Source organism: Stegostoma tigrinum, chromosome 41, assembly GCF_030684315.1.
Source record: "Stegostoma tigrinum isolate sSteTig4 chromosome 41, sSteTig4.hap1, whole genome shotgun sequence".
Classification (NCBI taxonomy): domain Eukaryota; kingdom Metazoa; phylum Chordata; class Chondrichthyes; order Orectolobiformes; family Stegostomatidae; genus Stegostoma; species Stegostoma tigrinum.
The window spans coordinates 5,535,486-5,676,882 of record NC_081394.1 but is presented as its reverse complement, the minus strand read 5'-3'; the positions used below and the strand labels follow the sequence as shown (position 1 = coordinate 5,676,882).

Here is a 141,397-nt window from a genome sequence, read left to right as displayed (position 1 = left end):
CCCCCCCCCACATTCCCATTCCCCCCCCCCCACATTCCCCATTCCCCCCCCCCCCATCATTCCCCATTCCCCCCCCCCCCACATTCCCCATTCTCCCCCCCCACATTCCCCCCCCACATTCCCCATTCCCCCCCCCCCACATTCCCCCCCCCACATTCCCCATTCCCCCCCCCACATTCCCCATTCCCCCCCCCCCACATTCCCCATTCCCCCCCCCCACATTCCCCATTCTCCCCCCCCCACATTCCCCCCCCCACATTCCCCATTCTCCATTCCCCCCCCCACATTCCCCATTCCCCCCCCACATTCCCATTCCCCCCCCCGCACATTCCCCATTCCCCCCCCCCGCACATTCCCCATTCTCCCCCCCCATTCCCCATTCTCCCCCCCCACATTCCTCCCCCCCCCATTCCCCCCCCCATTCCCCATTCTCCCCCCCCCCCCATTCCCATTCTCCCCCCCCCCCCATTCTCCCCCCCCCCATTCCTCCCCCCCCATTTTCCTCATTCTCCCCCCCCATTCTCCCCCCCCATTCCCCATTCTCCCCCCCCATTCCCCATTCTCCCCCCCGCATTCCCCCCCATTCCCTATTCTCCCCCCCCCATTCTCCCCCCCCATTCTCCTCCCCCCCCCATTCCCCATTCTCCTCCCCCCCCCATTCCCCATTCCCCCCCCACATTCCCCCCCCCACATTCCCCATTCCCCCCCCCCACATTCCCCATTCCCCCCCCCCCACATTCCCCATTCTCCCCCCCCCCACATTCCCCATTCTCCCCCCCCCCCACATTCCCCATTCTCCCCCCCCCCACATTCCCATTCTCCCCCCCCCCACATTCCCATTCTCCCCCCCCCACATTCCTCCCCCCCCATTCCCCATTCTCCTCCCCCCCCCATTCCCCATTCCCCATTCCCCCCCCCCATTCCCCATTCTCCCCCCCCCCCATTCCCCATTCTCCCCCCCCCATTCCCCATTCTCCCCCCCCCCCATTCCCCATTCTCTCCCCCCCCCATTCCCATTCTCCCCCCCCCCCATTCCCCATTCTCCCCCCCCCCATTCCCCATTCTCCCCCCCCCCATTCCCATTCTCCCCCCCCCCATTCTCCCCCCCCCCATTCCCCATTCCCCATTCTCCCCCCCCCCCATTCCCCATTCTCCCCCCCCCCATTCCCCATTCTCTCCCCCCCATTCCCCATTCTCCCCCCCCCCATTCCCATTCTCCCCCCCCCCATTCCCATTCCCCATTCTCCCCCCCCCATTCCCCATTCTCCCCCCCCCCATTCTCCCCCCCCCCATTCCCCATTCCCCCCCCCCACCCATTCCCCATTCCCCATTCCCCCCCCCCATTCCCCATTCCCCCCCCCCCCATTCCCCATTCCCCCCCCCCATTCCCCATTCCCCCCCCCATTCCCCATTCCCCCCCCCATTCCCCATTCTCCCCCCCCCCATTCCCCATTCTCCCCCCCCCCATTCCCATTCTCCCCCCCCCATTCCCCATTCTCCCCCCCCCCCATTCCCCATTCTCCCCCCCCCCATTCCCCATTCCCCCCCCCCCATTCCCCATTCCCCATTCTCCCCCCCCCCATTCTCTCCCCCCCCATTCCCATTCTCCCCCCCCCCCCATTCTCCCCCCCCCCCATTCTCCTCCCCCCCCCATTCTCCCCCCCCCCATTCTCCTCCACCCCCCATTCTCCCCCCCCATTCTCTCCCCCCCCCCACATTCCCCCCCCCCCCCCATTCCCCATTCCCCCCCCCCCCCCCATTCCCCATTCCCCCCCCCCCCCCATTCCCCATTCCCCCCCCCCCCCATTCCCCATTCTCCCCCCCCCACATTCCCCATCCCACTTTACCCCTCAATCTCTCTACTTGCCCTCTCTGTCTCTATTTTCCCCTCCACCTCTCGCTGCACCACTTTCCCGCCGAGCTCAGTGAAACGAACGCACGGCGCGGCGCTAAAACGTCACCCGCGCAAGCGCAACCCTCCGCTTAGCTTGACGGCTCGAGCCCCGCGCAAGCGCAGACCTCCGCCGGCTCGAGCCACCGTGCGCCTGCGCGCCTTTCAGATTTCAAACCTCGAATCAAAACAACGGACGAGAAGAAACCTCCAGGTGAAAGAGCACCAATTGAGCCGCTAAAAGTGACCCAAATATGAGTAAAAATCATTTTAAGAATATCACAATCCTTCAATAATAGCAACATCCTTAAAAAATGGCACACCTTTAATAATTATCATCTCTCTTCAATAATAACTCCCTCTATAATATCATAATCACTCAGTCATAACCCCTTCAAGAATGTCATCATCCTTCAATAATGCCTCCCTCAATAATATAAATCAGAAAGTGATGGAAGCTGTAACCAACAGTGCTATCAAGCAGCACCTGCTTAGCAACGCCCAGTTTCGGTTCTGCCAGGGCCACTCAGTTCCTGACCTCATTACAGTCTTGGTTCAAACATGGACAAAAGAGATGAATTCCAGAGGTGAGGTGAGCGTGACAGCCCTTGACATCAAGGCTACATTCAACTGCATGAAGGGGCACTCGTAAAACTGCAATCAATGGATATCAAGCAAATTCTGGTTGGAGTTATACCTGGGATGTGGAAGATGTCGTGGCTGTTGGAGTTACTCCATCATAAGGTCAGAAGTGGTGATGTTCACCTCCGATTGTACAATGTTTAGCACCATTCATGACACTCAGATACGAAAGCAGTTCATGCTCAAATGAGACACGACTGGTTGATGTCCAGGCTTGGGCTGACCAGTGGAAAGTAACATTCATGCCATAAAAATGCGAGGCAATAACTATCTTCAATAAGAGACAATCTAACCACCATCTTTTGACATTCAATGGTTTTATCATCACTGAACCCCCTACTATCAAATCCTTGGGGTTACCATTGACCAGAAATTCAACTAGACTTGTCACATGAACACAATGGCTGCAAGAGCAGGTTTCAGGTGAGGAATACTGTACCAGTTATCTCACCTCCTGACACCTCCAAAGTCTGTCCATCACCTGTAAGACGTAAGTCAGGAGTATGATGAAATACTCTCCCCACTTGCCTGGAAGGATGCAGCTCCAACAACACTCAAGATACTGGACACCATCCAGGACAAAGCAGCGTGCCTGATTGGCATTGCATCCACAAGCATTCAGTCCCTCCACCAACAACACTCAGTAGCAGCAGTGTATACTATCTCAAAGATACCCTGCAGAAATTCATCAAGGCTCCTTAAACAGCACCACAACCACTTCCACCCAGAAGAACAAGGGCAACAGATACACCTGCAAGTTCCCTTCCAAGTCACTCACCAAGAAGGCAGCTCACCACCAATAAAAGGTAGCCAGACAGCAACACCTACATCCTGCAAGTGAATAGAACAATAATACCCCCTTAACAAACTCAGCCCTTCAATAATATTTTCAAACATTTGGTAAGAAGTCATTTAACGACATCCTCAGGATGCACTCCTCATAAGAGGTATGTGGGTAAATGTTAGTCAGTCCATTCCATCTTTTCTATTTCTTCTCTGTTGTGGCCTGTTTGGTCCTGGATTTATTAAGAGAGATGTTACTGATTGGCACAGCTGTTCATGTTGGTGTTCGTGGGGGAAATGGCAGAGAAGCATAACTGAGGGAGTGAGTAAACAGCACAGACGGCAGGTAGGGTTAGTCATGCAGAAGGTTTGCGTGAATGAAAGTAAAGAAAGAAAGCTGCTGCATGCACGAGTGAGAGGGGTGGAGCATTGGCCTTAGGTGGCAGGTGGGTACAGATGCAGAGAAGGAATAGTGAGACTTAACAGATGGTGACACTCCCTGGCAGAATGAAGCAGATCACTGACCTCCTTCCTACATTGCTGGACATTTCTCCAGGTGGCACTGACTCAGGTGGCGATTTGGGACAGACTGGCATGGTCTGGTATGGTGGTGCCCTTTGATAGCCCTAGGGATGAGGATATTCATCTTCTGCTTTGCCCCATCCACAAGGACCTCCACGTGCCTGTTCACAGAGCAGTGCCCGAATTTTCTGTTTGGTGCCACGGCTGGGGAACATGACGGCTACTGTTCCAAACTGACAGTGCCTGCTCGGGAGCACAGTGGGCATTTAAGGCTATTCTATGGTATCTGGTTAGTGGTGTGTTGTTCCAATGAATGGTTTAATTGGAATCAGACGAGGAGGGTGCAATTTGGGCAGGATAGGTAGTTTTGGAGTCATACAGTGTGGAAACAGAGGCTTTGTCCATGCTGACCAGACATCCCAATCTGACCTAGTCCCTTTTGCGAGCATTTGGCCCATATCCCTCTAAACTAATCATGTACCCATCCAGATTCCTTTTAAATGTTGTATTTGTACCAGTCGCTGCCACTTCCTCTGGCAGCTTATTCCATACATGCACCACTCTCTCATGAAAAAGTTACCCCTCCAGTCATTTTAAAATCTTTCCCTTCTCACCTTAAACCTATGCTGTCTAGTTTTGGACTTCTTCACCCTAGGAAAAAGACCTTGGCTATTCACCCTATCCATGCCCCTCATGATTTTAAAAACCTCTATAAGGTCACCCCCTCAGGCTCTGGCCCTTCAGGGAAAAAAAGGCCCAGGCTTTTCTAAATTGCTTGTGAATGTTTATTGTAATAATCAGTTCTAAATTACGTTATAGGAATGAATATTGTATGATAAGAATATCAAAGATAGTTGTAACATGACTATTCGACTTTAAATGTGTGCTGCCTTATAAGCACCTTAAAAGCATTTGGTGTTCAATCAAATAAGATTTTGTTAAAAACTCTACTCACAATTTATTTTCAGTGTTGTCTCAACTTTTCAGAAGGGAGTTAGTGGTGAAATCAATCCTTTTGTGTTCTAAGATGGCTGCCCTCTCTGTGTTCCTGAGTATGGAGTCAAGTTAGGTAAAGGGGAAGTACAATGAGATCTAGGTGTTCTTGTACATCAGTCAATGAAAGCAAGCATGCAGGTACAGCAGGCAGTGAAGAAAGCTAATGGCATGCTGGTCTTCATAACAAGAGGAATTGAGTATAGGAGCAAAGAGGTCCTTCTGCAGCTGTACAGGGCCCTGGTGAGACCACACCTGGAGTATTGTGTGCAGTTTTAGTCTCCAAATTTGAGGAAGGACATTCTGGCTGTTGAGGGAGTGCAACGTAGGTTCACGAAGTCAATTCCCGGAATGGCGGGACTATCATATGTTTAAAGATCGGAGCGACAGGGCTTGTATACACTTGATTTAGAAGGATGAGAGGGGATCTGAGTGAGACATATAAGATTATTAAGGGATTGGACACTCTGGAGGCAGGAAGCATATCTCCGCTGATGGTTGAGTCCAGAACCAGGAGGACACAGTTTAAAAATAAGGGGTAGGCCATTTAGAACAGAGTTGAGGAAAAGCTTCTTCACCCAGAGAGTGGTGGATATGTGGAATGCTCTGCCCCAGAAGGCTGTGGACACCAACTCTCTGGATACTTTCAAGAAAGAGATGGATAGAGCTCTTAAAGATAGTGGAATCAAGGGTTATGGGGATAAGGCAGGAACAGGATACTGATTGTGGATGATCAGCCATGATCATAATGAATGGTGGTGCTGGCTCGAAGGGCCGAATGGCCTACTCCTGCACCTATTGTCTATTGTCTATGTGTTGCCATTTAAGACTTTTAATCTGTCTACCTGACAAAAAGTCTTCTGTTATTCGAAAAAACTCCTCTGTTTGCATATATATATATTTTTAAATGATTTCTTATATTTCCCCTACATTTATCTTACAGTTCAGGTGTTTGGTAGTCCTCTAGCTGCAAGGTGTGCCAGGTTCCTAGAAGTCACATGATTTTCTATGTAGTATTTTCTCAGTGGTTCCCTACCCAAATATGGAGCAGAGAGCACATCATTTACAGGAACTCCATTCAACAATTAACAGTTTCCAGAAACAAGATGAACAGTGCCATGGAAAAGAAGGGATAGAAATATCTTTCAACAGAGTATAGCCTTATCTAGAAATAATACAGAAATTTAAGTGGGGATGTGAGTCAAGGATTCATTGCCCTTATTGAGAGGGAATTCCAAGTCTTTAATCAATAGCTATTCCCCCACACTGACCAGGAATAAAACACATCATTTCTAGTATTAAACCTAAATCACTATCTCCCTGGCATGGTGGCTCACTGGTTAGCACTGCTGCCCCACAGCGCCAGAACCCAGGTTTGATTCCACCCTTGGGCAACTGTGCAAACTCCACACAGACATTCTCCCTATGTCTGTGTGGATTTCCTCCCACAGCCAGAAAATGTGCACATTAGGTGGATTGGCCATGCTAAATTGCCTGTAGTGTTCAGGGATGTGTAGATTAGGTGGGTTTATAGGGGGATGTGTCAGGGTGTGATGCTGTATGAGTCGGTGTGGACTTTTTGGGCCGAAGACCAGTTTCCACACTGTAGGCATTCTATGATCTTCTCCAGCCAGACCCTATCATGCTGTTCAAGACAATCTCCTTCCTTTCACTGTGCTTTCTTCCTTCACACCCCAAACACTTCCTGCCCTGTCCCAACCATTTCTCCACCTGTAGTCTAGTCCACTGTCTGCGTCAATTCTACTGAGCTCCCAACCCCACCTTCATCCACTGCCCCTCCATTCTCCCTGATCCCTTTCCCTGTCTACCCAGCCCCATCCTTGTCTCCTCTCCAGTCTCTGAATCCTTCTACTATCCTGTGTTCCCACTCCCCCGATTTCCATTCCCAATTTGTCTCCCACCCCCCTCTCCTCACTCTTGCTGGTTTTCTTCCTGTGTCCCTCCCCACTCTTCCAATCTTACTTTCCTATCCTGCCCCTTTTTTGCCTCACTCCCAAACGCTGTTGACTTGTAAGCCCTGTTAATAGAACCCATTTACCCAGTTCCATCTGTTCCCCTGAGCAAAGAGGTGAGTGCTGGAGGTGATGAGGGAGAGTTTTCCCAAGAGTCCCCCCTCTCTCTCTGTCCCTCGGTGGAAGATATTGACAGTAAAAGTATCTGCAGGTCCTTTCCAAGGACCGAGAGCTGGGTCAGCACCAGATTTGGACACAGTGTCACCCACACTGTACAGAAGGAGAGCCTTAATTCCTGTTCCTTACCCCTCTCCCACCCTTAGCACTGGATCACCAATTTGCCAGGAGCACGCACTTGCATTATTGTTGACTTCAGAGGAGAAGCTGTTTTGGCACAATGTGGGGAAATTTCAAAGTTGACCAAAGAAAGCTGCTCAGAAACTCCCAAACAATCCCATGCATGTTTGTTGTTTCCAAATAGCAAGATTTAATTAGTCTGAGTAAATGGGGAGGGGATTATTGAAAACCTATAACCCACACACCCCTGAACACTACTGGTAATTTAGCATGGCCAATCCACCTCGCCTGCACATCTTTGGACTGTGGTAGGAAACCCACGCAGACATGGGGAGAATGTGCAAACTCCACACAGACTGTCGCCCGAGGCGGGAATCGAACCCGGCTCCCTGGCGCTGTGAGGCTGCAGTGCCAACCACTGAGCCACCGTGCCGCCTGCTGTCTTTACCTAGTCTCCGGTTACATGTGATTCCAGACTCTCAGCTATGTGGTTGACTCTAAACTGCCTTCTGGGCTACACCGGACAGGCTGGACAGTAATGTCCAGACCCTATATATGAAGTTTCAAAACGAGGGGGATCAACAAGAGTGTGAACAAGATGGGTATGGGTGCAGTGTGATCAGAATTTGGGACACAAAATTTCAACAGAAATAGGGTTGCTGTACAGACAGGAGAAAGGTTGGTGGTTGAAAATTCAATTCAGTGAACTGAAACAAGATAATGTGATCCCGAGTGTGGGGTAAATATTATTGATCATTTGATTTCCGGTTGAGTGGTTACTGAGCTGACAGGATGCTAAATGTTAAGAATTACTACGGTGCTATTTGTCTATTCGTCCTATTGTGCCGACTTAAAAACCGAAAGAACCGCAGATTCTGTAAACTAGTTCTGAGGCAGGGCCACTGGACCCGAAACGTTAACTTTTTTTCCGTTCGCAGATGCTGCCAGACCTGCTGAGCTTTTCCAGCAACTTTATTTTTGTTCCTACTGTGCCTACCTCCTGCCTTTTCGCCTATCCCTGAATCACATTCCTGTCCAAAAAAAATCAATCCCTCAAATGAAACTGCTTCCAGCACATTTAGAGGCAGTGCATTTGCTACTCGCTGTGTGGAAGAGTCACGAACAAAACAAAAAACAGCAGAACTGGAGATCTCAAACAAAAATAAAGCAACTAGGGATAGCCAATAAATAAATGGGTGGCCAGCCAGCACGCCAATCTCTCACAAATGCATACAATTAGAAAGTGCTGGAGAAATTCGGCAGCTCTGGCAGCAGCTGTGATGAAGGGTCTAGGCCCGAAACGTCAGCTTTTGTGCTCCTGAGATGCTGCTTGGCCTGCTGTGTTCATCCAGCTTCACACTTTATTATCTTGGAATTCTCCAGCATCTGCAGTTCCCGTTATCTCAAATGCCATACCTATGCTGTTCTTATTTCCTCTTTAGGTTCATGAATTTCGTTTGTTTACAATTTCTGGATGTGGGACAGTCTTTCATTACTCCACCGATAAAGGCTCGATGGCCCGAATGATCTCCTGCTGTGCTGTAAAAGCCCCTGAGGCGATAACTGATGATGACGGTAACCGCTTGGGTTCTCATTCTGTACAAAGGTTACTTGTAGCCCAGGCAAGATTCTGGGCTCTCCCATGCCCACAGAGAGAGAGAGGGGGGGGTTAGGAATCCCGGTACAGCATCTGTGGGGGGGAAAGCTGGGTCAAAGCTGTTTTTCCCCTGAAGAGATTGAATTGAAACAAATGGGGACAGTTAACAAGAGCGGATGGAGAGATTGGGAGGGGAGAGGGAGGAAGGCACAAGTGACTGATACATCCCCTACCACCCCCCTTTACAAGGTGGGTCAGTCTGAAAAGTGCTTACAAACAACGTCCGAAACTGAAAATAAGTGCCGGAGTGGGAACCTCTCGCTGTGACGAGTAGACTTTGTACCTGATACATGTATAAGTTTGTGGTTCGTCGTCTATTCGTTTGGAGTTTAAGCTGCTCCAAGATGTTTCGCGTCCGTGCTGTTCGGCGGCTCTAACCGTGTTTCCAGCCTGAGCTGAAATGGACAGAAATCAGATGGAGGTAGGAATAGTAGCCAGAGTGGGAATGCAGATCCTGCACCAGTCTCCATAAACGTTACTATTCGCACCATTAAAGTGAAACTAAACTCAAAAGCTGTAAACCTTTACAGTTAGCACCTCCTGTAAAATGAAAACCTGTCGCTGGACGCTGGAGAATCTGGGATAACAAGGTGTAGAGCTGGATGTACACAGCAGGCCAAGCGGCGTCAGAAGAGCCGGAAAGTTGAGGTTTCAGGTCTGGACCCTTCTTCAGAAATGAAAGGTCCAGACCCAAAACAAAAACCGAAAGAACTGTGAATGCTGTAAGTTAGGAACAAAAACAAAGTTGCAGGAAAAGCTCAGTGGGTCTGGCAGCACCTGTGAAGTAGAAAACAGAGTTAACGCTTCGGGTCCGGTGACCCTTCCTCTGAACACAGACCCGAGTACAGAATACAGACAAGATAACAAACTGTGAGGCTGGATGAACACAGCAGGCCAAGCAGCATCTCAGCAGCACAAAAGCTGACGTTTCGGGCCTAGACCCTTCATCAGAGAGGGGGATGGGGAGAGGGAACTGGAATAAATAGGGAGAGAGGGGGAGGCGGACCGAAGATGGAGAGAAAAGAAGATAGGTGGAGAGAGTGTAGGTGGGGAGGTAGGGAGGGGATAGGTCAGTCCAGGGAAGACGGACAGGTCAAGGAGGTGGGATGAGGTTAGTAGGTAGCTGGGGGTGCGGCTTGGGGTGGGAGGAAGGGATGGGTGAGAGGAAGAACAGGTTAGGGAGGCAGGGACAGATTGGACTGGTTTTTGGGGGGGGGGGGGAGAGCTGGGCTGGTTGTGTGGTGCAGTGGGGGGAGGGGACGAGCTGGGCTGGTTTTGGGATGCGGTGGGGGAAGGGGAGATTTTGAAACTGGTGAAGTCCACATTGATACCGTATGGCTGCAGGGTTCCCAGGCGGAATATGAGTTGCTGTTCCTGCAACCTTCGGGTGGCATCATTGTGGCAGTGCAGGAGGCCCATGATGGACATGTCATCAAGAGAATGGGAGGGGGAGTGGAAATGGTTTGCGGCTGGGAGGTGCAGTTGTTTATTGCGAACCGAGCGGAGGTGTTCTGCAAAGCGGTCCCCAAGCCTCCGCTTGGTTTCCCCAATGTAGAGGAAGCCGCACCGGGTACAGTGGATGCAGTATACCACATTGGCAGATGTGCAGGTGAACCTCTGCTTAATATGGAAAATCATCTTGGGGCCTGGGATGGGGGTGAGGGAGGAGGTGTGGGGACAAGTGTAGCATTTCCTGCAGAATACAGACAGTTCCTCCAGACCCGAAACATCAGCCTTCCTGCTCCTCTGACGCCGCTTGGCCTGCTGTGTTCATCCAGGTTCCACACCTCGTTATCTCAGCTGCACGTACTTGCCTAACGGCAGTTCCCGTAAGGATATTATCATAGGAAACAAAGCTTCGAGGAAAGTGAAACAGAAAGTGCTGCCGAATAGGGAGAGAGTTAACGTTTCGTGTTCAATTCGAGTTTTGTGTGGAAAAATAATTGTGTGTGTGTCTCCCATACCACCACTCATTCCCAGCACCTTCTCTCCGATTACGGGACGTGGGAGATCGGTGGTGAAGGGAAGGGACTTCTGGGGTGTCTGAACCGTTACTGATTCCTCACCACCCCGAGCGTCTGGTGGAGTTGGAGAACAGACGCGGAGTGGTGAGGGAAGGCACTGGGGAGTGCAAAGGACAGACAGATAAGATCCGGGGGGGGGGGGGTCGATAAATAGTGATTTCTACCGGAGACTCTGTGTGTGTGTGTAAACTTGGACAGTGCTAATCATTAGCTGCTATTTATTGACTGATTTGACCGGTTGTTTTTCCTTGTAGTTTCATTCCTTCCTCCACACTGATAGATCCGGTCTCCTTAACAACCAATCCTCTCCCCAATTTCGCTCGTTATCAATAACCGGTTTCCACGTGAAGAAACACCGTGGTAACGTGATCCTGCCCCTTCCTTCCCATTGCAGTGTCTGTTTCCAGAAACGGGGACTCGCTCCTACAGATCATGAGACCTGTCACCATCCCCTCTCAGCTCTGCTTCCTTCACCCCGGTGATCTGATTACAAAGGGATAGGCTGGGGGAGATGGTGGAGCAAGAACGTGCCAGCAAAAATCTGTTGTAAAGAGTTTAACTATGTTTTCTTGTTGCAGAGATACATCTCCCAAAGAGTACTGTTCGTGCTGCTGACTGTAATTTCTGCTATTTCAGGTCAGTGCTGTGACTGCAGGGATATTTCAGCAGCGATCAAAGGCTGGTGGTGGGGAATCAGGAATTCATCTTGCTTTAAGGTCCTATTACAATCCCAGTTATAGAAATACAGCAAATTTGGTTTAACAGGCATCATGTGAACTGGAGCTCTTGATTAACTGGCAAAACAATGTAGCTGAAATGTGAGGGTGTTGTTTATAAGTTTGTATTATCCAGTACTACTGGACCTATGCCTCACCACCCACTTCACTTTCAACAGCCAAACATTATAAACAAATCAACAGGACATTCATGGGATCACCTATCTGCAGACTTATAGCCGAGGCAGTGATGCAAAGACTGGAAAGTACAGCCCTTCCGCTAATCCAACCAAGACTATGGACACGCTATGTGGACAACACCTTTGTCATCATTAAGTGGACCAAACTAGAGGAGACACGCAAACTCATAAACAACACCCTCACTGGAATAAAATTCACCAGAGAGGAGGAGAAGAACAAACAGCTCCCATTCCTGGATGTCATGGTACAGCGCAGGGCAAAGAGAGAATTCCAAACAAAATACTCAGAAATGCTACACACACAGACCAGATACTGAACTTCAACAGTAACCATCCTAACACACACAAACGAAGCTGTGTGCGAACGCTATTTAAAAGGGCAACAACACATTGCAGCAACACGGGACAACGCCAGGAGGAAGAAGAATACCTCTTTCAGGCTTTCAAAGATAATGGATATCCAGAAAAACTGGGTCAGAAGATGCTTACGTGAACAACATCAGGAAGATACTACACACCCAGAAGCAGTTATCACGCTGCCTTACATCAGGAACACATCGGAACTAACCACAAGACTTCTACGACCACTGGACATCAGAATGGCACACAAATCTATATCAACCTTACAACAACTGCTCACCCAAACCAAAGACCCACTCCCTACTAAGGACAGGACCCAATGTCATCTATAAGATGACCTGCAGAGACCGTGAGAAACAGTACGTCGGACAAGCAGGAAGGAAACTAACAACAAGGGAACACCAACTGGCTACAAAAAAGGCACAACCGATACTCACTCATCTCTATCCACGTGGATAAAGAGAATCTCAAATTCGGCTGGGACAACATCAAAATCCTGGGATAAGCAAAGCAGAGACAGGCATGGGAATTCCTAGAAGCCTGGTACTTGACAAAGAGAGCCATCAGTAAACGCATAGAACTCGACCCCATATACGCTCCACTATGAAGGAAACCTGGAAGTGAGGCAATCCAGCTCAACGGATGCCAGAGTTTAAAAACCAGGTGGGAAAACACACTGGTGCTTCATCAGAAGCTGCACTGAGGATGTTACCCAGCAGGGTAATGTAATGTCTGTGGAACAACAAACCAGCTCCGCAGGACAACCAATCACAACACCCACATCCCGAGCTACAAATGTACTCCAAAACCTCCAAGGATGTGATTGCACTGGACTGGGTGCAGGGAAGATTCACCGTGATATAGAGTCATGAGAATATTTCCTGGGATGGTGCAGTTTAGCTGTGAAGCGATGCTGGATAAGCTTGAATTGTTTTCTTTAGACAGAGAGGGTTGAAGGAGACTTGACAGAGGTGTATAAGTTTGGGGGACATGGACAGAAGGGGGAGGAAGATGCTGTTCCCCTTAGGGGCAATACCAAGGGGGTATAATTTTAAGGTGAAGAACAGGAGGTTCTAGAGGGAATTTGTTTTCATGCAGAAGATGGTGGGATCCTGGAATTCATTGTTTAGGAGGGTAGTTGAGGTGGAAAATCTCTCAACCTTCAAACATTACTTGATGAACATTTGAAATGTCATAATACTCCAAGCTGTGAGCCAAGTACTGGAAAATGAGATTAATGCAGATAACTCAGTGCAGACTCAATAGGCTGAAGGGCCTCTTCTGTACTGTATGATTCTATGACCCTCTCAGTTTAATGAATGTCCCTTGTTATGTATCTATGCACCCTATTCTCCCACTAGTGGAAACATCTCTTCATTATCTACCCTTTCAAACCCCCTCAGAATTTTCTTTGTTCCACTAAGATCATGCTTCATTTTAAAATCTGATGGATAAAGGCCTAACTTGTTTAGCCATCCTTCATAAGTCACCCTCTTCATCCCAGGAAACAGCTTTGTGAATCTCTTTTGAACAGCCTCTATCCTATCCAGTATACCCTCTCTTTAAATACAGGGATGAAAAATGTACAGTTTCTATCAATGGGAGCTAACGGCTGTCTTGAGATGTTCTCCATCGTATGTAAAATAGAAAACATGTGATTCAAAGTGCTGTCTAGCTGCTCTGTGTTTACAGATATCTAGCACAAAATGCTTGTTAGTTGAAGTCCCTTAATGCCTGACCGTTAATCTTTTCATATAAATGAAGCAGTGAGTTACTGATCAGAGCTTCGGGTGTATAAGGTTCTAAAAGGGGAGGGCGAACAGCCAGAAATTGTGTTACATATTGGCACAAATGATATAGCCAGAAATAGGATTGAGGATATAAAAAGTGATTTCAGGGAGTTAGGATGGAAGCTGCAGAGCAGGACGAACAGAGTAGTGTTCTCTGGTTTACTACCGGTGCCACGAGGTAGCGAGGTGAGGAACAGGGAGTGGGCGCAGCTTAACATGTGGCTACGCAGCTGGTGTAGGAGGGAGGGCTTCAGATATGTAGATAATTGGGATGCCTTCTGGGGAAGGTGGGACGTGTACAAGAAGGACGGGTTGCATCTGAACTGGAAGGGGACCAATGTCCTGGGTGGAAGGTTTGCTCGAGTAGTTCGAGAGGGTTTAAACTAGTATGGCAGGGGGGTGGGAACCTGAGCTGTATACCAGAGGTGAGCGTTGATGCAGGTGAGGCAGTAGCAAGAGGTAGACCAGCTAGTGGGAAGGATTTTCCTGGGAAGGAACCAAGGGATCGGTTAAAGTGTGTTTGCTTTAATGCAAGGAGTATCAGGAATAAAAGTGATGAACTTAGAGCATGGATCAGTACCTGGTGCTATGATGTTGTGGCCATAACAGAGACATGGGTTTCTCAGGGGCAGGAATGGTTGCTGGATCTTCCAGGGTTTAGAGCATTTAAAAAGAATAGGGAGGGGGGAAAAAGAGGAGGGGGTGTAGCACTACTAATCAGAGAGGGTATCACAGCGACAGAAGCTTCCATTGTCGAGGAAGATCTGCCTACCGAGTCAGTATGGGTGGAAATTAGGAACAGCAAGGGAGTAGTCACCTCGTTAGGGGTTTACTACAGGCCCCCCAATAGCAGCAGGGAGATTGAAGAAAGCATAGGTCGGCAGATTTTGGAAAAGTATGGACGCAGTAGGGTTGTTGTAATGGGTGACTTTAACTTTCCTAATATTGATTGGAACCTCCTTCGAGCAGAAGATTTGAATGGAGCTGTATTTGTAAGGTGTGTTCAGGAGGGTTTCCTAACGCAGTACGTTGACAGGCCGACGAGGGGAGAGGCCATTCTAGACTTGGTGCTCGGAAACGAGCCGGGGCAGGTATCAGATCTTGTGGTGGGAGAGCATTTTGGTGATAGTGACCATAACTTCCTCACATTCTACATAGCTATGGAGAAGGAGAGGCTTAGGCAAAATGGGAGGATATTTAATTGGGGAAGAGGAAACTATGATGCGATTAGACATGAGTTAGGAAGCATGGACTGGGAGCAGTTGTTCCATGGTAAGGGAACTATAGACATGTGGAGACTGTTTAAGGAACAGTTGTTGGGAGTGATGAGTAAATATGTCCCTCTGAGACAGGCAAAAAGGGGTAAGATAAAGGAACCTTGGATGACGAGAGCGGTGGAGCTTCTTGTGAAAAGGAAGAAGGTAGCTTACATAAGGTGGAGGAAGCTAGGGTCAAGTTCAGCTAGAGAGGATTACATGCAGGCAAGGAAGGAGCTCAAAAATGGTCTGAGGAGAGCTAGGAGGGGGCACGAGAAAGGCTTGGCAGAAGGAATCCGGGAAAACACAAAGGCATTTTACACTTATGTGAGGAATAAGAGAATGATCAAAGAAAGAGTAGGGCCGATCAGGGATAGCATAGGGAACTTGTGTGTGGAGCCTGAGGAGGTAGGGGAAGCCCTAAATGAGTTTTTTGCTTCTGTCTTTACGAGAGAAACGAACTTTGTAGTGAATGAAACCTTTGAAGAGCAGGTGTGCATGCTGGAATGGATAGAGATAGAGGAAGCTGATGTGCTGAAAATTTTGTCAAACATTAAGATTGACAAGTCGCCAGGCCCGGACCAGATTTGTCCTCGGCTGCTTTGGGAAGCGAGAAATGCAATTGCTTCGCCACTTGCGAAGATCTTTGCATCCTCGCTCTCCACTGGAGTCGTACCTGAGGACTGGAGAGAGGCAAATGTAATTCCTCCCTTCAAGAAAGGAAATAGGGAAATCCCCGGCAATTATAGACCAGTAAGTCTCACGTCTGTCGTCTGCAAGGTGTTAGAAAGGATTCTGAGGGATAAGATTTATGACCATCTGAAAGCATGGCTTGATCAAATACAGTCAACACGGCTTTGTGAGGGGTAGGTCATGCCTTACAAACCTTATAGAGTTTTTTGAAGATGTGACTAGAAAAGTTGATGAGGTTCGAGCTGTGGATGTGGTGTATATGGACTTCAGTAAGGCATTTGATAAGGTTCCCCATGGTAGGCTCATTCAGAAGGTCAGGAGGAATTGGATACAGGGGAACTTAGCTGCTTGGATACAGAATTGGCTGGCCAACAGAAGACAGCGAGTGGTAGTAGAAGGAAAATATTCTGCCTGGAAGTCAGTGGTGAGTGGGGTTCCACAGGGCTCTGTCCTTGGGCCTCTACTGTTTGTAATTTTTATTAATGACTTGGATGAGGGGATTGAAGGATGGGTCAGCAAGTTTGCAGACGACACAAAGGTCGGAGGTGTCGTTGACAGTGTAGAGGGCTGTTGTAGGCTGCAGCGGGACATTGACAGGATGCAGAGATGGGCTGAGAGGTGGCAGATGGAGTTCAACCTGGATAAATGCGAGGTGATGCATTTTGGAAGGTCGAATTTGAAAGCTGAGTACAGGATTAAGGATAGGATTCTTGGCAGCGTGGAGGAACAGAGGGATCTTGGTGTGCAGATACATAGATCCCTTAAAATGGCCACCCAAGTGGACAGGGTTGTTAAGAAAGCATATGGTGTTTTGGCTTTCATTAACAGGGGGATTGAGTTTAAGAGTCGTGAGATCTTGTTGCAGCTCTATAAAACTTTGGTTAGACCGCACTTGGAATACTGCGTCCAGTTCTGGGCGCCCTATTATAGGAAAGATGTGGATGCTTTGGAGAGGGTTCAGAGGAGGTTTACCAGGATGCTGCCTGGACTGGAGGGCTTATCTTATAAAGAGAGGTTGACTGAGCTCGGTTTCTTTTCATTGGAGAAAAGGAGGAGGAGAGGGGACCTAATTGAGGTATACAAGATAATGAGAGGCATAGATAGAGTTGATAGCCAGAGACTTTCCCAGGGCAGAAATGGCTAGCACGAGGGGTCATAGTTTTAAGCTGGTTGGTGGAAAGTATAGAGGGGATGTCAGAGGCAGGTTCTTTACGCAGAGAGTTGTGAGAGCATGGAATGCGTTGCCAACAGCAGTTGTGGAAGCAAGGTCGTTGGGGTCATTTAAGAGACTGCTGGACATGTATATGGTCACAGAAATTTGAGGGTGCATACATGAGGATCAATGGTCGGCACAACATTGTGGGCTGAAGGGCCTGTTCTGTGCTGTACTGTTCTATGTTCTATGTTCTATGTTCTAAATCCAGCATCTCCATGTATCCATGTGAAGCTTGGGATGTAAAGTACCAGCAGGGAGGCTATATCTGTGGATAAATACTTTCACTCTTTTTTTCCAGGTGACTGTCCTGTCCCAGCTTCTGGGTTCCTTGGGGAACAGGTTGTGCTGCCCTGTACCTACAAAAGGATTGTCCCAGTCTCCAATTTACTGGTAATCTGGGGCATTTCAGAGCATGAAATTTTATGGAAGTTCATCGATGGGAACAATGATTTGACAGACCAACACCCAAGATTCAGAAACAGAACAGATCTGTTCAGTGATCAACTGGAACAAGGCAACTGGTCACTTCTGATCTCTGACCTCAGGGAGTCTGACCAGGATGAGTATAAGTGTTACATTTACAAGAGAGCAGCTGTGGGCTATAATTTGGAGCAAACTGATTTTGTCCATCTCTCAGTAACAGGTAAGCAGTTCCTCAGTCGGGTATTCTGCATTTAATCACTGAATTTTACAGCGAGATTAATGCAGGGGCTATATTACTGGACTAATAATCCAGAGAATGAGAGTTCAAATTTCACCATGGCACTTCCAGAATTTAAAATTGGCTTAATTAATAAAAATTGGAAATAGAGAGTTGGCTCCAACAAAAGTAACCATGAAACTTTTGGGTTATTGTAAAACCCCAAGTGGTTGACTCAGGTCCCTTGAAGGAAAGAAACCTGCTATCCTTGCCTGGTTTGCTCCATATGTGACTCCAGTCCCACATTTACCAGATTGATACTTAACTGCCCTCTGACCTACTTGGCTACTTGAATCAGTTTGTGTCAAATCACTAGACTGTGACCTAGGCAAGAAATCAGGATACTCGGTTTAAATCCAGCCCACTTGAGTACCAGTGTCCGAGGTAGGAGAACTGTGTGACTGATACAACTGTGGTTGTATCAACCTTGTGTCCCAGATTCTGCTGTCACCATCCTTGGATATGCCTAGTCTTACAGGGAAAGTAGACCTGCTAGAAATAGCAGTACAAATATATGCAATCAATTGGGATTGACCTTGGGATTCCTCAACATTGACTGTGAGCCCCATGAAGTCTCCCAACATCCAGTCGAACATGGGCCTGGAAACCTCCTGCCCTCCCTGAGCTGATCAATAGGTACCCTACAATATTCACCATCTCTTGGAGGAAGCACTGAGGGTCACACAGATAGAAAATCTACTGAGTGGGTCTTCTCTGTCCATCCGACGGTCACTCAGAAATAAATCCCACCGAGTGAGTTGGCTGAGCCCTGACGGATGGAGCTACCAAACTGGGTGATGGAAGGGATTGATGGTGTGAGAACCTGCACTTTGTCCCCAGAAGCATGGTTCTTCTGTCTCTGAGGTTGCGGTATAGGAGGTGGGACCCACAGCACGCCCCAAACAGCCTTTACAAGACCCAGTGCACTGAGCTTGAAAGTGTCTCCCAGTCGGCCCAGGATCCTGTGAGGATTGTCCCCCGCAGGGGGATGTGAGCTGCTGGGAAGGATCCTGCTCAGGAATCTCTGGAAAACTTCCATTCTTCCCTTCACAGTTAATGGAATCCTGTTGGAATTTTCACTCCTCCCAATCCTGTTCCTGATCCCTCCAGATCAGTTTGACCTGAACCTGTTTCCTCCCTAGATGTGTTTCTGTAAAGCGCGATAGAGTCTCTGAAATTTTCTGTAGTTTGTTTCACACACCGTGCTAAACACATGATGTTTTCTTTAGAGCGAGCTCCTACACCTGTACCGAACACACCTGTACCAGGTAAATCTACTGCATGTGTTTTCAGCTCTTACATTTGATCTTGCTGGACAGACAGGAAGGAACATTGGAATGTTTGAAATGCTGTGTGATATTTTACCAAAGAATGATAGGGAGAGTGAGTGGTATGGGGCACTGTTAACCTGCTCGATTCCAGGTGCTGTTCAATTTAAATGAATGGAGGCTGGTGCTAGTCAGTGTCCAGTTCTTCCTATTGGAAAGTATGTATCAATCTTACTGTGGAGCAGTGTGCATATGCCTCCAGGAACTACTCAGGGATCTGTTTGTACTGGGCCTGGTTCTGAAGGTCTCTGCTGTTAGTTTTGTTTGTGTGAACCAGTCTGTTAATGGCTCCATTCTGTCTCTAGATACTGGACTGTCTCATGGTGAACTAACAGCAATTATTTATGCTGTCTTTTTTGTCGGTATTTATGTTGCTGTCATAGCCCAAAGCTTAATAAAACGGTGAGTTATAGAATGTTCTGCATTTCCTATCGTTAATTCTAGTTTTGTGTCATTACATTTTATATCGTGAAGATGATGTGTGCAGTAGTACATTTTGAACTTTATGGATAACGTTGCAAAGTGCTATTTTGCCTTGAAAGACAATGCCATCCCTTTGGAATCTTCCTTCCCGATCCTGTTGCTGATCCATCTGACTCAAGCCCTCCCTGGACGTGGTTCTATGAAGCCTGATAGAGTCTCTGAGCATTTCTGTTGTTTGTTTAATGGTCTGGAGCCTCTGCGTCCTCCTACCAGCCTGAAAGGCCATGTTATCCAACCCCCTGAAATTACATTTATTGTCCAGGCCACCAATGGCAGCTGGAAAATAAGTGCCAGGAGCTGCATTGTTTTGGAGAACAGTGTAAAGGGGAGGAGGCTTATGGGGAGGAAATGGGCAAGAGTTAGACCTTCACAGGAGCTGTGCTGACTGAGGCATCGGACAAATAGAAAAGTAAGAACTCACTTCAATCTTGGAGATGCTCTAAGAAAATATCATGCATATGTTCAATTCATCCTGTGATATGGGATAGCATCCCATTAGTTTTATTTACTTGCTGTGTCTCTATACCAATCGTTTTCTCACTTACACTAGAATGCCTACATCCCTCCAAATTGTCTAAGTATTACTCCATATTTTTCATTCTTTCTGCCAAAATGAATAACTTACCATTTTCCCCAGTTACATTCCATCTGCCAGATTTTTGCCCACTCGCTTAACCCATCTATATAGAATTATAGGGGACCGCTTTGCAGAACACCTCCGCTCAGTTCGCAACAAACAACTGCACCTCCCAGTCGCAAACCATTTCCACTCCCCCTCCCATTCTGTAGATGACAACCCATCATGGGCCTCCTGCACTGCCACAATGATGCCACCCGAAGGTTGCAGGAACAGCAACTCATATTCCGCCTGGGAACCCTGCAGCCATATGGTATCAATGTGGACTTCACCAGTTTCAAAATCTCCCCTTCCCCCACTGCATCCCTAAACCAGCCCAGTTCGTCCCCTCCCCCCACTGCACCACACAACCAGCCCAGCTCTTCCCCCCCACCCACTGCATCCCAAAACCAGTCCAACCGGTCTCTGCCTCCCTAACCGGTTCTTCCTCTCACCCATCCCTTACTCCCACCCCAAGCCGCACCCCCAGCTACCTACTAACCTCATCCCACCTCCTTGACCTGTCCGTCTTCCCTGGTCTGACCTATCCCCTCCCTACCTCCCCACCTATACTCTCTCCACCTATCTTCTTTACTCTCCATCTTCGGTCCGCCTCCCCCTCTCTCCCTATTTATTCCATTTCCCTCTCCCCATCCCCCTCTCTGATGAAGGGTCTAGGCCCGAAACGTCAGCTTTTGTGCTCCTGAGATGCTGCTTGGCCTGCTGTGTTCATCCAGCCTCCCATTTTATTATCTCTATATATAGAATTATAACCTGCTTATATCTTCAGTACGTATTTTTATGATGATCATGATGCCACTTAATATCTAAATATAGTCGTGCAAGATTGAAGGCTGAATGGATTAAATAGTTAACATAATATTTTAGTATAATTTAATTCTAATATAATTTGCAATCTGCTGATTTCTCTCTCCTAGTAACTGTATTGAAAACCAGTGTTGCAGGACTCAAAATGAAGCATCGAATGCTCACCCTTTGAGAGAGGTGATCACTGCATGTGAAGTACAAAGCATTGTGACAACAGCACCTGAGCATCAGGATGGAATGGCTGGAGAACAAAACCTTCTGGGGAATGGGGCTGTCCAGCTCTAACTGAATTTCCACTGTACTGAGCCTGGCCCAGGGAGAGAGAAATCAGCCCAGTATTATGGGGACTGAGTGTTTCCTGGTGGAAAGCCTGATCTCAGGATTAGGATTAACGATCACTTCCACAATATAAGTAACTCTGTTATATCTCAGTATTACTGTTTAAAGATTGTCAAACGAGTCTCAGGGCTCACTTGTAGGTTTGCAATTCTAACTCTAACTTCCAACACTTAATGCTGTGAGGAAATATACTAATGTCCTTATTCTTCTTAATAATTAACTTATTAGGTAGTTCTCGGTCTGAGTGCTGCCCAGGCCCACTTTATTGTCCACCTTAACTTGACCCACTGTAGTGATGGCGCTCCCACAGTGGGGAAGATGGGAAGAGGCTTCAGAAACTGCCTCTGCAGCATCATCTACTGGGCAAAGCCCGGAGCTACAGCATTACCAGCAGCTTTTATATCCAGAGTTCGGCTTCTGGATGGTTCAGAGAAAGAGACAATACAACAGCCCCTTCAATCATGTCTTGTGTGTTTAATTTGCTTTCCAAGATGATGTTATTCCAAACAATTTTTTTTTTTGCTACACAATATGTATATGGTCCTGTGAATATTTCAGGAAAATATGTATGTTTCCATCTACTGCTGTCGTGCTTTGCAAAGTTTTGCTCCAAGCTATAAGTAAAGGGAAGCTGATTACGAGTGGGTCTACAGTCTGATATTTAATGACTCTGCTGGTCACGACATGAACAGAGGTAGCAAGTCGCTGATGTGACTTGGAGTGAATTGAATTGGCTGAAAACTGGGATCACTGATTGTGGGAATCCCATTCTGTCAGTTGAAGCAGGGGGATGAGCATTTGACGATTGCACAGTGTTCAGCACTATTCTCAACTTCTCACACACTGAAACAGTTTGTGTTCAAATGCAACAAGATCAGAATGATATCCAGGCTTCAGCTGATAAACAGCAAGTAACACGTGCGCACAGCAGCTCAGTGGTTGCGACTGCGACTGCGACCTCACAGCTCCACGGACCCGGGTTTGTGTCCACCCTCAGGTGACTGTCTGGGTGGAGATTGAACGCTTCCCCCCGTGTTGGCATGAGTTTCTACCAAGTGCTTCCTCCCACAGTCCGAAAGATGTGCTGATTAGGTGGATTGGCCAAGGCAAATTGTCCATAGCATACAGGGATGTGTAAGCTAAGTGGATGTGCCATGGGAGATGTGGTGTTACAGGAATAGGATCGAGATCTCGGTCTGGATGGGATGCTGTTTGGAGGGTAGGTGCAGACTCGGTATGCCAAATGGTGTCTTTCTCCACTCATCACTACTTTTATTTGAAAAAATATACCTTGTTCATAGAATGTACAAAAAAAACCATTTATACACCTACCCAGTCATGCAAGCTGCTCTGGGTTACCCAGGGGTACGTACACCAACTAAAGGATAAAAAAACAAAACAGAGAAAAAAAAAGCAAAAAAAAATACCCTGGCAGTCGTCTCCCCGCACAGTCCCTGTTGGCCCCCTGACCAGTTGGGGAAGGCGCCAGCTGGGCCCAGTTACCAGAGAGGGCCCGTGTTTCTATTCTGGATGAGGAGTTGCATACCGTGGTCTTTTCCCCACCGCGCCTTGGGAGTGGCTGCCCCAAGCTTTAGCGCGTCCCTGAGCACGTAGTCCTGGACCTTGGAGTGCGCCAGTCTGCAACACTCGGTCAGGGTCAGTTCTTCCAGCTGGCAGACCAGCAAGTTGCGGGCAGACCAAAGAGCGTCTTTCACCGCATTGATGTTCCTCCAGGCGCAGTTGATGTTGGTCTCAGTGTGCGTCCCGGGAAACAGCCCGTAGAGCACGGAGTCCCGCGTCACGGAGCTGCTCGGGACGAACCTCGACAAATACCACTGCATCCCCCTCCAGACCTCCTGTGCATAGGCACACTCCAGAAGGAGGTGATCAACAGTCTTGTCCCCCTCGCAGCCACCTCAAGGGCAGTGTGCAGTGGCGCAGAGATTCCGGGCATGCATAAAGGATCTCACTGGCAGAGCCCCTCTCACCGCCAGCCAAGCAACGCCCTTGTGCTTGTTTGAAAGTTCTGGCAATGAGGCATTCTGCCAAATGACTTTGGCAGTCTGCGAGGCAAACCACACAACGGGATCCACCCTCTCCTTTTCCCAAAGGGTCCCGAGGATACTACGTGCTGACCACTGCTTGACTGCCTTGTGGTCAAAGGTGTTTCCTTTCAAAAATTTCTCCACAAAGGACAGGTGGTACGGAACGGTCCAACTACTCGGAGCGTTCCGCGGCAACGAGGCCAGGCCCATCCTTCGCAACACCGGGGACAGGTACAACCTCCTGAGGATCTACGCACAGCTTGATGCAGCCGCACACAAAGGCAGCCGTCAGGGTGAGGGTGGTGTTCGGTACGTCCATTCCCCCATTTTCCAGGTCTTTGTACATGGTGTCCCTGCGGACCAGGTCCATCCTCGACCCCCAAATGAAGTGGAAGATGGCCCGGGTGACCGCAGCGGCACAGGTCCAGGGAATAGGCCAGGCCTGCGCCACATACAACAGTACTGAAAGCCCCTCTCACCTGACAATCAGGTTCTTACCCGCGATGGAGAGGGACCGGAGCGTCCACCTGCCCAGCTTCTGCTTCAATTTGGTGATACGCTCCTCCCAAGTCTTAGTGCACGCCCCAGCTCCACCGAACCAAACACCCAGCACCTTCAGGTAGTCTGTCCTGACGGTGAAGGAGATGAAGGAGCAGTCGTCCCAGTTCCCGAAGAACATGGCCTCGCTGTTACCCCTATTGACTTTGGCACCCGAGGCCAGTTAAAACTGGCCGCAGATGTCCAACAGCCTACTCACCGACCGCGATTGGTGCAGAAGACAGCAACGTCGTCCATGTACAAGGAGGTCTTGACCTGAAGGCCTCCACTGCCTGGGATAGTCACGCCCTTCAGGCTCACGTCCTCCCTGATGGATGCGCCGAAGGGCTCCACACAGCACACGAACAAGGCAGGAGAGAGCAGGCAGCCCTGCCTGACTCCAGATCTGACGGGAAAACTGTGTGATTCCCACACGTTGATCGAGACTGCGCTAACGATGTTGGTGTAGAGCAGCCGAATCCAATTGTGGATGCCCTCCCCGAACCCCAATTTGGAGAGGACGTCCCTCATGTAAGCATGAGAGACCCTGTCGAAGGCCTTCTCCTGGTCCAGGCTGACGAGGCAGGTGTCCACCCGCCTGTCCTGCATGTAGGCAATCATATCCCTGATGAGCACGAGGCTCTCAGCGATCTTCCTGCCCGGCACAGCACAGGTTTGGTCAGGGTGAATCACCGACTCCAGGACAGACCTGACCCAGTTGGCAATGACCTTTGCCAGGATTTTGTAGTCCACGTTCAATAGTGAAATCGGGCGCCAATTCTTAATTTCTTCCCTCTCCCCCTTCCTCTTGTAAATGAGGGTGATGATGCCCTTCCTCGTGGACTTGCACATTTCCCCTGCCCGAAGCGCACTATCATACACCTCCAGCAGGTCCTGGCTGACCAGATCCCACAGAGCGGAATACAGCTCGACCGGTAAGCTGTCGCTCCCGGGATTCTTATTCCTCTCCAAGGACTTGAGGGCTGTGGTCAGCTCATCCAGGGATATCGGCCGGTCCAGCCACTCCCTCGTGCCGTCATCTAAGACCTCCGTGATAGACGACAGGAATGACTCGGAGGCCATGCTGTCCGTGGGTTTCACGTCGTACAGTCCGGCAGAGAAAGATCTGCTGATCCTCAAAATGTCAGGCCAAGACGACATCACCAAGCCATCGTCCTCTTTCAGAAGGCTAAGCACAGAGCTCTCTTTATGCACCTTCTGAAAGAAGAATTTGAGCACGTCTCGTCCTGCTCCACAGAGCGGGCCCTGGACCGGAAGATTATCCGGGAGGCCTCCGCGGCGAAGAGCGAAGGTTGCTGGCCCCTCACCTCGCGGAGGTCCTCCGTGACATCGACCCCCATTGACTGCAGAAGGAGCAGGTTCTGCATCCTTTTCTGGAGTCCTGACAGCTTTCCCCGCCTCTCTCTCGCCTTCTGAACACCCTTGAGGACAAAGAACCTCTTGATGTTCTCCTTCACTGTCTCCCACCAGTCGCCCGGAGACTCAAAGAGGAGTTTCATGGTTCTCCAAACAGCGTATTCCCTCTTAAGCTCCTCGACGTTCTCTGGGGTCAACAGAGTCGTGTTGAGCTTCCACGTCCCCTTGCCGGCCGGCTGGTCGTCCTGTAAGTGACAGTCGGCCAGCAGGAGGCAGTGGTCAGAGAAGAACAGCGGCTCGAGGCCAGTGGACCTGACCGAGAATGCCCGTGACACAAACAGGAAGTCTATCCTTGAGCGGATAGACCCGTCTGGCCGCGACCAGGTGTATCTCCGCTGCGCTCCGTCTGCAGGGGTGCTGAAGACGTCGAGCAGCTTGGCGTCCTTCACCGTGCCCATCAGGAATCTGGACGTGACTTCCAGTTGACTCCCCCCACCTGCTGTTCCCACGCCGGATCTTCCATCTGCATCAATGATGCAGTTGAAGTCTCCGCCTAGGATGACCGGCCTGGACGTAGCCAGCAGGGGTGGAAGCCGCTGCAGGACGGCCAACTGCTCATTCCGTACCGCTGGGGCGTACACGTTGTTCGGCCTCAGGGGAGCATTCATGTAGGTGACGTCAGCCACTAGGAGGCGCCTCCCCACCACCTCCTGAACTTGAGAGAGGGTGCAGTCGCGCCTCCGCAGCAGAATAGCCAGGCCTGAGGAGGACAGTCGTTACCCCCCGACCAGATCAAACGCCCACCAGGTCCAGGCGCCGGACCATTTCCTGTACCTGCTGAGGTGCGGTATCCCGCACTCCTGCAGAAACAGGAGGTCCGCCTTGACGGTGGTCAGGTAGGCCAACGTGGATACACATCTTGCGGTGGACTTGACACTGCGCACATTAATGCTCGCAATTCGTACCCCCATTGTGGGCAGAGACCACAGTAGTTCAGTATTTGGTCCGATTGGCAGAGCTCTGCCAATCATCCAACCCAAACTTTGGGTCCGCTACGTGGATGACACCTTTGGCATCACTAAACAAAACAAATTAGAGGAAACCTTCAAGACCATCAATAATACCCTTTACTGGCATAACATTCACAAAAGAGGAGGAAAACAACAGCAAACTGCCATTCCTAGATGCCACAGTAGAGCGAACAGCCAATGGGGAACTTCAAACCAGCGTCTACAGGAAAACAACACATACGGACCAAATACTGAACTACAGGAGCAACCATCCCAACACCCACAAACGAAGCTGCATTAGAACATTATTCCAACGAGCCACCACACACTGCAGCACAGAGGAACTACACAGAGCAGAGGAAAATCACCTATACAGCGTATTCAAAAGAATGGGTACCCTATGAACACAGTCCGCCGATTCCTCAGCAACAAACCCAAACAAACAGACAAAACGGGCTCAGAAACCATAAGCACTCTCCCCTACATCAAAGTCATTTCCGAAATGACTGCCAGACTACTCGGACCTCTTGGCATCAGGGTAGCCCACAAACCCACCAACACACTAAAACAGCAGCTAATGAACTTAAAAGACAACAAATAAAACGAACGTCATCTACAAAATACCTTGCAAGAACTGGTACAAACACTACATTGGACAAACTGGCAGAAAGCTAGCCACCAGGATACATGAGCATCAACTAGCCACAAAACGACATGACCCACTATCACTCGTATCCTTACACACAGATGAGGAAGGACACCACTTTGATTGGGACAACACATCCATCCTAGGACAAGCCAAACAGAGACATGCACGAGAATTCCTAGAAGCATGGCATTCCAACTGGAACTCCATCAACAAACACGTTGATTTGGAGCCAATCTACCATCCCCTGAGAAAAAGAACAAGAAATGACATCACCAACGCAGGAAATGGCATCACCAACCCAAGGAAACCTAAACAGATAAGTAGAAAGTGGGACATAACACCAGCGCTTCATTGGAGGCTCACTGATGATGTTACCTAGAATGGTGACAAAACGTCCGAAAACTGACCTTCCAGCTCAGCGAGCAAACTCACATCCACATGTTGAACACCTAGTCAACAGGAAGAAGGAAACTTACTTAACGTTGAGGAAGCAAGGATTGGACAGGGTTCTAGACGTCTGCAAGGTAGCCAGGAATGACCTGACGAATGGGCTTGGGAGAGCTAGAAGGGAATATGAGAAAACCTTGGTTGGTAGGATCAACGAAAACCCCAGGGCTTTCTATACTTATGTGAGGAAGAAGAGGTTGGCTAGCGTGAGGGTGGGGCCAATCAAGGATAGTGAAGGTAACCTGTTTGAGGAGTCGGAGGAGGTAGGGGAGGTCCTTAATGAATACTTTACCTGAGCATTCATCAGTGAGAGGGACCTTGACATTTGTGAGGACAGCATGAAACAGGCAGATATGCTCGAATAGGTCATTGTTAGGAAGGAGGATGTCTAGAAATTTTGAAAAACATGAGGATAGATAAGTCCCCTGAGCCGGGTGGGATATTCCGATGGTTGCTATGGGAAGTGAGTGAAGAGATTGCTGACCCTTTGGCGATGATCTTTGGTCTACTGGTGCAGTGCCAGAAGATTGGAGGGTGGTAAATGTCATTCCCTTGTGCAGGAAAGGGAATAGGGATAATTCTGGAAATTCTTGACCAGGCAGTCTTTTGTCTGTGGTGGGCAAATTATTGGAGAGGATTCTGAGAGATAGTATTTATGATTATTTGGAAAAGCACAGTTTGATTAGAAATAGTCAGCATGGCTTTGTGAGGGGCAGGTCATGCCTCGCAAGTCTTATGGAACTCTTTGAGGATGTGACAAAACACATTGATGGACGTAGAGCAGTGGATGTATGTGGATTTTAGCAAGGAATTCGATAAGTTTGCACATGGTAGGCCCATTTAGAAAGTAAGGACACATGGGATTCAGGGAAATTTGGCTGTCCAATAGAAGTCAGAGGGTGGTAGTAAATGGAAATTATTCAGCCTGGAGCTCAGTGACTAGTGGTGTGCCACAGGGATCTGTTCTGGGACCTCTGCTGTTCGTGGTGTTTATAAATGACTTGGATGAGGAAGTGGAAGGGTGGGTTGGTAAGTTTTCCGATGACACGAAGGTTGGTGGAGTTGTGAACAGCGTAGAGGGCTGTTGTAGGTTGCAACAAAACATTGACAGGTTGCAGAGCTGGGCAAAGAAGTGGCAGATGGAATTCAACCCAGAAAAGTGTGAAGTGAATCATTTTGGAAGGTTGGATTTGAATGCAGAATACAGGGTTAATGGCAGTTCTCGGCAGTGTGGAGGAACAGAGGGATCTTGGGGTCAACATCCATAGATCCCTCAAAGTTGCAACCCAAGTTGACAGGGTTGTAAAGAAGGTGTATGATGTGTTGGCTTTCATTAGCAGAGGAATTGAGTTTAAGAGCCTTGAGGTTTTGCTGTAGCTGTAGAAAACTCTGGTTAGACCACACTTGGAATATTGTGTTCAGTTCTGGTCACCTAATTACAGGAAAGATGTGGAAGCTTTAGCGAAGGTGCAGAGGAGATTTACCAGGATGCTGCCTGGACTGGAGGGCAGGTCTAAAGAGGAAAGGTTGAGGGAGCTAGGGCTTTTCTCATTGGAGTGAAGAAGGATGAGGTGACTTGATAGAGGTGTACAAGATGACGAGAGGTATAGGTACAGTGGATAGTCAGAGACTTTTTCCCAGGGCAGAAATTACTATTATGAGGGGGCATAATTTTAAGATGATTGGAGGAAAGTATAAGGGAGATGTCAGAAGTAGGTTCTTCACACAGGGGGTGGTGGGCGTGTGGAATGTGCTGCCGGCAGTGTAGTGGAGTCAGATACTTTAGAGGCATTTAAGCAACTAGGATAGGCCATGGAGGATAGTAAAATGTAGGGTATGCAGTGTAGATTGATCTTAGTAGGATAATAGGTCAGAACAACATCATGAGTCGAAGGGCCTGTACTGTGCTGGTCTGTTTTATGTTCTAGAAGGAAGGCGAAACACCAAGCTCCCTCAATAAGAGACAGTCCCACCTCCTGTCAATCAACACTGGCCCCACCAAACATCAACAATGACCAGAGATAACAAGGTGTGGAGCTGGATGAACACAACAGGCCAAGCAGCATCAGAGGAGCAGGAAGGCTGACGTTTTGGGCCTAAACCCTTTTTCAGAAATGGGAGAGGGGAAAGTGGTTCTGAAATAAATAGGGAGAGAGGGGGACGTGGATAGAAGATAGATCGAGGAGAAGATAGGTGGAGAGGATACAGACAAGTTAAAGAGGTGGGGATGGAGCCTGTAGAGGTGAGTGTAGGTGGGGAGTTAGGGAGGAGATAGGTCAGTCCAGGGAGGACAGACAGGTAGGTAGGAGATGGGGGTGAGTCTTGAGGTGGGAGGAGGGAATAGGTGGAAGGACAGGTTAGGGAGGCGGGGACGAGCTGGGCTGGTTTTGGGATGCAGTGGGGGGATGGGAAGATTTTGAAGCTTGCGAAGTCCAGATTGATACTATTGGGCTGCAGGGTTCCCAAGCGGAATATGAGTTGCTGTTCCTGCAACCTTCGGGTGGCATCATTGTGGCACTGCAGGAGGCCCAGGATGGAATTGTCATCTAAGGAATGGGAGGGGGAGTTGAAATGGTTCGCGACTGGGAGATACAATTGTTTAGTGCACTTTCTGCATTTGCAGGGAAAAGTGCCGGTTGTGGTGGGGTTGGAGGGGAGTGTGGAGCAGACAAGGGACTCCCAAACAGCATAGTCTCTCTGGAAAGCAGACAAGGGTGGGGAGGGAAAAATATCTTTGGTGGTGGTGTTGGATTGCAGATGGCAGAAGTATCAGAGGATGATCCGTCGGATCTAGAGGTTAGTGGGATAGTACGTGAGGATGAGGGGGATTCAGTTTTGGTTGTTATTGCGGGGAGGGTGAGTGAGGGATGAGTTGCGGGAAATAAGGTTCTTGACCACTGAGGGGGGATGTTGTGGTCCTTGAAAAACAAGGTCATCTGAGATGCACGGGAGTGGAATGCCTCATCCTGGGAGCGGATGCAGCGGAGGTGAAGGAATTGGGAATAGAGGATGGCATTTTTGCATGAAGGCGGATGGGAGGAGGTGTATTCTAAGTCGCTGTGGGAGTCGGTAGGCTTGAAAAGGATATCGGTTTCCAGGTGGTTGCCAGAGATGAAAACAGAGAGGTCCAGGAAGGAGAGAGAGGTATCAGAGACGGTCAAGGTGAACTTAAGGTTGGGGTGGAAGGTGTTGGTGAAGTAGCTGAACTGTTTGAGCTCCTTGTGGGAGCACGAGATGGTGCCGACACAATGTAACGGAGGAAGAGGTGAGGTTTAGGGCCAGTGCAGCTACTGAAGAGGGATTGTTCCACGTAACTTACAAAGAGGCAGGCATAGCTTGGGTGCATGTGGGTGCCCATGGCCACCCCTTTTGTCTGTAGGAAGTGGGAGGAATTGAAAGAGAAGTTGTTGAGGGTGAGGATGAGTTCGGCGAGGCGGATGAGGGTGTCAGTGGAGGGGAACTGGTCGGGCCTGCAGGACAGGAAGAAGCAGAGGGCATTTAGACCATGTGCATGGCGTCAACAATGACCATGCCCCCTCAGTCAGAGCCCATCCTACCTCCTGTCAATCATCACTGACCCCACAGGTTCTTGAGTAGATTTGTAGGTTATGGATGCTGTGGTTGGTTGCTCGCAGGCATTTCATTGCCTGCTGGGTCACATCATCAGCCTCCGACGAAGTGCTGTTATGTTTTCCTGCCTGGTATTTAAGCCCTTAGATCCATAGTCTGCCTCTCAGTCGCACTAACACACAGGCTAGCCAAGGAGTTACAAAGAAGACTAAAGCACCTCATCAGCAAGTCACCCCACTCAGGCCAGGAGTTCCTCAATTCCCTCAAAGACATAAGAATAGACGAGGATGTGATCATGGTGTCCTTTGACATTACTGCCCTATTCACATCGATTGACACATCACTGGCAAGAGCAACGCTTCTAAAACAATGAGACCCCAGTGACACCATCTCCACAGGCAATGTGCTAAGTTACTGAACCCATGCCTCACGACCCACTTTACCTTTATTGGCCAAATCTACAAACAAATCAATGGGACACACGGGGGGTGGCGGGGGGGGGGTGGGGGTCACCTATCTCCAGACTAATAGCAGAAGTGGCGATGCAGAAGCTTGAAAGCATAGCCCTTCTGCAGATCCGATATGGATCCAATACATGGACGACACTTTTGTCATCGAATGGACTAAACTAGAGGAAACACACCAACTCATAAACATCAGTGCCACCGGGCATCAATTTCACCAGGGAAGAAGAACAAAAAGCTCCTATTCTGAGACGTGATGGTGGAACGCAGGGCTAACAGGGGAATTTCTGACAAAGGTACACAGAAAGGCCACACACACACGTATCAAGTCCTGAATTTCAACAGCAACCATCCCAACACCCACAAACAGAATTGCGTAAAAACACTATTTAAACGAGCAACACACACTGCAGCATCCTAGAATTCTGTCAAAACGAAGAAGAATAGCCCTAAGTATTTATGGACAACAGATTCCTGAACAGCAGGATCCGACCATGCCTATCACAGAAACAATAACAGGAAGATACAATACTCCCTGACACACTCATCACGTTACCGTACATCAGGAACATATCCGTACTGACCACGTGCCTCCTACGACCATTGGGCATCAGCGTAGCACATAAACCTATATCTACCCTACACCAAGTGCAATGTACCACCTCCCCCCACAAACTTTAGCATAAATGCTGACTCCCTCCACACTTCACGTCAGTTCTGATGAAGAGTCATCAAGACTCAAAATGTTAGCTTGCTCTCTCTCCTTCGATGCGATCTCGCCCGCTATGATCTCAGCATTTGTTGTTTTCATCTCCTATAACTCATTCACTTGCTATGAGCGATCACATGGGAACTGGCTTCCACTGTCTTTTAGTAGGAGATGTGGAATTTCCATTGGCTTTAGTTTGCTTTGGCTTCTCCCTCTGCTACCTTATATATCAGAATTGGTCTCATATTCTGATTTCACCCTGAACGGGCCATTTCATCAACTCTGCTTTCAATATCTCCTCTTCTCTCACCTTCACAGTCTCTGTTCACTCCTTTGGGTCAGTAAACAACATGAGTTCACATGTGATTGCTGGCAATTTACTGACAGGATTGGGCCTGTAATTCCTAGTAAGTCAAAGAATCCTCATCTTGGTTGTACCAAAAGATGTTCATCATTCCTACGATCTAGTTCAGAGCTGCATTAATCCAGTGCTCAGTGACTATTTTGAGGTCCCACATTGTCTCATCAGGTAGCACTCAGACTTCTGAATCCCATTGCAGGGACTGGAGGTTTAGTTATAGGGAGAAAATGGGCTGGGACTGGTTTCCGTGGAGCATCAGAGACTGAGGGGTGACTTGTCAAGGTATATAAAATCATGAGGTGCATGGATAAGGTGAATAGCTGAAGTCCTTAGATCAGGTAGAGAGTCCAAAACTAGACGGTATTGGTTTGAGGTGGGGGGGGAAAGATTTAGCAGCGACGGAGGGGTAACCTTTCCATTCAGAGGTAGGTGTGTGTATGGAACAAACTGCCGAAGATGGAGGCTGGTACAATTACGACATTTAAATGACATCTGAATGGGTAAATGAAGTTTAGAGGGACTTGGGCCAAATGCTGGCAGATGGGACAATCCCAGCTTCACACTTTGTCATCTTGGATTCTCCAGCATTTGCAGTTCCCATTATCACTGCCATCTGCTGGCTTCAGTCTTTAATACAGGAACCAGGCTCTGGGTTTATCTGTCTGAGCTCCCTTTAATAACAGGGAAGCAAAGGCCCAGTGGTATTATCAATGGATTGTTGATCCAGAAGCCCAGATAATATTCTGGGGACCTGGGTTTAAACCCTGCTGTGGCAAGTGGTGGAATCTGAATTCAATTTAAAAAACAAATTAAATTAAGAATCTAATGATGAGCGTGAATTCATTGTTGATAGTCGACAATGGTCGCCCTTTGGGGAAGGATATTGCCATCCTCACCTGATCTGGTCTACCTATGATTTGAGACCCACAGCAATGTGATTGCCTCTTAACTGTCCTCTGAGCAATGGCCTAGCCAGCGACCCCCTTGTCCCACAAATACTGGAATGAGACTCTGAGCTTATGATTTGCCTTCCTTTCATAGTTTATGTTTCAGTGTCTGTGAAAATTTGTTCCATTCGAGGGGGAAAATTCATTTTCTGGGAAGAAGACAAGGACAGACAGTGATCTGATTGAGGTGGTGAAGGTGGGCCATACAGCCTCCTTCCGTCGTATCGTGTCCCATGATCGACAAAGAGCTTTTTTGCTCCTGCACCCTTATTTTTGGGTCAAAATCCCCTCAACCAACAGCATTTAAAATAAAACAGGGAATCCGGTCATTATGGCAGCATACATGTGAGAGCTTAACCAAGTTAGCCAATTATAATAGACCCTTCACTGACTGGGAAGCATTTTGGGATGTCATACTCAGGATGTTTTTAAAAACTCATTCAGGGGGAAAGCTGTCATGGGCTAGGCCAGCACTTATTGCCCATTCCCGAGGGAAATTATGAATCAATCACATTGCTATGGGTTTGGAGTCACGTGTCGACCAGGCCAGGTAAGGATGGCAGTTTCCCCAAGCCCACAGCAACATGTCTGACTCCCCCTCAGTGAGGGCAGGGATGCTCATGGAGTCACCTCCCAGCCGATGTTGAATGGTTGACCACACGAAAGGCTGACTGCAGCTACACTGCCGAGCTTCGATGGTGTGAACACTTCCTTTTATATCGACTCTGACTCTGCAGAAAAGCAAACAACAGTGAAGCAGACACTTCACTCTTCCACACTGTCCAGATATGCTACACCGAAAGTGGTCCCATTTGTGTGAGTTTGATCCATACCCCTGTAAACCTTTCTTAGCCGTGTACCTGTCCAAATGTCTTTTGGAATGTTCTAATTGCCCCCACCTCTACGACTTGCCCTGGCAGCTCATTCCATACAACCGCCTTCTGGGAATAGGCAATAAGTGCTCCCCTAGCCAGTGACATCCTAAGAACAAAAGAAAGAAAAACTAAAAGCTCTGGGAAGCATTTTGTGATGTTGAACAGTCAGTGAAGGGACTGTCATGATATCGGTATAATGGCAGTTAATTTGTGCACAGTAAGCTCCCATACATAGGGAATCTGATCATTACGACAACGCTATTTTCAGTTCCTCCTCTAAAGGAAGTTAGTGAAACACTGGGTTTTTGTAACAACCAGCTGTACCAGGATTCAAGCCCAGGTGCCCAGGATACTACCTGAGTCTCTGGATAAACAGCACAGCAAGAAAAACACTTGGCCATTGCCTCCCAATGGATCATGGTGAAATGTGTCGTATAAATGTAAACACTTCCTGAAACACAGAGCCGATATGAAAGAAAATGCTTGCGTCATCAAAGTTCTGCAATGCAGCTGCATTTGGCCTTTCATGGTGGGCAACCATTCAATATCAGATGGGAGGTGACTCCATGAGCATCCCTGTCCTCAGTGATGGGGAAAACTGACATCTGTTCAAAAGAGCTTGCAAGAGAGTAATCATCAATTGGTGACCGTCTTTCCCATTTCTATTCATCCTGCAAAAGGACCTGCAGGGTGGAAGCTTGCAAATGAAAACGAGGGGGAACAAAGAGTGGCGTTACAAAGGCACACAGACTTGTTAACCTGACATCAGTACCAAGACAAATACTAGCATCTTCATTATTAATATTAACAATAATATATTAATTATTAATTATTAATAATGGTCGGTGGAGTTGTGGATAGTGACGAAGGATGCTGTAGGTTGCAGAGAGACATAGATAAGCTGCAAAGCTGGGCTGAGAGGTGGCAAATGGAGTTTAATGCAGACAAGTGTGAGGTGATGCACTTTGGTAGGAGTAACCAGAAGGCAAAGTACTGGGCTAATGGTAAGATTCTTGGTAGTGTAGATGAGCAGAGAGATCTCGGTGTCCATGTACACAGATCCTTGAAAGTTGCTACCCAGGTTGACAGGGCTTTTAAGAAGGCATACAGTGTTTTAGCTTTTACTAATAGAGGGATCGAGGTCCGGAACCAAGAGGTTATGGTGAAGCTGTACAAAGCTCTGGTGCGGCCGCACTTGGAGTATTGTGTACAGTTCTGGTCACCGCATTATAAGAAGGATGTGGAAGCTTTGGAAAGGGTGCAGAGGAGATTTACTAGGATGTTCCCTGGTATGGAGGGAAGGTCTTACGAGGAAAGGCTGAGGGACTTGAGGCTGTTTTCGTTAGAGAGAAGAAGGCTGAGAGGTGACTTAATTGTGACATATAAAACAATCAGAGAGTTAGATAGGGTGGATAGGGAGAGCCTTTTTCCTAGGATGGTGACGGCGAGCACGAGGGGGCATAGCTTTAAATTGAGCAGTGAAAGATATAGGACAGATGTCAGAGGTAGTTTCTTTACTCAGAGAGTAGTAAGGGAATGGAATGCTTTGAATGCAACGGTAGTAGATTCGCCAACTTTAGGTACATTTAAGTCATCATTGGATAAGCATATGGACGTACATGGAATAGTGTAGGTTAGATGGGCTTGAGATTGGTATGACAGGTCGGCACAACATCGAGGGCCGAAGGGCCTGTACCGTGCTGTAATGTTCTATGTTCTATGTAATATTAAGGATGTGATGACTGGCTCCTTAGGAAACACTGGTTGTAAAGCCAGACCAAGTGTGTGGTGAAGAGCACACGCACATGGAATATATTGGGGAGAACTGCGAGGTTATTCATTTGGGAGGAGGAACAGAGGGGACAGTATTGCTTAAAATGAAAGAAATCAGAAAGTGTTATGCCCAAAGGAACTGAGTTGTCCTCATTCATAAGTGGTTGCACAAGAAACAATTCAGAGGCAAATGAAAGACAAAGTTTGATTGATTTCTACTCACTGATCACATCAAGGCAAATAGGGAGGTGGCAGGAATATGGTAGAGGTGGATGATCAGCCAGGATCTGGAGTGGCAGAGCTACCATTGCGCCTTCTTCAGCATAAGGCAAAAGACTAAAGCACTCTCAACCACCTAGAGCCAGGAATATCAACTGGATAAGTGTTCCTCATCCTCTGGAGATTCGCACAGGTATTGATCCCCGTATTCGGCCAATTCAGTTCACTCCATGGACTTGCTGCTTGTAGACAGCAGCTCCTCTGTTCATGCAGTGACCAGCAGAGTCATTAGACATGAATGTACTCTTGAAAAATGGGACCAGCTTTTCTCTTTAATCACAGCTAGAGTCAAACAACACAAACAGACCCTTCAGCCCAACTCTTCCATGCTGTTCAGATATCCTATATTGAAAGTGGTCCCATTTGCCTGAGTTTGGCCCATACCCCGCTCAACCTTTCTTAGCCATGTACCTGTCCAAATGTCTTTTGGAATATTCTAACTGTACCCACCTCCACCACTTCCCCTGGCAGCTCATTCCAGACACACCATCCTCAGTGGGGAAAAAGTTGCCTCTCAGATCCCTTTCAAATCCTTCCCGTCATCATAAACCTACGCCTGCTAGTTTTGAACTCCCCTACCCTGGGGAAAAGACCTTGGCTATTCAACCTAGCTATGCCTCATGATTTTATAAACCTCGGTAAAGTCACGCCTCCACCTCCAACAATCCAGGGTAAAACAGTCCAGTTTATTCAGCCTCTCGCTACGATGCAAACCTCTCCCCCCACCACCCAGCCTCAGCAGTATTCTTGTAATTTCTTTTTCTGCACCCTTTCTAGCTTAACAACATCCTTGCAACAGAATTGTACGCGATAGTGTATAAGTGGCCTAACCAGTGATTGTACAGCCGCAAGATGACCTCCAACTCCAATGCTCAATGTTCTGACCAACGAAGGCAAGCCACATGCCTTCTTCACCACCGTGGCTATCTGCAAGGCCGCTTTCAAAGAACTATCAACTTGAAACCCCTAGATCCCCCTGTTCAGCAACACTCCCAGGGCTTTCCCATTAACTACCCTGGCTTCTCCAACCAAAAGCAATGCCTCACACTTATCTAAATTAAAATTCGCCTGCCACTCCCCAGCCCACTGGCCCATCTGGGTAACGTCTCATTGTTCTCTTAGCCTACTTCACTGTCCCCCTCTACTACCAATTTTGCTGTCAATAGCAAAGTTACTAACCATGTTCTCATTGAAGCTATTGATACAAGTGACAAACAACAGTTGTCCCAGAACCCATCTTCGCAGCACACCACTGGTCATTGGCCTCCAGTCCTAACAACCGTCTGCCACCAGCCTCTGATTTGCAACATCATGTCAGTTTTGTCTCCAATAGGCTCTCTCTCCCTGGATCCCATTTGATATCACCTTACTGACCATGTCTCAAAACTTTCCAACAGGAATCACTCGATTACCACAAAATTAGGCTGATTTCCCACCATCCCTGTCCCAGGCTCAGTACAGTGGAAACTCAGTTAGTGCTGGACAGCCCCATTCCCCAGAAGGTTTTGTCCTCCAGTCACTCCATCCTGATGCTTAGGCGCTGTTGACACGGCTCCACACTTCACCCGAACAGGTTCGCCATTCCATTTTTCAATATGACCCCATCTTTTGTCGAGGTTGTTTCCTAGAAGAGAAAAACCAGCAGGGTGCAGGTGAGAAGAATCCAACGCTTTGGACGTGTGTGAAAAAGGACCTGTTCAGGAGGACAGGCCCATTAAATGACACTCAACATCGTGGAGACCAATGGCAGCTAGAAAATGGGTGACAGGAGCACAGAGGGTAGAGGAGAGGAGGCTTATAGGGAAGGCAATGGGCAAAAGCTGGACACTCCACTAGAACTGTGCTGAACAGAGGGAGACGTGAGAAAACACTGCAATAGTTCCTTGTCCCACTGCGAAGGGCGTACGTGGGGATGGCGGTAAGCACAGATGGGGATATTGAGTGAAACAAGGGAATCCGAGATGGGCTTCCCAGTCACTGAATCCTCCAATTCCCAGAACAAAGAAAAAGAAAGACACAAAAAGTTGCAACAACTGGCATTTAGAGAGCATATTTAACATGGAACACAGGAGTCAAACACACTGACATAGAACGATGCAGAGGCATTCACGCAGTGAGTTATACCTTAGCAGGAATTCCCAACTTAGTCTCTATCTACCACCATTATTGCCCACACATTTATCCAGCCCATCCCTGTTTGCAGCTTCTGTATCCTCCCCACAGCTTACTTTCCCACTGAGCTTTGTATCATCAGCAAACTGGGACTTTTCCAGTCGTTCCTCCCATCTCAGTCCTTGATATAGATTAAATGTCACTGAGGTCCCAGCACTGATCCTTGCAGGACCAGGTTTATCCTGGCAACTGAAAATGGCCTATTTGTTCCTGCTCTACTCCTGAGCATGAACTAATCCTCAATCCAGTCCATATTACACCCGGCTCCCATTCAACTGAGCCCTCATCTTGTACAACAATGTATTGTGTGGCACCTTAAGTACCTCCTGAAATTCCCAACATATACCCCAGCCTCTGGTTCTCCTTCGGGAGAAAATTTGCTCCTTTCCAATCCATGGGGACTGTTCAGAAGCGAGAGGATGACAAGCTGGAAATAACTGGATGCTGTTGCTCAATGACAGGCTGGATTGAAGCATCCTCACAGCTCAGGGAATGGACAGGGACAGAGGTCAGCAACACTTCACACAACATTAGCAATGAAAATCTGGTCAAAGTGAGACTAGTAGAATAATCTAGAACTTACTGTCCTGCGTGTTTTTGGACAAAGTAAACCCCAATTGCAACAATGAGAACAAAAACACCAATTCCAATTCTCAATTCAACTCCTCCTCTTGTTGGACCTAGAGACAGAATGAAGCCATGAACAGACTGGGACACATGAACAAAATCAACTGCAGAGGCCTGTAGCACCTGGTGTTTCAGAACCAGCTCTAGTACAAACAGATCCTTGGGTAAGTCTCGTCCTGGAGAGAGGTGGGAGTGAGATACCAATAAACACTAGCACAGGACAGTCCCGCAGTTCTCTGCACACACATACAGCCCCACAATGGGTTCGATACATGCTTTCCAATGAAGGGAACTGGACACTGACCAACAATTTCCCTTCAAGTAAACCCAAAGGAAGAATTGGAAACTATTTCCTGGATGGGAAAGTCACAGGATTGAATGGAATCCTGATTAATATCCAGGTCACTATTCCTCTCCATTGTCTTCAACGCAGACACCTTGGGATCACTCCCTCCTGCCTGGATACCACTGGCCCCAAACCTCATGTGAGTGGCCCCCAGCCCTTGAGGTCAGGACACACCCAAGGCCAGTGACCGGGCAATCTGGCAGAAATGAAGGGTTTGGGCTAGTGTATGACCTTGTCGTGGCTTCACCCAACTTGGGCACCAGTCTCCTGATGTTCCTGAGGTGGCTCTGGAGCTACAACTGGGCTGAGTGTGCCTGTTTCAACAAAGTGTGGAGCTGGATGAACACAGCAGACCAAGCAGCATCTTAGGAGCACAAAAGTTGACGTTTCAGGCCTGGACCCTTCCCGAAACATCAGCTTTTGTGCTCCAACATGCTGCTTGGCCTGCTGTGTTCATCCAGCTCCACACTTTGCTATCTCGGATTCTGCAGCATCGGCAGTTCCCATTATCACTGGGTGTGTCTGTTTCCCTGATCCAGTCTCTGGCTCAGAGTCTGTTCAGCATCACCCCAGTACCACCCTCCGAGTGTACTCCCTGACCAATTCTAACCCTTTGCTTGACAGGGAGGTACCCCACCCTCTCTGACAAAGGCCCATGTACTATACCCTCTACTACAATACAGTCCTCCCACACCATACTGCTCCTTCCCCTATGGGGAAGGCCCTCAGCAGCTGGGAGTGTGGGCTCCTGTTTTATTCTGGTGTCCCATACAGAGAGATTTGAACCTATGACCTTCAACCTCAGAGGTTAAAAGTCAACTGAAGCCACTGAAGAACCCTTGTGCCTTCACCAGCACAATGCACCTTCACAAGGAAGTACCTTGGGTTGTATTGAATCACTTACCATGATCTGCTTCAGGAGTTGCACTTGGGCCTTGAGACGGACAAGCCGGAAAGCAAAACACAGTGAAATGAGAAACAGATCAAATGTTTAGCTTCCCCTTCTCTGCCCCCAGAAGAACTACTGCTGAAACCCTCATCTGTGTCCTCATGATTCAGCCGTTGCAATATTCCCCTGGTCACTGTGTGACAAACCCTCCGTTACCTCCAGTACATCCCAAACTCTGCTGTCCTTGTAACATTAACCGACTGCAATGAGTCCCTTTCACATCACTCACAACCCCTCCAGCACCTGCGCCGCTCCCCGTCTCTAGAGCCTCCTTCAAGATGCCAGAGCTCATCTGCTCCAACCTCTTTTTCCTTTACTTTTATTTACTAACCTCACCACAAGTTTGGACGGCAAGAGGTCCAGCCTGCAGCAGGCTGAGGTCTGACTTAGTTTTCCCTGAGCAAGGATAGGGCCTAGAATCGGTGGCTCCGACATAAGCAGAGGTAAGGTCGGAGGGATAAGCCCAGCAGCAAAAGATTATGCCTGAGGATCACCGACTTCGATGTTGTTTGGGTCCAGTGTAGGTGGCGGTACAAGTGTCTCTCACTGATGGACTCTCTTCAGCGATATCTTTCTTGCACCCCCATCCAACACCCAACACCACCCTTACTCTCCAAATATTCAAAACCGTCTCGTTTCGTAGCAAGAAGTGAAAGCTTTTGTTTGTATTCTCACTGTGAAATATACATGACAATAAAATCCGAAGTCAGCTCCTCTACCCCTCCCCATCTCTGCAAGCTCCTCCAGCCCCCACACACCCCTAGCTATCTCTAATTTCCTCCAGGCTTTGTCTCATTCAGTTGTGAATGGTGGCAGACATTTAAAAGGCTTGCAGGAAACGCTGACCACAGCAATATCCCCATCCTCAATGATGGGGGAGCACATCAGAGCAAAAACAAGGCTGCAGCATTAGCAACAAATCTCCGGCCAGGAGTACTGAGTGGATGATCCAACATCACCTCCTGTAGTGGTGCCCACCACCACCGATGCCAGTCTTCAGTGACTTCAATTCACTTTACATGACATTAACAGATGGCTATCTTTGACATCATTCTGGTAATAATACTGAAGGCCTGTGCTCCAGAGCTTCCTGTTCCCCGAGCCAAGGTGTTCCAATTCAGCTACAACACTGGCATCTGCTTGAGAATTTGGAAAATGGCCCCTAGTTCTGACCTGTACACACAAAAGTATAGCAAATCCAACCCAGCCAATGACCACTCCGTCAGTCTGCTCTCTATCATCAGTAAAGTGATGGAAGGTGTCATCAGCAGTCAGGTCAAACAGCACACACTCAGCAATAACATGTTCACTGATGTCCGGGTTTGGTTCTACCAGGACCACTCAGCACCAGGCCTCATTTCAGTCTTGGTTCAGCATGTGCAAAAGAGCTGACATCCAGGAGGTGAGGAGAGAGTGACAGGCCTCGATATTAAGGCTGCATTTAAAACAGCATGGCATCAAGGTATAGAACAATACAGAGCAGAATAGACCCTTCGGCCCTCGGTGTTGTGCCAACCTGTGAACTAATCTAAGCCCCTCCCCCTACAATATCCCATCATTATCCATATGCTTATCCAAGGGCTGTTTAAATGCCCCTAATGTGGCTGAGTTAACTACATTGGCAGGCAGGGCGTTCCACGCCCTTACCACTCTCTGAGTAAAGAACCTGCCTCTGACATCTGTCTTAAATCTATCACCCCTCAATTTGCAGCTATGCTCCCTTGGACAAGCCAACGTCATCATCCTAGGAAAAAGACTCTCACTGTCCACCCTATCTAATCCTTTGATCATCTTGTATGTCTCTATTAAATCCCCCCTTAGCCTTCTTCTTCCCAATGAGAACAGACCCAAATCCCTCAGCCTTTCCTCATAAGACCTTCGCTCCAGACCAGGCAACATCCTGGTAACTCTCCTCTGCACCTTTTCCAATGCTTCCACATCCTTCCTGTAATGGGGCGACCAGAACTGCACGCAATATTCCAAGTGAGGCCGCACGAGCGTTTTGTACAGTTGCAGCATCACATCACGGCTCCCGAACTCAATCCCTCTACCAATAAAACCTAACACACCGTAAGCCATCTTGATCCATGTACATGGACACCAAGATCCCTCTGCACATCCACACTACCAAGAATCTTTCCATTGACCCGGTATTCTGACTTCCTATTATTCTTCCCAAAGTGAATCACCTCACATTTATCCCTATTAAACTCCATTTGCCACCTTTCAGCCCAATTCTGCAGTTTATCCAAGTCTCCCTGCAACCTGTAACATTTTTCCACACTGTCCACCACTCCACCGACTTTAGTGTCATCTGCAAACTTACTAACCCATCCACCTATGCCTGCGCCCAAGTCATTTATAAAAATGACAAACAGCAGTGGTCCCAAAACAGATCCTTGAGGCACACCACTGGTAACCGGATTCCAGGCTGAATATTTTCCATCAACCGCCATTTGTTGCCTTCTTACAGAAAGCCAGTTCCCAATCCAAACTGCTATATCTCCCTCAATCCCGTGCCTCCGCATTTTCTCCAATAGCCTACCATGTGGAACCTTATCAAAGGCTTTACTGAAGTCCATGTACACCACATCAACTGCCCTACCCTCATCCACATGCTTGGTCACCTTCTCAAAAAACTCAATGAGGTTTGTGAGACACAACCTGCCCTTGACAAATTCATGTTGACTATCTAATCAAATTGTTGCTGACTGGTCTATAATTACCTGGGTCATCTCTACTGCTCTTCTTGAACAAGGGCACAACATTTGCAATCCTCCAGTCCTCTGGTGCTAAACCTGTAGACAATGATGATTCAAATATCAAGGCCACAAGCTCCGCCATCTCCTCCCTAGTTTCCCAGAGAATCCTTGGAAAGATCCCATCTGGCCCAGGGGTTTTATCTACCTTCACACCTTCTCGAATTGATAACACCTCCTCCTACTAACTTCAATCCCTTCAATTCTAATAGCCCATAACTCAGTCTTCTTCTCTACAATATTCTCCTTTTCCTGAGTGAAAACAGATGACAAATATTTGTTTAGCACTATCCAAAGAAAACTGGAGTCAGTGGGGCAGAATCTCTCCATTGGTTTGTCATACCTGGTATATAGAAAGATGGTCACAGCTCAGTTATCCCACCTCCAGGAAATCTCTGCTGAAGGTCCTCAGGATAGTGTCCTAGCCCCAAGTGTGATGTGGAGGTGCCGGTGTTGGACTGGCACGGACGAGGTCAGAAATCATACAACACCAGGTTATAGTCCAAGAGGCTTAATTGAAAACACAAGCTTTTGGAGCATAGCCCTTCGGCAGGTGAAGAGAGAGAAAGATGCACACAGAATGCAGAAATTTAAACTCACTTCACCCGACAAAAAGGGCTACGTCCCGAAACCTTGTGTTTTCAAATAAACCTGTTAGGCTATCACCTGGTGTCGAGTGGTGTCTGACCTTGTCTTCAGCTGCTACATCAAATAACCTCACCTCCATGTAGGCTGTCGTGGGGATGTTCGCTGATGGTTTCACAAAGTTCAGCACCACTTGCTGCTCCTCAGCTACTGAAGCAGTCCATTTCCAAATGCAACAAGATCAGGACAGTATCCAGGCTTGAGCTGACAAGTGGCAAATAACAGTCATGCCACACAAATGCCAGGCAATGACCATCTCCAATAAAAGATAACCTAAACGTTTCTTCTTGATGCTCAATGACATTACCATCACTGAATCGCCTACTATCAATAACGTTGGAGTTACCATTGACCAGAAACTGAACAGCCTCACCACATAAATATGGTGATATCAAGAGCAGTTCAGATGCTGGGAATCCTGAAGCAAGGTACTCACCTCTTGACCCTGCCAGAGTCTGTCTACCATCTACATAGGCACAAGTCAGGACTGTGATGGAACACTCCCCAGTTGCCTGGATAGACCATAAGACATAGGAGTGGAAGTAAGGCCATTCGACCCATCGGGTCCACTCTGCCATTTAATCATGGGCATTTCAACTCCACTTACCCGCACTCTCCCCGTTGCCCTTCATTCCTTAAATCCCGCCACTATCAACATCCTGGGGGTTACCACTGAGAGAGAATCTATCCATCGCCCCTTGACATTCAATGGCCTTACCCTCTATCTTAAACATGCTCAATGGACAGAGCATTCACAGCTCTCTGTGCTAGAAAACTCTCAAAGGTTCACCGCTCTCTTGGAATTAAAAATAATTCCCTGTGCAGCTCCACACTCAAGAAGCTTTACATCATCCAGGTCAATTGGCCTACTTGATTGCCACTACAATTGCACACATCCACTCTCTCCACTACTGACACTCAGTAGCTACAAAGAATCACATTAGAAATTAAACCAAGGCTCCTCAGACAACGCTTCCCAAACCCTTGGCCAAAGGCGTTCTCTCTAAAGTTGCAGTCTTGCTGGGTTTCTGCACACTGACTGGTGTTGGAACAAGGATGGTGGCACGGACCTCCAGGTGTGAAAGTTCATGGCCGCACACAGCCCTTGGGGGCTAACGCAGGCAAAATCAAAACTGGAGGGAACGCTGACAACTATTTCCATCAAGAAGGACAAGGGCAGCAGATACAGGGGAAGAGCAACGCCCACTACAAGTTTCTCTCCAAGTCCCTCTCAATCCTTACTTGGAAATATATCCAAGGAGCTAGGAGCAATTGGAAGGGAAGGTACTGACTCAGTTATTCATGTGAACCTCCCAGTAGGATCTGGTGAAGGTGCTCCAATGGTGTGTGTGTGTGTATGTATATATATATAAAATATGTATATATGTGTGTGTGTGTGTGTGTGTGTGTGTGTGTGTGTGTGTGTGTGTGTGTGTGTGTATAAATGTGGTGGGGGGGGGGGTAGGTTCCAGGATTTGGAGTCAAACGATGAAGGGATGGCCAATACCTCTCCAAGCTGGGAAGGTGAGTTGGAGATTTATTTTGGGGAGCGGTGGGGGGGAAGAGTGAGTGATTTCACAGCTGTGTTGGTAAGTGGATTCTTAGCACTTGATACTTCAGTTCTTTGTTACGTAAAAGTAATAAAAGACGAGGAGCTTTCACATTCTTCCCACCCCACCCCGGGGTGGGATTCTCAGGCCAGCAAAGTGAATTTTCATTGGAGGGGGAAAAGCATTTGAAGCACAGACAATGGAACGCTCATTCTGCTAAACTCACCATGATCTGTCCTGAACCGGAGGAATAACGCTTCTGAGGACTCCATGTTCCCAAATTCAAGAATAAGATCACCTTTAGATGAGTCTTTCAGATATTGAACATCTGCAATGCACACATACCAGCAACTGGACTGATTAAAATATGCCCTATAATTCGCAGTGCAACTTGAGCCATTGCAAACTATCTCGGTTAATCCACATTTAAGGACTGGCCTCTGATCCTTGGTCACACATTTATTCATCATTATATTTGCTGGTGCTTCAGTAGGTACTGAAAAGAAATGAAACAAACATTGTCAAGCAACTTTTTAATTTCTTTCCGCCCCCCCCGCCTCACCCATTGTTCCACCTCACCTACCCATCTTATCTCCTAATGCACAAAATTTCCTGATATTAGTTTAGTCTTGAAAATACTTGAACATTGAGCAGTCTCAGCTCTCTGGGGGAAGAGAATTCCAAGAATTTGATAAATGGAACTTCCCTTCTGATTCAAAACAGCTTACACTGCGACTGTTAACCGCAACTCCTATTTCTACATCTCAGGGTCGTGGGGGGTGAAGTAGAGACAACCCCGTAAGGAATTCATCCCTTTCAATGAAAATACCTCTCATTCTTCTAAGCACCAGGGAATATGAACCCATTCCACTCATTCTCTCTTCATTGGATAATCCCCTTATCCCAGGAATCAGCCTGGTGAATCTCTGCTGCTCATCCTCCAAGTTAAGTCTATCCTGACTCGGGGGAGGAGAGAAACTAAGCAATGTTCCAGGTATGACCTCAGCAAAATGTAATATATTTTCATACACCATAGAATCAGAGAGTCCCTACAGTGTGGAAACAGGCCCTTCGACCCAACAAGCCTACACTGACCCTCAGAACATCCGACACAGGTCCATTCCCCTACCTAATCTAGACAGCACTGAACACTATGGGCAATTTAGCATGGCCAATCCATCTGGCGTGCACATCTTTGAGACAAACCGGAGCACCTGGAGGCAACCCACGCAGACATGGGGAGAAAGTGGAAACTCCACACAGCCTGAGGCTGGAATTGATCCTGGGTCCCTGGTGCTGGGAAGCAGCAGTGCTAGCCACTGAGCCGCCCCTTACAATCACCCTTCGTGATGCCACCCAACTACCACTCTCACAGGAACAGAAAGTGGCCATTCAGCCCCTTGATTCCGTTCATTCATTCAATGAGGTCACGACCCCTCTGCTTTTAGATTTCTCAAAGTCTTTACCCTGGAAGGCAGTTGTAACAGGTTCCCCGCATGTGACAGCAGGCAGGCTGAACTAGGTCATTTGGGAAATTTGGTCGGCATTGAAGGGTTGGGCCAAAGGGACTGTTTCCATGCTGTAGGAGTATGGCTACTCAACTACAAGAGGCATCACATCTATACCCAGCCCTGTCCTCAGCATTTAAACATTCCACCAGGGGCTTCACTGGGCAGCAATGGTGAGCTAGAATAGGAAACTGGTGGTTTCATCCTTACATTGTAGCAACAACACAGAAACAGGCTATTCAGTCCATCTGCCTCACATAGGCCTCCTCCAGGGTCACTGAGCAATGAAGTGGGCACTCACCAAGAATTCCAAAAGTAGGAAGTGTCACCAATCTCCCTGTCAAACAAAAACCTCTCACGTGTCACAGAGAGAGATGAACATTTTGATTAATGTGCACACAATCCCACTCAAAGTCAGACACACTGGTTCTGTTCTTGCTGCCTGATTCGATTGATTTTTGAACAGGTTTATTCTGTGGATCCTTGCTTCCCTCCTTCTCCCAGTACTGTCACCTTCTGCCAGGATCCACACCCTAATCTCCATTCACTCTCCGCTAGTCCCCGTTCTATTTGATCCCAGGGCTGTCGCTAAAGCCTACTCTTTCTGCTCAGGGGTCCAGCCCAGTTCCACGGGACCAGGCTCTGCCATCCCAGTGTCACCGACTGTTGCTCATCGCCCAGGTACCAATTTTCACATCCCAGGTATTAATCTAATTCTGCGCCTCCGTTTCAGCTCTCTTTCATGATCACAGTCTGTGGTGTGCCCACTCCCTCAACTTGCAGTTCACACAGCACCCTAAAGCACGGGGAATTCCTGATGCCCCCACCCCCAGCCTTGGATTACTTGTGAAAAGTTCTAGTAGTCACAGCACTAACCTGTAACAGCATTCACCAACGGGAGTAGTTTCTGGGAGGCGTGCCCCTACAGCAAGAACAAAAATACAGTGAGCTCCTTTTCAACAGATTCCCTTCCTGATCGAGTAGATCATCCGGTCCAACCCCCTGGCGGTGACTGACAGATACAGCCCATGAGAAGGGCTGGGACATGGAGACACGGAAGTCACGCAGTGACTAAAATGACTGTTTTCTTGCCGTTCGCCAAATACATCTTGAGGGACCATTATTTATCCCCCTTTTTAGATCCGCCCCGCAGTCTCGGTCGAACCCCCTTTTCAATGTTTCATCTGACCCTCCCCCCACCACCGCGCCCTCCCTCAGTTGATCCACAGATCACTTGGATAGCGAGGGGGGAGAATGTAAACAGAGCGGAATCGGTTCCATTGACAAACTCGTGGACAACTTCACTCTTGGGCATTCCTCAGTGCCAGTAAATTAGAGACAGGGGCATTCCCTTCGTAGGTACAGGGCAGCACAACCCGTCCGCCAAGGACCCCAAAACTTCTGTGATTGATGGGAAGATGCCGCATAGTGTGAGGAGGAGACGTGAGTGGAGGAGGAGCGGACCAGCATGTCCCGCAAGGTTCCTGCAGAATTTTGACAAGGGACGGGAGGGAAATATATGACGAGTGGTGGCATTTTGCTGTACCGTCCACAAGACGTGGGCCCAAACATTGTGCCAATGGCCATTTCAACATTCCACTATGTTCCCTGGCCAGCATCTTTGTCTCAGGCTTGTTGTCACAAGGTTCTGTGCTTTACTTGAACAGGCCTGTGAAAGCAACACCAATCGACCATTCAATGTTCAGAGACTATCTCGGGCCTCAGAGAAATACATTCGAGGCAGGACTGAGCTCCGGGTCAAACTGATCACGAGGGGGATCACGAAAAGGGTAGGATGGAAGTTTTCCGTGCTTTCCTTGAGTAGGATCATTCTCAGCTGCTTACACCCACCTGTGGGAACAATCCTCACAGGATCCTCGGCCGATTGGCACACACTTTCAAGCTCAGTGCACTGGGCTTTGCAAAGGCTGATTGGGGCATGCTGTGATTCCTGCCTTCTGCACACCATGCTCTGGAGACAGAAGAACCATGTTCCTGGGGAGGGAGTGCAGTTTCTCACACTGTTAACCCCTTCCATCACCCAGTTTGGTAGCTCTGTCCTCAGGGCTCAGCTCGCACAGTCGGGTTTATTACTGAGTTATGCTTTTAATCAATACACTGAACTTAAATTCCCAACATGTCATGTTGGAATTTGAAGTCATTCTCTTGATTATTAGTCCACACCTTTGGTTTACTCCTCTTATAATGTAAACCCTGCACTACCATCCCAAATAAAAGCAGTGATTAAATACACAATAACCTCTCACCTGTTACAGAAAGATTAACATGTTGATTCGTTCTCTCAGAAATCTGACATGTTGAACAAGGGTATTATGCAAAACGTTGACTCTTCGTTGCCTCCAGATCTGCCGTGTTCTTCAAGCGTCTTGTTTGTCAACTTTGGATTCCAGCATCTGCAGTTTTGTTTGTCTCTAATATATTCCTCATGGTCTGATTTCATGCGGCCAGAGATCACAGCTGACCAGGTGCCTTGTAACAGTTGATCTTTGAACAGGCTTATTTTATTTCTGAGATAACAAAGTGTGGAGCTGGATGAACACAGCAGGCCAAGCAGCATCTCAGGAGCACAAAAGCTGATGTTTCAGGCCCAGACCCTTCATCCATTTGGTTTCTGAACTGTGGGTCTTGTTCTCTCAACTCATCTTTCCCATTGAGAAATTTTTGGACAATTTTCTTCTTAGGTGCCCTCCAGATTACCTGTAAATTCCGTTTCCAGGTACAGGGCAGCACAAGCTACTCCCCAGTGAACCCAGAAACTAGGACAGGCGAGTCACCTGGAAAAGAGTGAATGTATTTATCCACAGATATAATCTCCCTGCTGATACACTACATCCTAAGTTTCACATGGATACCCTGATCAGTAACTCACTGCTTTCATTTCTGTGGGAAGGTTAAAGCTGAGACATGCAAGAACCTCAACTAAAAGCAGCTTGCTCTGGGTATTTGTCAGGACTGAGTAGGGGGTCAGCATTTTGAATCACTTTCTCATTTGGACACATGCTGGGAGAACACAGCGAGATACTGGTCAAAAGGTGGAGCTGGAGGAACACAGCAGGCCAGGCAGCGTCGGAGGAGTAGGAAAGCTGATGTTTCAGGTCGAGAGAGATAATGGGAACTGCAGATGCTGGAGAATCTGAGATAACAAAGGGTGGAGCTGGATGAACACAGTAGGCCAAGCAGCATCTTAGGAGCACAAAAGCTGACATTTTGGGCCTGGACCCTTCATTGGAGAGGGGGATGGGGAGAGGGTTCTGAAATAAATAGGGAGAGAAGGGAAGGCGGATCCAAGATGGATAGAGGAGAAGATAGGTGGAGAGGAGATAGACAAGTTAAACAGGCAGGGATGGAGCCAGTAGAGGTGAGTGCAAGTGGGGAGGTAGAGGGGGGGGGGGGGGGGATAGGTCAGTCCAGGGAGGACAGACAGGTCAAGGAGGTGGGATGAGGTTAGTAGGTAGGAAATGGAGGTGCGGCTTGGGGTGGAAGGAGGGGATAGGTGAGAGGAAGAACAGGTTAGGGAGGCAAGGATGAGCTGGGCTGGTTTTGGGATGTGGTGGGGGGAGGGGAGATTTTGAAGCTTGTGAAATCCACATTGATACCATTGGGCTGCAGGGTTCCCAAGTGGAATATGAGTTGCTGTTCCTGCAACCTTCGGGTGGCATCATTGTGGCACTGCAGGAGGCCCAGGATGGAATTGTCATCTAAAGAATGGGAGGGGGAGTTAAAATGGTTTGCGACTGGGAGGTGCAGTTGTTTAGTGCGAACCGAGCGGAGGTGTTCTGCAAAGTGGTCCCCAAGCCTCCGCTTGGTTTCCCCGATGTAGAGGAAGCCACACCGGGTACAGCGGATACAATATACCACATTAGCAGATGTGCAGGTGAACATCTGCTTGATGTGGTAAGTCTTCTTGGGGCCTGGGAGGGGGGTGAGGGAGGAGGTGTTGGGGCAAGTGTAGTCCTGCAGTTGCAAGGCTAATTGCTGGGTGTGGTGGGGTTGGAGGGGAGTGTGGAGCGGGCAAGGGAGTCGTGGAGAGAGTGGTCTCTCCGGAAGGCAGTCAAGGGTGGGGATGGAAAAATGTCTTTGGTGGTGGGGTCGGATTGTAAATGGCGGAAGTGTTGGAGGATAATGCATTGTATCCAGAGGTTGGTGGAGTGGTATGTGAGGACGAGGGGGATTCTCTTTTGGCAGTTATTGCGGGCACGGGGTGTGAGGGATGAGTTGCGGGAAATGCGGGAGACACGGTCGAGGGCGATCATGACCACTGCAGGGGGGAAGTTGCAGTCCTTGAAGAATGAGGACATCTGAGATGTACGGGAGTGGAATGCCTCATCTTGGGAGCAGATGCAGCGGAGGCGAAGAAATTAGGAATAGGGGATGGAATTTTGGCAGGAGGGTGGGTGGGAGGAGGTGTATTCTAGGTAGCTGTGGGAGTCGGTGGGCTTGAAATGGATCTTGGTTTCTAGGTGGTTGCCTGAGATGGAGACAGAGGGGTCCAGGAAGGTGAGGGATGTGCTGGAGATGGTCCAGGTGAACTGAAGGTTGGGGTGGAAGGTGTTGGTGAAGTGGATGAACTGTTCGAGCTCCTCTTGGGAGCAAGAGGTGACTCCGATACAGTCATCAATGTAACAGAGGAAGAGGTGGGGTTTGAGGTCTGTGTAGGTACGGAAGAGGGACTGTTCCACATAACCTACAAAGAGGCAGGCTTGGCTTGGGCCCATGTGGGTACCCATGGCCATCCCTTTGTCTGTAGGAAGTGGGAGGAATCAAAAGAGAAGTTGTTGAGGGTGAGGACGAGTTTGGCGAGGCTAGGCGGATGAGGGTGTCGGTGGAGAGGGACTGGTCAGGTCAGCAGGATAGGAAGAAGTGGAGGGCTTTTAGGCCATCTGCATGGGGAATGCAGGTGTATAGGGACTGGATATCCTTGGTGAAAATGAGGTGTTGCGGACCAGGGAATTGGAAGTTCTGGAGGAGGCAGAGGGCGTGGGTGGTGTCACGGACGTAGGTAGGGAGTTCCTGGACCAAGGGGGAGCAAATGGAGTCCAGATAGGTGGAGATGAGTTCGGTGGGGCAGGAACAGGCTGAGACAATGGGCTGACCAGGGCAGGAGGGTTTATGGATTTCAGGAAGGAGATAGAAACGGGCCGTGCAGGGTTGGGGAACGATGAGGTTGGAGGCTGTGGGTGGGAGGTCACCTGAGGTGATGAAGTTGTGAATGGTTTGGAAGATGATGGTTTGGTGTTCGGGTGTGGGGTCATGATCCAGGGGGCGGTAGGAGGAGGTGTCGGAGAGTTGGCGTTTGGCCTCGGCGATGTAGAGGTCAGTGCGCTCCACTACCACTGCGCCACCCTTGTCTGTGGGTTTGATGGTGAGGTTGGGGTTGGAGCGGAGGGAGCGGAGGGCTGCCCGTTCTGCGGGGGAGAGGTTGGAGTGGGTGAGAGGGGTGGAGAGGTTGAGGCGGTTAATGTCTCGTCGGCTGTTGGAGATGAAGAGGTCAAGGGAGGGTAGGACGCCTGGGGGTGGTGTCCAGGAGGAGGGGATGTGTTGGAGGCAGGAGAAGGGGTCAGTAGAGGGAGGGTTAGGCTCACGGTTAGAGAAGTAAGCGTGGAGGCAAAGGCGACGAAAAAAACGGCTCGATGTCCAAACGTGACTGGTATTCGTTGATGTGTAGGTGGAGGGGGAGGAAAAGGTGAGCCCCTCGCTGAGGACTGACCGTTTGTCCTCAGTCAGGGAGAGATCTGGGGGAATGGTGAAAATTTGGCAGGGCTCAGTGTGGCTATCTTCTCTGGGGTTGCTGGCTGTAGACGGAGCAATGTCGGTGTCAGCAGTGAGCGGAGCTTCATCAGTAATGGGGGAGGGGAAGGGGGCTCTGAAATAAATAGGGGGGCACGGTGATAGCAGGTAGATAGTGGAGTGGATAGGGTTCTGACAGGTCAGGGAGGTGGAAATTAAGCTATTAAAAGGTCATGTATGCAGGAGTGGGAATTCGTCGGTGAGGTGGGAGGAGTGGATAGAGAGCAGATCAAGGAGGCAGGGATGAAGCTAGTGAGTGTAGGTAGGTAGTTGGATGGAAGATGACCCCACAATGAAGGAAATTTCTCCCTCCCCACCCTTATCTGCCTTCCGGAGGGACTGCTCTCTCTGTGACTCCCTGATCTGCTCCACACTCCCCACTAACCCCACCTCTCCTCGGCACTGTTCCCTGCAACCGTAGGAAGTGCTACACCTCCCTCCTCACCCCCATCCCATGACCCAAGAAAATCTTCCACATTAAACAGATGTTCACCTGCACATCTGCTAATGTGGTATACTGTATCTGCTGTTCGCGATGTGGCCTCCTCTATATCGGGGAAACAAAGCGGAGGCCGCTTTGTGGAACACCTACGCTCATTTTCCGACAAACAACTGCACCTCCCAGTCACAAACCACTTCAATTCCTCCTCCCACTCTTTGGACAATATGGTCCTGGGTCTCCTCCAGTGCCACAATGATGCCACCCGAAGGTTGCAGGAACAGCACATCATATTTCGCTTGGGAACCCTGCAGCCTAATGGTATCAATGTGGACTTCACAAGCTTCAAAATCTCCCTGCTCCTGACTACGTCCCAAACCAGCCCAGGTCATTCCCACCTCCCTAGCCTGTCTGACCTTTCTCCCACCTCCTACCTACCAGCTTCATTCCCACCTCCTTGACCTGTCTGTCTTTCCTTGACTGATCTACGCCCATCCAAACTCCTCACCTACACTCACCTTCACTGGCTCCATCCCCGCCTCCTTGACTTGTCCATCTCCTCTCCACCTATCTGCTCCTTTATCCATTTTACATCCGCATCCACCCCCCATTTATTTCAGAATCCCCTTCCCTCCCCCCTTTTCTGAAGAAGGGTCCAGATGCAAAACATCAGCTTTTGTGCTCCTCTGATGCTGCTTGGCCTGCTGTTTTCATCCAGATCTACACCTTGTTCCCTCAGATTCTTCAGCATCAACAGTTCCTACTATCTCTGTAGGTAGATAGTGGTGGGGATTGGTTAGTGAGGTGGGAGAAGCGGACAGATGGGAGGGAAGATGGACAGGTCAATGAGACGGGGATAAGAGGTGGGGGCTGGTCTTGGGATGAGGTTGGGGGTTACTTTTAATGCCTTCGTCTATATCATTAATGTATATTGTAAACAGCTGCGGTCCCAGCACCGAACCTTGAGGTACCCCACTTGTCACTGCCTGCCATTCCGAAAGGGACCCGTTTATCACTACTCTTTGCTTCCTGTCAGCCAGCCAATTTTTAATCCAAGTCAGTATTTTGTCCCCAATACCATGTGCCCTAATTTTGTTCACTAGCTAGCTCCACCCAAAACGTCAGCTTTCCTGCTCCTCTGATGCTGCCTGGCCTGCTGTGTTCCTCCAGCTCCACACCTTGTTATCTCAGACTCCAGCAACGGCAGTTCCGACCATTCTCTGGATACTGGTCAAGTTCCCTTTTCAAAATTCTCTCAGATAATGTGAGGTGAAGTTAGCAAGTAGAAAATTGTGCCTGAAAGGCAAAGATAATAACGACTGCAGGAGAGTCACTGAGGATTTGGGGTGAATTTGGACCGGTCGGGGAACAGTGACAATCTGAGTACGGATTGAGGCAACACTTGATGGTCAGAAAGGGGCCAAGGCAATGTGTGCCCTCACCTCCCTCCACCACTAACCTGTTAGAGCTTGCTCCTGCACCCCATGAGATCCAGACCCTCCCACTCCCAGGCCTCAGAGGCCAGGCTAAGACTAAAATTGGGGCCTTGAAGACAGAAACAGGTGAATTTATTATGGGGAACAAGGAAATGGCAGAAGAGTTGAATAGGTACTTTGGATCTGTCTTCACGAGGGAAGACACAAGCAATCTCCCAGATGTAATAGTGGCTGAAGGACCTAGGGTAATGGATGAACAGAAGGGAATTTATATTAGGCAGGAAATCATGTTGGATAGACTGTTAGGTCTGAAGGCTGGTAAGGCGTTCTTGTACATCAGTCAATGAAAGCAAGTATGCAGGTACAGCAGGCAGTGAAGAAAGCTAATAGCATGCTTGCCTTCATAACAAGAGGAATTGAGTATAGGAGCAAAGAGGTCCTTCTGCAGCTGTACAGGGCCCTGGTGAGACCGAACCTGGAGTATTGTGTGCAGTTTTGGTCTCCAAATTTGAGGAAGGACATTCTGGCTATTGAGGGAGTGCAGCGTAGGTTCACGAGGTCAATTCCTGGAATGGCGGACTATCATATGTTGAAAGATTGGAGTGACTGGGCTTGTATACACTTGGGTTTAGAAGGATAAGAGGGGATCTGATTGAGACGTACAAGATTATTAAGGGATTGGACACTCTGGAGGCAGGAAGCATGTTTCCGCTGATGGGTGAGTCCAGAACCAGAGGACCCAGTTTAAAAATAAGGGGTAGGCCATTTAGAACAGAGTTGAGGAGAAACTTCTTCACCCAGAGAGTGGTGGATTTGTGGAATGCTCTGCCCCAGAAGGCAGTGGAGGCCAACTCTCTGGATACTTTCAAGAAAGAGATGGATAGAGCTCTTAAAGATAGTGGAATCAAGGGTTATGGGGATAAGGCAGGAACAGGATACTGATTGTGGATGATCAGCCATGATCATAATGAATGGTGGTGCTGGCCCGAAGGGCCGAATGACCTACTCCTGCACCTATTGTCTATTGTCAATCCCCAGCAACTGCACACTCCTAGACAGGTCCGATTGTGATTTGATCCCAGCACTGCCCGAACTCTCATCCCATGGTCAGAGATATTTCCCAGTCTCACCGATTGTTTCTCAGTGTTCAGATCTGAACCTACGGTGCCCACTGTCTCAATGGTTCCACTTGGGAGTCCACACAGCACCTGAGAGCAAGATGAATTCCTGATTCCACACCATCCGCCAGCCTTTGATCATTGCTGAAGTGTTCTAGCAGTCACAGCACTGACCTGGAACAGCAGCAACATTCCGCAGCAGCTGGAGGAGTAGTTTCCGTGAGCTTCTGCAACAAGAAAACACAGTGAGTCACTTTCCAACAGATTCCCTTCCTGATCGAGTAGATGATCCGGTCCAACCCCCCGGCGATGACTGACAGATACAGCCCATGAGAAGGGCTGGGACATGGAGACACGGAGTGAGGGGGTTGGGGACAAGTCACGCAGTGACTAAAATGACTGTTTTCTTGCCGTTTGCCAAATAAATCTTCAGGGACCATTATTTATCCCCCTTTCTAGATCCGCCCCCGCAGTCTCGGTCTAACCCCCTTTTCAATGTTTCAAGAGATCACTTTACACGCTCCTGACAAGTTCCGGCACTTTCTGTTTGTATCTGAGATGGTCAGCATTTCCCTTTAATACAGAGGTTGAGTGCTGGGGGTGACGAGGGAGAGAGATCCCCCTCCTACCGTGTCCCCGGGTGGGAGGCACTGACAGTAAATACCTGCACCTCCTTTCCCGGGACCGGGAGCAGGATCAGAGCCAGACACCGACAGGAGACGGAGAGAAACACTTTGGAAAGCTCCATGTTGCAGGAAGCGCAGACTGTCAGTCACTTAGAGCCGCTTCTGCAATGTCCCGCTGAGTTCCCTCCCTCTATCCCTATGAATGACAAACTTCCGCCACATCCAGGGACGAGGGGGTGGAGCTTGTTCCGGACTGACCCACATCGTACTGACAGATGGGGGAGGAACATCCCATGAGAATCAACCCCTATTCCCCCTCCCTGGCCTGGGCCCACAGTTTTCCGGGAGAACCCCACCCGAAACAATTTGTCCATCCACTTCCTTGAGGGGCCAAGCAGCTTTGAGCTGGCTTTTCCCGACAGAGGCTGTACCCAGATTTCTCACCTCCCCCCTCCCTGTGAGAATGGGAGAGTCGGTTCCCCGCAGCGAGCCAGAATGAATGAACTGTACCCGGTGATAATCAGAGAGAATGAGCACTACGGATGCTGGAGAATCGAAGATAACAAAGTGTGAACCCGGTGTGGCTTCCTCTACATTGGGGAAACCAAGCGGAGGCTTGGGGACCGCTTTGCAGAACACCTCCGCTCAGTTCGCAACAAACAACTGCACCTCCCAGTCACGAACCATTTCCACTCCCCCTCCCATTCTTCAGATGACATGTCCATCATGGGCCTCCTGCAGTGCCACAATGATGCCACCCGAAGGTTGCAGGAACAGCAACTCATATTCCGCTTGGGAACCCTGCAGCCCAATGGTATCAATGTGGACTTTACCAGCTTCAAAATCTCCCCTTCCCCCCACTGCACCATACAACCAGCCCAGCTCTTCCCCCCCACCCACTGCATCCCAAATCCAGCCCAGCCTGTCTCTGCCTCCCTAACCTGTTCTTCCTCTCACCCATCCCTTCCTCCCACCCCAAGCCGCACCCCCAGCTACCTACTAACCTCATCCCACCTCCTTGACCTGTCCGTCTTCCCTGGACTGACCTATCCCCTCCCTACCTCCCCACCTACACTCTCTCCACCTATCTTCTTTTCTCTCCATCTTCGGTTCGCCTCCCCCTCTCTCCCTATTTATTCCAGAACCCTCACCCCATCCCCCTCTCTGAAGAAGGGTCCAGGCCCGAAACGTCAGCTTTTGTGCTGCTGAGATGCTGCATGGCCTGCTGTGTTCATCCAGCTTCACACTTTGTTATCCCGGTGATTATAATACAGCATTACACTCACATACTCTACTGTCAGTCCTCGACAATGCTGCAGTGAATCACAATGAAAACTGGAGGAACAACCTCTCATCTTCAAAATGAGCTGTTTACGACCATCTGGGCTCAATATTGAGTTCAACAGCTTCAGATTGTGAATACACTCCCATTCCCTCCGTTCTTTTTGCTTTACATGTTACATTCTGCTATGTTCTCCCCACCTCTCCAACCCATTCCCTCCCTTCCCGAGTGGGACTGTCCTTAGATAACAAAGTCTTCACCTGATGAAGGGTCTGGGCCTGAAACGTCAGCTTTTGTGATCCTAAGATGCTGCTTGGCCTGCTGTGTTCATCCAGCTCCACACTTTGTTATCTCAGAAATAAAATAAGCCTGTTCAAAGATCAACTGTAACAAGGCACCTGGTCAGCTGTGATCTCGGGCCGCATGAAATCAGACCATGAGGAATATATTAGAGACAAACAAAACTGCAGATGCTGGAATCCAAAGTTGACAAACAGGACGCTTGAAGAACGCGGCAGATCTGGAGGCAACGAAGAGTCAACGTTTTGCATAACACCCTTGTTCAACATGTCAGATTTCTGAGAGAACGAATCAACATGTTAATCTTTCTGTAACAGGTGAGAGGTCATTGTGTATTTAATCACTGCTTTTATTTGGGATGGTAGTGCAGGGTTTACATTATAAGAGGAGTAAACCAAAGGTGTGGACTAATAATCAAGAGAATGACTTCAAATTCCAACATGACATGTTGGGAATTTAAGTTCAGTGTATTGAATAAAAGCATAACTCAGTAATAAACCCGACTGTGCGAGCTGAGCCCTGAGGACAGAGCTACCAAACTGGGTGATGGAAGGGGTTAACAGTGTGAGAAACTGCACTCCCTCCCCAGGAACATGGTTCTTCTGTCTCCAGAGCATGGTGTGCAGAAGGCAGGAATCACAGCATGCCCCAATCAGCCTTTGCAAAGCCCAGTGCACTGAGCTTGAAAGTGTGTGCCAATCGGCCGAGGATCCTGTGAGGATTGTTCCCACAGGTGGGTGTAAGCAGCTGAGAATGATCCTACTCAAGGAAAGCACGGAAAACTTCCATCCTACCCTTTTCGTGATCCCCCTCGTGATCAGTTTGACCCGGAGCTCAGTCCTGCCTCGAATGTATTTCTCTGAGGCCCGAGATAGTCTCTGAACATTGAATGGTCGATTGGTGTTGCTTTCACGGGCCTGTTCAAGTAAAGCACAGAACCTTGTGACAACAAGCCTGAGACAAAGATGCTGGCCAGGGAACATAGTGGAATGTTGAAATGGCCATTGGCACAATGTTTGGGCCCACGTCTTGTGGACGGTACAGCAAAATGCCACCACTCGTCATATATTTCCCTCCCGTCCCTTGTCAAAATTCTGCAGGAACCTTGCGGGACATGCTGGTCCGCTCCTCCTCCACTCACGTCTCCTCCTCACACTATGCGGCATCTTCCCATCAATCACAGAAGTTTTGGGGTCCTTGGCGGACGGGTTGTGCTGCCCTGTACCTACGAAGGGAATGCCCCTGTCTCTAATTTACTGGCACTGAGGAATGCCCAAGAGTGAAGTTGTCCACGAGTTTGTCAATGGAACCGATTCCGTTCTGTTTACATTCTCCCCCCTCGCTATCCAAGTGATCTGTGGATCAACTGAGGGAGGGCGCGGTGGTGGGGGGAGGGTCAGATGAAACATTGAAAAGGGGGTTCGACCGAGACTGCGGGGCGGATCTAAAAAGGGGGATAAATAATGGTCCCTCAAGATGTATTTGGCGAACGGCAAGAAAACAGTCATTTTAGTCACTGCGTGACTTCCGTGTCTCCATGTCCCAGCCCTTCTCATGGGCTGTATCTGTCAGTCACCGCCAGGGGGTTGGACCGGATGATCTACTCGATCAGGAAGGGAATCTGTTGAAAAGGAGCTCACTGTATTTTTGTTCTTGCTGTAGGGGCACGGCTCCCAGAAACTACTCCCGTTGGTGAATGCTGTTACAGGTTAGTGCTGTGACTACTAGAACTTTTCACAAGTAATCCAAGGCTGGGGGTGGGGGCATCAGGAATTCCCCGTGCTTTAGGGTGCTGTGTGAACTGCAAATTGAGGGAGTGGGCACACCACAGACTGTGATCATGAAAGAGAGCTGAAACGGAGGCGCAGAATTAGATTAATACCTGGGATGTGAAAATTGGTACCTGGGCGATGAGCAACAGTCGGTGACACTGGGATGGCAGAGCCTGGTCCCGTGGAACTGGGCTGGACCCCTGAGCAGAAAGAGTAAGCTTTAGCGACAGCCCTGGGATCAAATAGAACGGGGACTAGCGGAGAGTGAATGGAGATTAGGGTGTGGATCCTGGCAGAAGGTGACAGTACTGGGAGAAGGAGGGAAGCAAGGATCCACAGAATAAACCTGTTCAAAAATCAATCGAATCAGGCAGCAAGAACAGAACCAGTGTGTCTGACTTTGAGTGGGATTGTGTGCACATTAATCAAAATGTTCATCTCTCTCTGTGACACGTGAGAGGTTTTTGTTTGACAGGGAGATTGGTGACACTTCCTACTTTTGGAATTCTTGGTGAGTGCCCACTTCATTGCTCAGTGACCCTGGAGGAGGCCTATGTGAGGCAGATGGACTGAATAGCCTGTTTCTGTGTTGTTGCCACAATGTAAGGATGAAACCACCAGTTTCCTATTCTAGCTCACCATTGCTGCCCAGTGAAGCCCCTGGTGGAATGTTTAAATGCTGAGGACAGGGCTGGGTATAGATGTGATGCCTCTTGTAGTTGAGTAGCCATACTCCTACAGCAAGGAAACAGTCCCTTTGGCCCAACCCTTCAATGCCGACCAAGTTTCCCAAATGACCTAGTTCAGCCTGCCTGCTGTCACATGCGGGGAACCTGTTACAACTGCCTTCCAGCATCTGCAGTTCCCATTATCTCTGGGGCTGTCCTTACCTGCTTGGCTGGTAGATCCAGAATTGTTCCACCATTCTCACATTCTGATCACTCAGTCTGAACTATCATCCTTTCTCCTCCAGCGCTCCATACACCTAACACCCCTCGCCGTACTATGGCATAAATGCTACCCCCCTCCACAGTTCACTTCAGCTCTAATGAAGAATCATTTTGGTTTTAAACACTAGCTTGTTTACTCTCCTACGAAACTGCCTGACCCGCTGAGATCTCCAGTATTTGTTGTTTTCAGTACAGATTCCAGCACCTGCAGTAATTTGCTCCTTAATTAACATCCTCCCATTCCCCACCGCCCAAATGCCCCCTCCAACTCATTACAATATAAAGACTCACCTTCCACCTCCTCTGCTGTCCCAGTTCCCATCAGACATATAAACCAGTGGTTCATGTATTAAACAGGGTTCAGACAGATAAACCCAGAGTCTGGTTCATGTATTAAAGCAGGAGATCGCAACCAGCCCAGCTTGTCCCCTCCCCCCACTGCATCCCAAAACCAGCCCAGCTCATCCCCACCTCCCTAACCTGTTCTTCCTCTCACCTTTCCCCTCCTCCCACCTCAGGCTGCACCTCCATTTCCTACCTACTAACCTCATTCCGCCTCCTTGAGCTGTCCGTCCTCCCCGGACTGACCTATCTGTACTCCTCCCCACCTATACTCTCCTCTCCCCCTATTTTCTCCTCTATCCATCTTTGGTCTGCCACCCCTCTCTCCCTATTTATTTCAGAATGCTCTCCCCATCCCCCTCTCTGATGAAGGGTCTAGGCCCGAAACGTCAGCTTTTGTGCTCCTAATAATGCAATCCTGTATTTTGGAGTGAGTATTTTCACAAATACGGTGTTGCAGACTCCTGCAAAATCTAGATCAGGACCAAAAGAGATCAGAGATTGTAGGAACTACAGATGCTGGAGAATCTGAGATAACAAGGTGTAGAGCTGGATGGCAGGCCAAGCATTAGGATTATTCCAAGGCTCAACATTGTGGGCCGAAGGTCCTGTACTGTGCTGTACTTTTCTATGTTCTAAGCAGCATCAGAGGAACAGGAAGGTTGACGTTTCGGGCCGAGACCCTTCAGAAATTCTTCAGCCATTTCTGAAGAAGGGTCTAGGCCCGAAACATCTGCCTTGCTGATGCTGCTGGGCCTGCTGTGTCTCTCCAGCTCTACACCTTGTTATCTCTGAAAGAGATCACCCGTTTTTAATCAGGGCCGTTTCAGAATAAATATTGAGTTCATGTCTCCAGTGAAAACAACAGCCGTACATCTTCCAGGTCGCAGCCAAGGGATTTTTCTCATTCCCTTGAAGAACAGACAGGGCTTCAGGTGAATGTTTCATCCAAGTAACAGAATGCCCAACATAACAGCGATCGGTCCCTTTGTCCCCTCTGATAGTAGCATTCACTCAGCACAGCACTGGGAGTGTTACCCTGCATTATGGGGCTATTGTCTCTGCAATGGGAACCAGAAGTGGGAGTGCTACCTATTGAGCCACTTCAGGACCTTAAAGTCGTCACTGAGCACTGGATCGATGCTGTCCTGAACTGAATTGCAGGACTGGTCAACATCTATTGGAAATTTCAAGGTAGAGATTTTTTGTGACTCATTGCAAATTATATGACATGGGAATCAAGCATGTTAAAGGGGTTGAGATAGACGATCAGACATGATTTTATGAAACACGGAACAAGCTTGTGGAATCAAATACCCTCCTCCTGCTCCAATACATTCTTAAAGTGTATGTTCCCAGCCCAGGATGGACAGTCTGATATCCTCACTCTATGTCAGCATATTACTTCCAAAGTAATGAAATACTCAGTTCAAGGTCAAATCTGAAAATGACTTTAATTCAGTCAATATCCTGGAGAAAGAGGTGAGTGAAGGAGTGGAGCAGAACTGAATCAAAGAAAGTTCCTAAAAAAAAGTCAGACAGAGCAAGATTCCATGTGGGTGCCCTGGGCTCACACCTTTGGTTTGGGGCAGGTGAGTGCGTGAAAGGAGATGTTGTTTAATGTCAGAATAAGTTCAGGCAGGCAGAGTGAATTGGTGATAGAGACTGGAGGGAGGCTGACAGTCAAAGAGTTTTGGGGTGTAATATAATTAAATTTGTGAAAAAAAAAACAAATGTTACTTTACAGTTGTAGTCGTGGTAATTGGAGGTCCCACACTCCCTTCTCCAAAGACCCAAACTCCCAACCAGCAGGAATACTGACTGGATGGTCATTCCCAGCCTCATCCTGAGAGTCCCGCAATCACTGATTCCAGTCTTCAGCCAATTCGTTTCACTTCAACTCATATGAGGGTCTTACTGCCTGTAGGCAGCAGCTTGTCTCTTCATGCAGTGACTAGCAGAGTCATTAAACATCAGACTGTAGACCCATTAATATCAGCACCAGCTTCTCTTTAATCACTGAAGAAAAATGCAAATATCTAACTCTAACATATTCTCAAACCTATATCCATATCAGCTTCCCTTTAACTACACCTTGGAGGCAGCAGTACATGTAGAAAAGGAACTACTATACAGATATATTTGGACAGATGTACTTTCAGTCTGTACACCATTCAGAGTTTGATTTCTGCCTATGAAACAGTGGCTGGTAATAATGTAGTTCCTGGTTAGAGACAAAATAGCTGCATCCTGTCCTGAAGGGGTGTAATACCCGGAATGTAGACTTCTTCTGCTTTCCTCCAGTCTGGTTTGCTGTGTTCTTCCAGCCTCCTGTTTCCATATAATGTAGTTCCTGGCTTTGCCCATTAGGTCCTGCTGCAGACGGAATTTCTGAAGCCACTTTCCATATTCCTCACTGTGGGAGTGCCATCACTGTAAGGACAGCAGTGTGGCAAAGCAAGATGGGCAATAAATGGAGTTCTGACAGCATCACCCACACTGAGAACAAGTTAACAAATTAAGAAACTTCCTGATGTGTCCATTTACTCAATGAACGTTCATAAGTTATTACCTCTCAGGTACCAATCAATGGTTTACACAATTAAAGGTCATCCTGTACAACACTGACACTTGAGTTTGGACACAGTCTGTAACAGTAAAAATGAGATCTGAAGCTGAGGATGAAATACTTGGGACAGTCTTTTCAGTAAATGGGTAGCACTTCCAGTGGGGGATTCCCTCCTGAGATGATGCAGCTCAGAAGGATTTGTAGAAAGGAGGACGTATTTTTGGATCCCAATACCGTGCTCAGACTTCCCAGCAGGAATCACTCGGTGCCCACAATAGTGGGCTGATTTCCCCCTCCCTGACCCAAACTCAGTGCAGTAGAAACTCAGTTAGTACTGGACAGCCCTGTTCCCCAGAAGGGTTTGTTCTCCATCCTGATGCTCAGGTGTTGTTGGCACAAGGCTCCGTGCTTTAGCTGAAGAGGTCACCACTGTCAAGGATCACCATTTGATTTTTCAATATGATCCATCTTTTGTCAATATTGTTACCTATGAGAGAGAAACCAGCAGTGCACAGGCTGCATTAATTAAACCCAATACTTTGGGTACATATGTAAAGGAGATGTTCAGGAGCACGGACCCATTAAATGAGACCCACCATCGTGGGACCAATGATAGCTGGAAAATGGGTGACAGAGCTCTACAGTGATGGAGCACAGAGTGTAGAGGAGAGGAGGCTTATGGGGAGGCAGCGGGCAAGAGCTGGACTCTCCACAAGAGCTGCGCTGACCGACAGAGGGAGGGCCAGAGGATGGTGTGAGACAACCCTGCAGTAGTTCTTCCTCCCACTTTGAGGGGTGTATGCGGGGATAGGTAATCACCACAGAAATGTGGATATTTTGTGGAACAAGCTGGGCTTCCCACTGATTGAATCCTGAAGAACTGAGGGAAGAGAACAAAGAGAAACAGGAGAGATAGAGGGACACAGCGGGAGAGAAACACACACAAAAAGGTTTAGATTGGGAATTACAGATCTTCAGCGCACAGTAGCTGAAGGCGCAGCCACCAGTGGGGCAGTAATGGAAATCTCAGTGATATTGGAGCACAGAGAATCTGAGGGCTGTATGGCTGAAGGTGCTTACAGATACAGAGGACTGAGGCCATGGAGAGATTTGAAAATGGATGTGAATGTTCAAATCTGTCCATCTCAGTCTGAAAGAGATTTAAATGATGTAGCACCCACAGCCACATGGAGGAGAAAGTTACAATCAGCTGGATGTGGTGAGACAGGGACGCAATCTGGCCCGTACAATAAGATGTCGAGGCAGAATCTGGTAATTTTGCCTAATGATCAATTAGACCGTGGCTAATCTGAAATCCTTTAGCCCCTGCCTTTTCCCTAAAACCCTTGATTCCCTTATTGATTAAAAAATGTCTCTCTCAGCCTGATATGATTAGATTAGATTAGATTCCCTACAGTGTGGAAATAGGCCCCTTGGCCCCACAAGTCATTGGGGTCATTTAAGAGACTGCTGGACATGCATATGGTCACAGAAATTTGAGGGTGCATACATGAGGATCAATTGTCGGCACAACATTTTGGGCTGAAGGGCCTGTTCTGTGCTGTACTGTTCTATGTTCTATGTTCTATGTTCTAAGTCCACACTGCCCCTTGAAGCATCCACCCAGACCCACACACCCCTGGACACTACAGGGCAATTTAGCATGGCTGATCCAGCTAGCCTGCACATGTTTGGACTGTGGGAGGAAACCCACGCAGACACGGGGAGAACGTGCAGATGCTACACAGACAGTCACCCGAGGCTGGAATTGAACCCGGGTCCCTGGTGCTATGAGGTTACGGCGCTAACCACTGAGCCACTGTGCTGCCCCCACTGGATACTGCATGACCCAGCCTTGACATCACTCTGCGACAAAGAATTCCAGAGTTGCTACCCTCTGAGAGAAGAAATTCCTCCCAATCTCTGTCTTAGAAGACACCTCACAATATTCAGTTTCAACAAAATCACTTCTCCTTCTGAACTCCAGTGAGTATTGGCCCATTCATTGCAAGACTGTACACACTGGGGCCACTGTCTGTGTGGAGTTTGCACATTCTCCCCACGTCTATGTAAGTTTCCACCCAGTGCTCCAGTTTTCTTCCACAGTCCAAAGATGTGCAGGCTAGGTGAATTGGCCATGCTAATTTGTGCACAGTGTCCAGGGATGTGTAAGTTAGATGTGCTGGCCATGGGAAACACAGGGCTTCAGGAAAAGCAGAGGTGGGGTAGTCCTGGGTGGGATGCTCTTCAGACAGTCAGTGTGGACTTGTTGGGCTGAATGGCCTGTTTGCACACTGTAGGGATTCTATGATTCTTCTCTATTCTTCCAAATTGGACAGATTTTATTCATCATCCATCACCGTTATTGCCCAAACCACTGAACAGCTTATCCCTGTTTGCAGCCTTGATATCCTCCTCGCAGTTTACTTTCCCACTGGGTTTGTATCATCAACAAACTGAGACATTTCAGTCACTGATATAGACTGTGAGCCATTGATGTCCCAGCACTGATCCTTGCAGCACCAGGAACATCCTGACAATCTCTGGGACCTGATTAAGTTGTGGGAAGTTTGGGAAAAAATTGTGGGCCCCTGGCCAAAATATTCATTTAATCTAGAACCGCGAGTGAGGTGCCGGAGGATTAGGGGTGGCCAGTGTTGTGTCCTTATTGAAGAAAGGCTGTAAGGAGAAGCCTGGGTACTATGGGCCAGTGAGTCTGACATCAGTGGTGAGTGAAGTTGTTGGAGGTGATTCTGTAGGAAAGGATTTACATGCATTTGGAGCAATGAGGACTGATTAAGGATATTCAGCATGGTTTTGTGGGATGGAAATTGTGTCTCACAAATTTGATCAAGTTTTTTTAAGGAAATAACCAAAAAGATCGATGAAGGCAGAGCGGTAGGCATTGTTTTCATCGACTTTAGTAAAACCTTTAATAAGGTTCCGCATGGTACACTAATTATTAAAGTTAGGTCACGTGGGATTCAGGATGAGTTTACCAGTGGGATACAAAATTGTCTCGAAGGTAGAAGGCAAAAGGTAGTGGTGGAAAGCTGTTTTTCAGACTGGAGGCCTGTGACCAGTGGTGTTCTACAGGGATTGGTATTGGGTGCATATTTCATATAGACAATTTGGATGAGGATATAGGAGGCAATGGTTAGTAAGTTTGCAGATTATACCAAGGTTAGTGGCAGAGCACACAGTGAAGAAGGTTATTTAAGATTACAAGAAGATCATGATCAATTGGATCAATGGGCTGAGGAGTGGCAGATGGAGTTTGTACATTGAAGTTTGCTTCACATGTAGACATTGTGGTTGAGAAAGAATTTTGAATGCTTGCTTCATTAATTATATAAATGATTTAGGTGAGAATATAGAAGGCATGATTAAATTCCCTACATTGTGGAAACAGGCCCTTTGGCCCAATAAGCCAACACTGTCTCTTGTAGCATCCCACCCAGACCCATCCCTCTATAACCCACACACCCCTGAACACTATGGGCAATTTAGCATAGCCAGTCCACCTAGCCTGCACATCTTTGGACAGTGGGAGGAAACTGGAGGAAACCCATGTAGACACGGGGAGAATGTGCAAACTCCACACAGACAGTTGCCTGAGGCTACAATTGAACCCAGGTCCCTGGTGCTGTGAGGCTGTAGTGCTAATGACTGAGCCACCGTACTGCCCCGCATGGGCAGTAAGTTTGTGGATGACACCAAAATTGGCAACATAGAGGGCAGTGAAAAAGGTTATCTAAGATTGCAAAGACATCTTGATAAATTGGGTCAATGGGCTGAGGAATGGCAGATGGAGTTTAATTTGGACAAAAGCAAAATATAACATTTTCGTAAAACAAACAAGGACAGGAATTAATTGTACAATTACACAATTAATTGTAGGGCCCTGGCTAGTATTGTAGAACAGAGACACCGAGGGATTCGGGTACATAATTCTTTGAAGTTTGCAACAGGGGGATAGAGTGGTTAACAAGGCATTTAACATACATGTCTTCATCTGTCAGACCTTTGATCGATTTATTGCGATGTATACTGAAGTACAAGGAAAAGCTTTGTTTATGCGCGGGACAGGCTGATCATAGTAAGAAAGGATGTACAGATCGAAAACGACCTAGATAGAAGCATATAGTTTACACTGCACAGGGTGTACACCAGGCAAGATCAACGTTTGCAACATCAGCATTATTTGAGGCTAGCGAGTCCGTTCATCAGACTGATAATGGCTGAGAAGAAGTTGTTCGTGAATCTGCTTGTGCATGTGTTCAGGCTTCTGTATCTTCTGCCAATCATTACTGGGATGCCATGAGTCTTTGATGACGTTGGCTGCCTTTCCGCAGTAGCGAGAGGTGTAAATGGAATCTAAGGATGGAATTATTTCAGAGATAGTAGGAACTGCAGATGCTGGAGAATCTGAGATAACAAGGTGTAGAGCTGGATGAACACAGCAGGCCAAGCAGCATCAGAGGAGCAGGAAGGCTGACATTTCGGGCCTGGACCCTTCTTCAGAAATGGCCTGAGATGTCAGTCTTCCTGCTCCTCTGATGCTGCCTGGCCTGCTGTGTTCATCCAGCTCCACACCTTGTTATGTCTGTGGATGGAACGTTGGCTTCCGTGATGGTCTGGGCTGCGGACACCATGTTCTGTAGTTTCTTACAGTCCTGGGCAGAGCAGTTGCCGTACCAGACCATTATGGACCCGGACAGTATGTTTTCCACGGAGTATCTGATGAGGGTCATTATGGGGTCATGCCAATTTCCTGAGCCCCCTGTCCTCATTGACATTGTCCTCAAAGAGGCATTGTTGTGGCTTTTTGACTGTCGCATCTAGATGGCAAAAAACCCCAAAAGAATTGCAGATGCTGTAAATCAGGGACGAAACAGAAGTTGCTGTAAACATTCAGCAGGTTTGGCAGCTTGTGTGGGGGGGAAATAAAGTCAGATTTATTGTAGACAGCGATTCTTTCCGCTGTACCTGTTGTGGCTTCCTGTACATTTGGGAAACCAAACGGAGGCTTGGGGACCGCTTTGCAGAACACCTCCGCTCGGTTCGCAATAAACAACTGCACCTCCCAGTCGCAAACCATTTCCACTCCCCCTCCCATTCCTTAGATGACATGTCCATCCTGGGCCTCCTGCAGTGCCACAATGATGCCACCCGAAGGTCGCAGGAACAGCAACTCCTATTCCGCTTGGGAACCCTGCAGCCCAATGGTATCAATGTGGACTTCACAAGCTTCAAAATCTCCCCTCCCACCAAAATCTCCCCTCCCACCACTGCATCCCAAAGCCAGCCCAGCTCATCCCCGCCTCCCTAACCTGTCCTTCCTCTAACCTCTCCCCTCCTCACACCTCAAGCCGCACCTCCATCTCCTACCTACTAACCTCATCCCACCCCCTTGACCTGTCCGTCCTCCCCGGACTGACCTGTCCCCTCCCTACCTCCCCACCTATACTCTCCTCTCCACCTATCTTCTCCTGTATCCATCTTCGGACCGCCTCCCCCTCTCTCCCTATTTATTTCAGAATTCTCTTCCCAATCTCCCTTTTCTGATGAAGGGTCTAGGCCCGAAACGTCAGCTTTTGTGCTCCTGAGGTGCTGCTTGGCCTGCTGTGTTCATCCAGCTCCACACTTTGTTTTCTCGGATTCTCCAGCATCTGCAGTTCCCATTATCTCTGTGTTATCTCTGACTCCAGCATCGGCAGTTCTTACTATCTCCCATATTGTATCCGGATCGTTCTTATTTCGACTCACCCATATTGTACAGAGTAAAACGAGATGGGTCACCCCTGTACACCCCCATCCCCCGGCTTTTCCGGGAGTCCCCGCTCGGATCGTTGTCTCACTCCAATCCCTTCAGGGGAGGGGCAGCTTTGAGGCAAAGATCCCTCACTCCCCGGGTTTTCTCTGCAGGCAGACAGCATGAGAGATTTCCAACTTCCCGGCCTCAGGCTCTGGAAGGCTGCGGGCAAACTGTTGCCGGCCGAGGAAGTGGATGTTCAGAAGCTGCAGGTACCGACTTGCCTCCCCCTACCCCACCACACAGGGAGGGGTGGGGAGAGAATTCGGGGAGAACGTCCGCAGCGGTGAATCTGTTGGGAAAGGGGTTCACTGTGTTTTCTTGTTGCAGGGACAGTACTCGCTGAAACTACTCCTGCTGCTGCTAAATGTTACTGCTGCTGTTCCAGGTCAGTGCTGGGACATTTAAATGGTGTGAGGGGAATCAGGAATTTATCCTGCTTTAAGGTGTAAACTGCAGGTGGAGCCATTGAGGGAGTGGGTACAGTCGGTTCACATCCCACACCATGATCATGAGACAGAGCCATAAGGAAGGCACTTAGTATATTCAGATTAACCCCTGGGATGGGAACAGTGGCGTCTGGGCACTGAGCAACACTGTGACGCAGGGTTGACAGAGTAGGCCCTGAGCACTGGGATTAGATTAGATTAGATTCCCAACAGTGTGGAAACAGGCCCTTTGGCCCAACAAGTCCACACCGCCCCTTGAAGCATCCGACCCAGACCCATCCCCCTATAACCCACACTCCCTGAACACTACGGGCAATTTAGCACGGCCCATCCACCTAGCCTGCACATCTTTGGACAGTGGGAGGAAACCGGAGCATCCGGAGGAAACCCACGCAGACAAGGGAAGAACGTGCAAAGTCCACACAGACAACCAACCGAGGCTGGAATTGAACCCTGGCACTGTGAGGCTGCAGTGCTAACCGCTGAGCCACCGTGATCAGGAATCCAGGAAAGTCCTGGAATCAAATGGAGATGGGAATTGTCTCAGAGTGGGAGTGGGGACTAGGCCCTGGGTCATCAGTGAAATTCTGAGTGCACACAACCTGTCCCCAACTCTCTGCACATTCTCAGTTGCACTTCCACTTCCACCCTCAACCCCACCGGTTTCTAAGTTGATATTTCCGTGTTTTGCTCCTAACTCTACCTCCCATCGCACATCTTCCCTCCCTCCTATCCCAGTGTGTGCAAATGGAAGACTTGATTCAAAGTGCTGGCCACCTGCTCAGTCCTGACAAATATCCAGCACAAGCTTTCAGTTGAGGTTCCTGCATAGCTCAGCTTTAATCTTCCCACAGAAATGAAAGCACTGAGTTACTGATCAGTGCTCCTGATAAACTCAGCATCAGTGTGACCATGAGAAGCTTGAGATGGAATGTATTAGCAGGGAGGTTGTATCTGTGGATGAATGCTTTAACTCTTTTCCAGGTGACTTGCCTGTCCCGGTTTCTGGGTTCACTGGGGATCAGGTTATGCTGCCCTGTACCTACAAGGGGAATGTCCCAGTCTCAGACTTATGGGTGATATGGAGGACACTCGAGGACGAAGTGTTATGTGAATTTTTCAACGGAAATGAAGATTTGAGAAAACAAGAACCACGGTTCCGAAACGGGACAAACCTGTTCAAAGATCAGCTGCAACATGGCAACTGGTCAGTTCTGATCTCTGACCTTGGAGAGTCAGACCAAGATGAGTACCAGTGTTGGATTCAAATAGAACGGGTGTGCATTTTTCTTTGGAGCATTCTGGTTTTGTCTATCTCTTTGTAAGAGGTGAGAGCTATCTCCTTAAGATATTCAGTATCGAAACAAATCTCTTCGTCTGTGTTTGTGCAGGGGTTACGGCATTCTTACACAGTCTAAATTATATATTCACAGAAAAATCTGGAAGTAGAAAATTGGTCCCTAGTAAGTGACCATGATGCTGTTAGATTGTTGTAAATCCCTGACTGGCCCTTTTAGGGAAGAAAACCTGCTGTCCTTTCTTGGTTTGGTCCACATGTGACTCCAGTCCCACATTCACCTAGGGGGCAGTTAGCTGACTTGCCAAACCTCATTAGAGGGCAGTGGGTTTCTATCTCCCGATTACAAAGAGGAACAGGAATAAACGTGAACAGATCACTGGCTGTGACCCAGGGATTGAATCAGGAAATAACAAACACGCGATCAGCCCAGACAACTCTGCATGGACCTGCCACTAACATCTCGGGTCTGGTGTCTGTATGTTGGCAGTGCCACACGCACAGGATTCCCTGTACACCCCGAACTGAACTGCCACAACTGCTTCTGATCACACCAGTGGGATACAGTCAGGTAGGAGAAGTGATAGGTCTTCTCAACGTTAACTCGAAACCCCCCATGAGTCTGTGTCAACCTCGAGTCAAACATGGGCCTGGAAAGCTCCTGCTGATTCTCACCTCCTGCTCCCCGCTAGGTGATGAATGTGTGCCCCACAATGTTCACCATCTCTTGGAGGAAGCACTGAGGGTCACGGAGACACTGAATCTACTGAGTGGCTCTTCCCTGTCCATCCCCAAGGGTCACTCAGTAATAAACCCCACTGTGTGAGCTGGCTGAGCTCTGAAGGACGGAATTACCAAACTGGGTGTTGGAAGGGGTTATCGGTGTGAGAACCTGCATTTCCTCCCCAGAAACATGGCTCTTCTATCTCTAGAGGTTAGTCTGCAGAAGGTGGGACGCACAGCACCTCCCAAGCAGCCTTTACAAGACCCAGTGCACTGAGCTTGAAAGTGTATCCCGTCGGCCCAGGATTCCATGAGGATTGTCCCCACAGGGGGATGTAATCTGCTGGGAATGATCCTGCTCAGGGAAACCCTGGAAAACTTCCATTCTACCCATCAAAGTTAAAGCAATCCTGTTGGAATCTTCATTCCTAATCCTGTTCCTGATCAGTTTTACCTGAGCCTCGTTCCTCCCTGGATGTGCTTCCCTAAAGCACCATAGAGTCTGTAAACAGTTCTGCAGTTTGTTTCACACACTGTACTCAATACTCAATGTTTTCTTTAGAGCGAGCTCCTACAGTTGGACCGAACACACCTGTAAATCTGTGTCTAAAATATTGCATGTGTTTTCAGCTTAGATTTGATCATGCTGGATAGACAGGGAGCGACATTGGAAAGTTTGAAATGCTGTGATATTTTGCCAAAGAATGACTCTGAGAGTGAGTGGTGTGGGTTACCATTACCTAGAACTGATCCTTAAACACCCTTAATTGTTACCTCTGTTTCTGTGACCCTCCTTCATGTCCGTCGGATACACAACTTTGAGGATTCCGGCTTCCCTCTAGCACTAGTGTTTCAGGAATTCTGTATGGAGAATCTTAGTGCAATTTTACCAGACCCCTCCTATGGGAAAACTGATGGGATTGGGAGCGATGCTGGTTGAAATCAGTGGAGAGTAATATTGATCCGGGTGTAACCTGCCCTTCCAACCAGTCCCGGGGATGAAGGGCATTTTCTCATCTTGTTGAGATTTCGTATTTCCATGTGTTGCTCTGTGCTGGTTCCAGTTCACAAAATCTGTCATGTACACTTCACTGCACTGTCATTAGAAACATTACAACCCTGAGCTTTAATCTTCCCACAGCCATAAGTTAAAGATCAGAGGCTGTTTTACATTTTAAAGTCAGTTTATTCTAGAAAAATCTGGAAATAGAGATTTGGTCCCAAAAGTGTTTATGAAGCTGTTGTAAAACTCGAGCTGGTTCACTCATGTCTCTTAAGGGAAGGAAACCTGTCGTCCTTACATGGTCTGGTCTATGTGACTCCAGTCCCACATTAACCTGGAGGACATTTGACTGCCCTCTTTAATTGTCTGAGCACATCAATCAGTTTTTATCAAATCCCTACACAGAAAAATCTACAATAAAATGGAATGGATTATTGGCTATGAGCCAGGCGTCAAATGATGCAATGAACACCCAGCCCCGCTGACCCTGCAAACTGCCCCTCACTAACACCTAGGAACTGGGGTCCAACTTGGGAGACAGTGGGACATAGTCACGCTGACAGAAATAATGCAACATCCTGAACTCCCCTATCACCATCCCTGGGTATGTCCTGTCCCATTAGAAGGACAGGCCCACCAGAGGTGAGGGCACAGTGATAGTCTGGAGGAGGCAGTCCTGCAATCAAGGTAGTGGAGTACGATATTGACCAGGGTGTCAAACATGTTGTCATCAATTCTGTAGGATCTTCAACAGAAAAATCTATTTGAAAATTAAAGTAATTTCAGGAAATGTTTGGATTGAATGAAAGGAAACAGCATCTGGTCAGTAGCCAGCTACCCCTGTTGAAAAGCATGCATTGATTGTGTTGTGAGGCAGTGTGTGTGTGTACAAGGAGGTGTGGGGTGGTCTTGTGTGCATGTGTGATTATTTGGATCTAACCTCCCACATTCCTCCACGACTAGAATGAACCAGGAATCTGGTTGTGCTGGGGCTGGTTGCGAAACACTAGGTGCTGAAGATCTCTGTTTTGACCGTGTGTCCCAGTCTATTCCTGGCTTTATTCTGTCTCTAGGTCCTGGATTCTCCACTAGAGCAAAAGTTGGATTGGGAATCGGAATTGCTACCATTATTGTTGTCTTCATTGCAATTGGGGTTTATGTCGTTCTAAAACAAAACAGATGGTGAGTTGTGGAATATTCCACAATTTCCATTATAACTCTTTCATCTTTGTATAACACTGTGTAAAATGTTGCTGAGCTCTGTCCCTGTCCATTCCTTGAGCTGTGAGGATGCTTCAATCCAGTCTGTCATTGAGCAGCATCTTCCAGTCACTTCCAGCTTGTCATCCTCTTGTTGCTGAACAGTCCCCGTGGACTGGAAAGGAGCAAATATTATCCCACTGGAGAACCAGAGGATGGGGTTTGGATTGGGAATTTCTGGAGGAATTCAAAAGTGGGTAGTGCTACAGGATGAGGGCTCAACGGTAATAGATTGAAGATTAGTTAAAGGACAAGGAGAGCCGGAACAAATGGGTCACTTTCAGTTATCAGGATGTTACTAGTGCTGCAAGGATCAGTGCTGGGATCTCAGTGACTCTCAGTCTATATCAGCGACTGAGATGGGGGCATAGAGTGGAATTGTCTCAGCTTGCTGACGATACAGAGCTCAGTGGGAAAGCAAACTATGAGGAGGATACAGAGGCTGTAAACAGGGATAAACTGGTTCAAGTTTATACTTTGTGTGGTTGAGGGTGCGATAGAGTTAAATCTATTTAACAATGAGATGTAGAGATTTGAACATTCCCATCCTCAGCTGTACAGCCCTCAGATCTCTGTGCTCCTGTATCCCTGAGATTTTCATTGTTCCCCTGTTAGTGGCTGTGCCTTCAGCTGCCTGGCTCTGAGGCTCAGCAATTTACAACCTAAACCTGCTTTGTCTGTGTCTCTCCCCTCTAGGTCTTCTCCTGCACGTGCAGGACTTTTTCTTGGACTTTTGACACTAAGTTATTGCTCAAACCTCCCCCATTATCCCAGGCATCGAGGGTTCAGACACTGATTTTATTTGAATTATCAATTGACATGAGTATGCTGTTACAAAATATAGTGAAGAGTTGTATAGTGTTGCCAATCACAGAGAATTAACCAAAAACATAGAATATAAAGGCAGAAGAATAAAGAAATAAAGCAGAAGTATTCAACTTTACTGTCCTCCTTGTTAAGTGCTCCACCAAGGGCCATGGACCAGGTGGACAGCTACATGTCCGGTACACTGTGCCACCTTGGGAACCATCTCACCCCCGCTGGTGTCCAGGCCACTGTGGGTCCTGTACCAATACAGCCAGCGACCCAAACTCCACTCCACGGCTGCCATGAGTCTGTTTCATGCCCAGCATGCTGATGTAGCCTTCGCTGTCTCCATGATTCTGTCAGGAACCCAGACTCGCCTCCAACACAGCAGCGACAAGTCACCTTGAGAAACTACTCCCCAGTAAGGTGGGTGTTGTATAGTGGGTCTGTACTCCTGATCAGCACCTTTACCACATGTCCAAAGTGTTGGTTTGTTTTAACCTGGAACCTGCTGTTTTCTCTCTCCTAGGGATTGTTGTCAAAACCAACACTCCAGTGATCAAAATGAAGCCTCAAAATGTGCCCCCGTGACAAAGGTGAATCTTTCAGGTGAGGCACAGAGCCCTGAGCATCAGGATGGCGCGGCTGGAGAACAAAGCCTTCTGCTGAAGGGGGCTGTGCGTCACTAACTGAGTTTCTACTGCACTGAGCCTGGGTCAGTCCGTGGGGATCGAGTGATTCCTCAGTGGAAAGTCTGAGCACAGGATTTGGATCAATAATCACTTCCCACTTTGCACAGACAGTTCTGAGCAGCGTAATCTCAGGATGGAGCATCACATTGGAAGTGTTTTCCCAGAAAACTGTTCAAATATTTCATCCTGTGTATTCAATTGTTACTGTAACAGACTGTGTCCAAACCCAGTGAGAGGGTCATGCAGGACCATCATTAAAGGTGTAACCCATTGCTCACTGCCTGAGAGCTAACAACTTCTAAACTATCATTGATGAGTGAATGGGAATGTCAGATGGTTTGTGATTAGATTCCCTACAGTGTAGAAACAGGCCCTTCAGCCCAACAAGTCCATGCTGCCCCTTGAAGCATCCCACACACCCCTGAACACTACGGGCAATTTAGCACGGCCGGTCCACCTAGCCTGCACATCTTTGGACTGTGGGAGGAAACCGGAGCACCCGGAGGAAACCCACACAGACACAGGGAGAACGTGCAAACTCCACACAGTTGCCCGAGGCTGGAATCGAACCCAGGTCCCTGGTGCAGTGCTAACCACTGAGCCACTCTGCCGCCCTAGTGAATTCATGAACTTGTTCTCAGTGTGTGTAATGCTGCCAGGGTCCCATTTATTGCTCATGTTGACTTGATGCACTGCAGTCCCTGGTGTTCCCACAGTGGGGAATGTGAAGAGGCTCCAGAACTCCCTCTGCAGCAGCATCTACTGGGCAAAGCCAGGTACTACATCATTGAGAGCAACTGCTTTACATCCAGAAATCTGACTTTGGGTGGCTTACAGATTGAAACTACATCTGAACAACATGTATCTCCTGTATATTTAATTCCAGATTTAATATAAATTGTATGTCTATAATAAACTGTAAATATTTAATCTCCATGAGTTCACTGATCAGTCCATCTGGCCTGTTCGGCTGTAGCCTCCTGTAAGACTTGAATCCCTATGGTGTGAAAACAGAACTTTTGGCCCAACAAGTCCACACTGACCTCAGACATCCCCCCCAAGATCCATCCTCCTATAACCCACCTAACCTACACATCCCTAGTCAATTTCGGTAATTTAGCATGGTCAATCCACCTAGCCTGCTCATCCTAGGACTGTGGGAGGAAACCGGAGCACCTGGAGGAAACCCACAAGGACACAGGATGAATGTGTAAACTCTACACAGACAGTTTCCCAACTGGTGGAATTGAATCCCAGGTTCCTGGCGCTAACCACTGCTGCCTCACAGTGCCAGGGGCCCAGGTTCGGTTCCAGCCTTGGACAACTGTCTGTGTGGAGTTCACACATTTTGTTCCTCCCCCTGTCTGTGTGGGTGTTTTTATCCTAGCTATTCGTACTGATTGTACAGGTATATCTTGTAAATTTAAACAAGATTTTTTCCATTTAAAGTATTTGCTCCAAGAGCATGTAGTCATCATTTTCAAAAGAATGATAGACTTGTAAGCATTCAATATATGGATATTTTAGAGTTGGATATTTCATTCCTGTATTTTTATCTTGGATATTTATTTTTCTACCTGTTTTTGCTCCAAGCTGTGATTAAAGAGAAGCTGGCACTAATGTGATTGGGTCCACAGTCTGATGTTTAATGTCTCTGCTGGTCACTGCATGAACAGTGGGTCTGCTGTCTACAGGCAGTAACTCCCTCGTATGACTTGGAATGGTTTGAATTGGCTGAAGACTGGGATCAGAGATTGTGAGAATCTAAGGAGGAGGCTGGGAATGACCCTATTGCATTCAGTGTGCCTGGTGGTAGGGAGTGGGGTGGTGGTGTGGGAGCTCCAATTACCACAAATACAGCTTTGAAGTAACATTTGTCTTTTTCCATGAAAATGTAATTCCATTGCACCCGAAAAACACACATTCCCAGTCACTGTCACTAAATTTGAAGCTGGAAAACCACAACGGGTCTGACAGCATCTGTAGACCAGGCAAGCCAGCATTTTGGGCTGAAACCTTTCTTCATGACTGGGGAGGAGGGGGGTGGGGAAACCCAGAAATAAATGTAGGGATAAGGGGTGGGGCTGGGGGAGGGATAGTGGAAAGGTAGATGCAGTAATGGGGTTATTGGGTTCAGTCAGTGGGAAGGGTGGAGTGGATATATGAATATGACGATGGGCAGCTTAAGTAAGGGAGTTGAGGAGGAGATGGGTACGGTCTGGACTTGGGACAAGGCTGGGTGTGGAGAGATCCTTAAAGCTGTTGAAATCAATATTCAGGCCATTGGGCTGTAAGATGAAGTAGCAGGCGTTCCAGGTGGCCTCATTCTGACAATGGGAGGCAATGGGAGGTGGAATTAAAATGGATGGTAACCAGAAGTTAAGGTTGGTTGGTGCGTGGTGGAGCACAGATGCCCCGCAAACGGTCCCTGAGTCTGGGTTTGGGATCTCCGATATAGAGGAGACCGCATCGGGAGCAACAATAGATACCATAGATCTGGTTGGATGAAGTGCAGGTGTATCTCTGCCAGATCTGGAAGGATTGTTTGGGACCTTGGACAGAGGTGAGGGGGAAGCGTAGGGAAAGGTCCTGAGTGTTGTGGAGAGGTTAGTGTGGAGTGTAGCACTGAAGAGAGAGTTGCAGAATGAATGGTCCCCGCGGAAAGTTGTCGGGGTGAGGAGGCAAATACCTCTTTGGTGGTGGGCTGAGATTGTAGGTGGCGGAAATGTTGGAGGATGATGCGTTGGATTTCAAAGTTGGTGGGGTTGTACGTGAGGAGTAATTTGCTTTCTATTATTGCTTTCGGGGGAAGGGGATTTAAGGGCAAATGTGCAGGAAATGGAGGTGATGCAGCTGAGTGCATCCTTAATAACAGAGATGAGGAAACTACAGTCCCTAAAGTAGGAGGATATCTGGGATAATAAAATGTGAGGCTGGATGAACACAGCAGGCCAAGCAGCATCTCAGGAGCACAAAAGCTGACGTTTCGGGCCTAGACCCTTCATCAGAGAGGGGGATGGGGGGAGGGAACTGGAATAAATAGGGAGAGAGGGGGAGGCGGACCGAAGATGGAGAGTAAAGAAGATAGGTGGAGAGGGTGTAGGTGGGGAGGTAGGGAGGGGATAGGTCAGTCCAGGGAAGACGGACAGGTATCCTGGAGTAGAACACCTCATCCTGGGAGTAGATGCAGCAGAGGCAAAGGAATTGAGAGTATGGGATAGCATTCTTGCAGGAGTGTGGATGAGGTGAGGTGTAGTCATTGTAGCTGTGGGATTCTCACTTCTGTCCAAGGCCCCAAACAATCCTTCCAGATGCAGCAGAGATTCACCTGCACTTCATCCACCTGATCTATTGTATCCATTGCTCCTGATGTGGTCACTTCTATATCAGAGAGACCAAATGCAGACTTGAGGATAGGTTTATAGAGCATCTGCACTGCACATGCATCAAGTAATCCAAACTTCCAGTTGCCACTCCTGTTCCCAACATGTCCATCCCTGGTATCCTCTACTGTCAGAGTGAGGCCAAACATAAACTGGAAGAATAACACCACCTGTCTCACCTTGAGAGCTTACCACCCAATGACCTGAATATTGATTTCACCAGCTTCAAAATTTCTCCACCCTCCCAGCCTTATCCCATGTCCAGCCCTCCCCCTGCTCCTCGCCTCCCTGACCTGCCCATCTTCCTACTCACCTAACTACTCTGCCCTTCCCACTGACCAAACCCTATAACCCCCTGCTTGCATCCACCTATAACCATCTCACCTACCCTTCACCCAGCCCCAGAACCTCCCTCTATTTATTTCTGGGCTCCCCTTGCCCCCGCCCAGGGTTTCAACATGGAATATTGACTTTCCTGCTTCTGGGATACTGTTTGACCTGCTGTTTTTTTTTCAGCTCCACATCTATTGATTTTTGGCTTCCTGCACATGCAGTCCTTACTGTCTGCATTCTCTGTCACTATCAGTTTCCGTCCAATCTCCATCACCATCTTTCTCTGCCTGCTTGAACTTATTCTGACCTGAAACGACATCTCATTTCACTCACTGGCTTGCTCCAAACCAAAGGTGTGAACTGTGAGCACCCACATGAGAACTGGCTCCCACTGTCTTTTTGTAGGAGATGTGGAAATTTCTTTGGTCTAGTTCGGCTCTCACCCTATCCTACATCTCTTTCTCCAGGACATCAGTAACCGATTTTAAGGTTTCAACCTGCAGTGGATAATTTCCTTATTTTGGACATAACTTCTGACATGGCTTGTGAGTAGACAGATTGTCCATCCTGTGCTGCAAATATACATTTTAAGAAGGTATAGAGTAGAAGGAGGCAATTTGACCCATTAAACTCGTTGCCCATTCAATATGATCATGTCTAATCTTCCCCCTCAAAGCCACCATCATGCCTGATTGCCATGTCCTGTAATTCACACTGAATCAAAAATCTCCACCGTTTATTTACGAAAACATGTTGACCTCTCCTCCAATCCGGTTCAGGACTGCATTAATCCAATTCCAGATGACTACAGTAAATTCTGACAGTGGTTCAGCAGTGGGCATCCCAGTGCAGTGCGGAGAGTACCGGAATGTCAGAGAGGTCAAAGGGTCAGATTGCTGCTATTTTGGGCATACAGTTGTTTGAAAGAAACTTTGAAAGGAAGCCCTGTCTGTTCTTCAGGGGAATGAGAAAAATCCTTTGGCCACGATCTGGAAGATATTTGGAGTTTGTTTTCACTGGAGACATTGACTCAATATTTATTCTTGAACGGCCATGAATAAATACGGGTGATCTGTTTTGGCCCTGACCCAGATTTTTTGGGAGCCTTCAGCCTTTGTATTGGTAGCGACATTCATTTCAAAACACCTTTTATTTCATGGGTGCAAACGACTTTGGAACCTTCTATAGTCCTGAAGCGCTGCGTAGAAATGCAAGTCTGTGTGTAAATTGTTCCAAGGTCTCCTTGCAATACCACGCTCTGCTCACCTGGTGGCGGTGTTATTCAATGTCTGTTCGGAGCGGACAACACTGCCATCTGCGGGCTTTCCCCTTTAATACAGGAATCAGACTCTTGAGTTCACCTCAGTGTGGAGCTGGAGGAGCACAGCCCGTCAGACAGCATCCGGAAAGTTGACGTTTCGGGTCGGGGCCCTTCTTCAGAAATGATGCTGCCTGACCGGCTGTGCTCCTGCTGCTCCACACTGTGTTATCTCTGACTCCAGCTTCAGCGGTTCTACTTGTTTGAAGCCCTTTCACAGAGAAACGAGACTCAGGATTTAAGTCCCACCCTTCCTTCACTTGATTCAGTTTCTTTTTGAGAAAGTGGGAAAGGTGATTGGTGAGCACAGGCTGGTAGATGTTGGCGATACGGGCTTCAGCTTGGCTTTGAACAAAGTCAAAGCCAAAAGAACTGCGGATGCTGTAAATCAGGAACAAAAACAAAGTTACTGGAAAAGCTCAGCAGGTCTGGCAGCATCTGTGAAGAGAAAACAGAGTTAACATTTCGGGTCCGGCGACCCTTCCCTAGTTCTGAGGAAACGTTAACTGTGTTTTCTCCTTTGAACAAAGTCCCTCATTGCAACCTGATGCGGAAGATGAAGTCACATGGGATCTGCAGAGAGCTGATAAGATGGATACACCACAGAACTGGCTTCGTCATTGCAGTGGAATGATGATTTTCAGACAGGAGATCTGTGACCACTGGTGTTCCACGAGGCTCAACGAAGGGTCCTCTGTTGTTTGTAATATATATAAATGATATCGAGAATGGTGGAGAATATAGGTAGTCTGATTAGTAAGTTTGCTCTCAACGTTAAGACTGGGGAGAGCTGAGGATAGTCAGGAGCATTGCCAGAGAATGCAGCAAGATAGACATAAACTGGAGATTTCAGCAGAGGAATGGGAGGTGGAGTTTAATCCAGAAAAATATGAGATGCTACATTTAAGGAGACCTACTGGAGGGTGGGGTCTACAGTAAATGGTTAGATCCCTTAGTAGCATTAATATAGAAGGAAATCTAGGCATACAGGTCAACAGTTCCCTGAAAGCGTCAACACAAGTGGATAAGTGGTCAAGAAAGCAGATGGCACGGTTGCCTTAATCAAATAGGGCATTGGGTATAAAAGTTCATTCCTCATACACACTACCCTCTGTGTGGAAAACTCCCCTCTTAGGTCCCTTTAAGATATTTCCCCACTCACCTTAAACCTAGGCACCAGATTTGGACTTCCCTAAGGTGGGCAAATACCCTGACTATTCACCATATCCATGCCCCTCATGATTTTATAAACTTCTGTCATGTCACACCTCACCCTCCGACTCTCCAGGGAAACTGTCCCCAGCCTACTTCTCCCTGTGCCTCAAACCCTCCAACACTGGCAACATTCTTGTAAATCATTTTTGAATCCTTTCAAGTTACACAACATTTGTCCTATAGTAGAGAGACCAAAATTGAATGCAATATTTCAAAAGTGTTCTAACCAATGTCCCACAAAATGACCACTTAACTCCTATAGTCAATGCACTGACCAATTAAGATAAGCATAACAAAACGCCTTCTTCACTATTCTGTCTATGCGTGACTCCACTTTCAGCATTACTCTCAGGATCTCGCCTTTATGTGTGTAAGTCCTGCCCTGATTTGCCTTTCCAAAATGTAGCACATCACATTTATCAAGATAAAATTCAATCTGCCACTCCTCAGCCCATCGGCCCATCTGATCAAGGCCCCATTGTACTCTGAGGCAACCTTCCTGGCTGTTCAATACACTGCCAATTTTGGTGGCATCTGCAAATCTACTAACCATATCTCCTTTATTCGCATTCAAATCATTCATATAAATGACAAAAAGCATTTTGTCAAAATGGTTTTGCCGTACACAGGCCTCGAGTCTGAAAAGCAACCCTCCTCCATCACCACCAACACCCCCAACTCCCTCTATCTCCCACCTTTGAGCCAATTTTGTATCTACATGGCTAGTTCTCCCTCTATTCCATGTGACTTAATCTGGTTAACTAGTCTACCATGTGGAACTTTGGGGACCACCTTACTGAAGTCCATATCGACAACATCCACCTTCATCAATCCTCTTTTGCACAGATTCAAAACTCAAATGAGGCATAACTTCCCATGCAAAAGCTATCTTGACTATCCGTAATCAGTCTTTACCTTTCCATATACATGCAAATCCTGTCCCTCAGAATCTCCTCCAACAACTTACTCATCACAGATGCTAGGCACACTGATCTAATTCCATGTCTTTTCCTTACCAACTTTCTTAAATAATGGCATTACGTCAGCCAACCTCCAGTCTTCTGACATCTCACTTGTGGGTATCAATGATAGAAATATCTCAGTAAGGGCCCAGCAATCACTTGCATGCCTTCCCACAAAGTTCTGGGGTAAACCTGATCAGGTCCCGGGGATTTACCCAGCTTCATGTTTGTTTAAGAGTTACAGTTGTCTAGGTGGTTTACCAGGATGTTTTATGCTTCAAGATGTCAGAGGCAGTGGGATAGAATGTGTTGGGTTCCCGGACCTGTCCATTCTGCCTCACATGGACAACCATATCCTTTTTGTTTTATTCATTCAACTTTTGAAACAAGTTCATCTTTTCTTCTTTCTATTGCTGCAGTGGTGGGGAACATGAATTGGGGTGGGTGGCGTGGCGTGTGGGTTTGGGGGATCAGCGGGGAGTTTGCTAGGTGCCAGAAGACACATTGAGCAGACCCACCAAGATGGAGTTTGGAGGGAGCGCTTTATTGAGCAGCTGTGGCAAAATTCTTAGACGGCAGCTCCACACGAGGGTGGTGGAGGAGGGGAACGACGAAGAGGCAGTTCAGGGGAGGGGTGTGCTCTGAGCAGCTAGCTGGACTAAGCCTGCACATGGCCCGTAGGCCCAATTCCCCGGGATGGGGGTAAATCGAGGGTAAGTGTATGTATGTGAGAGAAAGTGAGGGGGGAGTCACCATGGGCCAGGGACAGGGAAAGGGATGGAAAGAAAAGGAGAGGCCACACAAGGCACTGGGCACTGAGAAGTGGGACATGGAATAGAGATATGCCCCTCAGCTAGGGAGCCAAGATGTTAACATTTAAACTTCATGAAGGAGAAGACAACAAGATTAATGGAGTGCTTGAAGACAAAATAAAAGCTGGGATCTCCGGGAATTGCCAGAGAAGGAAAAGACCTAATGGGAAGCAAAAACAGAAACTTGGGCAGGAGTCAGGAAAATGTTTGGAGAAATGATCTTGGAAGTATCTGGGTTTTCTCGAATGCCAGAAGGAGGAAATCTCGTTTGTATGTGCGTGTGTGTTCATAAACTGCAGGATTATTCCAGAGAGAGAGGGAGAAACAAGGGGCAGAGTGAGACAGAATGGGGAGAGTCTGCTTCCTAAAGACACGTTGTGCTGGGATATGAAGAGCTGGGGAAAGGAAACAACTGTGGTGGGAGGGAGGGGGGCACAGGCAGAGGGGCGCTGAGCAGGAGACAGGGAGGGAAACAGAAATGGGGAGAAGATTCAAGCTGTATCTCGGGGAATAGTTGACACTGACAGTGAAATGTTGTTGCTGAATCTGTAACACTGAGTTGAAACAATTTCTTTGGTCTGTTTTGGAGCGAGTGAGAGAGAGTCAGGTTGTTCAAGCAGCACCTGGAGTTTTGTGGGTGACCTGCAGTGTCAGTCACTGAAAGTGTTTTCAACTCTTGTGGTTTGTTTTCTGCTTTTCAAGCTGTTTGCTGGGCATTGGTTAGAATTATTCTCAGTTCTACATTCATGATATACATATCCATGCCAACTTCCTTTCGATCATACACTGGAGAAAACAATACATATAGAAAAGGAACAATAATACAGGAGATAAATAATATTTACAATTTGTTGTCTAATTTATTTAATTTACTGTTGAATATAAAGTGCTTGCATTTGGCTAGATGTATTTGCAATCTGTCAACCATTGAGAATCAGAATTCCGGAAATGAAACAGTTGCTGGTAATGCAGTAGTTCCTAGCTTTTCCCAGTAGATAATGCAGCAGAGACAGTTTCTGAAAGCTCTTCCCATGTACCCCACTGTGGGAGCACCATCACTATAAGGCCTGCACTAAGTCAAGTTGAGATGGACAACAAATGGGGCACTGTGAGCATTACACACACCGAGAACAAAATTAATTCAGAAACTTCCTGATGTTTCAACACACTCAATGACAGTTTAGACATTTTTAACCTCTCAGGTAGCAATCAATGAGTTACTCAGTTAAAGGTGGTCCTGTCCGTTCCTGAGAGTGAGTTTGGACACAGTCTGAGATTTTAAGCTGAGGATGAAATAGTGATAAAGTTGTTTCAGGAAAGAACTAACACTTCCAGTGGGAGTTTCCCTCCTGAGATGGTGCTGCTCAGAGGGTTTTGTGCAATGTAGGAATCGACTGTTTATTCCACTCCTGAGCTCAGACTTTGCACCAGCAATCACTCGATCACCACAGCACTGGGCTGAGATCCCCCTCCCTGAGCCAGGCTCAGTGCAGTGGAAACTCGGTTAATGCTGGACAGCCCCGTTCCCCAAAAGTTTTTGTTCCCCAGCTGCTTGATCTAGATGCTCAGATGCTGTTGGCACAAGGCTCTGCGCTTCACCTGAACAGGGTCACCTCTGTCAAAGAGACATCATTCGATGCTTCATTTTGATTGCTGGAGTGTCTGTTTTGAACACATTTCCTAGGAGAGAGAGAAACCAGCAGAATGCAATTTAAAAGAATCCAACATTGGACAAGTGCAAATGAGCTGTTCAGGAGGACAGACTCATTAAATGACACTCACATCCTGGGGACCAACGGCAGCTGGAAAATGGGTGAGAGGAACTGTACGGTGATGGAGCACTGAATGCGCTGATGCCCTGGTTAAGGGGGAGGCTAACAAATGGCAGGAGAATGACCAACAACAACTTGCATTTGTATAGCACCTTCAACATTGAACACAGGAATGATTTTTTTAAAAAACTGTCTTTGTGTGGAGCACATTCAGGCAGGGAGGTAGATTTTGATGATCGACTAAGGCTGGAGTTGGGAGGAAGAGTTAGAAACAGAGGGACAAAGAGGGAGGGAAACACAAAGGGGTTCGATCAGCAATTACAGAATTTCAGAGCCAGGCAGCTGAAGGCACAGCCACGAAGGAGAAGCAATAGAAATAGCAGGGATACATGGGCACAGAGATCGGAGGGCTGTACAGCTGAAGCTGGGTACAGATTGGGAGGGCTGAGCCATGGAGGGATTTGGTAAAAAAAGAATGGGAATTCACAAATCTGTCCATCTCAGTCTGAAATAGATTTAACAATGGAGCACCCACAGCCACATGGAGGAGTACAAACATAAACCATTTTATTCCTGTTTGCCTCCTCCGTCCTCCGTCAAGCTTACTTTCCGACTGAGCTTTGTATCATCAGCAAACTCAGATAATTCCAATCTATCCCTTCATTTCAGTCCCTGATATAGATTGTGCGTCACTGAGGTCCCTGCACTGAACCTCGCAGCACTAGTTACATCCTGACAACTGGAAATGACCCATTTGATCCTGCTCTGTGATAACAAGGTGTAGAGCTGGATGAACACAGGAGGCCAAGCAGCAGAGGAGCAGGAAAGCTGAAGTTTCAGGTCTAGGCCATGATCCTGCTCTGTTCCTGGCCATTAACCAATCCTCAGTTTATGCTATATTACCCCTGCAGTCCCCTGAATCCTCATCTTGTACAACATGCTATTGTGTGGCATCTTTGAAAATACCTCCAGACATTCCCAATATATTTCCCATCCTCTGGTTGTCCAGTGGGATAATATTTGCTCCTTTCCAATCCAAGGGGACTGCTCAGCATCAAGAGGATGACAAGCTGGAAGTGACTGGGTGATGCTGCTCAATGACAGGCTGGATTGAAGCATCCTCACAGCTTAGGAAATGGACAGGGGCAGAGCTCAGCAACATCCACACAGTGCTAAACAAAGATAAAAGAGCTAAGATGGAAATTATGGAACATTCCAGAATTCCCCACCTTTTTTGAATGATGTAAACCATGATTCCAACAGCAACAACAAAAAAAGCAACAATCCCGATTCCCAATCCAACTCTTGCTCCAGTGGAGATTCCAGGACCTACAGACAGAATGAAGACATGAGCAGACTGAGAGAGACAAACAAATCTAACAACAAGACTGTAGCATATAATGTTTCAGAACGAGCCCCAGTGCAAACAGATCCCTGGGATAATCTCTCGCTCTCACTCACACACAAAGGGATCAAGACACTCTTTCCAATAGAAAGAACTGGACCTTGACCAGCATCTGCTGAGCTTATTTTAGTTTGAACCAAAGGTGGTGATGGGGTGTTATTTCTGTCAGTGTGTCTACGTCCCACAGTCTCCCAAGTTGGACCCCAGTCTCCAGACTGGAGTGAGGGGCACTTTGCAGAGTCAGCTTGGCTGGGTGTGTCTTTGCTGTGTCCTGATTCAATGACTGGCTCACAGCCAGTGATCTGCTCGTTTTATTGTGGATTTTCCTGTCCAGGAGTTTGATACAAACTGATTGATATGCTCAGACAATTAAAGAGGGCAATTAAAAATCCCCCAGTTCAGTGTGGAACTGGCGTCACATATGGATCAGACCGGGTAAGGATGGCAGATTTCCTTCCCTAAAGGGACATGAGTGATCCAGTTGGGGTTTTACAACAACCCAACAGCTTCATGGTCACTTTTATTGCGACCAACTTCCTATTTCCAAATTGTTCATTCGTAAATTAAATTTAAATTTTAGAAGTGCCATAGTGGGACTTGAACTCTAATTCTCTGGATTTTTAGTCCAGGTCTCTGGATTACTTGTCTAGTAACATTAACAACAAAAGATCAGCCAACATCCCCACCCCAAAGTTGTATCCTTAGGCCCCTGCTGTATTCCCTGCACACCTATGCTTCTGTTGCCAAATTCCGAATGAATGCCATCTGCAAGTTTGCTGCCGATACCACTGTAGTGGAACGGATATCTCAGAAGAACGTGCCAAAATACAGAAGGGAGATGGAAGGATTGGTCACGGGGTGCAATGAAAACACGTCCTTCTTTCAACGTTGGCAAAACCAAAGAACTGGTTATCGACTTCAGTAAGAACCCCCTCTACATCAACAGTGCCGAGGGTGAGAGGATGAAGAGCATGATGTTCCTCAGAGTGATGATAATGGACGACCTGTCCTGGACTTCCCATGAAGATGTGGCAGTCAAGAAGGAAAACCAAGGGGGAGGGGGGGGCCCCCCTCAGGAAATCTGACATATCCATTAGGTCCCTCACCAACTTCGACAGATGCAGCATTGAAAGCATATTCTCTGGGTGCATTATGGCCTGGTATGGCAACTGCTCTGCCCACAAACATAAGAAACTACAGAAGGTGGAGTGCACTGCCCAGACCATTATGGAAGCCAACACTCCATCCACGGACTCCATTTTTTACCAGCTCACGGCCACAGAAAAGCAGCCAACATCAAAGATCCAGAACATCCTGGTAATGACTTCCTACAACCTCTTCTGTCAGGCGGAAGATACAGAAGCCTGAACGCATGTCCAAGCAGCTCAGGAACAGCTGCTTTCCAGCCGTTATCAGACTGTTGAACAGGCTCCAGCCCCAATTAATGGAACCTGCAATGTAACGTGTATTCCTCTAAACCTTTTCGATCTGTACATGCTTTGCTTGCTATGATCTACCTGTACTGCTCGGAAACACAGCTTTTCACTGATTTATTGTCACGCATAGTGGAACACAATCAATCTGAGAGACAGGATGGGGCCTCAAAAACTGAAATAACAAATTCCAGGGAATTTAAGGACCAACTCCAGGTAACACTGCCCCACACCACTCATTCTCAGAGTCATTCTTTGGGAAAATACCACACAGCATTTCAAACTTTCCAATGTTCCTCCCTGTCTATCCAGCATGATCAAATCTGAGTGCTGACAACACATGCAGTAGTTTAGAAACAGATTTACCTGGTACAGGTGTGTTCGGTCCAGGTGCAGGAGGTCGCTCTAAAGAAAAAGTCATCTGTTTAGTATGGTGTGTGAAACAAACCACAGAAATGTTCAGAGATTCTATCAGGCTTTAGGGAAACACATTTAGGGAGGAATGAGGCTTGGGTCAAACTGATCAGAAGGGATCAGGAACAGGATTGGAAGTGAAAATTCCAACACGATTGCATTATCTGTGAAGGGCAGAATGGAAGGTTTCTAGAGTTTCCCTGGGTAGGATCATTCCCAGCGGCTTACATCTCCATGTGCAGAGAATCGTTACAGGATCCTGGGCTAACTGGGATACACTTTCCAAGTCAGTGCTCTGGGTCATGTAAAGGCTGCTTGAAGGCGCTTCAGTTTGCACCTTCTGCACTCCAACCTCTGGAGGCAGAAGGTCTTTTATATATATTTCTGAGTATAGCACATACAGGTTATATAACATATTGGTGTGACTTTGTTTTGGCCTGAATCAAACTCGGGGTCAGTTCAGTTATATTGTTTTTGTCGTCTCTACTGGTTTAACAGAAACTGATTGAAGCTCTGAATAAGTCAGAGCACAGTTAATGTCAGACTGGAGTCACACAGACTAGTTAAGGACACCAGGTTTAAATACAGGAGCAGGGGTAGGCTCTTCCAACTCAGGTCTCGCTAAGACCTTGTACAATTGTAGCAAGGCATCTCCGCTCCTGTACGCAACTCCTGTCACTATGAAGGCCAACGTACCATTTGTCTTCTTCACCACCTGCTATGCTTACCTTCAGCAACTGGTGTACAGGGACACCCAGGTCTTGTTGCACCTCCCCCTTTCCCAATCTATCACTGTTCAGATAATTATCTGCCCCCCTGCTTTTGGTTCCAAAGTGAATGACCTCACATTTATCCACATTATCTGCATCTGCCAAGCATTTTCCCACTCACTCAACTTATCCAAATCACACTGAAGCATCTCTGCATCCTCCTCACAGTTCACCTTCCCACCCAGCTTTGTGTTGTCTGCAACCTTTGAGACATTAACTTAAAACCCTCATCTAAATCATTCATATATTGTGTGCATACATGGGATTCAAGCACTGAAGCCATGTGGTACCCCACAGATGCCAAGCTAACCGGTCTATATTTCCCTGTTTTCTCTCTCCCTGCTCTTTTTAAAAATTGTATGGTTACATTAGCTACCCTCTAATCCATAGGAGCTCTTTCAGAGTCTATAGAATCTTGGACAATAATCAGTAATCCAGCAACATACGCTGGGAGTGTTCTTACCTAAAGGGTCGTCAGTGATTAGTTTCACAACAATTCAACATCTTCACTGTCACTCTTCTTCTTTCTCTTTCCAGATTTTTATTTAATACCCTGAATTTGAACCCTGGAAGTCCCATGGTGGGATGTGAATTTTTATTCTCTGGATTATTAGTCCAAGTCTTCACATTTCTCATAACCCCTTCACTGCTATCCCCATAGCATCAGAGATTAAATACACAATACCTAAAACAGAAACCTCTCACCTTTTACTGAGAGATGAACAATTTCAGTTTGCTCCCAATATACACCTACAGTCGTGTTCCAGAAAATCTGGCACTGATACTCATCCTGGTCTGTCTTCTGAAGGTCAGAGATCAGAACTGACCAGTTGCCTTTTTCCAGCTGATCTTTGAACAGGTTTGTTCTGTTTATGAACTGTGTATCTTGTTCTCTCAAATTATCATTTCCATAGACAAACTTGTGTACAATTTCCGTCTTGCGTCTCCCCCAGATGACCAGTAAATCAGAGACTGGGATTTTCCCTTTGTAGATACAGGGCAGTACAACCTGCTCCCCAGCGAACCCAGAAACTGACACAGGCGAGTCACCTGCAAAAGAGTGAAAGTGTTTATCCACAGATATAACCTCCCTGCTGGTACATTACATCCCAAGCTTCACATGGATACATTGAGATGCTGAAATTACAACAACCGCAGCTTCATTTCATTTCTGTGGAAAGGTCAAAGTTCAGGATGGCTCTATTTATCATTAACGGTTCCCTGCGATACATTAATCGGAGTTTAAAAGATTTTAGAAACGTATAAAATTTTGGCAGGACCAGATAGGATCACAGCACTGACCTGAAACAGCAGAAACAGCACTCAGCAGGAGCAGCAGGGGGAGCGGTTTCTGTGAGCAATGTCCCTGCAACAAGAAAACACTGTGAGCCCCTTTCCCGACACATTCACTGCTCGGAAAGCTTTCCCCCGCATTTACCTCCTTCCATGTCCGCGGGTGGCAGGCACTGACAGTAAATACCTGCATCTCCTTTCCCGGGACCCGGACTGGGATCAGGATCAGGGCCAGACACCGACAGGAGACCGAGAAGCTGCTGAGAAACACTTTGTAAAACTCCATGTTAGAGGAAGCGCAGAGTGTCCATTATCGGAGCCGTTGATGCAATGTCCCGCTGGGTTCCCTGTTCGCTGGGAAATGTGTTGTTCCCCTAATAAATTGCATCTGTCATCAAGAGGCGCCCCCACCGTCCAAATCGCAGCAAAATGTCCTGGTTCTTCAGAAAGTGGTGAAAAGCACAAAGCAGTTTCTGTTGTCTCGGCCTGAAACGTGTTTGTGCTCCTAAGATGCACCGCACCCACTGCGTTTATCCAGCTCGACACTGTCATCGCTCTTTCAGTTTCATTTGCTTTGGCCAGGTCGGAAAGTTGTTTGCAAACAGTGACAATTCACAACCTGACCCACATTGTAGAGAGAGGGGTGGTGTCTGCGGATCACCCCACCCCTCCGCCGTTCCTTCCCACACCCCGGCTCTGGATTCACAGTTTCCCGGGAGCCCCCCTCTCGGATCGGTGTCTCACTCGAATCCCTTCAGGCCAAAAGCAGCTTTGACCCGGACTTTTCCGACAGAGTCTGCACCGAGATCTCTCACTCCCCCGCCGTCTCTGTGCGAATGGTAGAGTCCGGGAGCTGGCGCGCCCTCTGCTGTTCAGACCCATACTGTTCCCCTACAGTCTCACATGTGGGGCAGGGGAAAGGACCGCGAATGGACCCAACCGTGAGAACATCGCTGACCCACATGAACGGACCTTTCCAACAGCAAAAGCAAAATGGATTACTGTGTTATCCAGCTTCACAGCGTGTTATCTCAGATTCTCCAGCCTCGGCAGTTCCTGCTATCTCTAGGTTCCTTGTATGTAGGTTTGCACCGAGGTACATTGTACATCGTATGGAGCCGTGTGGAGGAGCTGCTGTTAACTTTCCCCTCTACTCCTGTTCTTTTGGAATTTGAGTGCAAGTGACAATAAATCTCATTCTCATCCATTCTATTCATCGCAGAATCGGCTCTGGGCTGTTTCTGACTGAGACACAATCTGATCTTCATCCAGCATGGAGTTTTACATAACGTTTCTCAGCAACCTCTCGGTCTCCTGTCGGTGTCTGGCCCTGATCCTGATCCCAGTCCGGGTCCCGGGAAAGGAGATGCAGGTATTTACTGTCAGTGTCTCCCACCTGGGGACACGGAGGGAGGGAGGGGAATCTGTGGCAAACTTTCCGAGCAGTGAATCTGTTTGAAAGGGGCACATTATGTTTTCTTGTTGCAGGGACGGAGCTCACAGAAACTGCTGCTGCTGCGAAATGTTATTGGTGCTGTTCCAGGTCAGTGCTGTGACTGCTGGGACATTTCAGCTGTGAGCAATAGATGGGGGTGGACTGGGCTGAAAGGAAGGCACTTGAATGTCTTCAAGTTAACCCCTGGGATGTGGGCAGTGGCATCTGGACACTGAGCAAACAGTCACCAACACTGTAATGTTTTTGCTTCTAAACTCCACCTCACAATGTACATCATCCCTTCCATTCCTCCCCAGGCTCCCAACATGTGTCCAAATGGTAAACATGTGATTCGAAGTGTGGTCCAGCTGTTCAGTGCTGACAAATATCTGGCACAAGCTGCTTTTGGGTGGGATTCCTGAATTTCTGAGCTTTAACCCTTCCGTAGAAATGAAAGCAGTGAGTTACTGATCAGAGCTTCTTGTAAATCCAGCATCGCAGCGTAACCATGAGAAGCTTGGCATGTAAAGTACCAGCAGGGAGGTTATAGCTGTGGATAAATACTTTCACTCTTTTCCTGGTGACTGTCCTGTCCCAGTTTCTGGGTTCCTTGGGGAGCAGGTTGTGCTGCCCTGTACATGAAAAGGAATTGCCTCGGACTCTGATTTCCTGGTAATCTGGGGAGCATCCAAATGTGAACTTATATAAAAGTTTGTCGATGAGAACAACGATTTGAGAGACCAGGCCCCAAAGTTCAGAAACAGAACAAACTTGTTCAAAGATTAACTGGAACAAGGCAAAACTGGTCAGTTCTGATCTCTGACCTCAGGGAGACAGAGGAGGACGAGTATCAGCGTCAGGTTTAACTGCAGGATGGGGGATCACTTTCGATGGGAGGGAGTTGTTCACTTCAAGCTCTCTGTCACAGTTGAAGGTCTTTGTTTCAGCTTTTGTTTTATCTCTGACTTGAGATGGCACATTCTTTATTAGTTGACTCGTCTGCAGTGTTTGAGCATTTCTGCAGTTTGTTTCACACACCGGACTAAACACATGATGTTTACTTTAGAGCGAGATCCGACTCTTGGACCGGTCATACGTGTTAAGTCTGTTTCTAAACTACTGCATGTGTTTTCAGCTCTTACATTCGATCATGCTGGATAGTCTGAGAGGAACATTGCTAGGTTTGAAATGCTGTGTGATACTTTCCCAAAGAATGACTGTTATAGCGAGTGGTGTGGGTTACTGTTACCTGAAACTGGTTCTTAAACTCGCTGGAATTGTAATTTCTGTTTCTGAGATTGCCCTTCCTGTCCCTCAGATACAGGACTCTGAGGATTCCTGTTTCCTGCTGGTATTAGTCTTTCTGGAATACTGTATGAACAATATTGCTACAATTTTACCAGTACCCTCCTGTTCGGAAGCTGATGAGATTGGGAGTCAGTGGAGAGTCATATTGAACGAGGAGTAACCTGGCCTTTCACCTTGTCCCAGTGAGAAATGAATTTTTTTACTTGTGTTGAGATTTCCTTGGCTGGCACTGCCATCTACCTGCTTCACAGTTTTATACAGGAACCAGAGTCTGGGTTAATCTGTCTGAAGCCCCTTTAATAGAGAACCAGAGTCTCAGTTAACCACATGGTTGACCTAAACACAGTAAACAAGTTCAGGGATTATTTTCAATACAGTGTAGAGCTGGAGGAATATAGTAGGTCAGGCAGCATCGGAGGAGCAGGCAAGTTGACGTTTCAGATCGCACCCTCAAAACATTCACTCACATTTGTTAAGCATGATCTCCCTCTGACTAAGCCATGCTGACTACCCCTGATTAAATTATGCCTCTTCAAGTAGAGATTAGTTGCCTGCTTTAGAATTTTCTCCGATACTTTCCCTCCCACTGACGTGAGACTCACTGGTCTGTACTCCCTGGCTTATCTCCTTCTTGAAAAGTGGAACTGCATTAACTATCCTCCAGTCCTCTGGCACCTCTCCTGTGGCCAGAGAAATTGAAAATTTGGGTCAGAGTCCCTGTGTGTCTTCCTTATTCTCTCACAGTAGCTTGGGATGCAACACATCCAGTCCTAGGGATTTGTCCAACTTTAATCCTGTCAAAACCTCTCATACTTCCTCACTCCCAAAGTCAATCTGCTTAAGAACATCATAGAGCATCTTTAAAAATTCTGTACCTAAATCTCGAATGAAGGCAGGTGTGGAATAATTGTTTAACACGTTACCAACGTCCTCCAGCTCCACACACTTTCCAAGCAGTGAATCTGTTAGAAAGGGTCTCACTGTGTTTTCTTGTTGGTGGGACATGGCTCATGGAAGCTGCTCCTAAATGTTGTTGCTGTTGTTCCAGGACAGTGGTGTGACTGCTGGGACATTTCAGCTGTGATTAAAGGTTTGGCTTTGGGTAGTGGGGGGCTGGTGAAGAGAAAGACAACTGAAAGGAAGGCACTTCCCTTCAGGCAGCCCAGGTGAAACTGGATCTGAAGTACTAACTCCAATTTCTCTCCACAGATGCTGCCAGATTTTCTGAGCTTTTCCAGCTGCAACGGCAGTTATTTCGGTTTGTATTTGGGCACTTAATGTGTTCAGGTTAAGCCCTGGGACGTGAATAGTGTCATTTGGACACTGAGCAAACTTAGTGACAGTGGGGAGGAATCCAATGGGAATGGGATGTGCTACTGAGCACTGGGATGAGGAATGGAGCAATTCGTTATTCCCTCTTTGACAAAATTCCCTCTGTATTTCCGATGTGGGTTAATGCCTTCCACCCTCATGACCTGAGGGACAAATGATTAAAATCAAGGCAGAGGTGAATTGGGAGCTAAGATATGTCACTGACCAACACAGGGTGACAGGTGAATGTGAGTTGTATATGGGGCAGCATTGTTTTTACAATTACTGTTAAGTCTACCCTCTTCATCAATTTTGGGCTGAGTCTGCATGTACGGGGTGTGGGGGGGAGAGGAAGAGGAAAGTCTAACCGGTTAGTGGTGGAGGGAGGTGAGTTTTCACATTGCCTTGGCTCTTTTCAAACCATCAGGTGCTGCCTTATTCTGACACAATGTATTCAACTGTCAGTAATCCTACACCCTGTCCAAACCCTTTTCACTTCCTCCAGTACGACACCGATTTCAGTCTTCAGGTTCAGAGCTTCAGTTCCACTAGCCTGCCCCCAGACATTTGTGTAGCTATAGCCACCAGCACGATGGGCCGAGAGCCAAATGCTGGAATAACTGTTGCCAGATCGTTTTTCAGCAGTGATAATACGAGGGCCCAAATGGCCTCCTTCAGTGCTTTATGTGCCTGAGTGAACGAGTGACCAGTATCCAGCTGTGTTCTCCCAGTGCATGTGTCGAAGTGGCAAACGTGATTCAAAGTGCTGTCTAGCTGCTCAGTGCTGACAAATATCCAGCACAAACAGCTTTGAGTTGAAGACCCTCAAAGTCTGAGCTTTAAGCTTCCCACAGAAATGGCCTGAACACCCTCAAAATATTTTAAGAAGTTTGCATCGACACAATTTCCTGTTTTAAAGGTAGGTGTGAAGTGGCTGGTCCAGGTGTGTTGCAAACACTCAGATTTCAGTAAACCAGAATTTATTTAAACACTGTAGTTAAAATACAAACAAAAGAAAGAGGAATTTAGAATAACTTGACAATTCGAAAACTTAATCGTATAACAGGCACTGTACCTATTACTAATTAACTGTTCCAATTTAGCAACATCCCATAAACACACCCCTTGGCAAAAAGGTAAATTCAGACACAGATTTGCGGGTTTCCAATCCAGGAAGAAACAACTCAAGAGAGATTTCAGACTCGGTCACATTGACTGAAGCCTGCAACCCTTTCTGGGACTCAAACATCTTATTACTACTGCAACTAAAAAAAACTAGAAAGCCTGATCTGGGAGAACTCCCCTTCCATTGTTACAACTGTGTTAAAAAAACCTAAAATCTTCCTAAATTACCAACTTAGATCAGCTCCCTAGCCACTTCAATTCTTCTGCCTTGACAACCTATTTTTAAAAAAAAATCAGGACAAAGTTAACTTTTTAAAGTGACAACAGTCACACACCCCCTTTAAAACAATGAACCATCAATATACAAAGATGGTTTATGTTAAAACCCTAAGTCTGACTCTGTTAGTTTGCTGTGATACATGTACATTCCATTGTTTCCAGTGATTGATTGCAACCATTCCTCCTTCATTCTATTTCAGTCCGTTGACTCCTGCCACCAAACTTCTCCATCTTTCTTGATCCAAATCACAACAATGTGTCGGCATTAACGGTTTCTCATCCTGTCACATGTATAATTTTCAAATTGAATGGCTGCGATAATAGCACCATCTCAACAGTCTGGAATTTCTGTCCTTAAATCACTCCAAAATCTTTAATGGGTTATGATCAAGATATATAATTGTGTCAGACACATTACAGGCAATATAAATGTTGTAACACCAAATTCAAGGGCTCCTTCTTAATCGTGGAATATTTCTGTTGCTGATTATTCAGTTTCCTGGAGAAATACCCGAGAGGTCTTTCAATCTTCTCATTGTCTTGTTATAAGAGTAGAGCACCGACACTCACTTCAATAACCACCTTGAATGGCTTTGTGTAATGAGTTGTGGCTAACCCTGGGGTGGTGGTTAACACAGCTTTCAGCCTGTCGAGTACCTCCTGACAATCTGCCGCACACTGCACTTCTTCAATAAGACAGTCAGCGGAGAACCACACTGTTAAAATTCAGTACGAATTTCCAATAAAACCCACTCTTCAGCAATGGGAAACCCGCCAATAAACTTTGTTTTTACAATGCATGCGGCCAACTGTCCACGTCCAGTAACATTACTCAAAAATGTGAATTGGGCTTTGGTGAATCCACTCTCAGCCAGGTTTATCACCAAGCCTGGCTCCTGAAATTGATCAAATAATTCAGATAAATGCTGCAAATATTCCTTCCGTGTTTGATGAAAAACCACCAGTTTGACATTGTACACCGGGCAAATGGGTAATCTGGAAATGTCTTAACTGGTTAGTCTCGGAAATGTCGCTAGCACTTTTTTCAGACCAAATGGCCTGACTTTAAATTGATATAGTTCATTCAGTGGCATGAAATCCAAACTTGTTTTTGTTGTTTTGTATAGAAGTACCAGACACTATCCTCTGAGTAAGTCCAACTTACAAATAAGGGTTGCTCATCCCGCTTTCGCAATGCAGTCTTCCAAATGCAGAACAGGTCATGAATCAGACTTTGTAACTGCATAGACATTGCAATAGTCCACACATAATTGCTGGGGACCGTCGGGTTTTGGCATCATGACTATGGGTGAGCTCCAGTCTCTGTAACTCACTTTGATTAATTGTGTTGTCTTTGAGTGTGCTTTCAATCTCATCTCGAACCTGTATCACCCTTACAGCGCTAAGTCTATTGGGATGTTGCTGAATTGGACATCATGCAGAGCTGGATTCGCCCTTCCCAGTTTATTTCCACATATCTCCCTATGTGATTGTAACATCTCTTTCAGGTCATTTTGATTTTCTTCTGGAAAGTAACTCAATAATTTATACCAGTTTTGAGAACTTGGTCACAATGTCCATGGAACATTCTGGAAGTTACCTTTTCACAGATCAGCACATGGTGTGACTGATGATCCACACAGTGAAAGGTGGTTCTGCATGTTCCTGAGACTGTGGCTGGCAAAAGTAGGGAAAGGAGATGAAACAGATTGTCAGGCAACTCAGTTTCTCCAGAAGGCCTCATTCTGAATGCTTAGCTGAACTCTAAGAGTCACCAGTTGATGAGCTCAGCCAGGGTTTATTATGTTGGACTAAAGTATGTTTTCATTGATTTTGATGTGTTGTTTCAGCATCTATAGGCTCAATTGGACAAGGTTAAGAGGGTGTGAAATGAGGGAAAGCTTCTGACAATAAAGTGGCTCTGCTGTCGAATTGACAATGTCAGAGTTGTAAGAATAGCAGTTCTTTATCAAAGCAGATTTCTAATTCTTTGCAATCATCATTTAAAGCTTGGCATCATAATTATCCGGTGAACTGGTTCAGTACAGAGTGTGGACTGAGCGAGCAGGATGGAGAAGGCGTGGGATAATAGCTTTCAAACTTAAGGTTTCTAATGCAGCTTAAAGTTCACAGCATCCGTCAAATATCAATCATCAACTCCACTAAAAATTCCATGGGGTTGAAGATGACTGTCCCCCCCCAGCGGAGATGGCGAGGTGGTGAGCGCAGGGTGCAGGATTAAAAATTGCTGGGATTGGAATCAAGGATTCCGATCTGCCCAGCCAGTTTTTAACAGCCTCCAGAATGGGTCTGACTTTGTGAAAACCGCGGCGTAACTGTATGGGATTGTGTTGGTGGTCCAGACTTGGACGTTGGTAAGTCATTGCTGATCTCAGCCTCTCCAATGGCAATCACCAAACAGCTACTGCAATGAGCTAATTCAGAGACAGGGTTAGAGCAACTCAGCTGCAGCCACCCCCCAGCCCAGGGGCTCATTCTCCATTCGCTGTGTCTGCATGATCGGGTGATGCTGGTGAAAGCACCTCCATTTCACTTGGTTCAAGCAGATCATTCGAAGGGTCTTGATGAGAGCTTTTGTTTTCATTCCTAGGAGAGAGAAACCAGCAGAGTTCAGGTGAAAACAATCCAACTGTTTGGACAGGGGAGTAAAGCAGCTGCTCAGAAGCACACACCCATGAAATGGCACTCAACAGCGTGGGACGAATAGCAGCTGGAAAAAAAATGGCAGCAGGAGCTGCACGCTGATGGAGCCCTCAGAGAGTCGAGGAGAGGAGGCTTGTAGGAGGCGATGGGCTGGACACTCCACAGGAGCTGTGCTGACCGACGGAGGGAGGGCCACACGAGACAGGGAGAGAACCCTGCAACAGTTCCTCATCCCACTGTGAGTGGAAAGATGGTGAGCACAGCCATGTGGATATTGAGTGGAACAAGGAAAGCCAGGATGGGATTCCTAATGACGGAATCCTCCAATTCCCAACTTCGAGGGAAGGTTTGAAAAGGCTGAGGCGAGTTATATAGCAGCTGTAACGTGGGATACAGGAATGACCAAAAAAAATCTGACACTGAGACACACACAAGCAATGAGACATTCCTTGAAAATCAGCTTCAATGAGCACTGCGTGGGTGTGGCTTAGGGTGCATTGATCCCAGCATTCACTCGAGTGAAACTTTCTTACATTCCCTTAAAAACAAATACATCACACATTTCCTAAAGAGACAAGACTGTGCACAGGCCTCCAGTTTGCTTCTGATACATATCCTTATAGAACCTGCAGCAAGATCTCCTTCCTCTGACCCACCTGCAAGGAAGGTGGCTATCCCATTCCCCTTCCTCATTCCTTACATGGTAACTTGGCGATTTGTCTACAATTTCCTCTGAATGACACATTCACTGGCCTTTCACCTTGTAAAAATAGCCTTTTCCATTCACTCTTCACTTTTTTTTACACAAGCCACGACAGTTATGGTCCAGTCAATTATCCAGCTTATCCCTGTTTGCAGCCTCTGTATCCTCCTCGCAGCTTCCTTTCCCACTGAGCTTTGTATCATCAGCAAACTGGGACAATTATTCTCTATCCCCTCATCCCAGTCGCTGATATAGATTGAGAGTCACTGAAGTCCCAGCACTGATCCTTACAGCACCAGTTACATCCTGACAGCTGAAAATGACCGATTCGTTCCTGCTCTGTTCCTGTGCATTAACCAATCCTCAGTCCATTCTGTATAGCCGCCTCATTCTATGAGCCCTCATCTTGTGCAACAACTTATTGTGAGTCACCTACTTAAATACCTCCTGAAATTCCTGATATATGCCCCATCCTCTGGTTTTCCAGTGGGATACCTCTTGCTCCGTTCCAATCCATGAGGACTATTCAGCAACAAGAGGATGACAAGCAGGAAGTGACTGGGTGATGCTGCTCAGGCTGGATTGAAGCATCCTCACAGCTCAGGGAATGGACAGGGGCAGAGCGCAACAACATTTCATGCAGTTTCATACAAAGAAAAAAGGGTAACCATGGAAATTGTGAAACATTCCAGAACTCACCACCTTTTTCGCTTCCAAATGTTATAAACCACAAGTACAACAACAACAAAAACAGCAACAATCCCGATTCCCAATCCAACTCTTGCTCCAGTGGAGATTCCAGGACCTACAGACAGAATGAAGACATGAGCAAACTGGGACACATGAACAAAACTAACAGCAGAGACCCTCAGCACCTAGTGTTTCAGAATGAGCCCCACTACAAACAGATCCCTGGGCGATTCTAGTCCTGGAGGGATGTGGGAGGCTAGATCACATAGATGAGAATATAGCTGCAGATAAACAGATATAAACCAATCGCATTGAACACAATCATAATTATAATCCTCTGATACACACCTCCTTTACGCACAGACATACGCACAAACAAACAGAGAAAATAGATTACTCGCGTGAGTGGAGAAAGCCGGAAAGTCAGTTCAGGCATCTTTCGTAATTAGTTTCCTGCAAGTTGCAACTGAACTTTTTACAAGCTCAGAGAATGGGCAGCTTCTGCGGCGAACAACGGCACAATCTTTTGTCTCATTCGTTCTGTGTCTCTGGGAATTGTTTTCCACCACTCTCCGAATTCAAAAGGGATGGAAAGTGGGAGAGTGAAAAGAAGGCAAGAGATAAGGAAAGGATAACTGGGAACGCTTCACGGTGTCCTCCTCAGATCAAAAGGGAAAGTACCGAGGGTGGAAGTGAAAGTCAGAAGCCAATGGTGTTTCCACGGTACCAAGGTGGGACACTTGCATTCAGAATGCTGGAGGTTCAACTGGAAACAGATAGGACGGATTGGAGTTTGTAAGAATGAGTCTGAAAAAGAAAGAAATCAGGTTGTAGCTCGAATTAAAATTAGAGGTAGACTCTGCCGTGAATGTCACAAAAATTCATAGCATAGATGAGAAATACGAAGGATTTTTGTGTACGGGCCATTTTCTTCAAAGGAAGAATCCAAGTTGATAACTATTCTCAGAGATACAAGGGCTACTCAAACTCTCTTGAGGGAGTAGGATTTAATTTTCCATTCAGAGATTTTAATGAAAGCCACCGTGTTGGGAAATGGAATAGATGGAGAGGATATTCCAGTTTGCTTTCTCCAAAGTCCAACTGAAGCATAGCTTGGGTTGACTGCGCTCATGGTAGTCAGGACAGTTAAGAAATGACCTGTAGATGGAATTCTTTTACTTCTGGGGAATGATCTGACAGATGCAAAAGTTTCAACTTTGCTAATTATCACAGAAAGTCCAGCTGAAGCTTAAATGACAGAACAGTTAGAGGAACAGGTCCCAATATTCTTCCATCCTGTAGCATGACCAGATCAATTGATAAAGAAGGTCCAGCCCAGAGGTCACAGTAATACTGCAAACAGATTCTAGGGTCACTGAAGCTCCATTTAAGAATAAAGATAATTCAAATGAAGCGTTTGGCATGTCTTCATTAACTGAGAATCAGGAAGCAGAGCCAAATTTGAGAGCGATAGCACAGACAGCTCAGGCTGAGGCTCCGTCTGCCGGAGTTCCAGACTGTCATTATATTTAAAAAAAAGTTCTGATGAGGAAGTGGAGACATCCTCATTAACCTGTGAATGACAAATAGATGATTGTTCATCAAAACTGGTACTGTCCAGATATTGTGAAGAAACTTTGTGAATCGCATGTGAAAGTCCAATAGCAGGAGCTATGAGAATATTGAAAACACAGGCATCAATAAACAGGTATTTTATATGGGTCAGGGCTTCATAAAGACATAGTGCAGTTCTGTAAAACATAGACATGTCAGGAAGTAAGAATATTTCAGCATGTAATCACGATACCCACACGAGATTCTGAAGAACCTTTTAGTTGAGGGTTTGTGGGTTGTGAAGGATCATTTTCATATTTCTGGGAAAGATAATATAATTGCAGATAAATTATCCCAAATGTAAAATGTTAAAATAAGTTAAACATTCAGGAAATTCTAAGATTGTGTAAGATTCACAAAATGAGAGGATCAATGAAAGTATGTAAATCTTGCTTTGATGCAGTGTAAAGAGGGAGGACGTGCGGCACAGCGGCTGCGTCCTTGTTTGGGGTCACTACCTCCAGGTTTAAGGACTTCACCATGAGAGAACGTGTGCCTTAGCTGGCCAAACAGGTTGATTATCAACCTGTAAACCCCTTCTTCAGGCCTAGTTTCCTGATCAGGAAGAAAACATGTGGCAGCTGCTGTGAAAAAGTTAAGATTCCCCACATTGACGCTTCCCACACAGGTTCTCAGTGCGAGCATCATCCTCCCTCTGAGGAACAGACAGCTCGCAGAAACAACTTTATCCAGCAGGTGAGGGATAATAGGAACTGCAGATGTTGGAGAATCTGAGATAACAAGGTGTGGAGCTGGATGAACACAGCAGGCCAAGCAGCGTCAGAGGAGCAGAAGGGCTGATGTTCCGGGCCTTGGCTGAAGAAGGGTCCAGGCCTGAAACGTCAGCCTTCCTGCTCCCCTGATGCTGCTTGGCCTGCTGTGTTCATCCAGCTCTACACCTTGTTATCTTTATCCAGCAAGTCGCAGACGCCCACAGCCACAAGGTGAGATGTTATTTACCTGAAGCAGCGTTGGGTTTTGCTTGACTCTTTGCTTCACCTTCTGTTGGACTTTTCTCAGGAGATCATTTTGAGCAGTCTGGAAGGTAAAGTTGATCGATTAAATAGACCTCACAGCAGAAATCGAGATGTTTCAGTTTTGCTTGTATTAATCATTCGGGCCCAATATTACAGGCGGTACCGAATATGACTGATCTGTCACCCTCTGCTCATTCCCGCAGGAGTGGTTCAACCAACTACTCACATTCCCATAGTACCTGAAGCTATATTCCAGGCATCTTCGCAGAAGCACAAATCACGGAAACATTTTATACCAAGTCACATAAGGAGACTCTGAATAGGTGACCGGAAAATCGGTCAAAGGGACAATGGTTAAAGGGGAGTCTGAAAAGACGACAGAGGGAGGAGGAGAGGTTTACGGAGGGAGTTCCAAAGTTAACAGGACACGGCCAACAATGGTGGGCTCACAAAACAAAAATCAGCAAACGTGCAAATGACCACATGAGGAGCGACGCAGCAGCTTCGTGAGTTCTAGGCTTTGGAAGAGGTGACAGAGACAGGGAGGGGGTGTAGGGGCTGGAGGAGGTTACAGAGATAGGGAGGGCCTGTAGGGGGTTACAGATATAGGGAGGGGGTGTAGGGGCTGGAGGAGGTTACAGGGATAGGGAGGGGGTGTAGGGGCTGGAGGGGGTTACAGGGATAGGGAGGGGGTGTAGCGGCTGGAGGGGGTGACAGAAATAGGGAGGGGGTGTAGGGGCTGGAGGGGTTTACAGGGATAGGGAGGGAGTGTAGCGGCTGGAGGGGTTTACAGAGATAGGGAGGGGGTGTAGGGGCTGTAGGGGGTTACAAGGATAGGGAGGGGGTGTAGGGGCTGGAGGAGGTTACAGAGATAGGGAGGGGATGTAGGGGCTGGAGGAGGTTACAGAGATAGGGAGGGGGTGTAGGTGTTGGAGGGGGATTACAGAGATAGGGAGGGGTTGTGGGGCTGGAGGAGGTTACAGAGATAGGGAGGGGATGTAGGGGCTGGAGGGGGTTACAGAGATAGGGAGGGGGTGTAGGGGCTGGAGGGGGTTACAGGGATAGGGAGGGGGTGTAGGGGCTGTAGGAGGTTACAGAGATAGGGAGGGGGTGTAGGGGCTGGAGGGGGTTACAGGGATAGGGAGGGGGTGTAGGGGCTGGAGGAGGTTACAGAGATAGGGAGGGATGTAGGGGCTGGAGGAGGTTACAGAGATAGGGAGGGAGTGTAGGGGCTGGAGGGGGTTACAGGGAAAGGAAGGGGGTGTAGGGGCTGGAGGAGGTTACAGAGATAGGGAGGGGGTATAGGGGCTGGAGTAGGTTACAGAGATAGGGAGGGGATGTAGGGGCTGGAGGAGGTTACAGAGATAGGGAGGGGGTGTAGGGGCTGGAGGAGGTTACAGAGATAGGGAGGGGATGTAGGGGGTGGAGGGGGTTACAGAGATAGGGAGGGGGTGTAGGGGCTGGAGGGGGTTACAGGGATAGGGAGGGGCTGAAGGGGGTTACAGAGATAGGGAGGGGATGTAGGGGCTGGAGGAGGTTACAGAGATAGGGAGGCGGTGTAGGGGCTGGAGGAGGTTACAGGGATAGGGAGGGGGTGACAGAGACAGGGAGGGGGTGTAGGGGCTGGAGGAGGTTACAGAGATAGGGAGGGGATGTCGGGGCTGGAGGAGGTTACAGAGATAGGGAGGGGGTGTAGGGGCTGGAGGAGGTTACAGAGATAGGGAGGGGATGTAGGGAGTGGAGGGGGTTACAGAGATAGGGAGGGGGTGTAGGGGCTGGAGGGGGTTACAGGGATAGGGAGGGGCTGGAGGGGGTTACAGATATAGGGAGGGGATGTAGGGGCTGGAGGGGGTTACAGGGATAGGAAGGGGGTGTAGGGGCTGGAGGAGGTTACAGAGATAGGGAGGGATGTAGGGGCTGGAGGAGGTTACAGAGATAGGGAGGGGGTGTAGGGGTTGGAGGGGTTTACAGAGATAGGGAGGCGATGTAGGGGCTTGGAGGAGGTTACAGAGATAGGGAGGGGATGTAGGGGCTGGAGGGGGTTACAGAGATAGGGAGGGGGTATATGGGCTGGAGGGGGTGACAGAGACAGGGAGGGGGTGTAGGGGCTGGAGGGGGTTACAGGGATAGGGAGGGGGTGTAGGGGCTGGAGGAGGTTACAGAGATAGGGAGGGATGTAGGGGCTGGAGGAGGTTACAGAGATAGGGAGGGAGTGTAGGGGCTGGAGGGGGTTACAGGGAAAGGAAGGGGGTGTAGGGGCTGGAGGAGGTTACAGAGATAGGGAGGGGGTGTAGGGGCTGGAGGAGGTTACAGAGATAGGGAGGGGATGTAGGGGCTGGAGGAGGTTACAGAGATAGGGAGGGGGTGTAGGGGCTGGAGGAGGTTACAGAGATAGGGAGGGGATGTAGGGGGTGGAGGGGGTTACAGAGATAGGGAGGGGGTGTAGGGGCTGGAGGGGGTTACAGGGATAGGGAGGGGCTGGAGGGGGTTACAGAGATAGGGAGGGGATGTAGGGGCTGGAGGGGGTTACAGGGATAGGGAGGGGATGTAGGGGCTGGATGAGGTTACAGAGATAGGGAGGGAGGTAGGGGCTGGAGGAGGTTACAGAGATAGGGAGGGGTTGGAGGGGGGTTACAGAGATAGGGAGGGGATGTAGGGGCTGGAGGAGGTTACAGAGATAGGGAGGCGGTGTAGGGGCTGGAGGAGGTTACAGGGATAGGGAGGGGGTGACAGAGACAGGGAGGGGGTGTAGGGGCTGGAGGAGGTTACAGAGATAGGGAGGGGATGTAGGGGCTGGAGGCGGTTACAGAGATAGGGAGGGGATGTAGGGGCTGGAGGAGGTTACAGAGATAGGGAGGGGGTGTAGGTGTTGGAGGGGGATTACAGAGATAGGGAGGGGTTGTGGGGCTGGAGGAGGTTACAGAGATAGGGAGGGGATGTAGGGGCTGGAGGGGGTTACAGAGATAGGGAGGGGGTGTAAGGGCTGGAGGGGGTTACAGGGATAGGAAGGGGGTGTAGGGGCTGGAGGAGGTTACAGAGATAGGGAGGGATGTCGGGGCTGGAGGAGGTTACAGAGATAGGGAGGGGGTGTAGGGGTTGGAGGGGTTTACAGAGATAGGGAGGCGATGTAGGGGCTTGGAGGAGGTTACAGAGATAAGGAGGGGATGTAGGGGCTGGAGGGGGTTACAGAGATAGGGAGGGGGAATAGGGGCTGGAGGGGGTGACAGAGACAGGGAGGGGGTGTAGGGGCTGGAGGGGGTTACAGAGATAGGGAGGGGGTGTAGGGGTTGGAGGGGGGTTACAGAGATAGGGAGGGGATGTAGGGGCTGGAGGAGGTTACAGAGATAGGGAGGCGGTGTAGGGGCTGGAGGAGGTTACAGGGATAGGGAGGGGGTGACAGACAGGGACGGGGTGTAGGGGCTGGAGGAGGTTACAGAGATAGGGAGGGGATGTAGGGAACTGGAGGGGATTACAGAGATAGGGAGGGGGTGTAGGGGCTGGAGGAGGTTACAGAGATAGGGAGGGGATGTAGGGGCTGGAGGAGGTTACAGAGATAGGGAGGGGGTGTAGGGGCTGGAGGAGGTTACAGAGATAGGGAGGGGATGTAGGGGGTGGAGGGGGTTACAGAGATAGGGAGGGGGTGTAGGGACTGGAGGGGGTTACAGGGATAGGGAGGGGCTGGAGGGGGTTACAGATATAGGGAGGGGATGTAGGGGCTGGAGGGGGTTACAGGGATAGGAAGGGGGTGTAGGGGCTGGAGGAGGTTACAGAGATAGGGAGGGATGTAGGGGCTGGAGGAGGTTACAGAGATAGGGAGGGGCTGAGGGGTTGGAGGGGTTTACAGAGATAGGGAGGCCATGTAGGGGCTTGGAGGAGGTTACAGAGATAGGGAGGGGATGTAGGGGCTGGAGGGGGTTACAGAGATAGGGAGGGGGTATAGGGGCTGGAGGGGGTGACAGAGACAGGGAGGGGGTGTAGGGGCTGGAGGGGTTTACAGAGATAGGGAGGCGGTGTAGGGGCTGGAGGAGGTTACAGGGATAGGGAGGGGGTGACAGACAGGGAGGGGGTGTAGGGGCTGGAGGAGGTTACAGAGATAGGGAGGGGATGTAGGGAACTGGAGGGGATTACAGAGATAGGGAGGAGGTGTAGGGACTGGAGGGGGTTACAGTGATAGGGAGGGGGTGTAGGGGCTGGAGGAGGTTACAGAGATAGGGAGGGGATGTAGGGGCTGGAGGGGTTTACAGAGAGAGGGAGGGGGTGTCGGGGCTGGAGGGGGTTACAGAGATAGGGAGGGGATGTAGGGGCTGGAGGAGGTTATAGAGATAGGGAGGGGGTGTAGGGGTTGGAGGGGGGTTACAGAGATAGGGAGGGGGTGTAGGGGCTGGAGGAGGTTACAGAGATAGGGAGGGGATGTAGGGGCTGGAGGGGGTTACAGAGATAGGGAGGGGCTGGAGGGGGTTACAGGGATAGGGAGGGGGTGTAGGGGCTGGAAGAGGTTACAGAGATAGGGAGGGGGTGTAGGGGCTGGAGGGGTTTACAGAGATAGGGAGGGGGTGTAGGGGCTGGAGGAGGTTACAGAGATAGGGAGGGGGTGTAGGGGTTGGAGGGGGATTACAGAGATAGGGAGGGGTTGTGGGGCTGGAGGAGGTTACAGAGATAGGGAGGGGAAGTAGGGGCTGGAGGGGGTTACAGAGATAGGGAGGGGGTGTAGTGGCTGGAGGGGGTTACAGGGATAGGGAGGGGGTGTAGGGGCTGTAGGAGGTTACAGAGATAGGGAGGGGGTGTAGGGGCTGGAGGGGGTTACAGGGATAGGGAGGGGGTGTAGGGGCTGGAGGAGGTTACAGAGATAGGGAGGGAAGTAGGGGCTGGAGGAGGTTACAGAGATAGGGAGGGAGTGTAGGGGCTGGAGGGGGTTACAGGGAAAGGAAGGGGGTGTAGGGGCTGGAGGAGGTTACAGAGATAGGGAGGGGGTGTAGGGGCTGGAGGAGGTTACAGAGATAGGGAGGGATGTAGGGGCTGGAGGAGGTTACAGAGATAGGGAGGGGCTGAGGGGTTGGAGGGGTTTACAGAGATAGGGAGGCGATGTAGGGGCTTGGAGGAGGTTACAGAGATAGGGAGGGGATGTAGGGGCTGGAGGGGGTTACAGAGATAGGGAGGGGGTATAGGGGCTGGAGGGGGTGACAGAGACAGGGAGGGGGTGTAGGGGCTGGAGGGGGTTACAGAGATAGGGAGGGGGTGTAGGGGTTGGAGGGGGGTTACAGAGATAGGGAGGGAATGTAGGGGCTGGAGGAGGTTACAGAGATAGGGAGGCGGTGTAGGGGCTGGAGGAGGTTACAGGGATAGGGAGGGGGTGACAGACAGGGAGGGGGTGTAGGGGCTGGAGGAGGTTACAGAGATAGGGAGGGGATGTAGGGAACTGGAGGGGATTACAGAGATAGGGAGGAGGTGTAGGGGCTGGAGGGGGTTACAGTGATAGGGAGGGGGTGTAGGGGCTGGAGGAGGTTACAGAGATAGGGAGGGGATGTAGGGGCTGGAGGGGTTTACAGAGAGAGGGAGGGGGTGTCGGGGCTGGAGGGGGTTACAGAGATAGGGAGGGGATGTAGGGGCTGGAGGAGGTTATAGAGATAGGGAGGGGGTGTAGGGGTTGGAGGGGGGTTACAGAGATAGGGAGGGGGTGTAGGGGCTGGAGGAGGTTACAGAGATAGGGAGGGGATGTAGGGGCTGGAGGGGGTTACAGAGATAGGGAGGGGGTGTAGGGGCTGGAGGGGGTTACAGGGATAGCGAGGGGGCGTAGGGGCTGGAGGAGGTTACAGAGATAGGGAGGGGGTGTAGGGGCTGGAGGGGTTTACAGAGATAGGGAGGGGGTGTAGGGGCTGGAGGAGGTTACAGAGATAGGGAGGGGGTGTAGGGGTTGGAGGGGGATTACAGAGATAGGGAGGGGTTGTGGGGCTGGAGGAGGTTACAGAGATAGGGAGGGGATGTAGGGGCTGGAGGAGGTTACAGAGATAGGGAGGGGGTGTAGGGGCTGGAGGGGGTTACAGGGATAGGGAGGGGGTGTAGGGGCTGTAGGAGGTTACAGAGATAGGGAGGGGGTGTAGGGGCTGGAGGGGGTTACAGGGATAGGGAGGGGGTGTAGGGGCTGGAGGAGGTTACAGAGATAGGGAGGGATGTAGGGGCTGGAGGAGGTTACAGAGATAGGGAGGGAGTGTAGGGGCTGGAGGGGGTTACAGGGAAAGGAAGGGGGTGTAGGGGCTGGAGGAGGTTACAGAGATAGGGAGGGGGTGTAGGGGCTGGAGGAGGTTACAGAGATAGGGAGGGGATGTAGGGGCTGGAGGAGGTTACAGAGATAGGGAGGGGGTGTAGGGGCTGGAGGAGATTACAGAGATAGGGAGGGGATGTAGGGGGTGGAGGGGGTTACAGAGATAGGGAGGGGGTGTAGGGGCTGGAGGGGGTTACAGGGATAGGGAGGGGCTGGAGGGGGTTACAGAGATAGGGAGGGGATGTCGGGGCTGGAGGGGGTTACAGGGATAGGGAGGGGGTGTAGGGGCTGGATGAGGTTACAGAGATAGGGAGGGATGTAGGGGCTGGAGGAGGTTACAGAGATAGGGAGGGGGTGTAGGGGTTGGAGGGGGGTTACAGAGATAGGGAGGGGATGTAGGGGCTGGAGGAGGTTACAGAGATAGGGAGGCGGTGTAGGGGCTGGAGGAGGTTACAGGGATAGGGAGGGGGTGACAGAGACAGGGAGGGGGTGTAGGGGCTGGAGGAGGTTACAGAGATAGGGAGGGGATGTAGGGGCTGGAGGAGGTTACAGAGATAGGGAGGGGATGTAGGGGGTGGAGGGGGTTACAGAGATAGGGAGGGGGTGTAGGGGCTGGAGGGGGTTACAGGGATAGGGAGGGGCTGGAGGGGGTACAGATATAGGGAGGGGATGTAGGGGCTGGAGGGGGTTACAGGGATAGGAAGGGGGTGTAGGGGCTGGAGGAGGTTACAGAGATAGGGAGGCGATGTAGGGGCTTGGAGGAAGTTACAGAGATAGGGAGGGGATGTCGGGGCTGGAGGGGGTTACAGAGATAGGGAGGGGGTATAGGGGCTGGAGGGGGCGACAGAGACAGGGAGGGGGTGTAGGGGCTGGAGGTGGTTACAGAGATAGGGAGGGGGTGTAGGGGTTGGAGGGGGGTTACAGAGATAGGGAGGGGATGTAGGGGCTGGAGGAGGTTACAGAGATAGGGAGGCGGTGTAGGGGCTGGAGGAGGTTACAGGGATAGGGAGGGGGTGACAGACAGGGAGGGGGTGTAGGGGCTGGAGGAGGTTACAGAGATAGGGAGGGGATGCAGGGAACTGGAGGGGATTACAGAGATAGGGAGGGGGTGTAGGGGTTGGAGGGGGATTACAGAGATAGGGAGGGGTTGTGGGGCTGGAGGAGGTTACAGAGATAGGGAGGGGAAGTAGGGGCTGGAGGGGGTTACAGAGATAGGGAGGGGGTGTAGTGGCTGGAGGGGGTTACAGGGATAGGGAGGGGGTGTAGGGGCTGTAGGAGGTTACAGAGATAGGGAGGGGGTGTAGGGGCTGGAGGGGGTTACAGGGATAGGGAGGGGGTGTAGGGGCTGGAGGAGGTTACAGAGATAGGGAGGGAAGTAGGGGCTGGAGGAGGTTACAGAGATAGGGAGGGAGTGTAGGGGCTGGAGGGGGTTACAGGGAAAGGAAGGGGGTGTAGGGGCTGGAGGAGGTTACAGAGATAGGGAGGGGGTGTAGGGGCTGGAGGAGGTTACAGAGATAGGGAGGGATGTAGGGGCTGGAGGAGGTTACAGAGATAGGGAGGGGCTGAGGGGTTGGAGGGGTTTACAGAGATAGGGAGGCGATGTAGGGGCTTGGAGGAGGTTACAGAGATAGGGAGGGGATGTAGGGGCTGGAGGGGGTTACAGAGATAGGGAGGGGGTATAGGGGCTGGAGGGGGTGACAGAGACAGGGAGGGGGTGTAGGGGCTGGAGGGGGTTACAGAGATAGGGAGGGGGTGTAGGGGTTGGAGGGGGGTTACAGAGATAGGGAGGGAATGTAGGGGCTGGAGGAGGTTACAGAGATAGGGAGGCGGTGTAGGGGCTGGAGGAGGTTACAGGGATAGGGAGGGGGTGACAGACAGGGAGGGGGTGTAGGGGCTGGAGGAGGTTACAGAGATAGGGAGGGGATGTAGGGAACTGGAGGGGATTACAGAGATAGGGAGGAGGTGTAGGGGCTGGAGGGGGTTACAGTGATAGGGAGGGGGTGTAGGGGCTGGAGGAGGTTACAGAGATAGGGAGGGGATGTAGGGGCTGGAGGGGTTTACAGAGAGAGGGAGGGGGTGTCGGGGCTGGAGGGGGTTACAGAGATAGGGAGGGGATGTAGGGGCTGGAGGAGGTTATAGAGATAGGGAGGGGGTGTAGGGGTTGGAGGGGGGTTACAGAGATAGGGAGGGGGTGTAGGGGCTGGAGGAGGTTACAGAGATAGGGAGGGGATGTAGGGGCTGGAGGGGGTTACAGAGATAGGGAGGGGGTGTAGGGGCTGGAGGGGGTTACAGGGATAGCGAGGGGGCGTAGGGGCTGGAGGAGGTTACAGAGATAGGGAGGGGGTGTAGGGGCTGGAGGGGTTTACAGAGATAGGGAGGGGGTGTAGGGGCTGGAGGAGGTTACAGAGATAGGGAGGGGGTGTAGGGGTTGGAGGGGGATTACAGAGATAGGGAGGGGTTGTGGGGCTGGAGGAGGTTACAGAGATAGGGAGGGGATGTAGGGGCTGGAGGAGGTTACAGAGATAGGGAGGGGGTGTAGGGGCTGGAGGGGGTTACAGGGATAGGGAGGGGGTGTAGGGGCTGTAGGAGGTTACAGAGATAGGGAGGGGGTGTAGGGGCTGGAGGGGGTTACAGGGATAGGGAGGGGGTGTAGGGGCTGGAGGAGGTTACAGAGATAGGGAGGGATGTAGGGGCTGGAGGAGGTTACAGAGATAGGGAGGGAGTGTAGGGGCTGGAGGGGGTTACAGGGAAAGGAAGGGGGTGTAGGGGCTGGAGGAGGTTACAGAGATAGGGAGGGGGTGTAGGGGCTGGAGGAGGTTACAGAGATAGGGAGGGGATGTAGGGGCTGGAGGAGGTTACAGAGATAGGGAGGGGGTGTAGGGGCTGGAGGAGATTACAGAGATAGGGAGGGGATGTAGGGGGTGGAGGGGGTTACAGAGATAGGGAGGGGGTGTAGGGGCTGGAGGGGGTTACAGGGATAGGGAGGGGCTGGAGGGGGTTACAGAGATAGGGAGGGGATGTCGGGGCTGGAGGGGGTTACAGGGATAGGGAGGGGGTGTAGGGGCTGGATGAGGTTACAGAGATAGGGAGGGATGTAGGGGCTGGAGGAGGTTACAGAGATAGGGAGGGGGTGTAGGGGTTGGAGGGGGGTTACAGAGATAGGGAGGGGATGTAGGGGCTGGAGGAGGTTACAGAGATAGGGAGGCGGTGTAGGGGCTGGAGGAGGTTACAGGGATAGGGAGGGGGTGACAGAGACAGGGAGGGGGTGTAGGGGCTGGAGGAGGTTACAGAGATAGGGAGGGGATGTAGGGGCTGGAGGAGGTTACAGAGATAGGGAGGGGATGTAGGGGGTGGAGGGGGTTACAGAGATAGGGAGGGGGTGTAGGGGCTGGAGGGGGTTACAGGGATAGGGAGGGGCTGGAGGGGGTACAGATATAGGGAGGGGATGTAGGGGCTGGAGGGGGTTACAGGGATAGGAAGGGGGTGTAGGGGCTGGAGGAGGTTACAGAGATAGGGAGGCGATGTAGGGGCTTGGAGGAAGTTACAGAGATAGGGAGGGGATGTCGGGGCTGGAGGGGGTTACAGAGATAGGGAGGGGGTATAGGGGCTGGAGGGGGCGACAGAGACAGGGAGGGGGTGTAGGGGCTGGAGGTGGTTACAGAGATAGGGAGGGGGTGTAGGGGTTGGAGGGGGGTTACAGAGATAGGGAGGGGATGTAGGGGCTGGAGGAGGTTACAGAGATAGGGAGGCGGTGTAGGGGCTGGAGGAGGTTACAGGGATAGGGAGGGGGTGACAGACAGGGAGGGGGTGTAGGGGCTGGAGGAGGTTACAGAGATAGGGAGGGGATGCAGGGAACTGGAGGGGATTACAGAGATAGGGAGGGGGTGTAGGGGCTGGAGGAGGTTACAGAGATAGGGAGGGGATGTAGGGGCTGGAGGAGGTTACAGAGATAGGGAGGGGGTGGAGGGGCTGGAGGAGGTTACAGAGATAGGGAGGGGGTATATGGGCTGGAGGGGGTGACAGAGATAGGGAGGGGGTGTAGGGGCTGGAGGGGTTTACAGAGATAGGGAGGGGGTGTAGGGGCTGGAGGAGGTTACAGAGATAGGGAGGGGGTGTAGGGGTTGGAGGGGGATTACAGAGATAGGGAGGGGTTGTGGGGCTGGAGGAGGTTACAGAGATAGGGAGGGGATGTAGGGGCTGGAGGGGGTTACAGAGATAGGGAGGGGGTGTAGGGGCTGGAGGGGGTTACAGGGATAGGGAGGGGGTGTAGGGGCTGTAGGAGGTTACAGAGATAGGGAGGGGGTGTAGGGGCTGGAGGGGTTACAGGGATAGGGAGGGGGTGTAGGGGCTGGAGGAGGTTACAGAGATAGGGAGGGATGTAGGGGCTGGAGGAGGTTACAGAGATAGGGAGGGAGTGTAGGGGCTGGAGGGGGTTACAGGGAAAGGAAGGGGGTGTAGGGGCTGGAGGAGGTTACAGAGATAGGGAGGGGGTGTAGGGGCTGGAGGAGGTTACAGAGATAGGGAGGGGATGTAGGGGCTGGAGGAGTTTACAGAGATAGGGAGGGGGTGTAGGGGCTGGAGGAGGTTACAGAGATAGGGAGGGGATGTAGGGGGTGGAGGGGCTTACAGAGATAGGGAGGGGGTGTAGGGGCTGGAGGGGGTTACAGGGATAGGGAGGGGCTGGAGGGGGTTACAGAGATAGGGAGGGGATGTCGGGGCTGGAGGCGGTTACAGGGATAGGGAGGGGGTGTAGGGGCTGGATGAGGTTACAGAGATAGGGAGGGATGTAGGGGCTGGAGGAGGTTACAGAGATAGGGAGGGGGTGTAGGGGTTGGAGGGGGGTTACAGAGATAGGGAGGGGATGTAGGGGCTGGAGGAGGTTACAGAGATAGGGAGGCGGTGTAGGGGCTGGAGGAGGTTACAGGGATAGGGAGGGGGTGACAGAGACAGGGAGGGGGTGTAGGGGCTGGAGGAGGTTACAGAGATAGGGAGGGGATGTAGGGGCTGGAGGAGGTTACAGAGATAGGGAGGGGATGTAGGGGGTGGAGGGGGTTACAGAGATAGGGAGGGGGTGTAGGGGCTGGAGGGGGTTACAGGGATAGGGAGGGGCTGGAGGGGGTACAGATATAGGGAGGGGATGTAGGGGCTGGAGGGGGTTACAGGGATAGGAAGGGGGTGTAGGGGCTGGAGGAGGTTACAGAGATAGGGAGGCGATGTAGGGGCTTGGAGGAAGTTACAGAGATAGGGAGGGGATGTCGGGGCTGGAGGGGGTTACAGAGATAGGGAGGGGGTATAGGGGCTGGAGGGGGCGACAGAGACAGGGAGGGGGTGTAGGGGCTGGAGGTGGTTACAGAGATAGGGAGGGGGTGTAGGGGTTGGAGGGGGGTTACAGAGATAGGGAGGGGATGTAGGGGCTGGAGGAGGTTACAGAGATAGGGAGGCGGTGTAGGGGCTGGAGGAGGTTACAGGGATAGGGAGGGGGTGACAGACAGGGAGGGGGGGTAGGGGCTGGAGGAGGTTACAGAGATAGGGAGGGGATGCAGGGAACTGGAGGGGATTACAGAGATAGGGAGGGGGTGTAGGGGCTGGAGGAGGTTACAGAGATAGGGAGGGGATGTAGGGGCTGGAGGAGGTTACAGAGATAGGGAGGGGGTGGAGGGGCTGGAGGAGGTTACAGAGATAGGGAGGGGGTATATGGGCTGGAGGGGGTGACAGAGATAGGGAGGGGGTGTAGGGGCTGGAGGGGTTTACAGAGATAGGGAGGGGGTGTAGGGGCTGGAGGAGGTTACAGAGATAGGGAGGGGGTGTAGGGGTTGGAGGGGGATTACAGAGATAGGGAGGGGTTGTGGGGCTGGAGGAGGTTACAGAGATAGGGAGGGGATGTAGGGGCTGGAGGGGGTTACAGAGATAGGGAGGGGGTGTAGGGGCTGGAGGGGGTTACAGGGATAGGGAGGGGGTGTAGGGGCTGTAGGAGGTTACAGAGATAGGGAGGGGGTGTAGGGGCTGGAGGGGGTTACAGGGATAGGGAGGGGGTGTAGGGGCTGGAGGAGGTTACAGAGATAGGGAGGGATGTAGGGGCTGGAGGAGGTTACAGAGATAGGGAGGGAGTGTAGGGGCTTGGGGGGGTTACAGGGAAAGGAAGGGGGTGTAGGGGCTGGAGGAGGTTACAGAGATAGGGAGGGGGTGTAGGGGCTGGAGGAGGTTACAGAGATAGGGAGGGGATGTAGGGGCTGGAGGAGGTTACAGAGATAGGGAGGGGGTGTAGGGGCTGGAGGAGGTTACAGAGATAGGGAGGGGATGTAGGGGGTGGAGGGGGTTACAGAGATAGGGAGGGGGTGTAGGGGCTGGAGGGGGTTACAGGGATAGGGAGGGGCTGGAGGGGGTTACAGAGATAGGGTGGGGATGTCGGGGCTGGAGGGGGTTACAGGGATAGGGAGGGGGTGTAGGGGCTGGATGAGGTTACAGAGATAGGGAGGGATGTAGGGGCTGGAGGAGGTTACAGAGATAGGGAGGGGGTGTCGGTGTTGGAGGGGGGTTACAGAGATAGGGAGGGGATGTAGGGGCTGGAGGAGGTTACAGAGATAGGGAGGCAGTGTAGGGGCTGGAGGAGGTTACAGGGATAGGGAGGGGGTGACAGAGACAGGGAGGGGGTGTAGGGGCTGGAGGAGGTTACAGAGATAGGGAGGGGATGTAGGGGCTGGAGGAGGTTACAGAGATAGGGAGGGGGTGGAGGGGGTTACAGAGATAGGGAGGGGGTGTAGGGGCTGGAGGGGGTTACAGGGATAGGGAGGGGCTGGAGGGGGTACAGATATAGGGAGGGGATGTAGGGGCTGGAGGGGGTTACAGGGATAGGAAGGGGGTGTAGGGGCTGGAGGAGGTTACAGAGATAGGGAGGCGATGTAGGGGCTTGGAGGAAGTTACAGAGATAGGGAGGGGATGTCGGGGCTGGAGGGGGTTACAGAGATAGGGAGGGGGTATAGGGGCTGGAGGGGGCGACAGAGACAGGGAGGGGGTGTAGGGGCTGGAGGTGGTTACAGAGATAGGGAGGGGGTGTAGGGGTTGGAGCGGGGTTACAGAGATAGGGAGGGGATGTAGGGGCTGGAGGAGGTTACAGAGATAGGGAGGCGGTGTAGGGGCTGGCGGAGGTTACAGGGATAGGTAGGGGGTGACAGACAGGGAGCGGGTGTAGGGGCTGGAGGAGGTTACAGAGATAGGGAGGGGATGCAGGGAACTGGAGGGGATTACAGAGATAGGGAGGGGGTGTAGGGGCTGGAGGAGGTTACAGAGATAGGGAGGGGATGTAGGGGCTGGAGGAGGTTACAGAGATAGGGAGGGGGTGGAGGGGCTGGAGGAGGTTACAGAGATAGGGAGGGGATGTAGGGGGGTGGAGGGGGTTACAGAGATAGGGAGGGGGTGTAGGGGCTGGAGGGGGTTACAGGGATAGGGAGGGGCTGGAGGGGGTTACAGATATAGGGAGGGGATGTAGGGGCTGGAGGGGGTTACAGGGATAGGAAGGGGGTGTAGGGGCTGGAGGAGGTTACAGAGATAGGGAGGGATGTAGGGGCTGGAGGAGGTTACAGAGATAGGGAGGGGGTGTAGGGGTTGGAGGGGTTTACAGAGATAGGGAGGCGATGTAGGGGCTTGGAGGAGGTTACAGAGATAGGGAGGGGATGTAGGGGCTGGAGGGGGTTACAGAGATAGGGAGGGGGTATAGGGGCTGGAGGGGGTGACAGAGACAGGGAGGGGGTGTAGGGGCTGGAGGGGGTTACAGAGATAGGGAGGGGGTGTAGGGGTTGGAGGGGGGTTACAGAGATAGGGAGGGGATGTAGGGGCTGGAGGAGGTTACAGAGATAGGGAGGCGGTGTCGGGGCTGGAGGAGGTTACAGGGATAGGGAGGGGGTGACAGACAGGGACGGGGTGTAGGGGCTGGAGGAGGTTACAGAGATAGGGAGGGGATGTAGGGAACTGGAGGGGATTACAGAGATAGGGAGGGGGTGTAGGGGCTGGAGGAGGTTACAGATATAGGGAGGGGATGTAGGGGCTGGAGGGGTTTACAGAGAGAGGGAGGGGGTGTCGGGGCTGGAGGGGTTACAGAGATAGGGAGGGGATGTAGGGGCTGGAGGAGGTTATAGAGATAGGGAGGGGGTGTAGGGGTTGGAGGTGGGTTACAGAGATAGGGAGGGGGTGTAGGGGCTGGAGGAGGTTACAGAGATAGGGAGGGGATGTAGGGGCTGGAGGGGGTTACAGAGATAGGGAGGGGGTGTAGGGGCTGGAGGGGGTTACAGGGATAGGGAGGGGGTGTAGGGGCTGGAGGAGGTTACAGAGATAGGGAGGGGGTGTAGGGGCTGGAGGGGTTTACAGAGATAGGGAGGGGGTGTCGGGGCTGGAGGGGATTACAGAGATAGGGAGGGGTGTAGGGGCTGGAGGGGGTTACAGAGATAGGGAGGGGGTGTAGGGGCTGGAGGAGGTTACAGAGATAGGGAGGGCGTGTAGGGGCTGGAGGGGTTTACAGAGATAGGGAGGGGGTGTCGGGGCTGGAGGGGGTTACAGAGATAGGGAGGGGTGTAGGGGCTGGAGGGGGTTACAGAGATAGGGAGGGGGTGTAGGGGCTGGAGCGGATTACAGAGATAGGGAGGGGGTGTAGGGGCTGGAGGGGGTTACAGAGATAGGGAGTGGGTGTAGGGGCTGGAGGGGGTTACAGAGATAGGGAGCGGGTGTAGGGGCTGGAGGAGGTTGCAGGGATAGGGAGGGGGTGTAGGGGCTGGAGCGGATTACAGAGATAGGGAGGGGTTTAGGGGATGGAGGATGTTACAGAGATGGGGGTGATGTAGGTGCTGGAGGAGGTTACAAATATAATTCCGAAGATGGGTCCCGATCCGAAACGACAACTTTCCTGCGCCTCTGATGCTGCCTGACCTGCTGTGCTCCTCCAGCTCCACTCTGTGTTATCGTACACAAATATAGGGAAGGGTGTAAAGAATGGAGGATGTTCCAGAGATAAGGAGGTATATAAGAAACGAATTCTCTCTTCAATTTGAGTCTCTTACTTATTCCTGGAAGCTCTTTCTCAGTATTTACTGAATTCAAACCCATCACCATGTTCAATGTTTTAACAAGTCACGTTGGAACTTTCTCTTATCCGATGGGAACATTCCCAGCTTTTCCAGAACTGAAGTCTCTCATCCCACTGTCATGAATTTTCTCCCCTCTGTTCTAAATTTTCTTTGTTTAAATTAACCTAGGTCCCTGATTTTGAAAACTTACTTTGAAGCTGTATATTTAATGATTTGACACGAGCTTCATTAAAATCTTTTGTGCCATATTCTAAGTCGTAATGGCCAGCATTTTCCTTAGAGACATTTTTATATAAAAAATGTAACATTCTTTTCTAAATCTAAATGTTCAGCATTAAAAACAAATGTCTTATTATTGTAAATGGTCCTTAAGTTTTGTTTCATGACAGGATAGTCTGTCCCTTTCACACATATTCCAAAGTTCCCCAATGCATGCACTTTGCAAATCTGAAAAAGAAAAAAAATCATCAGATTCTCACAGATTTTCCTGAAATTGCACCAATTCTGCAGAAAAAAAAACAGGCCATTTGGCCCACCTGCTCCATGCTGATGTTTCAGCTTTGCTGAGCTTCCTCCCACCCGCTTTTCACCTGTCTCAATCACTGCAATCTTCTATAATTTTCTCCCCGTCAACCGTTTGTGGGTAACTGCAAACGAGTCACTATTGTATGTCAGACTCTGTGCCAATCCCCATATTATTCCCACTGTTCCATTCTCTCCTCATTATATTGTAGCTACTTCCACCATCCTGCTCTCTTCCCCGGTCTTGTATCAATCCCAGTTCCTTTCACCACTTCCCAGCTTCAAGAACTCTTTGTTCCTTGTCCGCTCTTTCCCCAAATTTCTGTGTCGACCCCAAACCAACCCCACTGCCTTGCACTCTACCCTAGCTCTCTATGAATCCCTAACTAATCCCACTCTCTTTTCCAGCCCAGTTTTGCTAAGTGCATTTTTGCTAAATCACTCCTCCACTGAATAAAATTGACCTCGCTCCAATTTTGAACTCTGACTCTGTTCTCACTTTTTTTTTTCATTCTTAGATTAAAACTGATCGAAATGTAATCACCATGGCCAAAATATGTTGCCATTACCTTCCACTTGCCCGGCCTGATTCTTACAACTAATCCAGACTGTGTTCAATCTTGTTGAACTTGTATCAATTCATAAATTAATCCTTCTGCCCCACTCTCTCCCCATTGTCGTGTATCTATCCCCAAAACAGTCCCACGTCCCAATCACACCCTGTAATCGTGTATCAATCCCAAATGAGTCCCCTTCTTTCCCCCCATCCCGGCCCCGTAGCCCTTTATCAACCCGATATTATGCACCATGCCCTGCCCTCTATTTGTCTCTATCTCTGTACAGAAATTAACCCCATAGCCCTGCACAGCCATCACCAAGCCAAAGATTGCCTCAGGGTCTCCCCATTTCTCCCCGAATAAACCTGTAACTAATCCCATTGCCTCTCTGACAATGCAGTGCACCCTGAGTACGGACACCGGGGGGTGGGGAGATCAGCCTGGAATTAACAGCCCCAACAGCAAGGACCCTAGGGCTCAAGGTTCAGCCCAAGGATACACTGGTTATTATGCAAAAAATGATGGCCCACCCAAATTACAAATCTTTCCAGGGTATCAATGCTGAGATATTTTCCACTTTTTATCCACACACTCCTCCAGCCGAAGGCAGCTCCGATCTAGAGATCCACACCTGCCCTTCGAGTAAATGTGTTCAAAATGCTCACGAACAAGCAGATCCCCGATGTAACAGATTACCTGTTTCGCCATCACACACAGGTAGCTCAGTTAGAGCCAAGAGAATGACTGCCCCAAGTACAAACATGTCTAGAAGAAACAGACAGTCACGTTCACATGCCCAGCACATGCCAAATAGCTTCACAGGCAATGAAATTTTTTTTTTTGAAAAGTAATCGCTGTTGTGTTGAAGGAAAAATGGCAGACAATATCCACACTGTGATGCCCTAGAGAGACACCTGTAATCAGATCTGATAAAATACTTTACAGACATTCATTCTCCCTCCTCCTCATGGCTCCCTCAGCACTGACCCTCTGACAGTGCCCGCTCCCTCAGCACTGACCCTCCGATAGTTTGGCGCTGCTTCTGCACTGACCCTCCAACAGTGCCCGCTCCCTCAGCACTGACCCTCTGACAGTGCAGCGCTCCCTCAGCACTGACCCTCTGACAGTGCCCGCTCCCTCAGCACTGACCCTCCGATAGTGCGGCGCTCCCTCAGCAATGACCCTCCGATAGTTTGGCGCTGCTTCTGCACTGACCCTCCGACAGTGCCCGCTCCCTCAGCACTGACCCTCCGACAGCGCAGCGCTCCCTCAGCACTGACCCTCTGACAGTGCCCGCTCCCTCAGCACTGAACCTCCGACAGTGCGGCGCTTCCTCAGCACTGACCCTCCGACAGTGCCCACTCCCTCAGCACTGAACCTCCGACAGTGCAGCACTCCATCAGCACTCATCCTCCGACAGTGTCTGCTCCCTCAGCACTGACCCTCTGACAGTGCAGCTCTCCCACAGGCTCGCACCTGATCAGCACTGATCCTCCATGTGGCTTCCCTCAATGCTGTCTTCTGCTGTTTTATATCCACATATCTATTTTTGCTGTCTCCCTTGTGGATTTTCTCCACCATCCTGGTGGAGTCCTTTCTGCCTGGGGTTTGACCTATATTTGTGGAACTCCTTTTTGGCCGGAATTTCTGGAAGAAGCTTGGAGTCATGTGGAGAAGCAAACATTAAAATCTGATCAGGCACCAGTTAGAGTATTGTATTCCTTTCCACTCACCAAACCCTGTTGGAAGAATGTCTCAACCTTGGAGAGGGATGTGGAGGAGATGAACTGGAATGGTCCCAGGGATGAGGGCTCTCCCTCCATGTGGGATTAGCTGGGCTTGCTCTTCTCAGAGCAGAGAAGGCTAACAGGAGGTTGAATTGTAGAGCTCAAAATCATGAGGGGTTTCAATAGAATAAAACAGGGGAGGCTGTTCCCAGGGCAGAAGGGTCAGTCACCAGAGGGGCACTGATTGAAGGGAATTGGGAAAAGACACACAGGAGGTGAGGTTTGTGGCTTAGCATGGTGAAGGAGGAGAATCTGTTTTTCTGACCTCGCAATTTGATGTTGTGATCTGAGGTGCGCTGCCTGCAAGGGAGCAGAATCAGCAGAAACTTTCAAAAGGTTGGAGGGTGGGGAGGGGCGAGGGGAGTTGGAAAAATTTGGGGAAAGATTTGCTGTGCAGTGTGGGAAGGAGTTGGGCCAAAGTCTCCTTTTGTGTTGTATTTTTCTGTGATGCATGCACAAACAGCCACCAAATAAAACATTTCCAGGCCTTTTCAAAATGGTTTCTTAAAAGAAATTGCATGTTTCTAGTGGATGGATAATATATTCAGATGACAAAGTGAGAAATGCTGATATTGAATCAAACGCATTTTAATGTTATGATTTGGCTCAGCTCTCAGGCTCATTACCACCCAAAACAAATGAAACCACTCACAGGATCGGAGAACAATGATCAAAATATCTAGAGTGTTTCCAACACAGAACGAGGCCATTCAGCCTGTCCTGTCCATACCTGCACTCTATAACAGGAACTCCCCTGGTCCCATTCCCCTGCCCTTTTCCTGGAACCCTACAAATCTTTTCCCTCCAGAGAGTGACCCAAAGCCACAATTGAATCTGCTTTGAGCACAATCTCAGGCAACACATTCCAGGTACAAATCACTTGCAGAAACAGGTTTGTCTTCAAATTGACGTTACATTTTCTGCATTCCATTTCAAATGCATATGATTATCAATACTTTCACCAGTAGGAACCATTTCTCCCTCTCTACTATGTCTACATCCATCAGGATTCTGATCATTTTGATTAAATCTCTTCCTAGAACTGCCTTTCTGTGAGTAGGCACACCCCAGACTCTAAACTATCCACTTTAACCGAAATCCTTTATTTGTGACTCACAAGAGTGGTTTCAGGCAAAGGTTAAAGGGGGAAATCATGGGGTGATATATTACACCTGGACTGGTAATCCCAAAGCTCTGGTGATGTTTAGAGGATGCAGTAATGTTATTGAATTAGTAATCTTGAACCCCAGGCTTTGGACATGGGTTCAAATCCAACATTGGCAGGTGGTGAAATCTGAATTCAATAAATTTCTGGAATATTTCTGCCTAATATTGACCTGCAATAATTGTTGTTCAAAACATATCACATTCACTGAGGCCCTTTAGGGAAAGAAACCGCCTTCCATGTCTGGTCTGTCCTACATTTGACTCTAGGGCCACAGCAATGTGGATGACTTTGAAATGATTAAGCAAGCTATTCAGTTGTACTTAACCATTAGAAACTCTGAGAAAATGAATGAAACCAGACAAACTGCTTGGCATTGACTGAGGCAGTGGAAATGACAAGGGACCAAACTCCTCTGTCAATCCTGCAAGTTTTTAATACCAAGGAGTTTGTGCCAAAATTGGGAGGGCTGTCCCACAGAATAGTCCAGCAAAAGCCTGACACAGTTGTCCCCATGGAATTGCAGGCAATGTCAAGGCACCTCCACCACAATGTTCCCTCGAAGCGAGAGATCTGTGTAGCCCTTTGGAGGTCCCACACGCAACGTTCAGGATGCTGAAGCCTTGAGATTTCTTTGCAGTGTCACTGCTATACACGGACCTGTGAGATTCAATATTCTACATTCCTGAGACTCAAAAAAGTGGTTTTGAAATAGTGGATGCATTGAGGTGGATATCTTTCAAACTTTTATCGACTCTGGAACAGTTCCAATGTTTGGAGGGTTGCTAAAGGAACCCCACTGCTTAAAAATGAAACTTGGGAGAAAACTGCGAATTATAGACCGTAAACCTGACATTGGCAGTGGGGAATTGTTAGCGTCCAGTATAAAAGATTTAGTAGTATAGTGCTTGGAAAACAGTGACAAAATCAGATAAAGTCAACAGGGATTTATGAGAGGGAAATGACGCTTACAAATTATGGGATTTCTTTGAGGATTTAAAAGTAGAGTTGATTAGCGAAACTCATGGTTATTAATTTACTTGGACTTTCAGACAGCTTTCAACAAAGTGCCACATGATAGACCAGCAGGTCGTGTATTGAGATGGAAAGAGAACTGGTCGGCAGACAGGAAAGAGAAGTCAGAATAAATGGGTAACTTTGCAAGTGGCACTGAATGACTAGTGGGGTACCACAAGGGACCAGCGCTTGGACCCCAGTTATTCACAATATATATCAGTGATTTAGATGAGGCAGCTAAGTGTAATATCTCGCACAAAGCTGGGTGGGAGGGTAAGCTGTGAAGAGGTTACAAAAATGCTTCTCTATGATTTGAACAAGTTGACTGAGTGAGCAAGTGAGTAGATGAAGCGTGATATGGATAAAGTATTGGCTTTGGGAGCAAAACTTGAAATGCTTATCATTATCTGAATGGTGAATTAATGGGAAAGGGGTCAGTGCAATGTGACCTGGGTGTCCTTGTACACCAGTCACTGAGAGTAAGTGTGGAGCTGCAGCAGGTAGTGAGGAAGGCAGACGCCTTCATGGTGAGAGGATTGGAGTACAGGAGCAGGGATGTCTTGCTGCAATTGAACAGGGCCTTGGTAAGATCACACCTGGAAGATTGTATGCAGTTTTGGTCTCCTTATCCGAGGAAGGATGTTCTGGTGATGGACGGGTTTACCAGACTGATTCTTGGGATGCAAGACACATATGAAAAGAGACTGGATTCGTTAGGACTATACTGACTGGAGTTTAGAAGAATGAGGGGGATCTCACAGAAACTTACAAAATTCCAACAGGACTAGACATAGTTAGATGCAGGGAGGATGGTCCTGATGGTGGACATTCCAGAACCAGGGCTCACAGTTTCAGGATGCAGGAGTGGGCCATTTAGGACTGAGATAAGGAAAAGTATCTTCACCCAGAGACTGGAGAGCCTGTGGAATTCTCTACCACAGAGAACAGCTGAGGTCAAATCATTGAGTGTTTTCAAGAATAAGTTACATACAGCTCTTAGCACCAAAGGGATCAAAGGGAATGGGGAGAAAGCAGGAATGGGGGTCTGAGTTGGATAATCAATCATGATCACATTAAATGACAGACCAAGGGCTAAATGGTCTACATCTGCTCCTGCTTTTCTCTGTCCCTATGACCTTCCCTCAGTCATGAAATCAGAAATGGGGATGTTTTCTGGTGATTGCACCATGGTCAGCACCGTTCACAATTCCTCAGACAGAGGAGGCAGACTGATTGAAAACACAATTATACCTGGATAACATTAAGTCTTGGGCTGACAAGTGACAACTCTCATTGGCATCAGAAATGGCTACATTTCTGAAGAAGGGCCTAGGCCCAAAACGTCAGCTTTCCTGCTCCTCTGATGCTGCTTGGCCTGCTGTGTTCATCCAGCTCTACACCTTGTTATCTGACTATAAATCTGTAGTTTGGATTCCATTACTGGCCTAAATTATGCCACTGCAGATGTGCAGTGAAGAGGCTATTATTGCCACTCACCAATCTTTGTCACTATTGAACACGATCGCACACCCTATAAGGCAAAACAGTCCACTTTCAGACCTTCAAAATGTGCTCCCAACACTTGTGATGCACAGTAGCAGCAGTGTGTACTATCTATAAGGTACATTGCAGTAACTCAACCAGACTCCTGAGGCCACCCCTTCCAAACTTGAGGCTTCCAACAACCAGAGGCACAAGGATAGCAGATACAGGAGAACACGCACCCCCAGCAAGTGCCCTTTCAAGTCACTCACCATCCTGACTCATATCACCATTCCTTCAGTGTTGCTGAGTCAATGCCCTGGAACTCCCACCCCAACAGTACCACATGCACCTACAGCACGTGGACTGCAGCGGTTCAAGAAGGCCGTTCAACACCGACACCTGCTCAAGGGCAACAAGGGACCGGCAACAAATGCTGGTCTCATCAGCAGTGCCTATACCTTGTGAATAAAATAAAAATCATTATTTTGTAATTCTCCAGCCTGTTCTTCCACTCACCCTGGAAGTGGACTGATCGATACATCAAACGAGGCAACATGAGTCTCCCTACAGTCCATGAACTGCAGCAATCACTTTCTCAATCAGGGAAGCAGCAATAACTGCTGACCCAGCCAGCAACAGCCATATCCTGTAAATGAATGAACCTCTCCTGGGTTCCACATCTCCGAATCCCTTCACTCAAAATAAAAATCTGTCAATCTCAGATTCAGAGTCTCAGTTAACCTCTCCAAGCTTTGACTGCTTTTTGAGGGACAGAGATCCAGATTTCCACGTCCTTTTCTTAAAGAAGTTTTAGTTACTCACTCTTCCTTTCAGTTTCACTGCTTTAGTTACTCACTCTTCCGTTCAGTTTCACTGCTTTACCTCAGTCTTCCAATCTGATCAAATCGACACAAACAATCAGAGCTTAAGAGTGAAGTCTTGTTGCACAGTGAGAAAATTTCAGGCTAGAAAAGATCCTTTATTTTCAGTCGCCTTTAACAGGAGACTCCATCTGCCCTGTTGCCGGACACAAATGATCCTACCGACACTGTTCAGCAGAGACTTGAGGACAAAACATTCATTTTCATGGAGCTGATGATGAAATCTTAGCACCACGACTTCGATAATTACTTCCTTGTTGGTCAGGACAGGACCTACACTGTACAAATGTGGAATGTTCCTTTTCTGCACGATTTGGCTTCAGTTTCAATGCTAACCAACAGTTTCTCCCACATTGCCCTGCCATCCCAAGTGGAAAATTACAGATCGCAGGAGAACAGGTGAGTCCTTCTTCAAAGATTGTTCAAGGTTGTAAAATCTGTAGACAAGTTCTAATATATGGATTTTAATCTCCTGGTACACAGAGTCATTGAGTAATGTCAGAATTGATGAAACAGCTTCCTTTTCAGACAAGTGAGTCCCAGATCAGAACAACAATGAAATCCCCAAGACAAAAGGAACAGAACACGACAGCGCAGGAACAGGCCCTTCGACCCATCGAGTTTGTGCTGACATATGGCGCCTTTCTAAGCTAATAGTCTTTTACCGCTACAGCGTCCGTAACCATTCTCTGCCTATTCATACATCTGTCAAGATGGCTCTTAAATGTTGCTTTTGTACCAGCCTCCACCATCTCCTCTGGCAGCAAGTTCCAGGCACTTACTACCCACTGTGTAAAAAACCTGCCTCTCACATCTCCTTTAAAATTATCCCTTTTTTACCTTAAACCTATACCACCTAATAATTGACTTTTATACCTCGGTGCGAAGACTCCAACTCTGCTGTTTATCCACGAATCTCACAATTTTGTAAATTTCTGTCAGGTTGCCCCTCATCCTTTGACATTCAAGTGAAAACAAACCAAGTTTGGCGGATCTCCTCTCATAGCTAATACACTCCAAACCAAGCAACATCCTGGTAAATTGTTTCTGTACCCTCTCCAAAGCCAGCCTGTCCTTCTGGCAGTGTCGTGACCAGAACTGTTCATAATATTCCAAATATACCAGTACCATCAGCTTCCAGTATTTCAGTTCCTGTTAAATCTGTTGTTTCTGAGGCAGCAGATCACAACAACTCCTCACTCGGTCCAAACAATAAATTCTCCTCTTCTTCCTGTTCCCATAAGCTGACACTTGGAGACAGCAAGGGATTGCAGATGCTGAAAGCTAGAGTCAATAAATATGGAGCTGGTAAAGCACAGCAGGTCAGACAGCATCTGAAGAGCAGGGAAGACAACGCTTTAGGCCGAAACCTTTTGTCAGGAGTCAGGAAGTGTTTCTGTCCAAGACTCACAGTCCACACCTTTGCTTTGGAGCAAGTGAGTGAAATGAGATGTTGTTTAATATCAGAATAAGCTCAGCCAGACTGAGAGAGACGGTGTTGGAGACTGGAGGGAAACTGGCAGTAACTAGGAATGTGTGGTGTTTGGGGTAAAATGAAATTAATTTTATGCAGGAAAAGACATTACTTAAAAGTTATATTTCAAGGAGTTGACTCTCCCACATTCCCCAGCTCCCCACACCTCTGCTCCCAACCACCAGGAACATAGACTGGATGACCATTCCCAGCCTCCCACCTGAGATTCCCACAATCGCTGATCCCTGGCTTCAGCCAACCTGATTCACTCCAAGTCATATCAGGGACTTACTGCCTGTAGACAGCAGCCCCTCTGTGCAAACCAGGCCGAGCAGCATCAGAGGAGCAGGAACGCAGACGTTTCGGGCCGAAACCCTTCTTCAAGGCTCTAGGCCTGAAATGTCAGCCTTCCTGTTCCTCTAACGCTGTTTGGCCTGCTGTGTTCATCCAGCTCTACACCTTGTTATCTCATATTCTCCAGCATCTGCAGTTCCTACTATCTCTGAAACAATTTTAGCCCCTCTGTACATGCAGTTACCAGCAGAGTCATTAAACGTCAGACTGTAGACCCACTAATATCAGCAGCAGCTTCTCTTTAATCACAGCTCAGAGCAAAAACTACAGGCAGAAAAGTAACAAAATATCCAGGGCAGAAATACAGATGTATCCAGATATAAAATATTTACAAAGTTCTATCCTTCCATTGAAAATTATGATCAATCACCATTGGGGTAGATACTTCATATACAAAAGTCACATTTAAATTAACAAGACATATCTGTAAATTAGGACAAACACCCAGGTTAAAAATACAAACATTTCCAATGTTAAAAAATTCACAGCAGCAACAGATTTACTTTAATCAAACCCTGGAGCAAACAGTACAACAGGAGATTTTGGAAATTTTCTTGGAAAAGTCTCTGAGGGAAGGATCAATGCTAAAAGTGAGCCCGATGATTGAGTTTGGACACAGTCTGTGAGTGTCATCGTGACATAATACACAGAATGAAATACTTTATCCAGGAATAGGATGATATTTTCACTGGGAATTTTCCTCCTGAAATTGTGCTGCCCCAAAGGGCTTGCGGAATTTGGGAAGTGATTGTTGATCCCAATCCTGAGCTCAGACTTTCCACCAGGAATCACTTGATCCCAACAATACAGGGGTGATTTCCTGCTCTCTGAGTCAGGCTCAGTCAGTGCTGGACAGACCCGTTCCCCAGAAGATTTTGCTCTCTCGCAACTAATCCTCAATCCATGCTGTATTACCCCCATTCCCCCTTGAGACCTCATCTTGTCGAACAACCTATTGTGTGGCATCTTCTCAAATTCCTTCTGTCATTCCCAACATATGCCCCATCCTCTGGTTTTCCAGTGGGATAATATTTGCTCCTTTCCAATCCATGGGGACTGTTCAGAAGCGAGAGGATGACAAGCTGGAAGTGACTGGATGATGCTGCTCAATGACAGGCTGGATTGAAGTGTCCTCACAGCTCAGTGAATGGACAGTGACAGTGCTCAGCGACATTTCACGCAATGTTATACAAAGATATAAATAGGTTACGATTGAATCTGCGGAACATTCTGGAACTCACCATATTATTCACTTTCAGGTCATCATTAGATTCTTAAATCCAGATATTTTATTGAATTCAAATTCCACCGTCTGACATGGTGGGATTCGAACTTGGGGCACCAGAACATTATCTGGGTCTTTGGATTAACAGTCCAGTGATCATGGGCAGTTTTATTGATAACAACTGCCGATCTGTAGATTTTTATTTGATAATCAGACTTTAAAATTCACAGCTATGGATCTTGAAGAAACTCTGATCCATAACACTCTGCTTAACATTTCCGTGAGAAGGTTAAAGCTCACGTCTGCAGTGTTCACAATGACAATTCCCTGTCCCCTGTCTTTCTTTCAAAAAAATTATAAACAGCACAGAGCCAAATGGAACCAAGTAAATCTCAACACAATGAGAAAATTCACTTTCTTGCTGGGACTGTGTGGAAGGGCAGGTTACACCTAGTTCAATATTACTCTCCGCTAACTTCAACCAGCATCACTCCCAGTCAGCTTCCCAACAGGAGGGTACTGGTAAAATTGTAGCAATATTCTCCACGCGGAATTCCAGACACGCTATTGCTAGTGGGAATCAGGAATCCTTAGAGTCCTGTATCTGCAGGACAGGAAGGTGAGTCTCAGAAACAGAAATAACAATTCCAGGGAGTTTAAGGATCGGTTCCAGGTAACAGTGACCCACACGACTCACTCGCGCAGAGTCATTCTTTGGTAAAATATCACACAGCTTATCAAATCTTCCAATATTCCTGTCTATCCAGCATGATCAAATCTAAGAGCTGAAAACCCATGCAGAAGTTTAGAAACAGATTGACCTGGTACAGATGTCTTTGGTCGAGGTGTGGGAGCTCGCTCTAAAGAAAACAAACTGCAGAAATGTTCAAACACTGTGGACTGCTCAACTAACAATGAATGGACCATCTCAAGTCAGAGATAAAACAATAGCTGAAGTAGAGACCTTCACCTGCGACGGAGAGCTTGACTTGAAAAACTCCCTGCTGGTACTTTACATGCCAAGCTTCTCATGGTTACGCTGCGATGCTGGATTTACAAGAAGCTCTGATCAGTAACTCACTGCTTTCATTTCTGCGGAAGGGTTAAAGCTCAGAGATTCAGGAATCCCACCCAAAAGCAGCTTGTGCCAGATATTTGTCAGCACTGAACAGACGGACCACACTTCGAATCACATGTTTCCCATTTGGACACATGCTGGGAGAACACAGCTGGATACTGTCAACTTCCCTCTTCACCTCACATTCTCTGAGAGAATTTTGAAGTTGGGAGGGAAGTGGAAAATTGTGCCTGAAAGACAAAGATAGTAACGACTGCAGGAGAGTCACTGAGGATTCAGGGTGAATTTGGACCGGTCGGGGAACAGTGACAATCTGAGTACGGATTGAGGCAGCACCTGATGGTCAGAAAGGGGCCAAGGCAATGTGTGCCCTCACCTCCCTCCACCACTAACCTGTTAGTCCTTGCTCCTGCACCCCACAAGATCCAGACTTTAACCATCCCAGGCCCCAGAGCACAATCCCCAGTCTTGGTGACTCCATTCTGCACACTCCTAGACAGGTCCAATTGTGATTTGATGCCAGCACTGCCCAGACTATCATCCCAGCATGGATGAAAGGGGGTTCAGACAGATAAACCCAGAGTCTGGTTCCTGTATTAAAGGGGGTTCAGACAGATAAACCCAGAGTCTGGTTCCTGTATTAAAGGGGGTTCAGACAGATAAACCCAGAGTCTGGTTCCTGTATTAAAGGGGGTTCAGACAGATAAACCCAGAGTCTGGTTCAGTATTAAAGGGGGTTCAGACAGATAAACCCAGAGTCTGGTTCCTGTATTAAAGGGGGTTCAGACAGATAAACCCAGAGTCTGGTTCTTGTATTAAAGGGGGTTCAGGCAGATAAACCCAGAGTCTGGTTCCTGTATTAAAGGGGTTTCAGGCAGATGAACCCAGAGTCTGGTTCCTGAATTACACGGGGTTCAGGCAGATAAACCCAACCTCTGGTTCATGTATTACAGGGGGCGTTCAGACAGATAAACCCAGAGTCTGGTACATGTAGTAAACAGGGTTGAGACAGATAAACCCAGAGTCTGGTTCCTGTATTAAAGGGGGTTCAGGCAGATAAACCCAGAGTCTGGTTCCTGTATTAAAGGGGGTTCAGACAGATAAACCCAGAGTCTGGTTCATGTAGTAAACAGGGTTCAGACAGATAAACCCAGAGTCTGGTTCCTGTATTAAAGGGGGTTTCAGACAGATAAACCCAGAGTCTGGTTCCTGTATTACAGGGGTGTTCAGACAGATCAACCCAGAATCTGGTTCGTGTATTACAGGGAGGTTCAGACAGATAAACCCAGAGTCTGGTTCCTGAATTACAGGGGGTTCAGGCAGATAAACCCAACCTCTGGTTCGTGTATTACAGGGGGTTTCAGACAGATAAACCCAGAGTCTGGTTCCTGTATTACAGGGGGTTCAGGCAGATAAACCCAGAGTCTGGTTCATGTAGTAAACAGGGTTCAGACAGATAAACCCAGAGTCTGGTTCCTGTATTAAAGGGGTTTCAGGCAGATGAACCCAGAGTCTGGTTCCTGTATTAAAGGGGGGTTCAGGCAGATAAACCCAGAGTCTGGTTCCTGTATTAAAGGGGTTTCAGGCAGATGAACCCAGAGTCCGGTTCCTGAATGACACGGGATTCAGGCAGATAAACCCAACCTCTGGTTCATGTATTACAGGGGGCGTTCAGACAGATAAACCCAGAGTCTGGTTCCTGTATTAAAGGGGGTTCAGGCAGATAAACCAAGCGTCTGGTTCCTGTATTAAACGGGGTTCAGGCAGTTAAACCCAGAGTCTGGTTCCTGTATTAAAGGGGGTTCAGTCAGATAAACCCAGAGTCTGGTTCCTGTATTACAGGGGGTTCAGACAGATAAACCAAGAGTCTGGTTCCTGAATTACAGGGGGTTCAGGCAGATAAACCCAACCTCTGGTTCGTGTATTACAGGGGGTTTCAGACAGATAAACCCAGAGTCTGGTTCCTGTATTACAGGGGGTTCAGACAGATAAACCCAGAGTCTGGTTCATGTAGTAAACAGGGTTCAGACAGATAAACCCAGAGTCTGGTTCCTGTATTAAATGGGGTTCAGACAGAAAAACCCAGAGTCTGGTTCCTGTATTACGGTGGGGGGTTCAGGCAGATAAATCCAGAGTTTGGTTCCTGTATTAAAGGGGGTTCAGCAGATAAACCCAGAGTGTGGTTCATGTAGTAAACAGGGTTCAGACAGATAAACCCAGAGTCTGGATCCTGTATTGATCAGGGTTCAAACAGATAAGCCAAGAGTCCTGATCCTGTATTAAACGGGGTTCAGACAGATAAACCCGGAGTCTGATTCCTGTGCTTAAAAATGCTTGATAACTCATTTGGACACAATGAGTTTTTTTTTCCAGTTACTTTAAAACTGTTTGGCTCTATAACAGGAAATAGTCTCGAAATCAAAGTGCACAATCTTAAGCTTCCATATTCCCTGAAATTACGTGCGTTGTTACCGAGTTTATGAATTTTGCAGGATTTTAAACAATTTTTGTGGTTCGTTTTCAGATTGACTCACTTTGGAGGGAGAGTATCAGTCCCTCTCCTGCCATGGATCCACGTAGAAACAGACAGAGTTGAAAGTACACAGTGCCGGTGATTGATACTGGGCGAGAAACTAAACTCGGGTATAAATAGGAAGCTGAACTTGTCAACACTTTGATGCAACACACACGGAGACGAGGGAGTATTGTGTCAGGGTTTCAGGATCCGGGAGATGATGTGATGTGCAATCAGTTTACTTTGACTCTATGCCTAGTTATCCCCTGATCCTTGATATACTTCTAAAGTAACTTTGGAGTTGCCTTTATTTAACCTGCCATTATACTTCCACGCCCCCGTTTGACTATCCTAATTTGCTTGTTAAGTTTCTCTTGCACACGCTGTACTCCTGTAGGACTTCAACTTGTTTGACTCCTCAGTATCTGGCATTAGTCTCCCTCGTTCTCTTTATCTAATCCTGTACATCACCAGAGTTTGCCGGATTTGTTGATCCCACCCTTTACCTTTATTGGAACATGTTGGCCCTGTCCTCTCCCTCTTTTCCTTCTTAAATGCATCCTACTGTTCTTAAACATAGAAACAGATTTTGGACTTAGATTTAACCAAAAGTATCTACCCCCAGTCCCCTCTGGCCAGGTCATATCTCACCTCATGAAAATTGGCCTTCATCGGTTCTAATTCTGATTACAAGCCCACCCTTTCCATAGATCATGTAATGATTGAATCCCTACAGTGTGGAAACAGGCCACCAGCCCAACAAGTCCACACTGACCCTCAGACATCCCACCCAGACCCATCCCCCATAACCCATCTAATGTACACATTTCTGAACGCTATGGGCAATTTAATATAGCCACCTACCCTGCACATCTTTGGACTGTGGAAGGAAACTGGAATACCCAGAGAAATCAATGCAGAAACAAGGAGAGAGTTCGAATTCGCATTCGCACAGACAGTCACTCGAGACTGGAATCGAACCCAGGCCCCTGTTGTAGGCAGCAGCGCTAACCACTGATCCACCATGCACCAGGGACCTGGATTCGATTCCAGTCTCGGGCGACTGTCTGTGTGGAGTTTGCACACTCTCCCAGTGTCTGCGTATGTTTCCTCCGGGTGTTCTAGTTTCCTCCCACAGTCCAAAGATGTGCGGGTTAGGTGGATTGGCCGTGCTGAATTGCCCCATAATGCCTAGTAAGTGAAGTGACGGGGTTTAGGGTAAGTCTCAGGGAAATGCTCTTCGGAAGGTCACTGTGGGCTTGATGGGCCAAGTAGCCTGGTTCCACACTATCGGGATTCTATGATTCTCTTTTTCATTTGAATCTTGAATCTGATTAAGTTATGATTGCAGTCAACAAAATGTTTCGCAACTGAAACTTCAATCACTTGCTTAGCTTGATGATGTAAAATTAAGCCAAGGACCCTGTGTCTTGGAGGGTTTGCTAACAGTGTCGTGGATGCACTGCAAGAAGTTCACATACTCTAACCCTTCACACTATGATTACACCAGTTAACATTGTTGATGTTAAAATTCACCATGATCACTACCCTATTACTCCTACATCTCCCTGAAATTTGCCGAGAAAACTGCTCTTCTATTTCTCTCAGACTTTTAGGGGGTCTGTAGGACACAGCTACCTTCCAGTAGGATGATATTTGCTCCTTTTTAATCCACAGGGACTATGCAGCAGTGAGAGGATGACAAGCTGGAAGTGACTGGAAGATGCTGCTCAATGACGAGGTGGATCGAAGCATCCTCACAGCTCAGAGAATGGACAGGGACAGAACTCAGTAACATTTCACACAATGTTATACAAAGAGAAAACAGTAACAATGGAAATTGTGAAACATTCCAGAACTCACCATCTTTTGCGCTGGCGGATGATGCAAAAGACAATTCCAACAACAGCAAAAACAACAGCAGCAAGAATCCCGATTTGCAATCCAGCACTTGCTCCAGTAGAAAGTCCAGGATCTGGAGACAGTAATGAAGACATGAGCAGACTGGAACACATGAACAAAATTAACAGCAGAGATCTTGATCAGCTAGTGTTTCAGAACCAGCCCCAGTACAAAGAGATCCCGAGCTAATTCTAGTCCTTGACAGATGTGGGAGGTTAGATACCAATAATCTCTCTCTCGCGCTCTCTCTCTCTCACACACACACACACCCACACAAGCGCCTAATCTGTTACAGCGGGAGTAGATGTCCTCTTCTACTAACTAAACTTGAAACACTCAGAAGTTCGCCTCACCCTTGTATCTATGAAAAGATTGGTTAAAGAAAAGAAAATCTCTGATCTCCACTCTATGTGAGTAACGAGTACAGGTAGTTCTGCTGTTAAACATGTTTTGTCAATGCGAATTGGCTATAATGCACTTGAGAAATTCGTGAATGCTGTTTGGCTAACACGAGTTTTCTGTTGTACAGATAAAGCGATTTTTTTTTCAAAAATAGCAATCGTCTACAGTGCAGTTTTCTACAAGCGCAATTCTCTATAGCATGAGGTTGGGTATGAGCCCAATTAATAAGACAACAATAAATTAAAACTTAGTCTGTGCTAACTTGGAGAGACTGTCTTCTGCAGCGCTCTGCCTTCTCCATTATTTCACAAACACTGTTCTGCTGATTCTGCTGTCAGGGGCATTTTCTGTGTAACCCCTACAGTGAGGATTTTGAGCTAAAATGCTGTGGCATCATTGCTGGGGCTTTTTAAGAGAGCTTAACAATTTTGTGAGAAAGCAAGGTTTATTTCTCTATATGGTGGATTCGCTTTCGCTCCAAATGACAAATGGCTCTCTCCCTTATTTTCAAAAACCCTTGTGTTACATACATTTCAATAACATTTTTTTTTATAAAATGGTGCAGGTTGTCTAAACCATCAATTTTAAATTCAGTTGGTTTTCTGTATCTAGGCGCTTGGTTTGAATTAATTGGCTAAATTTAAATTAGTTATCTCAACAGCAAGACAAAACTGCTGTTTTGCCTGCCAAGTGTAAAGCCTTTTGACACACTTGTTTCAATTTTGGGGCTCTCTGTACAGTACTTGCAAACTTCCAAGACCAGACAAAGCACAATCTCTTAAAGGGGCTGTGCACTGCTTTTGCCTGCTCATTATTTTACAAACACATTCCAGCTGAGTACTCTACACAACTTGGTAACAACATGCTTTCCAATAGAGAACTGGACACTGACCAGCAGCAGTTTACCTTCAATTAAACCCAAAGGAAGAAACAGAAACCATTTCCTAAATGGGAAAGTCTTGGGATTAGATGGAAATACCATTGATACCCAGGTCAATTTCTTTTTTCTCATTTGTAGGATGAGGGTGTCGCTGTCTGGGCCCAGCATATAAATGCCTGTCCCTAGCTGCCCCTTGACAAGCTGGTGGTGAGCAGCATTTTTGGTGCGCCGCAGTCCACCTGCTGTGAGTCGACCCACAATGCCCTTAGGGAGGGAATTCCAGGATTTTGACCCAGCAACAGTGAAGGAACAGCATTATATTTGTATGTCAGCATAGAGAATGGCTTGGTGAAGAACTTGAAGATGGTGGTGTTCCCATATATCTGCTGGCCTTGTCCTTCGAGATGGAAGTAGTCGTGGGTTTGGAAAATGCTGTCTGAGGATCTTCAGTGCATCTCGTCGATAGTAAACATTGCTGATACTGAGTGTCGGCGGTGGAAGAGAGAATGCTTAAGGGTGTTGTGCCAGTCAAGCAGGCTGCTTTGTCCTGGGTGGTGTCAAGCTTCCTCAGTGTTGTTGCACTCATCCAGGCAAGTGGGGAGTATTACATCATACTCCTGACTTGTGCCTTGTAGATCGTGGACAGACTTTGGGGAGGCAGGAGGTGAGTTACTGGTCACCGTATTCCTAGCCTTTGACCTGCTCTTGTATCCAGTGTTTAAGAGGTGAGTCTAGTTGAATTCTGGACAGTGCTAACACCAAGATGTTGGCAGTTGGAGAATCAGTGATAGTAACACTATTGAATGCCACGGTGGGGTGGTTCGATTGTCTTTTACTGGTGATGATCATAGCCTGACGTCTGTATGCTGCAAATGTTAATTGCCATTTGTCAGCCCAAGCCTGGATATTGTCCAAATTGTTTTGCATTTGAAGACGGACTACTTCAGTATCTGAGAACTTATGAATGGTGCTGATCATTGAACAATCATCGGTGAACATCCCCACTTTTGATGGGAGGAAGGTCATTGAGGAAGCAGCTGAAGATGGTTGGGCTGAGGACTCTACCCTGAGGAACTCCTGCAGAGATGTCCTGGAGCTGAGATTATAGGCCTCCAACAACCACGACCATCCTCCTCTGTGTCAGACATGATCCTAAAGACTGGAGAGTTTGCCCCTGATACCCACTGCTTCCAGTTTTGCTAAGGGTCCTTGATGCCAAACTCGGTTGAATGCAGCCTCGATGTCAAGGGCTGTCACTCTCATCTCGTTCCTGGAATTCAGCTCGTTTGTCCATGTTTGAACCAAGGCTGCAATGAGGTCAGGAGCTGACTGTGATGGAATGCTCCCAACTTGTCTGGATGAGTGCTGCCTCAACACGCAAGAAGCTTGACACCATCCAGGATACACTGGGTAATACTGAGCAGGTTATTGCTGAGCAGGTGCTGCTTGATAACACTGTTGATGATCAAGAGTAGACTGATGTAGTGGTAACTGACTGGGTTGGATTTGTCCTGCTTTTTATGTACAGGACATACCTGGGCAACTTTCCACATTGTCGAGTAGACGCCAGTGTTGTAACTACACTGAACAGTTTGGCTAGGGGACCGGCAAGTTCTGGAGCACAAGTCTTCAGTACCATTGCCAGAATGTTGTCAGGACCTGTAGCCTTTGTAGTGTCCACAGTCTCCAACTCTTTCTTCATATTACAAGAGTGAATCAAATTGGGTGAAGACTGGTGTCTATAATGCTGGGACCACTAGAGGAAACAGTGACGGATCATTCACTCAGCACTTCTGACTGAAGATTGCTGCAAATATTTCAGCCTTATCTTTTGCACTGATATGCTGGGCTCTTCCATCATTGAGAATGGGAATATTTGTGGAGTCTCAATTCATAACTGGACGTAGCAGGACTGCAGCTTAGATCTAATCCATCAGTTATGGGACCATTCAGCTCTGACTATCACTTGCTGCTTATACTGTTTGGCATGCAACTACTCCTGTTTGGTGACTTTACCAGGTTTACATCTCAATCTCAAGTATGCCTGGCGATACTCCTGGCAATCCGTCCTGCACTCTCCATTGAACCAGGGTTGATTCCCTGATTGATGGTTGACTGCAATATGCTATGTTGTGAAGTTACAAATGGTATTGGAGTACAATTCTGCTGTTGTTGATGGCCCACAGTGCCTCATGAATGCTAGATCTGTTTGAAGACTGTACCATGTAGCACAATGGAGATTATTTACAATGTGGGTGAGGTCAAGGTTGTTTTTCCCACACCACCTGCCGCAGACCCAGTCTAGCAGCTACGTCCCTTAAGATCCAAACAGTTCGATCAGTAGTCCTGCTGCCGAGCCACTCTTGGTGGTGGACATTGAAATCTCGCACCCAGAGTTGTTTTAAATACATTCACAGGATGAGGGCACCACTGGCTAAACAGCATTTATTACCAATCCCAAATTATGCAGAGGGCAGTTCAGAGTCAACCACATTGCTGTGGGTCTGGGGTCACATGTAGGCCAGACAAGGTAAGGATGGCAGTTTCCTTCCCCAAAGGATATTGATGAACCAGATGGGTTTTTCCGACAATTGAGAACGGATTCACGGTCATCATTAGATCCTTAGTTCCAGATATTTTATTGGATTCAAATTCCAAATTCCACCATCTGTCATGGTGAAATTCGAACAAGGGCCCCCAGAACATTATCTAGGTTTCTGGATTATCAGTCCAGTGATAATACCACTCGGCCATTACCTCCTCCAGTATGTTTTGTGCCTTGTCATCCTTGATTCCTCCAATTGTTTTCAACATGGAGGAGCACCCATTCATCAGCTGAGGGTGGATGGTACTGTGGTGATCAACAAGAAAGTTTCCTTACCCATGTTTAACCTGAAGCCATGAGACTTCATGGGTCCAGAGTCAATGGTGAGGACTCACAGGGCAACTCCCTCCTGACTGTGTATACCACTGTGCTATTACCCCTGCTGAGCCTGACCTGCCAGTCGGACAGGGTATACTCAGGGACGGTGATGGTACCAATGCCTGGGACATTGTAAGGTATGATTCCGTGGGTGTGACTGTGTCAGGCTGTTGCTTGACTAGTCTCTGTGAGACGGCTCTCCCAGTAGACCCCAGATGTTAGTGAGGGGAAGTTTGCAGGGTCGACAGGACTGTTTCTGCTGTTGTCTTTTCTGGTGCCTAGATTGGTGCTGGGTTATCTACCTGGTTTCATTTCTTTGAGACTTTGTAGCGATTGGTACAGCTGAATGGGGCTTGCTCGGACATTTCAGGAGACAACTGAGAGTCAGCTGCATTGCTGTGGGTCTGGAGTCACATGTCGGCCAGAATGGGTGAGGATGGCAGATGTCCTTTTTCTGAAGAACATTAGTGATCCAGATAGGTCTTTCCCAATAATTAACAAGGATTTCATGCTCATCAATAGATTCTTAATTCCAGATTTTGGTAAAAATGAATTCAAATTTCACCATCTGCCGTGACATTCAAATCATTAGCTGAGTTTCTGCATTAATACTCTAGTGATAATATCATGAGGCAATTACCTCTCCCTAATATTATGCTCCACTGTCTTCAATGCGGAGATCTTGGGGCCACTCCCTCCTGCCTGGATATCACCATCCCCAAACCTCTGGTGGGCTCCGCCACCAACCCCAACCCCTACCAAGAACCCTCCCACCCCTCTACCCTCACCAGTCAGACAGGGTATATATCCAGGGACAGAGACCAAAGCAATCTGGGAGGTAGGATTACTGAGGAGGCTCTTGAGTTACAACTGGGCTATACAATCTCTTTGTTTCCTGATTCAATCCCTGGGCGACAGTCTGCTTCCCACACCACCACCCTCTCCCACACAGTGTGGGACAACCCAGCTTCTCTTCTCTCCTCAACCACCACCACCTGTCCCCACCAGTTTCACCTTCTCTCTGACAGTGTGGCACTCCCCCAGCCTCACCCTCTCTCTACCCATGTACTGCACCCTCTATGCCAATAGTGTTCCCCCACCATACTGCTACTTCCCCAATAGGATGGTGGTCCAGTAGAGCCCTCAGCAGCAGTGAGTTTGGGCCCCATTTTATCCTGGAGTCTAATAGAGGGATCTGACCCCATGGCCTTCAAAATCAGGGCTCAGAGGTTAGTTGTACCCACTGAACCCTTCTCCAGCATTATACACTTTCACAGGGGAATACCTTGGGTTCGATTGAGTTGCTTGCCATGATCTGCTTCTAGGGTTTCATTTGGGCCTTGGGTTGGACCAACTGGAAAACAAAACATGAAAATGTTAACTTTACCCTTCTTCCAGAGCTCATCAAATTCTGAAACATTCATCTGTGTCTTTATGACCTACAGGTTCAGCTATTCCAATGCTCTCCTGGTCACTGTGTCACATGGAACCCTCTGTTACCTTCAGTTCATCCCAAACACTGCTGTCCTTGTACCTTAACCCACTGCAATGAGTTCTGTTCACGTCACTCACTGTTAGTCACTGATTCCCATTAGCTCAGAGTCTGGAGACACAATCAGGTCAATGGTCTACCTCTAGGAAAGGTAAGAGGGGTAGGCAGGTACTGTAGGAGCTTCCTGTGGCTATCTTCATCTCAAACAAGTATGCTGTTTTGGAAAATTTAAGGGGGTGATGGACTCTTGTTGGAATGTAGCACTGACAGCCATGTTTCTGGTACTGAGATTGGCTCTGATGTAACACGGGGAACGTAAGCTTCCAAGGTAAGATAGGAGCTGTAGTTAGAGGCTCAGACAGATATTTCTGCGGCCAGTAATGTGGTATCAGAATGACGTGTTGTCTCCCAGATGCCAGGGTCAGGGATGTCTCAGAGAGGGTGCAGAATATTCCCAAAGGGGAGGGAGACCAGCAGGAGGTTGTTGTACAAATTGAAACCAAAGACACGAGAGAAAGGATGAGGTTCTTAGAAGAGAATATAGGAAATTAGACAGGAAGTTCAAAAGCAGATCTTTTGAGGCTAGTAATATCTGGATTACTTCTGATATTAGGTGCTAGTAAGGAATAGGAGGATAGAGCAGACGAATGTGCAGCTGAGGAGCTGGTGTAGGGGAGAAGGACACACATTTTTGGATCATTGGAATCTCTTCTGGGGCAGAAATGACCTGAGTAAGCATTGTGGGTGTGCCTGAATTGGACGGGGACTAATAAATTGGCAGGGAGATTTGCTACAGCTGCTCGGGGAGATACTTAGTCTGAGGCAGTGGGGAAAAGGAGCAAGTCCAAATGTCAAGGTGGGCAAGGCCAAAGCAGAGAAAGAGGTAGGTCTGATCAATTAAACTGCATTTATTTCAATGCGAGAAGCCTAACAGGTAAAGACAAATTAACTCAGGGCATAGATGGGAACATGGGACTGAGAAATCATAGTAATATCGTAGAAACGGCTCAGGGAAGGATTGGCAGCGTAACGTTCCAGGGAATAGATGTGAAGGGAAGGATATAAATGGAGGAGGGCAAGAGAGGAGGGCAGTGGCATTTTCGGTACGGGATAATATTACGGCTGTACGATGGGACTCATCATAGCCCCTACAGTCCCAGCAACCTCCATTCCAATTATTTCTGCCTCCTCTTCAGTTTAATAATAACCTTCCTATTGGAGAGTAAGCAGAACTATATGAAGTATTCCAAAAGTGGCATCACCAATATCTTGTACAACAGCAACATTACCTCCCAACTCATATACTCAGTGGTCTGAGCAATGAAAGCTAGTCTGCCAAATGTCTTCTTTACCACCCTGTCTACCTGTGACACAGTTTAAGTAACCACATACCCGAATTCCTACATCTCTTGTTCAACATCACTCCCCAGGGCCATAACATTACGTGGATCTTGCTCTTGTTCATCTTACCAAAGTGCATCACCTCACATTTATCTCAATTAAACTCAGTCTGCCACTCCTCGGCTCATTGGCCTGGTTGTACTCCTATATAACCTCCTTCATTGCATATAATACTACCAATTTTTGGTGTCATC

The 141,397-nt window shown here is 48.5% G+C and overlaps 3 protein-coding genes and 2 long non-coding RNA genes across 6 annotated transcripts in view; 2 read left to right on the top strand and 3 right to left on the bottom strand.

Moving 5' to 3' along the window:
* haus5 (HAUS augmin-like complex, subunit 5) overlaps positions 1 to 3,912 on the bottom strand; it is a 32,696-nt gene extending 28,784 nt beyond the window's left edge. The window contains exons 1-2 of the mRNA XM_059641286.1: positions 3,842 to 3,912; positions 2,020 to 2,128 (exon numbers count right to left, since the gene is read on the bottom strand). Of these exons, the coding sequence (XP_059497269.1) occupies positions 2,020 to 2,128; positions 3,842 to 3,912 (180 nt within the window). The remainder of the gene's footprint in view (positions 1 to 2,019; positions 2,129 to 3,841) is intronic.
* A 4,657-nt stretch (positions 3,913 to 8,569) lies between these two features.
* Positions 8,570 to 21,945, top strand: LOC125450597 (CD276 antigen homolog). 2 transcript variants are annotated; one of them, XM_059641331.1, is made up of 6 exons: positions 8,570 to 8,676; positions 11,361 to 11,418; positions 17,312 to 17,656; positions 18,943 to 18,981; positions 19,347 to 19,443; positions 21,079 to 21,945. In XM_059641331.1, the coding sequence occupies exons 1-6, from the start codon at positions 8,668 to 8,670 to the stop codon at positions 21,251 to 21,253; spliced, it is 723 nt and encodes a 240-aa protein (XP_059497314.1). In that variant the 5' UTR covers positions 8,570 to 8,667; the 3' UTR covers positions 21,254 to 21,945. The 2 variants fall into 2 exon arrangements, with proteins under 2 accessions (XP_059497314.1, XP_059497313.1); XM_059641330.1 differs by lacking the exon at positions 8,570 to 8,676 and adding an exon at positions 8,980 to 9,179.
* Positions 21,946 to 36,507: 14,562 nt separating this feature from the next.
* Positions 36,508 to 56,512, bottom strand: LOC125448565 (uncharacterized). The gene is made up of 6 exons (XR_007246732.2): positions 56,372 to 56,512; positions 55,720 to 55,934; positions 49,174 to 49,701; positions 47,783 to 47,828; positions 45,625 to 45,894; positions 36,508 to 37,974 (listed from the first exon to the last, which is right to left on the bottom strand). It is a non-coding gene; the product is annotated as an uncharacterized LOC125448565 (long non-coding RNA).
* A 2,865-nt stretch (positions 56,513 to 59,377) lies between these two features.
* On the top strand, positions 59,378 to 77,203 carry LOC125448413 (uncharacterized). Its single transcript, XR_007246712.2, has 5 exons — positions 59,378 to 59,623; positions 69,694 to 69,751; positions 70,797 to 71,140; positions 73,909 to 74,017; positions 75,432 to 77,203. It is a non-coding gene; the product is annotated as an uncharacterized LOC125448413 (long non-coding RNA).
* Positions 77,204 to 84,476: 7,273 nt separating this feature from the next.
* LOC125448528 (uncharacterized) lies at positions 84,477 to 92,003 on the bottom strand. Its single transcript, XM_059641252.1, has 6 exons — positions 90,892 to 92,003; positions 90,714 to 90,777; positions 90,117 to 90,461; positions 88,594 to 88,632; positions 86,619 to 86,718; positions 84,477 to 85,297 (listed from the first exon to the last, which is right to left on the bottom strand). Exons 1-6 carry the CDS (start codon positions 90,988 to 90,990, stop codon positions 85,213 to 85,215), a joined length of 732 nt encoding a protein of 243 aa, XP_059497235.1. The 5' UTR covers positions 90,991 to 92,003; the 3' UTR covers positions 84,477 to 85,212.
* Between the last annotated feature and the right edge of the window lie 49,394 nt (positions 92,004 to 141,397).

Excerpts from the sequence above, each read along its gene's own strand:
- LOC125450597 (XM_059641330.1), top strand. The coding sequence starts at position 9,159 with ATGGACAGAAATCAGATGGAG. Across the intron at positions 17,657-18,942 it reads TGTCCATCTCTCAGTAACAG|AGCGAGCTCCTACACCTGTA; the intron begins GTAAGCAGTTCC and ends TGTTTTCTTTAG. Across the intron at positions 19,444-21,078 it reads GCCCAAAGCTTAATAAAACG|TAACTGTATTGAAAACCAGT; the intron begins GTGAGTTATAGA and ends TCTCTCTCCTAG.
- LOC125448528 (XM_059641252.1), bottom strand. The coding sequence starts at position 90,990 with ATGGAGTTTTACAAAGTGTTTCTCAGCAGCTTCTCGGTCTCCTGTCGG. Across the intron at positions 88,633-90,116 it reads TGTTCATCTCTCAGTAAAAG|AGCGACCTCCTGCACCTGGA; the intron begins GTGAGAGGTTTC and ends CTTTTTCTTTAG. Across the intron at positions 85,298-86,618 it reads GTTTACATCATTCAAAAAAG|GAAATGTGTTCAAAACAGAC; the intron begins GTGGGGAATTCT and ends TCTCTCTCCTAG.